At 45.1% G+C, this 144,179-nt stretch overlaps 1 protein-coding gene across 1 annotated transcript; it reads right to left on the bottom strand.

Moving 5' to 3' along the window:
• Window positions 1-19,181: 19,181 nt before the first annotated feature.
• On the bottom strand, window positions 19,182-116,625 carry SLC1A2 (solute carrier family 1 member 2). Its single transcript, XM_023744970.1, has 12 exons — window positions 116,359-116,625; window positions 100,555-100,713; window positions 64,302-64,444; window positions 62,356-62,508; window positions 60,311-60,561; window positions 56,705-56,873; window positions 52,012-52,138; window positions 43,657-43,890; window positions 37,427-37,621; window positions 33,725-33,859; window positions 23,541-23,772; window positions 19,182-19,352 (listed from the first exon to the last, which is right to left on the bottom strand). The coding sequence occupies exons 2-12, from the start codon at window positions 100,584-100,586 to the stop codon at window positions 19,281-19,283; spliced, it is 1,743 nt and encodes a 580-aa protein (XP_023600738.1). The 5' UTR covers window positions 100,587-100,713; window positions 116,359-116,625; the 3' UTR covers window positions 19,182-19,280.
• Window positions 116,626-144,179: the final 27,554 nt, after the last annotated feature.

Consider the following 144,179-nt stretch of genomic DNA (forward strand, 5'->3'; position numbering starts at 1 on the left):
ACACATCCTTCTCCGAGAGATACAGCCATGACTCAGGGATGTTCAGGAGGGCATCTGACTCTGACGGCTGATGTTGCCTGTGTTTTCTGTCTACCAGACACTGTTCAACACGTCGCATGTATTAACTCAAGGAAAGTATTTAACCTCTGTGGTTAAATGCACCATAGGGCCTAGCTTACAGAGTTATCAGACTAAACAAATGAACATCTTGAAGGTCTTGGAACAGTGCCTGACAAAGAGCACTACATACGACTGTGCTAAAATAAGAAAACCGAAATTAGATTCAGAACAATCATGTGAGATCAAGTACCTTATTTTCTTCATTTTACAGATGGGGAAACTAAGGCACAGGGAGTGTAGTAAGTGGCAGAGCCAGATGCCAACTTGAACAGTTTAGAGCCAGGCCCTGCTGTCCTAACTCCTACACCATACCTTCCTGCCCAAACACGCAGATCCTTTCCACAGGATGGTTTTCTCGACAACTCCTAAGAGGGCTGGCGTCAGTATTGACACGCTATGAAATGAGTTTCAAAATCATCTGTGACTCAAAGTCAGCTTATGCCGATCAGTGGGTTCTAGAGGTAGCACGCATTTCTTGTCTGCTTGGTGTTTGGGGAGAAATTCGATTCTATACCAAATGCTGGCTCTCAGTTTTGGTTTGGAATTACAGGTAGCCTCCTGCTCTTTGCAAGTTCGCATTAAGCCATTTCCCTTTTACAAAAGACCTACCTGATTACCCATCTTCACTAACTGAAAGAAATCCGAAGAAGATTTGCCCTTTTATAAGAAAAGAGAAAATAGCATTCAACCCCTGTTTTGCTGCAAGTTGTCACAGAGGCTGTGAGACCCGGAGCAGAGAGAGTGGCCCCCAAGCTCCGTCCCCGGGACTGCACTCAGAAGCTCAGTGTCAGCCGCCTTAGCTTTGACCTGTGTCTGTGAGCATCTGAGCTTTCATCTCCATTCATCTTCCTGAGATGTGTCCTATGGTGACTGCTTCTTCTCTTTATGCCATTTTGGCCTATGAAATGTTTCATAGAAACACTACTTTTAGGTAGTGAGGGTGTTCTTTTGGCTAAATGGACTTGCTAAGAGAATCCAGGGCTACTCAGAGAAGAGATTGGCTTCTCCGCTGACTTTCATTGATCCTTAGTAAAGCATTTCACATTAAAAACACAAAATTGCTGGTCTACTCCATTTCTACAGAAAGGTAACTAGACAACCGAACATCTGTCTTCTGGGAAATTCTTTATTCCCAGAGCTTTTATGCTGGAAATGTTTTCTGTTCCAAAAAGCATCCTTTACATTTATGAAGGAATTATACAAATGAGTTACATTTCAAATAATATCAGTGTGACAGGATGCACTGAGATTTCTTCCAGCCTCCAAGGTTTAGGGAAACACGATGTGGATCAGATATTTACTGTCCGATGTGAGTAGGGTGTCTGTGAATTACCCCAGGGGCAAGATGGGTGTGGATCTTTAAGCACATTAAGTCCATGGTATTAATTTTGCGAGGAGGAGTGTCACAATGAGTGAGAGAAAATGATTATTTAGGTCAGGACAGGGGGTTTCTGAAGGAAATTAATCCTGGAGGTGATGAGACATGTTTGATTTTTGATTCCCAGGGAAAACCCAGCCACCACCCAGGGTGGCAGTCAGTCTCTCCCTATGTTTTTCCTCCCGCCCCCAGGCCCCAGAGATGAGGGCTCATGCCTGGGAGTCCAGGGGACACAGAGACAGAGCCACCGTTCTCTGTGGAGCGATTATAAGGAGGAAAAAAGCAATTGACACCCACCATGGTAGGCTGGGAAAGCTGAGGGAGGCAGGGAGCGCTGAAATGGGCAGGGATTGATTATTCCTGCGGGGCGGGCTGGGGTGCTAAGAGAAAGGAAGAATTATACGGACACCAGAGGGAGATGAGGTTCATGGAACAGAGACAAGAGACAAGAATTAAGAGGAAATGAAAAAGCAAATCTTGCAAAGGTGCATCTCATGGTGCCCACTCCAGGAGGAAACAAAACATCACACACACACACACACACACACACACACACACACACACACACACACCAGCCTATATGGTTATATGGTTTAGGGATAAGGAAGTTAAATCAGGTCCATTATGTCTGCTCTCCCTCTGCCCACACCATTCTGAGAATTCTGTAAGGCTTTCCAATAATCACTAGCTAGCTATACAACCTTCATGCTCCCTGCAGTATCCTCATGCCTGGCACATAGTAGGTGCTCAATCATATATGTTGCATAACTACAGGTGAATCATAGCAAGAGACACAGAAAAAAATGAACCTAATTCATTGGTTGTATTTTAGAGGTTTTTCAGGAGTATTTGAATGGGGATATGATGTCTGGTTACTTCCAACCCAAGTCATGACCTGGAATGAAGCTGGGAATGTATTCCCCAGGCCTGCTGCTAAACAGCAGAATATCACCAAGATTCCCTAGTAGACCTAGCTAGGTAGTGGAGCAATGGTGTGTATAAGAGTTTATTGTAAGGGGAGCCTGGGGGAAGGTCAAGATGGGGGGAGGAGACATATGTACTACTCTTTGTAATACTTTAAGCAATAAAACAAATTTTTTATAAAAAGAGTTTATTGTACAATGGTGTCCATGAGCAAGGGCTGTTCCAGGGGACAGCTAACTATTAGCCTGGCACTGCCCGTTGGAAAGGGGTGCAGCATGCACTACTGCTTTATTTGAGAAGGAGCATTTCATCTCAGACTTTCCATTAAGCCAACAGATGGAATATTCACGTATTTTTCTAAGACTTACTCAAATGAGAGGAAACATATTGAAGGAGCGTAGACCCACAGTACAAAAGGACTGAGATAAGTGACATGAGCAGAAACAGATATTCCAACAGGTTTTGGAAGACAGAAAGCAGATGGTAGAGAGCTTCCCGGTTTAGCAGGTGTAGGAAGCTGAAACCCAGAGACTGAGTATCTCTGAGAAGAGGCCCAGCAGAACCCTGGGATGCCAATGTCAGAGACACCAACTGATCAGAGCGTGAGCAACACAGAAGCATGACTTAAGCTTGAGCTGGAAAAGCTGGGCCGAAAGGACCCTCCTCCCTGGGGCTTCGAATCTTGAACAAATGGCACAGAGATAGGCGAGAAGGTAAGAGGGCTGTGGGCTCACAGCCATAGGAACACGGGAGCTGTGTCCAGGGCCAGAGCCAGTGTATGGATGCTGTGATGACAATATCCTTGCAGAATTAATCTGCCGTTCAGCCTCCAAGTAGCTGAGAGAAAAATAAAGGACAGGTGTTCTTCCCTCCCTGATTATTACTTACTGAGTAGACATTGTGCATGAGGGCATCTTACTTAGCATATTCAGGCCTCAGTTTTTTCATCTGGGAAATGGGGTTAATAAAGGTACCTAATGCCATAGAGTTAACAACTGGTCTGCCTAGGAGCTGCTTCTAGGGATTCTACCCAAGTTATACAGAGACCAGTGCCTGCCACCTAATAAAGGACCAATAAGTGTTGAACAATAGCATTCTCTATGTGCCCACTGCACAGCATGAGCATTTTCCCACAGCAGGAACCCAGCTGGAGAAAGAGGCAAGTCCATCCTCCTGACTTCCCTCTCTTCAGAGGATAGCTAGAGACCCATTCCATTGGGGGCAAAAATAACAGTGTAGCATTAGGTTTTTTTTTAATCCTTTTTATCAACTAAAACATCAATTTAGCTTCCAACAACACAGCTATTTCTTTTTATTTCACTTCTAATTTGAAAATGGTGCAGAAAAAATATGAGAGAGAGAGAGAGAGAGAGAGAGAGAGAGAGAGAGAGATTCTATAACTCTTCTGGCCTCAATTTTAGAGAAACAACTCCTACCTTCTATCAGCTGGCACTACCTATTTTTTTTTTTAAGCCTCACCGGATATTTTTCAGTTGGTTTTTAGAGAGAGTGGAAGAGAGAGGGAAAGACAGAGAGAACTATCGACATGTGAGAAACACATCAATTGGTTGCCTCCTGCACTTGCCCCGACCAGGGCCCAGACCAACTGGGGAGGAGCCTGCAACCGAAGTACATGCCCTTGACCAGAATCGAACCCAGAACCCTTCGGCCTGCTCTAGTCACTGAGCCAAACCGGCAAGGCAGCTGCCACTACCTTTATGCTGCCTTTTCCTCCGCACTGCCTTGGGAAGACTTTGGTGATTGAGTTCCCCTTTCTTCAGGACAGCTGAGTATATACTAGTATCATTTCCATAGGTGTCATGGTAGAGTTGCTGGCTTATAAGAAGTGTTTCATTTTGTTTCCAAATGAGGCTACAACAGAGAGGAAACATCCAAGCTGAAACGCCAGTGCAGAAGATCAATTTGCCTAATATATCAGTAGGTTGTTTGCAGTACCAACAACTGCAAATTCTCCGTGGCCTCCATAACAAAGGTTTATTGCTAGAAAGAGCTATGGGCCAGCTTCTCCTTAGGTGTGTATGTATGTTTCCGATCCTCAATTTCATTATCTGTAAAATAGGGAGGGTATTAACACCTAAATCACAGAAGCGCTGTGAGAACTCAATGGACTAATGATGTATGCAAGAATCCACCCCATGGTACGCATGTGTGTGATGAAAGTTTGGACCCGCTGGGGGTTCCCAAAGGTGTGGACGGAGTCGGCGAAGAATGTTTTACACGGAGACAGTGTTCAGAACTCTCTAGCTTTCCTTAGTCTCCGTGGATCTTCCTGTGCCTGGCTGAGGCCACAGAGAAAGATCCCAAGGCAAGCTGAGCCTTTATTTTATAGAGAGAGGTAAACAAGGTAGTGGTTTCTATAGTTACACAGTTCTTGTGAGTTTCACTTGTTTTGACCATAGTTACACTTCCTGCACTTCCCTCAGCCCATTAGCTTCCCAGATAAGATCTAGAGAGCCTCATAAGGTCAAGCCTAATTATGCTAAGAGGACTGTGCCCTCTAAGCTGGGAATTGTTTGTGACTTTGCCCACAGGTCAGTCTGAGGCTTAACCCTATATCAGCTCCCCACAACTAAATGCTGTTGGTATTCTTTCCAGATCCCCTTTCTCAGGTTGGTGCACCCATCCCCTAACTCAGGGGTGGGAAATGTGTGGCTCTCGGGCCATAAAAGGACTGTAAAATCATTAGGTCTGGCCCTGCCAAGGCATTAGGGGTGAGTTAATTAAATGTTTGACCAAATATAACAGGCTAATTTTTAAAATTTTTATTCTTGTTACCATTTTATTTTTGTTGTTGTTGTTAACCCTCCCCTGAGGATATTTTTTTTTCATTGATTTTTTTTTGAGAGAGAGAGGAATGGAAGAGAGAGGGAGAGACAGAGAGAGACACGTCAACTGGTTGCCTCTTGCACGCTTTCCAACTGGGGCCATGGATCAAGCCTGCAACTGAGTATATGTCCTTGACCAAATCAAATCAAGTCCGCAGACCGACACTCTAACCACCTAGCCCAAACAGCTAGGGCTAACAGGCTAATTTTTAAGTTGATAATTTTGTATGGCCTGCCAATGATGTTATAGATGCCAAACAGCCCTTGGCAGCCCATCCTTGCCCTAACTGATCCACTGACAACTAAAAACTCCTGGCTTCCTCCCTTCTCTAGAGAATGGCTCTCTGCAGCTGGGACCTGCCTTACCCTAGAACAGCGGTTCTCAACCTGTGGGTCGCGACCCCTTTGGCGGTCGAACGACCCTTTCACAGGGGTCGCCTAAGACCATCCTGCGTATCAGATATTTACATTACGATTCATAACAGTAGCAACATTACAGTTATGAAGTAGCAACGAAAACAATTTTGTGGTTGGGTCACAACATGAGGAACTGTATTTAAAGGGCCAGAAGGTTGAGAACCACTGCCCTAGAAGGTATGCCCCCCTCCCTCCCATAAGTAGCCCACATCTCATGCCTGACATACAGGTGCTCAAAGACAAGTCTCCTTTCCTCAAGCGCAGACACCTTAAAGTTAGACTTCCCCTGAGATTATCTTCTTGCTCAGCTCTTTCCCTTCCCTATCCTGCTTCCCTCATGCCCTTATAGGGTTTCCTGAAAAGAACTCCTTCAAAAAAAGTCATGTGAGCTCAATCCCATATCAGGTGTTGCTTCTAGGGATTCTACCTAAGACAATAGCTACTCTTATTCATAAATAGCAGGCTCCTAGGATTGTGGTCATGCACTGAAGGGACACCACTTTGAGAGGATAGCAATGGACGAGCTCCCCCCAAAAGTTCCAAGAAGTATCTTCCAAGTTCTGTTCTTAAAACTGTTGAAGGAAGAAAATGAATGTCATTTGTGAAAGACGCCAGGGCAAAGGAGACAGGGACGACGGGAAGGGGGTGGTGCTGGGAACAGACCCCGCCAAGGGAGTTCTGGAGGGTCCTGCTGGGTTGAGCACATTCCACAGAAATAGCCTTTCTCATGACATTCGCCTCTTCCAGTGCATGCAATGGCTGAGAGCTGGGGACTCCCCGGGGGACTTCTCCAGGAAAGAAAAGAATTGCTTCCCTTCTGGATGTCCTGTTTCTCACTGGAAGAGCCAGCTCAGGCTCCCAGCCCTGTGAGAGCCCACGTCAGCCAGGCTGAGGTTCACTTCTTCCCCCTGAAGAAATCCAGTGTCTTCCCTCACTGCCAAGAATCAGAGCCCTGGCAAGTAACAGAAGAAAGCGTAGAGGGCCACCTGGAGCATCGGCTAGTACAGGCCCTCCATGTACAGAGCCTCTCCAGGAGTAAAGGCAGCATTATCCCAGCTGGGTCAGAAGAGTCTATCAAGAAAGCTCAGATTTTGGGGGGAGGCCAACTGGGCTCTGGGTTACATGTTCGTGCCCATGTGATATGGTTGGAAAAGAGGCCAAACGGGGAACGAGGAAGCATGGCTTCTTCCAGCTGAGTCACTAAGGAGTTGTGATTAATAATCTATATATATAAAAGCCTAAGCAACCATTACAACCGAACGACCAGAATGACTGGTCGACCAGTCGCTATGATACGCACTGACCACCAGGGTGCAGATGCTCAATTCAGGAGCTGCCCCCTGGTGGTCAGTGTGCTCCCACAGTCAACCTCCTCTGGTCCCTCCCACTGGCCAGCAAGCCTCCCGCAGTCCCTCCCCTCATCTGGCAGGCTCTAGCTGGCAGCTGGCAGGCCCTGGCTGGCCCAGCCCTGATTGGGACTGAGTGAGACAGCCCCGATAGTCTCTGATCACCGAATTTTGTGCACCGGGCCTCTAGTGCTATGATAATACTGATGAGGATGATGACAACTCATATTGACTAACCCTTACTATATTCCAACTACTGTGCAAACTACCTTATGGATGTTCTCTCATCAAAGCCCCTATGTTACAGGCATGACTAGCCCCATTCCACAGAAGAGGAAAGTGAGGCTAAATACACAATCCAATGGCCCATCGCTAGGAAAGGGACAGAACCAGTATTCAATCTTGGTTTGCCACCGTGTTACCTCTAATTCATTTTAAATTAGGGTATCAATTTCCTCAGCTGCAAAAAGGCATGGCTACATTTCTCATATTTACCCTATGAGATCCCTTCTGGACTTAGAGTTAATGACCTCCCTCCTCTCCACCGAGAGGAGCGTACGCAACTAGAGAAGGGAGACGGAGTTCCAGCTGAACTTTTCACTCAGATGAAGGCAATTTGGAAATTCCACGGCCCCTCCCTCTGGGAGCAGTCAGTTATCCAGGCCTGGAAAACATCTGAGAGGTGACAGAAGCCGTTGGAGAATTCCAGGAGGGCCAGCTCATGCAACAAAAGGAGCGTACCACCCCTGCCTGCAGTTCTATATTTGCCTTTTCCCCTCATTGGAGGATGCTGTTTTTCCAGACAACATTTGGAAGGCTAAACTCTGGTTACCCCGAATCATGGACAAAAATAGACCTTAGGGTTTTCGTATTCATTCTGACCCAGTAAAGAGAGAGGGTGAAACACAATAATGTTGTATTTGTCTGCTTTATGGAATTCGTGAGAGTTCAAAGTCATTGATTTTCAACGTTTGAGTGTAGGAACAGTATTTACATTGGACGGCTTTATTCCGTTTATACTCTTTTTGGACAAGCGGTGTGGACCCAACCAACACTCCTGAATTTAAAGCCTGACTCTGTGGCTCAGCTTTTCTTAAAAAAGATACAGGAATAAAATATGCCCCCTCACTGACGCTGTGGCTCAGCTTTGCTTCAAGAGACCTGGGAATTAAATATGGCCCCTCACTGCCTAGGTGCGGGGAGGAATAAACTGAACTTAAAAAACTACCAGGAAGTAAATAATTATGCTAAAAACTTGCGTTTCTGCCAGGGACTCCGCAGTCTTCAGTTCTTGCAGGGCTCACGTCAAAGATGCTGTGGGCATCTCCACCCGAGCCTTCCTGTCTGGGCTGAGAGGTGACAGTGGGGAGAGCACTGACTGGGTGCCGGAACCTTCTGCCACCGGTGGTTCTCTGACGTACAGAATCCTGGCTTCCTGTTTACGTCACTGCCTGGAAGGAGGGATGCCCAGGAGGTTCAATGTCTTAGTGCAGTGGTTCTCAACCTGTGGGTTGCGACCCCTTTGGCGGTTGAACGACCCTTTCACAGGGGTCGCCTAAGACCATCCTGCATATCAGATATTTACATTACGATTCATAAGAGTAGCAACATTACAGTTATGAAGTAGCAATGAAAATAACTTTAGGGTTGGGTCACAACATGAGGAACTGTATTTAAAGGGCCAGAAGGTTGAGAACCACTGTCTTAGTGGGAGCCACACAGCTTTTCAGAGACACTGCTCTTTAGAGCTCTCCAATCCTTCATTGTGGAGCAAGGGGCTGCAGCTGAAGGGCCTGCAAGAGGTTCTTGGTGTAGGTGGAGGGATTTGTACTTCCTGTAACTTTTTCTCACATCATAGCAAAGAGCCTGCTGAAGTCGGGAGGAGCAGGCCAGGCCCAGCACACTGCTGTTCAAAGAGATTAAAGACTCACTGGGCCCCCTGGCTGCCATCAAGCTGTGCTCGAAGGCCTTACCCGGTGAGCCTGAGGAGAGAAGGCGTCTGCTTTAAACTTAAATTCCCTTCCTAAAAAGGCTCGGTTTTGCCTGCCTCAGTATTGCTCTTAAAGAGACAGACTCCATTAAACAGAGTATGGATTAACTGGGGTTCAACAGTGGTCCACGCGTGGGCCCACCGAGGAGACATGGATAAACGGGGGAAGATGTGCATAGGAACTTTCCAGTCACACGCGTGTGCACACACACAATTTTAAAAATATTCTATCTAACAGCACATGTGTCAAAACCTCCCTAGGTTATATACCCAGGAGACATACACGAGAATGTTCAGAGCAGCACTGTTTGACATAGAAAAATAACTGGAAATGAGGCAAATGTCCTTTGGCAGGAAAATGAATAGCCTAAGTGTGGCGTATGTTACACATTATATTATATGGCAGTGAAAAACGGATCAATTACAGCCACTGGTAACAACATGGTGAATTGAGAGACACATGTTAAATAGAAAAGAGACATGTTCAAAAAGACTATATGCAGCATGACCCCCTTTTTATAAAGTTCAAAAATGAGCAAAGCTTGTTCAGGCGTGCATACGTGTGAGATAAAACTATTGTTTTTTAAAAGGAGGGGAATGATAAACACAAAACTCCTAGTTGCACTTTCCTCTGGGGAGTAAAGCAGATGAATGGGCTAAAGGAGGCACGAGAGGTCAAGAGAAACTTGGTGATGCTCTGGTTCTTGCCCTGGCTAATGGGTTTGTGTGCTTCTATTTCATCTGGTATTATAACTTAGATCAGTGGTTCTCAACCTGTGGGTCGAGACCCCTTTGGCGGTCAAATGACCCTTTCACAGGGGTCACCTAAGACCATCCTGCATATCAGATATTTACATTACGATTCATAACAGTAACAACATTACAGTTATGAAGTAGCAACGAAAATAATTTTATGGTTGGGTCACAACATGAGGAACTGTATTTAAAGGGCCAGAAGGTTGAGAATCACTGGCATAGATCCTGTCGTATGTAGGAGATGTTAAAATAATAAGATTAAAAAATAACCTATCTGACCTGACTAGTTGTTTTAAGTTGCTGAAACTTGAGGATCAATCCATACCAGCTGATCCACAGGGATCATTTTGATTATACACCATGTTCCCTAATTTTAGATCATGTGACTTCAGTCTATATCTAGGCTTCCTAGAATATATTCATTTGGACACTGCAGTTTTCAATCCTCACATTTCTCCAAAAGGAACACTGGAGGCCCTTACTAGGAAACCAACAGCAGTTTAATATGTGAATTGAAGGCAAGACACAACCAAGGGAAATTGAAATCCACATTTATTGATGAGAGATATATACACAAAAGTTAAAACACTTAGTGAAATCTTGGATTCACAGATTATTTCCAGTATATAAACAATATCCAGTTATTTTTACACATGAAATGTTACAGTCATCAGTTCACATTGTAAGAAAGCTTAGAAAGCCTAAGGTGAAAACAAAAGACCTCAACTACCCAAAATGTGCTTTGCCAACAAGGCATCTCCTAGTACCATAGATAAGAAACAACCCAAAAAATTAGTTGAAGTTTTTACCTTTTTTTCATTCATTAGTCTTTAAACACTATGTGCTATAGATGCTCTATGCTACACGACTTTAGACTAATAATGGGGATTATGAATGTGAGGGAAACAATTATTCTCATCTTTCATTCTGGACACACAAGAATCTTCAGAGAGAATCCTGCCCGAAGGCTAGCTTTCTTTCAATAAGGTTTCTCCCTTGAATTTGACAGGAGTTGTAGAAGCCACATTTCCCAGGGAAAATATGGCTGTCTACCATATGTAGACCTTTCACTCCACTGAAAATTAATGTGTTCTGTGCCCTCAGGGGATCTCTTAGGCTTCGCTCCTCTTGTGGAAAGAGGGGAGCACTCAGTGTTCCTAACGGCACGTGGCCATTCTTCTCTGAACTCGCAGAGGAGAAAGGGCTTACAGGAACGAGAGACCCCACGGCACTACATGGAGGGATAATTACACACAATGCGTGTTTTAGGCAGCAAGTGTATCATTGCATTAGTGAATCTCATCTTCAATCACTCAAAACATGCACACAGAGCCTATAGGTAGAGGTCATACTCCCTTCACATATGTGGGATCTGTGCTTTATCAGTTGCCTTTCTGCAACCCCAAAGCTGCACACTGACCACCCCTGTGCCTCTAGGGTCTTTTTACAGACGTTTACTGCCAGGACTGTGCTTCTGTGGGGTTTGGCCTGCATGGCAGTTGGTCAGTAAATATCTTTCCTGTGTCCTGACTCAAGACACCAAGGGAGGCAAGGCTCTTCAGAGCCTTGAAGTCATGAGCATCATGATCAGCATGTGGCAATCAGAGAGGCAGACCTTTACATAAGGACATGATGCTGACATGCACAGAGAAGACTCACTTGTTGTCTCTGAGCCCAACCCACCAAGCAGAGGAGGGCTGTAGATCAATGTCCTCATTCTAAACTAGCTCAGCGTAGACCATCAGAAGTTCCACAGTTGCTTTTGCCATGCATCACACAGATGGCAGATGAACTTTCACTAAGAATCATGGCCCACATCTAACCCTCCCTTGCTCTGAATTGCATATCGACAAAGATGCTGGATGCACACAAACTTGCAAACAATCATCGGTACAAAGGATTCATAGATAAGTTCTTCATGGATATACACCCCCAAATCACATTAAGGAAAAGGAGAAATCATTCATCACTAGGTTTCTAAGAAGGAAAAGAAGGGTTTTCAAAACACCAATCAACAAGCCTACTACAGTTAGATGAACAGCCAAAATTAACATTTAAATTAAATTAACATCTACGCACCATTTCACTGAAATTACACATAGATACCTACATTATAGCTACACAAGTGCATAGGCACTGTTCTTCATGCGTGAACCAAGTGTGGCTGTGTACACACAAGAACTTCATGCTTTGACAGCTATCTGTACTTGATTATCACAGGTACAATCGTTGCCAGTTGAGGGGGACTTCTAATCTTTTTGCTTAATGAAGAGCAAGCTCAAATATATCCCAGTACACTTTCTATGTAACTGACTATGTCTGAAAATGTGGCAAAAATACTAGCCCTACAACCATATCAGAAAGTGTGTTTGACAGAAGGAAGACCCTCTTTGCCTTTGAAGTTGCTATTGGTTTGCCTCTTGGGGAAATTCCATGGACTGTTAGTCACCTGAGGACACACAACACTTTGACATTTATTACCAATTTGCTTGGCAAGAATGAACTGCGACAAATTTGTCCTGATGTGCTTCCTCACACTAACCCTCAATCTCTGCTATGCAAATTTTCCCAAGCCAGTTTTTACACAAGTCAGTAGGAAGGCATGGGAGATTCTGATATAGACATGATCCCACTATTATCACCTTATTTTTCATCTTCTTGGAGAAAAGTACAATTAGAATGCTTAGCTGGCAAAACAAGGCCTGGTATCAAAAATAAGAAGCCAGCACCATCCCTTGAGTTACAAAGATGAATTGTTAAGATGTAGAGCCTAACCAGCTAAGTCAGGATGTAGGGGATTGCTTGTTCTTTATGGTTCTTTCGTTCATTGCATCGCAAAGGACTGGGTCCTTACATTTTTAAAATGTGGCTGTACGCTCAGGAAACAACTGATAGCTCTAAATTGCTGTAGAAACTTCTTGTGCAATTGGTTATAATTGGTTATAATTCTACATATGTGGTTATATAGAAAATACCGTAAGAAAATATCTGTCTGCAAAATTACAGATACTAAATAGAGGAATTCAGTCTGCACTGAGTTCTTTATGATGTATGAAGAATAGCTACAAACCTAGAACATTATTAAAGGCTAACTCAATATTAAACATATAGCACTCAGGACTATAAATACATGTTCTCGTGCTCTTTATAAATAATAGCAAAGAAGCCCGGGGATTTGTTTTAAAAAAGAATGTAAGGTTGGGCTGGAGGAATCTGAGAGTTTGGGATGCAATACTGATCAGAGGGCAATATGTTGGCCCTGGTAACAGATTCTTATCAGGAAGCCAAAATATATCTGCTGGCAGCAAGGTCAAATTAGATTCACAGTTTGCCAGCTCTCTCCTCAAGCTGTAGAAAACAAATAAAAAAACAATATACAAAAATCCTCACAAAAGTAGTTTTTTTTATATATACAAATCTCTATAGTGACCAGATCACCTGGTCTGTGCTGTGCAACATGGAGATACAATGCTGAGGTTCACCAGGGGAAGGAGGAAGGGTGTGTGGGAGGATCTGGATGCTGAAGGGTGAGCTCCTGGCAAGGGATAGAACGCTCCCGGAGCACCAAGCAACCAGAGGGCCAGCTTTCTGATCACACATCTCAGGAAACTCCCTCCCCGGGGAGAAACCTGAGACTCACTAGACCGACTTCCTTGGCTAGTGTGCGCATTTCTCTCCTACCAAAGGCAACAGGCTGTTTTGAGGCAGGCGAAGTGGTTGCCATGAGAAGAAATGGAGCCCCAGAGGGAGCGAGGCTCTGACTGCACATCCCCGTCTCCATGGGGATGATGACAAGGGCAGCAGTGAGCTGTTATGTTCTAACACTCACCCAGGAACTGGGGTGTCTCCAGAGGCGGTGGGGACTTGTTGCTACCCATGCTCTGGGTCCAGTGCCGACTCTGCAAAGCAGTGGGGTCTGTTCCCGCAGCAGGTTTTATTCTCAGCACAGAAGGGCCCCATAGAACAATCAGAAGGACTTTTAAAAATATCTAAATGGATACTTGGTCTGGAGGTAGGAAAGTGGAGCAAGGCTGGACATAGTAAAAAAATGATAGGTCATTATTCAGAATATTGTTTAGAATGACTGAAATAAGAACGTGGGGCTTCTCTTACTTTTCCATAGATTTGTATTTGGTTCAATTAAGAAATAGTCTTTCTTGCTGCTCTTGCATCAGGTCTTCTGCACTAAAAAGTTAAAAGTAAACTCAATCCTTTTAGTCCTAGTTTTGGTTTCCCCCAAATCTAAAGAGCGGAAGTCTTCTCTGGTGGTCAAGGTGCTCACCACACAATAAATACTAAACACATTCCATAGTTGGCAAAAGTTTGGACAAAGAGCAAGGATGCAAGCAGTAGCCCATCCAGGCAGAAGCAAAAAGTGCAACAAGGTTGTTCAAAGGCCATGTTGGCATGCACCTTGCAGACAGACCATGCTGTCTATCAATCCCAGAAACTCCCCCGGCATTGAAGAGGGGTGAGAGCCAGCTCAACTCCATTCTTGTCGGACAGAGCTTCTCTACCTGTGATGTGATGCAAACCAAGAGGAGAACTGGAAAATGAACTCCCTCAAATAGCCCTGTATATCTCTCCAGAGAAAGGACTTGCCCGGGCTCACCTGTGTGTGGGTGTGCATGTCCGCCTACAGGAGGACAGGGAAAGTATTTACAGACAGGGGCTGTTATTGTGCAAGGCTTGCACCGAATTTCATGAGACTGTTCAGGTTGATTTGCCAAAGGCTCCTGCATGCGATTAGGACTGTCTGGAGAGAACTGTGTTTTGGGTGTTAGGAGTGGGCTCTGTGGCTACAGCAGGAATGATGCAAGAGCTTGAGTGAGGCTGTAGACGGTCCGGTCCCCTCATGGTGACTCTGGCAGCATTTTCCCTAAGCTGAATCGCTACTTCGACTGGGACAGTGAGTGTAAGCAAAGAGCAGTTTTACAGAAGTGTGTGTGTTTGTGTCTCAAAACACCACATGGTCGATTAACATGGCCATCTTCCAAGCTTGTAATCCACCAAATAAAGAGAGAGGCTTGAGTTTGATTTCCCCCGAAGGGGGACGAGGAAAATGCAAACTGATTAGTAATTATTGTGGGTCCCTCTGACTTAAAATAGAAAGTCATATTTTAGAGTAGTAAACCTCTTAGGAGAGAAACATAAGATCATGGATTCTTAGGGCTGGGAGGGGCTTTTAATCATTTAATCCAACCCCTTCCCTTTACATATGGGAAGGAATGAGGCTTGGGCATAAAGTGACTTGTATAAGTTATACAGCTGACAACTGGCAGGCTAAGTCACATGTTTCCTCTACCCGACTGTGTTATTTCTCACCATCTCTGTCATTACCTGAATTAGCTGTGTTATGCTGTAAAATCAGATACTATTCAATTAAGATTCCCTGTCGTCTTGTTCTAAAACCAACCCTTGGCCGTTCCTTACGCAGCAACAATGATACATGGAATAAGAAGAAAGGAGGAGAAAGAGTGAGGAATTGGGCTTTTCTTTGGGGAAAATCATAGGCAGCGTTGAATTCACTCTCTTCAAGGAGAACAACCTGCCGATAATGTCACCTGCCTGGCTTGGCACTCGGTAGCCTTCCTTCTAGGTTTTAGCCAGAAATTACCACAGACACAGAGACCACTAATCTCCTCTGACAACTAGAATTGCAAAACCCTCACTTCAGAATTACTCCAGGCTCTTAGCTTAAACTCAATCTTACTCTTCTTACTCAAGGAACAAGTTATTGCAATAACTGAAAATTCCCATTTGGTCCTTTTTATTGGCTTGGAATGAGTTCAGTTGGAGAATAAGCAAAACAAAACCAGCAACCCAGGCAAGTGCATGGCCCCAAGAGTTTGAGAGCAGTGAAGTGGGAAGAGCTACTGCCTCCACTGGGTGTAACTGCTGAGCACTTTTAGCCATGGAACCAGGCAAGAGCTGCCGAGACTTGTCCAGCAAGAGCCTGAACCACGGGGAAGTCTCTCTGAGCGTGTGCGTTCCTATTTGGGTGGACTGTTGCATTCATGAGAAAGGGAGTGCACACAGAGCCTTGACTCTGACAAAAGTGAAATATTGTACCATAACTTTTGCTGTTGAGAACATAAGGAAGTGTGGTATTTGCAAAAGCATAGCAGGATTGGGTTTCCTTTTGGGGACCCAGTAGATGAGTTACCCAACTCTGGGAGGGCTTCTTGACTCTCAACACACATGAAAATGACATACTTCCCTATGCACAAGTGGGAAGGACCTGACACCCTCTAATCACTCAGTGGTGGGGTTCCTGGCATTATCTCCCCAAGAACTGAATTTCCCCTAAGCCTTTCTCAGCTTCCAGCCTAAACCCAGGAGCTGGGCATCTTGGCATCCTTGCTTTAGGTTTTCATAAACATCCTTGCTAACGAGTAGTTGGAAAACAGAAGTAAATATTTGTCTTTTAGGAGACATGGTGACTTCCACAGGAAATGAGACTATAGGCTATGTTCCCACACCCAATAGCAAGTAAGGAATTGAATCTGATAGCTACCTGGTTCAGATATCCTCCCTGAAGTCCTATATTGAGGACCTGTGTGACCAAGGTGATTGCCCTGATTGTCTGATGCCCTCTGCATGGGACTCACATCCTCAACGACCTCAGATAAAGCCCCGCCTGGAGAGATAAGCCATTTTTCTCACTGATTGGATTGCATTCACAGAATTCTAAGTAGTTGATCTAATGATGATTCCCCTTGGGTCTGCCAATGGGTAAAAATGAGATAGGGAAGGATTAAAGTCTGCTCAGTTGGTTTTCCCCTGAAACAATTCTGTTTCCTAAAAAGAGTGAATGAGTCTAACAAAAACAACAACAACAAACACCAACAAAATACAAAACAGACCTTATAGGATGTGGTGTATGTATCTGGTCTATCATATAAATATAACATTTATGCATCATCAAATATTAGTGGGTTATAAGCATTTATATCTGTGTTGGAGCTATTACTATAATTCTATGTATATCACTGGTAGATCACACATATCCTATTTAGAAAAGGTTGTTAGAGGTATACTCTGGATCTATTTGTTCTGTTTATGGCACATATACTGGGCAAGGAAAACCCCAATGGGCACAGCATGAGAAGAATGAATGAGGCCTAAAAAAAAAAATCAAAGGACACAGTCATATGTCAGCTCTATATACATCCTGGATTTTCAGGCTTGTCTTGAATTTGAAAAAGTATTAATTTTTAATATCATTTGTTGAATCTAGATAAATATGCTCTCCTATGTGTATTTTCATGGAACTATTCTATTGTATAGAATCTCAAACCAGAAAAACCTGCTTTGTTAAACTGTGCACTTAGACATTTATGATCTCACCGGGTAACAAGGAAAACTCTGAAGACAAAGCAAACAGAGAAGACAGAGTCTTGGGAAGATAATCCTGAGACTGCTCTATCAAGAAACATGTCAGCCTGTACACGTGTGCTAAGCTGGCCCTAAATAGCAAAACCACAAGCTCCTAGGCGCCTTGCCCATATCCTTCTCCTCTCCATAAGTCCCACTTATGGACAAGCCTTAACAGTTTCACAGCTGCACCCAGGAACTGCCCCCCTGACCCACAGTGTCTGCTGCAAGGGATACGTTTCCCACAGCTACAGTTCAGCACATCCTGGGCCACCCTGCTCACTGTCCAGCTAATGAAAACGAAGACCAATGCCATTCTTTAAAAGCAAAACCTGCTTAATACTGCTCAATAATGATCCTTATCCAAAAATAACTAGGGGTTAAGAGACAGAAAAAAAATGGAAACATCTGTATGTTCCAAAGGTGTCTGATTTGGAAGAGAAAAGTCACAAGAACTAGGTAATAAAGGGTATGTGGTGGCCATAAATATCCTTTCTTTAGAGAATTTAGACTCTATCATGATTCATCAACATCTCGCCATCCATCTGCTGGCCTCAGAAAACCACCTGCCTCCCACATGTGAACCAAAGTTCTTACACACTCCTTCCAATGTGCTTTATTTCTCAGTGATTCATGCTCAAGTCCTCAGCAAACTCCCAAAGCCAGAAACTTTAGAAAAATACTGTGTGTTATCCACTAGAAAATGATAGTAGAGACACTGAAAAAGCTAACCTACACAATCATTCAGGATTTGTTGGGTGTCAACAGCATGCAAGGCACTGTGCTGCTCCTATTATATTACTTATTCCCCCAAACTTTCACAGCCTTGGAAAGGTCCCATCTGTGTGGTGCCCATTTCATGGTTCAAGGCTGCCTTGACTTTGCCATGGGAATGGCACCTTTTAAGGATTTTGCACATACTTTGTTTTCTGTTCTTTTTGACTGAGAAGACTGGGGAGGAAGGTTGGCTTTGCTTCCAACGTGTCCTGTAATTGGATTTATGTGCTTTGATATAATATAACAAAAGCTTTCTACATATTAGATAAATGACAGTCTTTTGTTTTTATCAAGAGACAGTAGTAAAAGAGGCATAGGCAACACAACTGTCCTCCACGTGTAAGAAGAACACCATGACTAGGCCTGTTGGTTTACTGAGTATAGGATTGAAATGATTTGGAGATCAAAAAATGTCTTTTTGTTAGAAACCCAAACAAGAATTTTATGGGTAAGACAAAGAAAGTGAAGCAGAGATTAATATGATCTCACACGGACAAGATGAATACAAACCAAAGGCCAATGAATCTGAATACTTGAATCTGATTAACATGTATGTTGACTGTGCTCTCTTACTTTTGTCAATATATACAGTGGTTCTATGCAAATTACATTCTAACCCATTATCAAATTGAGAGCAAATTACGCAGCAAACTCTGAGAATTCAATAATGCATGTCCACAGACTAGGTGGGACAGAGCGGAGGCTCAATGGCCTCCACAACCAGCTGCCTTCAACAGGTCCGTTCCCACTGCAATGCTCTCTGAAACACTGAGCTCAAAGAGCAGACAGAAGACAAATTGTCACAGTTCCCTAAGACAGGTACTTGCTTTTATCAACACGTGGGCAAACCCTACAAGACACGGAAAAAGAATTACTTCTAGAGGCTCCTAACAGAATCTCTTGTGCATAACAAGGCGAAGCATGGAGAATACTTGGAGAAACAACACACTGTGGATCTGCTCATTACCCCAAGTCCCTGGAGTGTACCACACAGCTTGAGTCCCGTCCCCTGGGAAAAGAGCATCCATGGGCCTGCATCTTGAGAGAAAAGGGAAGCTGGCAAGAATGTGTCTTCAATTCAAACGGTTCCTCCAGCAGCATCCATTCCGACAGTAACACACATGAGAACATCAGACGGTTACGAAGCATTATTTGGCAAAGACACAGCACCATGCCTATCACTGACTCACAACAGGTCCACTAAGCCTCGGCTAACAGATTAAGTAAACATAGAAATATAGGTGTTTTGTTTTGTTTTGTTTTCCTTTTTAAAGAAAGCTTGTTTATATCCTCTTTTACCATGAGATACACTGGGGAGGTTATTCAAGAATTTGCTGAGAGTCACATCCTTATTTTTCACGTTTCCAAGGTTCTTCCTCAACACTGCCGTCTGCTGACTTCCCGTTGGCTGCCAGAGTTACCTGAAAATAATCATCATCAACATCCAGCTCACAGGCCACGGACCAGAGAACCACCCCGTGGTTACATGGAGGAGCACCGGCTCTGGCTTAGACCACATGACTTTGATATCGGTTTTAAATGTTGTCCCTTCCGACCAGATGCTGAGCTGGTCTTGGGTCTCAACACTGATTTGTGAACATTAAAAAAATACTTATTTGCCTTGAGGGCCTTTTGAGGGACTGGAGATGCTAGGCGATTCTGGGGATAACTTCTACTCTGCTTTGAGGGCTGTGGGGGTGTCTAACTACTTACAGACCCATCACACAGGAATGCAGTCCTTAAACAATAGTGCCCATGTGCTACTCCATACAACCACAGAGAAAAAAATACACCCAGAACTAGGCAGCTAGTTCTACTCATGCATGTGAAAGGTTCAGTTGCAAGAAGGCCAGGTGAATTTGACACATGTCCAATTTTAACACCAGAAGGCACAATGGTCTGGGTAGCAAATAAGCGATTCGGGTTTTACAAATGAAAAATGAAAAGGGGGGATTAAATGAGCCCGAGGTCATTTACTAATCAAATGCAACCAGCAGACTGATTCTGCTCCCCTGGCTCTGAGCGAACTGAACCCTTCCACAGAATGGGAGGTTTCCCCCTCCACGTCTACATTTTTCCTAGCTTACCTTCCATCTGTCCTCAACGTCATGTGCAAACTTAAACCCACGACTGATATTCCACATAATGGAGAGACTGGATTTATGGAAGCATTAGAACATGGAGACATGACAAACGCAGCAATGTTTGAAAGAAATCTGACCTCCCTCCCCGCGTGGAAGTGAAACGCATGCGTTATGGACACACACAACATGCTGGGAACAGAAAACCCAGTGCCCCTCACAAACCAAGCGAGTGAAAATAAAAAGGAGTCATTCCTCCAGTCCCCATTGGGCCCCCACATGCAAGCAGCAACGACCGACCGCCTCCCGTGCAGTTACTATGATTAAAATACAAAAGCTATTGCGTCACTTTCAAGCTACTTCACAAGGCGAGCGATTGGAAACAGAGAGACCAAGGTGACATAACGAGGCTTGATGTGGTTAAAGTTTGACCGGAGCTGCAGCAACGTGGTTTCCCCTTCAGTGAACTGTCAGGAGGGACTGCCAGGAAGGAGCACGCTGTCTGCCTGGAGAAAGCTGCCTGTCCTCTCTGACCTTGAATGTGCCCATTTGGCTTTCAGTGAGGAACCAGATCCGTAGCTGAGCAAAATTCTCAACCACAGTGTGGTGCCTTTGGAAAACCAGACAGCACTTGGGGGAGGGAGTTGTCCTTTTGTTGTTGTTTGGATGCCGGGGCCTGTGTTTGAACAGTAGCTGGGAGAGCAGCTTTTTTGGCATTTCCCTTGCTGGCTGGATGAAAGCAACCTGGGACTCCACTCCCCGATCCATTGCACCCCTCCTGCTACAACAACCCGAGTAACAGAAAAGCAAACACAGGGAGGGAACTGCCAGTCGGCATTGATGTCTCCCATCTCAGTTTTGAAAACAGTGAGACGGAGCATGGACCAGAAGGAAATTCAAAGGCATGAATCAATGTGATTCAGATATTCTGGGAAAGTGTGCTAATTCATCTCCATAGCTCTGGCTGCCTCCCACATCAGTGTCAACTCAGCTAGTTGGTCTAGAGTGAGGAGAGTCAATTTGCCTCACCTAGCAACGCCTGAGGACCAACTAACCTTCACTGAGCTGAACCCAATCTCATCACTAAAAAAATCCAAACTGCCAAAATAGCCATTAAAGCAATATGGCTGCTGCATCATTTCCATGACATGCTCAGTTTCACTACTTGACCATCTAAATCAGGGGTGGGAAACCTTTTTTTCCTGCCAAGATCCATTTGGATATTTATAACATCATTCGCAGGCCATACAAAATTATCAACTTAAAAATTAGCCTGCTAGATTTTTGTGGATGAACTGCTGCTCTTCCATACTGCCGGCAGTATTGGAATAAACTCTCATATATGATTAAAAAAATTATCCTGCTACATTTGATTTAATTAACTCACCCCTAATGCTTGGCAGGGACAAACCAAATGATTTCTCAGGCCTTATACAGCCCACAGGCAGGATGTTCCCCACCCCTGACCTAAAAGCTAATTCAACAAGTGTGCAGGGTGGTTGGTTGGGTAGTAGGTTATGGAGACTGAGCCACTATCTCTATGGAATTGTCCAGAAAAAAAAGATTACCTGAATTAAAGCATAGGGTCAAGATGCTAAAAGGCTACATTCAACAAATATTTCTAGAGCGCCTACTGCATGGTTGGCGCTGCTTTAGGTGCTAAAACACAGCACTGACAAATGGGGACACAGTTCCTCTCCTCATGGGCTTACGTCTGACCGACAGGGGACAATTGACCAACATCTCCTTTTAGAACTTGAATGTTTTGCTTAAAACAAATGAAGCAAATTTCTCCTGATATTCTTTAAGAAAAAAAATCCAGGAAGTCTGAAATCTAAGGATATCTCCATGCCTACATACCTTTTTCAATACAATATTGCTAAGCCTCTTACAATGCCCCAATAAAGGTCACAGCATAGACAACCACTAGGAGTCTTCTTATACATAATTGCAAAATTAAAAAATATATGATTTCATTTTGTTCCTTACTACTATGTGTCCTTGAATGGCAGTCATTTGGGATCAAAACTTATCACCACTTCAAAATTGTACATTCATTTTCCTGTTCTCCCATGCCTAAGTCAAGGTTTTGCAGATAATGGCCACTCGATAAATACTTGATGAATGTGATAAAAATATATATGGTCATAGGAATGAGATGGGTTTGCTCAACTAAACCTCACAAGGCACACAATAAATACTTATTGAGTATAACAGAGCATAAAGCCATTCCTTAGGAATGTTGATCCTTGTTGATCCAAACCAACATTTTAATGGGAAATAATCCAGCACATTTATTTAGATGTACGAAATACTAACTTTCTAGGAAAATGGAGTATATCCTTTAAATACATCTGAATTACTAATAATTTAAGTCATTTTCATGGAGTCAATCAATTTATGCAATTGCCTCCCGATGGGTGGGGTCCCTAATTTGTATCAGAGCCCAGGTTCACTCACACATGGGCCTGATATAGAAGGGAGGAGCGAAAGGCTGTGGCTGGCCCATTAGACTTCTGGACCTATGTTGCAGTCCAGTAGAGAGGATTACCTCTGTGTCATCCTAAGTGGTCTGGCAGAAGCCATCGGATATATTTAGAATGACCCAGAGGTAACACATAAAGAAATCAACTAAATGAGATCTTATCAACAGGAATCAAAAAGGTATCAGAAATATCTGTTGGGTTCAAATTTTCCTCAAATGCTAGCTGGGACCATTCTAGCAACCCAACCCTCAGAGTTGACTTGGGTTTCTCCAAGTTTGCTTCGCTCTGGTCATGACACTGCCTTTGACAATGTCAAGTTAGTTACAATGAAGGCTAGAAAGAGCTTATGGAGCTTGAAGACTCAGCACCCAACGGCTTAGGAGAGTCCAGAACATCCATGCTTCAGGGAAGAGGGTGCTGCCAGGCAGTGTGTGAAATGTAGTGGTTTTTAGAAGTCATCTATGAATGATCGTCCTGAAGGATAGTTATCCTTTACTTGAAAGTTTCCCCATACTTGGAGCAAAGGGACTGCCAGGTCACAACTCACATTCCCACCAAAATAATTAACCGAAAGCAGCTGCACAGTGATGTGGGCACCTTTTTGACCAATACATGATTCACAGCAGGAAGGAAAACTTGTGCTATATAAATCAAATGGCTCTGGGTATTTCTCCCGGTGCTTCACTTGAGGAATAGAGAAGTTGAAAGCCAGCAAAACCCTAGAGACCACAAATTCTTGGGCAAAATATTCAAGAAAAACAATCAAATTTGTGGAGTGGGTAGGTGGGGGAATCAGAATGAGAGTTTGCACATCATATGGACGAAAGAAGCAACTGATTGGCTCTTTCCCTGTTAGACCTGTTGATTTCCAGCCATGTTAGACACAGAGTTAGATGATCTGGGACTCACGGAAGCTTGGGTTACATGATGCTTTAGAAAAATAAATGTGACAATCATACATGCAGGGCTCTGGTGTTCATTTTAAGAAATCGAGCATGCACTATCATATACAGGTCTCGATATCCATGAATGGGAAAGGTACCTTGCACTCATCTACTATGACAGAGTTGTGTGCGGCATAGACACATTGATTAGAGTTGCTTTCCCTATGGTTCTTCATGTCGTCATAAATGGACTGAGTCTTGGTCATTTCAATGTCTTCGTGCGCTCGGTGCTGGGAGTCAATGGTATCCAGCTCAGACTTGGAGAGGTGATAGACAATCCCAGCCCCAAAAGAGTCACCCACAACATTGACTGACGTTCTCATCCTGTCCCTGGAGACAGAGAACAGAAAATGTTTAGTGAGGAAGCAGAATGCTACGGTAGTTGAGAGGTCAAGGTCTGGAACCAGAGACCTAGGGTTGAGTTCAGGCTTTCCCTTTCCCTCTGCCTGGTCTCAGGCAAGTTGCTTAACCTTAATTTCCCTGTTTGTCAGTTAGAGATAACTGTCATACTTCTCTTATAATCTTGTGTAAAGATTAACTGAGAAGATGTACATAAATTGTTTAGAAAATTGTCTGGTGAAAGGTAGGAACCCAATAAACAATAGCAAAGAAAAAGGAGGAGGAGAAGGAGGGAAGGAATGATTAGAGGGAAATAACGTGCCTAGATCTCAGAATTAGTGCCCAGGCTCCAGACACTTCTAGCTGCATCCAGTATTCTTTTTTTTAATACTCACCTGAGGCTATTTCTCCATGGATTTTTGAGAGGAGGGAAAGGCAGAGAGAAACACCGATGTGAGAGAAACACATCGATTGGTTGCCTCCTGCACTCACCCTGACCAGGGCTCGGGCTGGGAAGGAGCCTGCAACTGAGGTATGTGCTCTTGACTAGAATCAAACCTGGGACCCTTCAGTCTGCAGGGTGACACTCTATCTACTGAGCCAAACTGGCTAGGGCTGCATCCAGTATTCTTGATTTAAATTGTTCGTAAAAGACTCCACTTCAAAGATTACTTCTACTAATTTTATTTATGAATTCTACAGTAAAGAATAACAACCAATGAATTCCAATAATAAAAAATTCATGTTTTTTGTAAGGATTGGAACTAACACTGCCTTTCCCCTGCACCCCAGGGTAACACACAGATATACACAGACACAGCTGTTGGATAAGAAACTCAGCCACGATTTTCTTCCTGACCAATATGTGTAATGATTATGCATCCTGGAAAAAACAAATTACTTTGTCTGGTTCTCTTTATTACCCTAAAATAATTAAATCTTCCCAAGTGCCTCTTGAACAAGAAACTGTTAAGAAAAAACCTTTCTCAAATCTTGTTTTTCAAGTTCTGATTTTAAAAAAAATAGGATGGTTGATAACTCTCTCTTTTAGAAGATCAGCAACTGGAAAACTAATTAAGTTCTTAAGAGTAAGCTGTTCTCTCATCCATAAGTTCAAATGTTGATGAGACACTCAAAATCCTAGAGAGAAGAATGCTGGAAAACCACACCACACCACACACACACACACACACACACACACACACACACACACGCACGCACGCGCGGGGAAGGAAGGAAGAAGGATTTTCAGTAAAGATTGTGGTGAGACATCTTAGTCCAGGTCAGGGAAAAAGCTGGTATTTGAATCCAAGTTAGGCTGCCTCCAGAGTCCATGCTTTTTCTTAACTACTATCAGGTATTTTTCCCCCTCATATCTTTATATTGGGGCTTCTTAGCAATCTCTACAAGTGCCTGATTTTGTGAATGACCTCAAGACTCCATCTTTATTCATGTTTTCAGGGGGAGATAGGAGCTGAGACAATGAGCTACAGAGAAGAGAAAAATAATACATGTGAAATCTAGGCAGTACAAGCACTCAGGAGCATTCAGGATGGCTAATGAGAGGCAGAAAGTAAGAACTGACCAAATCATGTAAGGCTTTATCAGCCCAGTTTGGGAGTTACAACTTTATCCCAAGGGTAATGAGAATCCATTGAAGAGAAAGACCACCAATGTTCCATTCTGAAGAATGGGCTGATGAAGGACAAGACAGATCAAAGTCCACTTAGTGAAGAGGTGGTGGGTATGAAGAAAGATGAATCTGAGATTTAGGAGACAGAATTACAGGACTTGAGAATTGATTGGTTATAGAGAATAAAAGAGAAAAGAGTCAAGGATTTCCTCAGGGTTCTGGTTTGGGCAGCCAGTGGACAGTGTTACCATATTTATGGGTCATAACTGATTGGGGTGGGAAAGATTCTGGTGTCATAATGAGTGTGAGGGCCTTGACCCAGCAGAGGGGAGATGTCCCACAAATGGTTTGGAGTGTGGACTAAAGATCAAAAGGAACATGTGAGCTGCAGGTAGTGAATTAGAAGTCAACACCTAGAGCGGCCATGGGTGGATGCCAAGAGCATGCTTAGGTCAATCCTTGGAGAGAATGTAGAGTGAGAAGAGCAGACAACACTTAAGGAATGTGTGAAGGAACAAGAGTCAGCAAAGGTGAAAGGAAAGTAGAAGAGTTTGGGGGAATCTTGTTTCAAAAATAAGGGTGTGATGGACAATGCCCACTACTACCTAGAGCTCAGGTAACATAAGAAAAAGAAGTGTCTCTTGGTTGTAGTAACCCAGAGGCAAGTATTGACAGGCAAGGGCACCTTCAATGCAGAGGCAGAGAGAGAAGTCAACTCCCCATAGGTGGTACATTGACCACGAGGTGAGGAAGACATTACAGATAATCAACATATTCAGGAAGATGACTGAGAAGGTGAAGAGAAGGAATGGTAGATGGAGGGAGACGGAAGATAAAAGAATTTTTGCTCTGTCTTTGAGGCCACCAGGGGAATATCTGGCCAACTCTGGGGAAGTCCGACACTGGCCAAAAGCAGGATATGGGAGTTTATGGTTCACATGTGGAAAATTCCTTCACAGGCCAATACTTTCATTTTCTCTTGCAACCCTCTCTGAGCATTTAGGAAACCCTGCTGACCTCAGGAGCTTTTAGGCTACTTGGTAAAGAGAATTTTAGAGCATTTGACGCTATCCTTGGGTCTGGATGCTGTGTCAGGACTGTGAGAAGGAGGAGAGATGAGAGTAGAATATTTTATTGGATTGGATTCATGACAGATGACACAGCTTTTGGAGCCACCAGGAACCAAAGCCAAGAGAGGGATTTGAATAACCTGCTTCACGCTGAGGCACTGGGTCTGGCTCCCTGGAAGAAAAACCAAGGTGTCTGTCTCTCCTGTCTATCTCTTGATCTAAATCCTCTGGCAAGAGGACATGGACTTGTCTGAAAGTCCTGCTTCTCACAGAAGAACAGAGTCGGGGACGCAAAGTCACCCAATATTCATCTGCTTCCTTCTATTGGGTCGAACCATATGAAATTGCCATTTTTATAAGTCCTGTAATGTTTCATATGATTCAACTTAACATTCATACAAACAAGCCATCGTGCCTGCTACCCAGTGTGGCAGGGGGGTCACCTGAGGCCCCAGAGCTGAGAAGGCTGGCACAATTCTGGGAATCCAAGGGCTTAAGCCACTTGAGTTTGGGAAGGGAAGGAGAGCCCACGGAAGCACTGGCTGAGTGTGAATTTGGATTCAAGCCTGGATTGCCATCCTGGCTCCGGCAGGGCAAGTTACTTAGCCTTTCCCGCTCAGCTTTGTCCTTTGAAAAACAGAGAAAGCAATACCCACCTCCAAGCATGTTGAGAAGAAAATAACTGCTTGTCATCTGAGAGGTCCTCTGCCAAACTCTGCATTTAAAGGCCCTGGCACGGTACCTGACACAACGCAGTGCTCACCGTGGCTGCTCATCATCATCATTGTTTATCATCATCATCATCATCATCATCATTATTCCAACTAATATCTTTTCCTCTTTTATTCCTCCACCAAGTCTTATACATTTCTTTTTTTTACACTTATTACATTCTGTGGGGATTTTTTTTTTTACCACATCTGTCTCCATTACTAAACTATAAGTTCTTTGAGGGCTGGTACCATGTTTTAACTCTGTAAGACATGGGCAGGTTCGGGGGAAGGGGACAGGCAGGTGTATGAAGGAGGCGGGGGGGGGGGTAGATTGTTAGTTTAAGAGGGCAGATTAAGTCTAGAAAAATAACTGTTTGTTTGTTTAGTAAACATCAGTTGGATGTTTTGGTGGTGAAAAGTTAGGACTCTGGGAAAGACCTACAAAGAAGAGGGAGAGACAGAGACCAATGACCTCACCTACGGAAATGAGAGCGGTGTCCTGAGAGCTGGGGAAAGATGAGGAGACAGAGGGCAAGGAGGCCCAGCACGATGGGGAGAGACGGAGGCTGGGACTACACGTGAGTAGGAGAGGTTCCCAGGGGAACGTAGGGAGAGATTCCAGGGGTGGGGAATGCTGAAGGATTTTCTTTTTCAAGAAAAGGGATGCCTAATATTAAACTTTTATATTTTTGTGCTACCTAAAATTATAAACAGTGATTACTTCAGAGAAACAAGGCTTGAGATTGTAGGGGTGGAAAAACTGTCCCTCCTTCCCTTCTAGGTTCCTCGCTTGTCTAATGATTAAATGAACATAAAACAGATGAACAGGAAGAAAACAAGTTTAATTTTGTATATATGGGAGCCCCATAAAAATATGAGACTCCCAGCAGTCAAGCCACGAGGCTCATATACCATCCTGAGCTAAGGGTAAGGGCTGGGGCTGGAGTTTCAAAGGGAAGGAAGAGGATTCACAGGAAGATGAGAAGAACAGATGTTTGGTAAACAGATGTTTGCCCTGCCACACAGATTAGTCTCTTAGATAAAAAAACGTTATCTCTGGTAAGAGTTCTCTTCCTGGTACAGGCCCCCTTTCTAAATTCTTTCAGCAGTTCAGGGGGAGGTAAAAAGTTTTTCCTAAATCTGCTGGGTCTTGATTGCCTTCAACTAAAAATAATCCACATGCCAATTGGAACATTTCGGGGTGGCCTGTCCTGCTCTCCTTCATGATCCGATTGTAGGTGAAGGAGATATTTTTCCTTTTTCATTTTATAACTCTTTGGAGATTTCCCCTCCCCTTGTTTTTCCATGAGCATGTATTTCTCTGGTGAAACATTAAAGAATGATTTTGCTGTGCAGAACAATCACCCTACTGCCCTGATCTGCAATTATACTGCATTGAATCAGGGACACTTTGTCAGAGGAGGGAAGGACTAAGTAGAAAAGGGTCACGGTCCATGCAGAGGTTGACAAAGACTGGAGATGAGGGAAGATGGAGGGGAAAAATGAGCAAAAGACTTCAGCCTAAGCCCTTGGAATGTTCAGAGATATGGTGAATGTAAGAATAGCTTTTCTTTTCCACCAGACATGTGTGTGTGTGTGAGAGAGAGAGAGAGAGAGCGAGAGAGAGCGCGAGAGAGATTGTGTGCATGTATCAGAATAAGAAGTGAGAACCCAAATTGGCAGGCCTGGAACCCCCAAGGAACAACAGCCTGATCATCTGGGTTTGAACTCCAGTTTAGTCATTTAATATCCACTAAACTGGGATAGGTTACTTCTCTCTGAGCCTCAGTTTGCTCACCTGTAAAATAGGCACAATACTATTAGCTGCTTCAAAACTTGCTTCTACTTTTAAAGGAGTCCATGTAAAGTGCTTAGAACAATGTCTAACACTTAAGGAGCACTCACTAAAAATTAGCTAGCTGTCTGCATCCCTCCCATCAGTTTTCATTGTATGGATGCGTGAACTGTCAACTCTGTCAACTGGTGCTCAGAAAAGTATAGAGATGCTCGACTACCCACAATCGAGAACTCCTGCTCCCCTTCCCTGTCTCTAGACCATTGCTTCTGGAAGTGAGGTCCTGGACAGTATCAGCAGCATCACCTGGGAACTTGTTATCAATGCCCATTCTTGGTCCCCCCCACCCCCGCCCCCCAACCTTCTGAATCTCCAGGAGAGATTGGTGCGTGCTCAAGTTTGGGAATCATTGCTCTATCTCTTCCAGGGAGGGATGCTAACAGGGGAGAGTCACAGTATCCCCTGCAGGGTGGAGGCCCTTTAAGGCCTTCCTTATAAGTGCCATCTCAACTATATCCAAACTAGTAAAGGTGTCCCCGGAAATGACCTCACCAGCAGTCTCATATGATAAATGGGCCATTATTCCCTCAGCTTTCACTTTACTGTGGCTTTTCTTTTCCCACCTGTGGCCAGACCCAGGTATTTATCCCTTCTCCCTGGTACAGGCTCCCAGTTTTCACTCCATCCTGTCTCCTCACAGTAAGAGGGGTGTCAGCCAGGTCGCTGAAAAATATCTGCCAAGGATTCCCTTCACAAAGAGTTTCCTGGACTCTGGGGAAGGTTCTAGTTTTACCAGCCCTGCCCATCCGGTGTTCCTAGGACTTGGGCACTTTTTGGGGCCCAGAATCTTGGTTTTCACCATGACATTTACAGAGCAGCTAGCCTGCCCTTTGGAAAAGGCCCAGGGCTTGGCGGACAGTGATGAGATGGCTGGTCTCCAGCAGTTGGCAAACAGCGTGGCACATTAAATGTCACTGCAGGCTTTGTTTGGTTTTAAATTGAAAAATTGCTAGAGTTATGAAAGCTTATCATTCTTGCCTAGAGGAACAAACATCCCAGTCTACCCCGGAAATGAGCAGCCTCCCTCGATCTCAACTCATCCCCCTGCACCACTCATACACTAACGGGCACCCAACAGCCATGGAGCCCATGACTAAGAGCGTGTTTCCGGAATGTCTCTTGCTGCTGGGAAAGAATGCGGCACCATTACTAATTCAAAGCAGGTCTGACCTACCTACGCACAGACCCCTATGCACATTTTCCCAGGATCCTCTACCCTTCCTTTTTCTTCTCTTCTTAAAAGGAACATTCATGCTTTTTTTTGGTATACAAACATCCATCACCTGCAGAATCCTAGTCCGAGTCTAACAACTAGAAGGACACTCAAGGGCACTGGGTCTAGACTCTGCTTTCGAAGTGATAAGTTATTGTTCCCTATACACATGATGAGGTCCAGAGAGTAAGCAACCTGCCCAAAGTCCAGAGAGTAAGTGTAGAGCTCGGACCCCGGGCACCTGTCTCTTTGCTTCTCTTCCCCTGATCACCAGAGAGCAGACCCCAGAACTTGAGGACAGCTCTTCGTTCCCTCGTTCCTTTCCAGCCCAGCCTGGGACCAAATTTAGTGTCATCAATATAGTTAATCCCAATGTGTCATCATTTTTGTTGTTAGTCAGCCAACTCCCTTCTGCTAGTGCATTTCAACCCTGGAGTGAGGACGCCCCACTCTCTATGCAAGTGTGAGCATGCGAGCACCTGTGGGGTGATCTGGGAGGACCCAGCCCTCCTTTTCCATTCGCTAGCATTTAGGTCAAAAGTAGGCAGGGTCTTGGATGGTTCATGATCTGAGTCTTATCCAACAGGCTTGACTGCCAAGAAGACCAGGCTCACAATGGCTGACCTCCTGGGACGAGAGAACTTGAATTCTAAAAGTGGCTGAGACCTTGATTGTACCCCATTTGTCCCTACTTAGGCTTTTTGTGTTGTTTTGTTTTGTTTGTTTTAATCCTGGGAAGAGGAAAAAAAACAGGTCAAACAAAAAATCCTCTGGTTAGCATGTAGAACCAGCCATGACCCTAATAGGTCTGTCTTCTCCAACCTTCCCAACTCTGGACCTCTCCACCTCAGCTTCCCACTGTTAGACCTGCTTGGATGCTGTGTGGGCTGGGGTGCAGGGCCCTGACCTGGCCACACAAGCTTGCCTGTGCCTCAGGCGAGAGACCTGACCCTTCTGATTCCTGGTTGCCTCTGTGAAATACACAGTAGGGCTTTTTAGGAATTAATTGTCAAAAGATGTGAAAAACGCTGTGGTACCCACAAATACAAGCTCCTTTTTTTCATTCCTGGATAACATTAGTGCATTTTCCCCCCAGTCAAAAGCATTTGCATTATAATTGGGGGGAGGCAGGTTCTATAAGAATAATTTTTAAAAGATGAATCTCTAACAGTGAATTTGGGGCCTCAGAAATAAGCCCAAGAAAAGACTAGGCAATGTCATCACAGTAAGCAAGGGCACTTGATGACAACGCAGGTTTGAGAGGCTCAAGGGACAAAGAGGTGGAGGACTAAGTAAACAAAGTCACAGGAGAACTAGATGAGATTTTAATAACTCACTCTGTCTTTGCTCTTGTGTAGAAAGGGCCCTGGTTGTTATGTACGCAGCAATTCTGTGGTTGCATTTATTGAACACCTACTGTGTGCTCTGTCCCCAAACCATTGCCAATGTTGTTATTTTCCCTTTGTCTTCCTCCCCAAATCCTACCCCACTCCTTTGTCTCCTTCAATTCTATTCTCCCTCAGTCCTTCTAACTATACCCCACCACCAGACCTCAGCTGCCCATAGCTGCCTTGTCTGCAAATGTCATAAGAAAGGGGTTGTGACAGGGCTTGAAGAACAACCAAGCTAGCATGAGGCCCCTCCCCATCACCACCACCTGAGAGAGATGGGCAGAGACAGATAAGAGTTAATTTCACATGCTCTTCACCTTCCCGCTAAAGGCATTTCCAGAGAATTTCTCTGGTGACAAAAGAATGAGTCAGGAAGATTCATAACTTTCCTTACAAATCTCCTGAGTTAAGGAGAATATGTCCAGGAAGCCACTTCTCGTTTTAACCTAAACCTCCATGGCAGGCAAGTTTTATGGAGAGACCAGGCTATCTTCTAGTCTTCCCCGATGCCCTTCTTCCCTTCAGCCATGGGCATGGTTCTCTCTTTAAAATATCACAGAGAGGAATTTATTTTAGCACCAGGAAACTCAAGTCCATAAAATGTGGCTTCTGGCTTTTAAAATCGATGCCAGTACACGTCAGAAGAACTCCCACTGGCTTGTGGAGCAGTTTTTAAAATGTGTGCTTTGGCCACGGACCTCTGTGCCAGCCCTTGCCACTCTGTGCCTCTGACATTGAAGTCAATGGCACCAACCAGCCCCCATAATACAGCTCCAAGACTGGTCAGGAGGCACCTGTGTACAGCCCACAGAACATCAGAGCCCTAATGCGCCCTTAGCAAGGACTGATTATAATCTCCTTATTGGGGACCATCTGGTTAGACTGGCCCACCTTTGTGAATGTGGAGGGCATGCCCTACACTAGGAAAATGTCCTTCACTGAGAAAGGTGCTGGACTATGTGTGCAGTCAAGTTCAAGCTTCTCTTCGTGGTCTTTAAGGATGTCCATCTTGCCTGACCTTTTGGCACTTCCTGCCTCACACCTTGTGCTCCAACAATACTAAACCACTCATTGGTCCCCACAATGCCTCAGAGCCTTTGTACGGGCTGCCCTGATTGGAATGTCCTGTTTCCCCTTCCATCTACCAGTATGTATACCTGGGCAACTTCTACCTACTCGTTGAGATTCAGCTCAACTATCACTGCCATTAGAAACTTAAATATGGTCATAATTATGAATGTGGTGGCCTCCAAAACCAAGCAGCCCTAGGGTCAAATCTCTGTTCATTTCCAAGTCACATTACCACCCTAAACCTCAGCTTCCTCATCTATAATTTGGGAGTAATACCACCAAACTTTCAGTTGTCAGAGGAAGATGTAAAGCGCTCAGTAGAGTAGCTGGCACATAGTGAGCACTGAAATTCAGTAGCCATGCTCATTGTTTCCTGATTTCTCCACTCTGCCTTCCCATCCTAGACTGGGATGGTGCCTCTGTCACTATCCTTTTAATAACTCTATTGAAGAGTAATTCACATACAATACATGTAAATTTTCAATGCATTGTTTGACAAATGTAGACACCTATACACACCTATGCATATGGAACACTCTGTTACTCCTAAAGATTTCCTTGGGCCAACTTCCCAATTAATTCTCTAGCCCCTACCCCTGGGCTCAGGCAACCACGGATTCCTTTCTATTGCAAGGTATTTTAATGCCTTTCAAAGAGCTTCATCTAGGAATCATATAGTATATACTCCTTTGTGCTTCATTCACTCAACATAATGGGTTGAGATCCTTTGCGTGCAGCAGTAGTTGGTTCCTTATTGCTAAGCTTCTATCCTTGCATTATAATTTCTATCTGATTCCTCCACTAGACTGTGAGGCCCTCAAAGATTCAATCTTTTTTTTCCTTTGGTTTCCAAATCAGCACTCAGTAAATGTTAGGGGGGCGGTAGTGAGGGAATTGCAAAAAGGATCAGCTAAGCTCTTGGCTGCAACCTTGCATCTAGTTCACCCCTGGAGGCAGTATTCACATCCCCAGAAGAACCCCGTGTGCAAACACTTACAGCAGCCAGTCCACAGCCACCAGCAGGCTGATGTCCTCCGTTGGCAGGCCCACAGCTGTCAGAATGAGGAGCATGGTGACCAGCCCAGCGCTGGGGATACTGGCTGCGCCGACACTTGCCAGTGTGGCCGTGAGGCTGTGAGAACAGAAAAGGTCAGGTCACGGGAGGAGAAAATGGCCTTGGCAAAACCATCTCTGGCAATTTTAAGCTTTCATGTTCCTTGCAATCATAAATTCCCTTTTCTTCCCAAGAAATAGCAAAATCTAGAGTTCCAAGACCCAGGAATTGGGGTCTATTTGGATTCTGCTTAACTGCAATGGAAACTTATAAATTCATGGGTGGGAGCCTTATCCCCATCATGATATTCAAGTAGCCTAGTCTATCACAGGCTAAAATAAAATAAGCGTGGCTCTAAAGTCAGGTAAGGCAATATTAAAGAAGAAAAACAAGTCACTTTAATGCTCCCACAGGAAGACCACTGCATTCTGCTTACGCCTTTATGTCTCTGTGAGCACCAGAGACTTCTGGACTACGTGGCAAGAATCTGAGAAGACCATTGCCAATGTTAACATGAGAACTCAGAATAGCAAATATCCAGACCCAGTGGACATCGGGGGAACAAATCAACAGATTCCAAATGACATTAGGCTTCAGATGCCTGGACAGTTCATCATGGACTGGAAAATCCATTATTCAGACAGAGGGTGCCAAGAAATGATAATGAAATAACGGAAGGTTTCTTTTTGAGGCATCTCGTCATTTGCTTTCCAAGCAATGCCAAGGGCACACCCAGCACCATTTTGAAGTTATCTCTGGAAGAGGGGTTAATCTAGGCTTCATGCTCCCTGTGGAGACACCAGGGGCCTCTGCGGTCCAGCAAAGGGCAGTGACTTTGTCTCCTCCTTCCTAGATGCCATTTATAAAAGCTGTCATTTCGAAATGGAAAGATGCTTCTGAAAATACAGATTCCCAACTTGCTTTTGTGGGTGCTGGAAAGAAAGGGGGGGCTGATTTCTTTGCAGTAATAACATTCTAGAGTTTCCAGAGGAGCACTGCCAGGCTCCTAAACTGGGGTAACCAAGTCTAGACAGTGAGTGTAACCAAGCACAGAATCCTGGGGTCTTCCAGTTGGGAGGGACCTGAATTTATCTAATCTCACATATGAGGAAAGGAAAGCCCTGGGACATTTTGTGGTAAGCCTTATCCTTCCATATTGTCCTCCTTCCACACTTAGGCCTGTTACAGTAAAGACACCTTCCCTTGGAGGGATCTACAGAACTCATCTGTGCTCTTCCCTGCCCCACCAATACGGTGTTGGTGTTAGGGTTTAGGGAACTCCATTTTCCCTGGACGCATCTGGGTCACAGGAAGTAGCAGTGTGCTGTGATCATCATTGAAGGTTCTGGAGTTGAACGACCTGGGTTCAAATCCCAGCTCTGCCACTTATTCACCACATGACTTTAGGCAACTGAAACTCTTTGTGTTTTGATTTCCTTATTTGAGAAAAGGAGATATGTCAAATATTATTCTTATTGGGAAATCTCCACAGGGTGAGGCTGCTTTGCAATGAAAACGTCCCTTAAACCCCAAGAGATGGAAGGTGGGAATTCTCAGCCACTTCCCTGACCAGGGAAGGGGAACTCCCCAAGTTCCAACCATCTTGGCCTCAGCCATTTACTTTACAACCCCAGCTGCTTCTGTTATGAGTCACTCTTACACATGCCTGTGCACTATGGCCACATTGTCTGGTTACCGCTTGGTTGTGTGTGACAAATTCTACAAAGAGAACACTTCCTGGCAGCTGGTTCCCCCTCAGTTCCTCCACCCCAATCATGTCCTCATGGGCTGAGTGTCCGTGCAATTCTAAGTCCTGCAGAAGCTCCCTGAGCAGTGAGCTCTCTTCCATTCCTTTGTCCCTTTTCCTGTCCTTCCTCTCCCTGGCTCACGTCTCTAGGGCTGGTTCTTGGATGCTGTGCAAGGTACTTGCAGAACCTCAAGATAGCTCTGCAAGGTTCATATGGTAGTACTTGCTCTCCAGCAGGAAATCATGGATCAATGGGTGGAGAAACATAGGGTCCCACAGCTCAAACATGGTCTGCTGGGATTTGAACACTCGCCTGCCTCATTCCAATGCCATGCTATACCTGCTGTCCCTTGATTCTCCCCACATTAAAAACTCTGAGTTAATGAATCCCAACCACTTGGCCACTGGTCCATTCTCCCATCTCTATGTTCTCATTGAATGGTGTGAACTTGATGGGCGGTGTGGTTGTCTTCAAGGCCAGGAACTCAGGGACCAGAAATCATCTTTGCTTGGCTCCAAAAGAAGGGGCTTCACTAAGGCACCCTTTTCATCTTTGAGTTTTAAAACAAGGGAGGCTGGCAGTCTCACATGCAGTTAGGACACGATTTAAAAGGCCTGATACTCTGACCTGAAGCATGTCTTCCCTCACTATGTCGCTGTCATATTTTCTTCCATGTTCTAGGAGTATTATATTTCATTTAGTATCAATAACAGTAATAATACCGGTAGCTAACATTTATTGACAGGTGACTATGTACAAGGCACAATGCTCTCAACCTCCCTAGACTATGTGATTATTGTTCCCACTATACAGATGAGGAAACTGAGGCTCCTGTATAGTACTGCTACGAACTGAGTTATATCTCCCCCAAATTCATTGGTTGAAGCCCCACTCTCCAATGTGATGGGCTTTGGGGAGGTAATCAGGTCATGAGGGTGGAGCCCTTATGATGAAATTAGTGCCCTTATAAAAGGAAACTTAAGAGGTCAGCTATTTCTGTCCACGCATGAGGACAGACCATGTCGGCAAAAACAGCAAGGAGAAGGTCATATGCAAGCCAGGAAGAGGGCATTCATCAGGAGCTGAATTTGCCAGCACCTTGATCTTGGACTTCCAGACCCAAGAACTATGAGAAATAAATTCTACTGTTTAGCCATCTAGTCTATGGTATTTTATTATAGCCCGCTAAGCTGACAGGGTGGTTGTGAGAATTGGATAAATTAATATAGGCAAGTAGGTGTGATCTTTAAGTTTATGGAGAAGCCATGTGTTTTTCATGACCTCTTGGGAAAGTGTTCTTTCTAAATTTTTTTAAATAATACATATGGTAACAATAGCTTTATTCAAAACAAACCTACTTGCTATTTATTTGTAATAAAATGTTTTATGTGGTATTGAGGAATCTCTTCCTTGCAGAATTTCATCATCCCATCCATCACCACCTGGAATGCTGAAGGGAGCATATTTTAATGAAAGAAAAACTAGATCCAGAGTTAGATAACGTTGGCCCCAGACACAGCCCTGCTAGCTCATTACTAATGATGTAGCCTTGGACAAACGTCCAAGCCCCTCGAAGCCTGCACCTCCTCATCTCTTTATACGAGCATAGGAATAACTGCCTTGCGACATCACAGGGTTGTTAAAGTTCAAATAATATCAAGTTTCCACAGCAATCTCATGCCCAACACAAGCAGAAGGCACTGGTATGAGCCTGCTTCTCCCCTGCCACAGTCTTTTCCCTCTGAGGCGGCCAATAATTCCTCTCCTGTGTTATTGCCTTCATCATTCTCCTGCCAGGAGAACTGAAATTCAAGTGGCCCCTGTCAAACGGAGTTAGTGTGGAAGGGGACAAGGTAAAAAGGTTGTTTGGGGGCTTCACCCCACCCTCCTCACTCACCTCACGGTCACAATCTGGCCTCCATCCAGGACCACACCATTCATTTGGGCAATAAAGATGGCAGCCACTGCTTCATACAGGGCTGTACCGTCCATGTTAATGGTTGCTCCGACCGGGAGGACGAATCTGGTCACACGCTTGTCAATCCCCAGGTTTTCTTCCAGGCAACGGAAGGTGACAGGCAAAGTTCCGGCACTGAGGGACAGAGAGAGAGAGAAGGAGAGGGAAAAGGAGGGAGAAGGAGAGGGAAGGGTTAGGTCCACTGTAGAGAAGCAGAACAAAGAAACTGAAATGGCACCACCACATTTTTGTTCTTCTGTTTCAGTTGAGCAACGTGACATGCAAAAAAGCAGTGTCTGGAGCCAAATTGAAAACGAGTAATTTGGAGGCTCAAATTCACTCTTATTAACATGCTAATCGGCAGCAAAATATTTTCGTTGGTCCAGGGTTTTGAGATCTACTCAGAGCTGCAAGTTCTCTTTTTCCTTTGGTCACTATTTCCATCTTGGATTAATATTGAAGCCTTTAGTTAGAATGGAAGGGGGGGGGAAAGAGTCAGAAAAGAATCAGTTGTCAACTGAGAAATGGAATGAGGAATTATTGAATGACCCATAATTTCATGTTAGAGGCACTGATTCCAACAAGATGACTACGTGGGTTGCGTCCAGCCCCTGGGAACTGCCCTGAGCTGAGCCTGCTAATTTTGCAAAGGCTGGACAAACACATTCAGCACCATTCAGCCCGAACCCAAGCTTCTAACTACTCACTGGGGACCCTCACAGGCATTCCAACTCCCTGATAAATGGCCAACTCTACAGTCTCTCCAACGACATAGGGCAGAGAAGCATGTACTTTGTAGCTAATCAAAGACCCACTATGGAGTGACTTCACCCCCACTCCTCCCAGGCGTCACGGGATTCGTGACCACATGACCCAGCTCTAAGGTCAGAATGCCTGACAAGGTCATGCATCTTCTAAAATGAGAGACCTGTAGAGCTCAGGTTTACTGAAGACCAGGATATTATTTCCATGTGAGTAGAGGTGCCTGGGAGGGGAGGTAGACTGGCTTCAAAATTTAAGTAACATGAAAAGCAATGCAGAATACTCAGAGTTCCCCCGGATTGCTTTGTGGTCTATTCTCTCGTGTGCTTTCTTAAAATATGTTTTTATTGATTTCAGAGAGGAAGAAAGAGGAATAGAGAGATAGGAACATCAATGATGAGAGAGAATCATTGATTGGCTGCCTCCTGCATGCCCCACCCTGGGATCTGCCCACACCCCCAGGCATGTGCCCTGACAGGGATTTGAACTGTGACCTCATGGTTCATAGGTTGATGCTCAGCCACTGAGCCAGGTCGGCAGAGCCTCTTCTCTTGTTGTTTTTTGTTTGTTTGTTTGGGGTTTTTTTTGGTGTTTTTTTTTCTCTCCTGCATTTACATCCTTAGTCATAGTTCCTCCTTTTACTTTTTAGAATTAGGGCTCCAGCCAAGCCGCACAGTCACCTGCTGAGGGCTCAGTTTCTCAGGGAGTGGGAGAGGACCATCACCTTCAGAGAACCTACCTGAAATGCAGGTTCCATGGCCCGCTCCGAACCAAGGAAGTGGAAGCTGTAAAACTCAGGTCCCCTAAACCTGCATCTTATCAAACCACTGACACACAAGCTCCTAATACCAACCTAGAGAAGCCAGAGTCATCTGACTGGAACGTTCTTTGTGATTTCAGGTGAGGGGTCTGTCTCAGGCCCCCTCCTTGGTCTTAGGTAGGGAGAAGAAATAAACCCAGGGAGAGAAGAGGGAGTCTGGCTCCATTCACAGGTCGGGGTGCCATGGTACCTGGCTTGCTGTCCCCACTGCTTTCATGAGAAGTTAGGGTCCCTTTCTTACCTGCCCCTTCCCCACTCCACCCTTTCTGGGACCCCTTCGAAGGGTTGCCAGGACACCATGACTGGCCTGAAATGGCTGCCCTACCATGGCTGGCAGCCAGGATTATCAATGGTATGACTCTAAGGACACGTTTGGGAGGACTGGAATATGTTAATTTGTATTATTTCATCTATGTTCCCAAAATGTCATCCAAGGGGTCCTTAGATAATTAAACAGATTAGGGAAAATACTGATAAAGCATGAAGACATTCTCACTTTCTATATTGGACAGGCTTTGTGCCTTAACAATCCATATATACCCAACCAAGTCACACTGATTCCTGAGCATTTTAACTCCTTCCTGTCCTTCCACATCCAGACATTGTTTTTTGGCCTCCTGTCTCAATGGCTGATGACAGTCTTCGAATGTTGCTAATAACTATCAGATACTTGAGAGTTTTCCCCCAGGTTCGTTTTAACAGTGTGCACTGGAGTTGGAGGGAGGCAGAGAGGTGTGTCCCAGGCCATTTCCCCTCCATCCGCCTCCCTGACACCGGCCTCTGTGTCCACTGAGAAAAGCAGGTCAGCCCCCTCCACATCCCCACTCAGTCCAAGGTCCCAGGGGGTGGAAGGATATTTCGCTGGCTGTCCTGCGGCTCTGTTTTTCCCCCTCTGGCCATGATGGCAAAGATACTTAGTAGGTGACTCCTGTCACGTCGACTTAAAAAGTTTTTTTCTTAAAAAAAAAAAATTCCACATCCACATTTTAACTGAAGATTAAAACCACACTGGTTTCTTTTTCTTTTTTCAAATGAAATACAGGGTAAGGAGGAGAAAAGGGCCTCACATTTGTGTGGCTTTGGTCAAATAACCCAAGCATTTGATTTCAATACAAACACGCCTTTAAGATTTAGCTTGTCTTGTAAAGGTACTGGGTTAAATGTCTAGTTATTCCAAGAAAGGATAATTGTAATATTTTTGAAGCAGTCTAAAGATCAAAACCATAAATGTATTGAAACAAAATATACTGTTTTATAATCTTTTGTGCAGATGTACCTAAGCAAACTGAAATTCTAAATACGAAAGCAAAATACTGACCACTCCAACAACACACAAATTAAAAATTTCTATTGGCAGAAAGTATTGTAAAATTTTAAGATAAATGTAAAGTTGAGGGAGACCTTATTTGTCACATTTGACACGAGTTAATACTCTGGCACATGAAGATCGTTGAAAACCAATCAGGAAAGGATGAATACCCCAACAGGAAATTAAGATCACAAACAATTCACAGAGTGGGAGCGGGTGGGTGGGTAGGGCGGGATGGTCAATAAGGACACAGAAAGATGCTTCCTCTCACTCGTAATCAAAGAAATGCAAGTCCAATGAGATCACTTTTCACAATGAGACTGGAAAGCATTGAAGTAACTGATACCCGCCGGTGCGGGTGAGTAGGCGGTGAAAGGCATCCTCTCACACCCATGTAGTGGGACTTCGACTAACACACTTCCCTGATGAGCAATCTGGTGATATGTTTTAAGGCACCAACGTGCTGACCATTGCACTCAGATATTCAAGTTCTAGAAATTTATCCTGAGAGGGTCAGTTACAAGGGGATACAGTTACAAGGATGCTTGTCACAGTCCAGCTTAATAGACATGCCTTAAATGTACATCAAGGGGTGTGATGGGGGTTGTAGTGTGGTACATACAGAGTACTGTTATGCAGTTTTTTAAATAGTGGAGAGATCTATATTATATGATAGGTGTAATTTTTATGATGTGTTGACCAGTGAAAATAGCAGTCTACATATCTATGTATAGTAAGAACTGGAAAGCTATGAAACTGTAAAGATTAACTAAATGTTACCTACCACCAAAGATCACTGGGTGGTGGATCACTGGTGATGGTTAGACAGACATGAGTGGAGCAAGGACAATGCTCCAGGGACAGAAACTCACCAGGGCAGAAAGCCTGGATGCCTACCAAGGGGCAAAACTGGGAAAATAAGAACCTAGCCTCCAGAGTAACCTATGCTCCCCTAGCATATCACTGGCCAGGCGGTTTAGAACCCTTGACCTTTTCCTCCCTAAAGATAACATCTAGGCCTCAGTTGTATTTCAGCTCCAGGTCCATCTAGACGGGTGACACTGTGGCTGCCTCAGGACCAGCTACATTGACTTATGACCCCCTGCCCTGACACTGACCAACCAGGGGAGACCTGGACCCTGAAAAGGCACACCTGGAAAGCTGATGAATATTCTAGTAAGCCACTCCCCTGAGACCTCCCCTAAGATTCCCACCTACAAGAAAGACATAAATATGCTCAGGATAAAGGACCTAGTTTGCGCTCTCCCTCCAAGGAGCATGCCCATGCCATTCCCTCCTCCCTTCTCCTTCCCCGACATGCACGTATCCCCCAACCTCTAAGGGACCCCATGAGACTTGCAACCATGGGAGCAATGGGCAGTGGCAGCTTGTCCTGGGTTAGCCCCTTGAGCCTGTCTCCAAGGCCCCCTTTCCTCTGACTTCTCAGTGAGTTAAAGCAGCCCAGCCCAGGCTCTGCTGTTACTTCTCCTATGCCCTTCCTTGTTTCACTGTCCTAAGTAGATTTTTGCTGCGGTCATGAACCCTACACCCTTTGGATAGCCCTATTCCCCTATCCCCTTTTCCTTAAATAAATTTAATTTTTCTTTATTCACCATCTGAGATGGCTATTTAGCCTGCCTGCGCACTACCACTTAAACCTTTCAGTGATATTCATTGTCTTCTTCAAAAATTTACTCACTGTCTGAACTTTTCACAAGGAGCACATACCTTGCTCATAAACCAGAAAGCAAAACTAAAACTCAACATAATTGTTTTTGTGTTTGGAGGAGAAAAAAAATATTTACTTTTTCTCCAAAGAGAGAGGATCTTTATGGATAGAGATATATTGCCATAGGAAATGTAGAGGCCCCCAAAAAGAAAAAGAAAATTCTGAAATGTTTCCTTTCACCTTAGAAAACAATGCAGAACCTAGAGCCCAGAATTGTGTAGATTTCAGATTTTCCTGAAACCCCACATGCTGCTAGTCCTGAATCCTCACTGATTTGCAACATGGAAATATACTTTGGCTTCCCAGACAGTCACCACGATGTGCCTGTTAGGTCACTTAAGGAAAACCTGGCTGCCTGCTCAGTCTCCCTGTGTCACGGAGCCGCCACCTCACTGGCAGCGCGGGGTCACGGGATCTGCAACAAGGGCCTGCCAACATGGCTGCAGAGATAATGCTGGGCCACCCTGCCACCTGCTTTATGACCTCAGTCTTAGCTTGTGACCCAAGGAAATACAAACAACTCCTGCAGACTGAAAGAATAAATTACCAGGCATGTCTTATGTATCTGTGCTTGTTTGTTTGTTTTGGTTAAATTCAGTCCAAGATGATATAAAAAAATTATTTTCTCTGAGTATCTTTGGGCCCTCATTGGCTTCTGAGGTGGTTGAACTAGGTAGTGAAGAAGAATGTCGAGTCAATGTCAAGCCCAATTTTCTCAAAATCAATGTGGCAGAAAGGTCCATTAAAGGTTCACACAGAGGTCAAAGACTGGACTGACTTCTGGTTTGTTTGAAAACTCTCACCCAGCATACCCTTTATCCTCTAAAAGCTTGTTCTCCCATTTTTGAAAAAAAATTACTCCAATAGACTGATATTTTGTGATAGCATTTTTTTCAAATCACAGGTAGCAGAATTTCTTGAATAGAACAACACCCTGTTATACCCTTTTGAAGAACATTTAAAACTAATAACTAAATGCTACATGTGGCAGGTTAGGCATTATAGATTAACTAGAGGCCCGGTGCACGAATTCATGCATGGGTGGGGTCCCTCAGCCTGGTTGGTTATCAGGGCCGCTGGGGGCAGGCCAGCCTGGGGGTAGGGACCATAGGAGGTTGGCTGGCCATGGGAGGTTGGCTGGTCATGGGAGGTTGACTGTGGAGCGCATTGACTACCAGGGGGCAGCTCCTGCATTGGGCATCTGCCCCCTGTTGGTCAGTGCATCATCATAGCGACCAGTCAACCAGTCTTAACAGTTGCTTAGGCTTTTATATATATAGATAGCATGCATTCATTTGGTAAATTTCATGTGAAGTCATGTTTCCAACACAGGTTGCCTAACAGCAAAAACGTTCATCAGAAAGCTCAGAAGTTACTAGAAGGAGTCCAAAAGATAAAGTGTTCACCTTTTTCAAAAAAAAATATCTTAATAAGATATGAAAAGTGTTCTCATTGAACTTTGGGTTGGGGAAGATTTTAAAAATGAGGAAGTGGCAAAGAGGGTCAAACAGTGAGCAGAGAGAAAGAAAGGTGATTTCTGGGTTCTCTACCTGGAAGCGGTGCCCAGGGCAGTGATCCAAGCTTGGAAAATGCCAGCAAAAAAGGTGAAAGGGTTTTTTCTGGTCACTAGAAAGTAAATCAAGGGGAGAAAGATGCCCCCATGGATGATGAGGCCCACAATCACGGTGACCATGTACATCCCCAGTTGCCGAGCAACCACTTCTAAGTCCTTGATGGCAATGATCTTCCCACAGATTAAACAGGCAATACCCAGCGGGGAGTACCTGAAAAACATAAAAGGAAAAGAAAACACCGAAGAAATCATTATGGGAGCCAGAACTTACATCTGGGCCTTCCTATGTTGCTGCGCCCTGATGTAAACTTTGCATTTGTTCAGAGTTTTGCTGACAAAGGGCCATGAGACTCAGTAGATGCTACATGTTACTTCAGACTAAATGCATCATCTAAAATCTGGCACACGGATTTGGTGACTCCTGCTCTGACAAAAAATCCAAAAGCAAACTTTGTTGCTCAGGCAATTGTTTAGGAATAGTAGAGACAAGCTTTACCATCTCTTAGGGAAGCACCAATCTTAAAATTGAGAGACCACAGGCTACATCTTGTTTGACTTGTCTTTCCACAGCTCCTGCCTTGAGACTTGGGAACAAATTTTGAGCTTCTCAGAAAGCTCGTTAGAGTTTTCACAAATTACGAACTGGTGTTTGTAAATTTGCTTTGTTTTCACCTTGGAAGATAGGAAATATATTTAAGAGGGAGAAAGAGAGAGAGGGAACACAGAACAAGAAAATCATCTGAGTCAAACAGTACCTTGAGAGAAATGTGGCTTATCACTTCTAAGTCTGAAAGTATTCCTTTCCATACTTACTCTAACAATAACACTGGCTCTCTAACAGAGCCCTGCACACACATCGCCTCATTTAATTCTTACCATAATCCTAAAATCTAGGTGTCATTATCTCTATTTGGCAAATGAGGAAATTGAGGCTGGACAAAGTCTTGAAGCCGGCCCAAGACCATGAAAGTAGAAAGAGGAGAATCTCAGATTTGTAACCCTGCATGACTAGGGTTCCCCCACTACCAAGTCAAAGCACTTCCCTTTAATGAGCAACCGTAGTTCTTTGTAGATAAGCAGACAATTCACCCTGTATCAAAGCATCCTACATAAGCTCATTTTATTATCATCATCATCATCATCATCATCATCATCATTATTTTATAGAGCGCTTGGGAACAATTTATTGTTGTCCTCACTCTTCAGTAAGCTAATCATGTTCCTCTCATTTCAAGTGTGTTTGTCACATGTTTGGCAACATCCCTTTTTTCTTGCCCAATTTGGGGCTGTTGGAGCTTGAACTTGCTTGAACACCGTCTGACTGAAGGAAATGTTTGTGGAAACGATGCTGTCTTATTAAGAATTATGAGAGCAAGTCTCTGAGGAAAATGAAATCCTGGGATGGGGCTCCCAACCGGAGTAAGGGAGCCAAAAGAGGGAGAGAGCACCTATGCCAGATTCGGGAGGTTGGGTTTTTTTGTGTTTTGTTTTGTTTTTATTTTTGTAATTGTGCCTGGAGCAAGCCCTTCCCAGGCTAAAGGAAAGCTTCGAGGAGTAGAAGAGAATCATATACACAATTACATAAAACACGGGGCTCATCCAGCCACGTACCAGCTGCATGGCCTTGCTTAGTGACTCATTCCCATGTTACAGATGTGCCAGTCGAGGCTTAGAGAGACTCCTCCAACCTCCAGGGGTTGCTGGGAGGATTACATTGTGAACACGCACATGTATGCAGTCAACCATCGTCCCCCATCCCTGCCAGCACCATTACTTCTCTGACGCCTACACAGGAATCCTTCTATGTTCTGTTTCCCTAAATACACCTATGTCCTCTCATCACCCACTCAGCTTACTGAGTCCAGTCTGAGTTACTGAGGCTTTCTAAAACATCTCACAGGCTTCTGTCACCCAAGTGTGGATGTTTTTACCAGCAAAATATTTTCTCAAGAGGAACCTTCTCCTGAAAGAGGCGATTTGTAACTGAATGAATTCGTTAGGACCTGCCCTCCTCCCTGACGAGCTGCTGCCAGTAACCCCACTTCTCCTTTCCCTGGGGTGGAGGCTGACCGTGTGTGAGGGCTGCTTCCGCAGGCATCGGGGGTCATGTCCTTAAACCCCTGGCTTTCCCGCCATTTTACTGCCATGCCTGTGGTCACAACAGCTCACAGATCAGCGGGGGAAACTCGGGGGCCAGCTCCTTGTTCCCTGAGATTTTAAATAACTGAGCAAAATGTACCTTCCCATAAAGCCAGCAAGCATTTTCTTCATAAACCAAGAGATTAATTCTTTCCAAAGCACCCATCACCTTTTAAAGATGTACCTTTTAAAAACCACACACACACACACACACACACACACACACACACACACACAAATACAAGCTGTTTGGGGTGCCATCCAATTTTCCTGCTCCTTGGGGACAATTTGTAGACTGGAGAGAAAATGTTTTCAAGCCTCTTTGCCAAGCAAGACCAGCTACGGAGTCCCCTGGAGAACACGCCTGAACCAGAGCCAAATGGATTAGAGAGGCAACAGGTTGCCTTGGAGCACTCAGCTCTCTGGGAGAAACAGGAGTTCCCACTATAAATGGGATGTGTTCAAAGGCCAGAAGGTATAGTGTTAGGAGAAATAAATATGGCAAGCAGGGCTCTAGTTGACCCAACACCTTGAACTCGGGAACTAGAATGAGCACTAATTAGGACAAGGAAAGAGTCTGTTTTATGACATATTTTAGGGCCATTACGTCCCTGCACCTGTTTTTAAAACACGTAGCTGAAGCCTCCACTCAGAATCTGACGCTTTTCAGTTCTTGGGTTTCCATATTAATGAATTATCTCATTGAAAACAACCCGCATGGAAAAGAAAGGGCAAATGCCTGGGGTCCAAGGTCACCACTAGAAGCTTCTGAGCCAAAGCAAAGAGTCAAAGCCATAAACTAACATGCATAGAGAAGCTGAGGGCTCCAGTGAGTGATCTGAAGCCAACTGATGCCTGGTAATTGTTGGACCAGTTTTTAAATGAGAAGGAAATGACTACAGAGCTCACAGCCCTTAGGCTGGTTGTACCTTCAGCTCCGGGCACTGTTTTCAAAACCATCAGTTCACCCAGGACTGGCCTGTCGAGTCGTTTCCTTACCGTTTCACCATCCATTCTTTCCTCTGCTCACTTTGTCCCTCAGTCCTTGTCATCTAAGGTTCCCACCAAGATGCCTCCCTTAGGGTCTGCTCTCTAGTCCGCAAACACAAACTCATTCACAGCACTCCACATACCCAGAGCTCAGTCAGTGTCTCTGTGCCTTCGTAGGCACCTGCTTCAGAATCACCTGGCGTGCCTGGTACCAACATGGATTCCCCAAGCCCATCACGTACCTACTGAGTTAGCATTTCCTGGAGCTGGCCTTGGGACAGTAAAATTTTAAACAAGTTCCCAAGGTAATTCCGACGAGCTTGGAAACCCATGTTTCAAAGAATAAAATCTGATCTGCAACTGAGGTAATGCAGATATTGCTTGGTTAGCCTTTGGAAACCATTTACTTTAGCTTCAGTTTATTCAAGGCCTGTTGGATCTTAACCCACTAAATTCACTCAGGACTTTCGGGCACAGGACAGATACTAGGCCAGACACTTGGAGTGGAGGTCAGTGGAGTTAAATCTTTAGGAATTTGGGATTCAGTGAATAAAAAACTTTCTCAGTCTTGCCATAAAGCCACTCTGGTTCTGTCCCACACATTTCCCACAGCAATGCCAGCCTGCCAGTTTGGAATGGATTTCAAGAGAACGTAGAATTGGAGGAGTAGGTCAATAAAGAGTTAAAGATACATTCCAATTACTTACAGGCACTGTCTGTACTCAGGCTCAGGAAAGAACACAAATCTCGTTTGCCCACTTAGGGAGAGGTGTTCCGGCTCCCCAAGGTGTGACTTTTGCTGAGTTTTACCAGATGTAGGTTAGAACTTTTCATCAGAATGGAGTAGACATTCGTTCATAGAGCCTCCAGGCTGCTAACCCTCTGGGGACTGCCTTTGGCAAATGCATAAAAGCTCAACTCATGACGGTGGCCTGTAGGGCCCTGTGGGCTGCCCACCTCTCCAGCTTCACCACCTTCCACTACCACCCCCCTTACCAACCACATTCCAACTACTCCAGACCTTCCTTTTGAGTCTCAAAAATACTTCACTTGCTGTTTGTTCCCCCGGAAAATTCTCCTCTTGATTCTTATAGAGCTGCTTCTCTCTCAGTCTTCACCAAAAGTCACTTTCCCAGACAGTCCTCCCTGACACCACCTGTGAGAGTTCACTCCTTACTTCCATCCTCCCCATAACTCTCTATCCTATTTCCCAGACTATTGACTTTGTAGTGGTGATTACTATATGAATTTTTGTTTCCTTCCTTTCATTTTCCCCCCTCTCTCCTTTCAATAGAATGTAAGCTCCATGAGGGTAGGAATCTTTCTCGATCTTATTTACCATTATATCAGAAGTGCCCAAAATTCTTATTGGCATTGAAGAAATATTTGTGGAGTGAAAGAACAGATGGATGGATGGATGGATGGATGGATGGTGGTGGGTTAACTTAGAGGGATAATTGAAAAGGTGAGCAAAGATTTCACTTCTCACTTTATGTTTCTATCATGGTGAGATTATAAAAAGTTCCCGTTTCTGTTTAAGTTTTTAAGATTAAAAAATATTTTAAAGAACTTTGCAAAAAATGAGGATATGAAAATCACACCAAAATCAAGGGTCTCTCACTCTCTCTCTCTCTTTTCTGAGAATCAGAGATTTTTGCAGGCTTCTTAAAGAATTCATAACAGAGAGAAACAAAGGTTATGATTGAATTGATGATAGTAATGGGAACCATAATATAACAATAAAAATACTAGTGCATGTGAAGTGCTTAGACAGGTGCCAGCACGGAGAAAAAGCTCAACTATTGGGCACAATTTCACTTAATTCTCACAGAAATTCTCTGATGTGGATTTTATAATCAATCATTTTGCAGATCAGGAGGTGTGGGTTAGAGTGTGTTTAACTTGCCTAACGTCACACAGCTGGTAGTACTAGTAGGAGGAGGACCCTGGATTCCATCCAGCTTGAAGTCAGACAGAAGCTGAGTTAGGTACTATTTCCATGCAGCTCCTATCACTTAGGCTGTGCAACACTGAGCAAGCCAACCTCTTAGTTTTCTCATCTGGAAAATGGGGCTAACTAAAGTACCTATTTTTCTTAGGTATTATTGTAAAAAGTAAATTAGTTAATGCATGTAGAGTACTTGGAATAGTAGTAAGCCTAATTCAGGAATTCGGTAAGTCTTAGTATGGTTTTAGTAATGATTATAGCTTGGCCGGCATGGCTCAGTGGTTGAATGTTGACCTATGAACCAGGAGGTCATGGTTCAATTCCAGGACAGGGCACATGCCCGGATTGTGGGCTAGATCCCAGTTGGGGGTGTGCAGGAGGCAGCTGATCCATGATTCTGTCATCATGGATGTTCAATTTTTCTCTTCCTCTCTAAAATAAATAAAAAGGTATTTAAAAATAATGGTTATAATAATTATTATCTTCTCAGTAATAAATAGGTGCAATTGCATATGGCAAGAAGTTAATTACTCTAAGCTATAATTTAATAATTATTAGAATAATAATAATCTCTCCAATGTTAAATTTGCTATTATTACTATTCTTACTAACACATAGAGAAGAATACACTAGGAACTCTGTTTAAGCTTTGAGGGAGTCAGTTAAAGAATGGTTGGCTCTTTTATCCAGAACCTTTTCACACTCTTTGTTATCAACTGCTGACAAGGCAGCTTAAGAATGAAAGAAATGTGCAGCATTGGCATCTCATATCTTGTAACACCCTCCTGACTGCCTAGATGAGGTAACTAACAGCTGTCAGAAATCATCCCGTAGGTCTTATTCCTGACTCACAATTGCTCTACATCTCCTGGGATATGATGCTAAATCCTTAGGAGTTCTGATTTCAGTGAATAGGAAACTTCTTGATTCACACCTCCCTCTATCCCTGGGGAGAAGAAAGGCTGCATTTTATCCCGTGACTCATCTGATTTCCTAGAAGATTCCCTTTCTTTCAAGGGCTCAGTGGAAATGACGTTGGTATAGAATAGATGAAGGAAGGAGCTTTCATACAACACCCACATCATTGGCATCATAATACAGAGATCTGAATGAACTGCATTTTAAGGGCAAGGATGCTCACTCTGCTGCAAGGTCTAGAAAACAAGAGTTCTATTCTGCTTTATGTAACACCATTTATTAAATTCTCTGTGAGCTCATAATGGATTGAAAAGACTTTAAAAAATTTTTTTACAGCATCATATTGTGTGTGACTTTAAATCTTCACACGAAAGAAATATTCAGAAACCTAATATTGCCCGAAGAAGTGGCAGAATCAGTACAATAGAAAACAACACAGTAAAACAATAATCTGAACAAGCCAGGTGTATTAAATGTGGTTCATGAAATCACAAAGACCATCTTATGATCTGAGACCCTGGGGCAGCGGTTCTCAACCTGTGGGTCGCGACCCCTTTGGCGGTCGAACAACCCTTTCACAGGGGTCGCCTAAGACCATCCTGCATATCAGATATTTACATTACAATTCATAACAGTAGCAACATTACAGTTATGAAGTAGCAACAAAATTAATTTTATGGTTGGGTCACAACATGAGGAACTGTATTTAAAGGGCCAGAAGGTTGAGAACCACTGCAGGGCTTCAGCTAGCCCAGGTCTGAAGTTTAATAAGAACTTACTACAGGCACATCAGTGTGTTCCAGTCAGTGGAGATAAAAAAATCAAGAATAGATTTTTGTCTTTGTAAGGTGGGAGCAGGGACCAAAGAAAAGAAGAAGAAAGAAGGTAAAATATCATGGAACATCACGGAGAAGGGGCAGAGGACCAGAGGGAGGTTGGGGGCGAAGGTGAGTAGGACTGGGACATGAAGATATGGGGAGTTCGTCACCCAGAATTCCTGTGGTTTGGTCTAATAATGTTTTGTTTTGTTTTGTTTTGTTTTTCCTAGTCGGCATACAGGACCATCATAAAGGTCTGAAACAAATGCATGTAAAAATCTGTCAGATTCGGGACCACTAGAAGGTTCCAGCAACAGAAGATGGCACGGCTTCCTTGGTGAAGGAGTGGACACTCATGATCTCCTGGGCTACCCCAAACTTCAGAACATAGACCACAGACACACATGAAATGAAGTGGAGACGTTATCGCTTAGATGATTCAAATGAAAGTACCCCCACCCACTTTCCCATCAAGGATTTTTATAGCAATATGATGAACTCCAGCTCTCCTTAGCTATATAATCTTAGGCAAGTCCATTCACCCCAGTGAGCCTCAGTTTATTTTTCTGTAAAATGGGAATGATATTCACCTTTGCAGGGTTGTTGGGATTACATCTGACAGGTACTAAGCACCTATCCTGGCTCTTGGCTGATAAAAGAAAATCAATAAATGATAGCTTTTATTATTACCCTCATCATGATGTTAAAGAATCAAAATTTAGTGTGTTTAGGCCACTGTCTTCTCTTCTGTAAAATCAGAAGTGGCCAGATTCCCAAGAGTACTTACAGTTCTAATATATCTTCTGTGATTTCACTTTTGCTTGCTTGGTCTGAGAACTGCCTCTTTTTTCTTGTATTTGATTCATGAGTAACTGGGTCAAAGATGCACTGCTTTTGGACATGAGGATACTGGGGCAGTGGGTCATGCCATATCCCTGGTATCTTGGGCTTATTTTAATTTCCTGATACTGCTCAGCTTCAGTATTACTGATTGGTTTTTCCAGCTTATCTCTCTTTCTCTCTCTCTCTTTTATTTTCCTCTTCCAGGACAGGGATCAGCAAACTCTTTATAGAAAGGGCTAAGTAGTAAACATTTCAGGTTTTTCAGGCTACCCAGTCTTGGTCAGAACTACTCAGCTCTGCCATTTAGCATAATAGCAACCCTAGGTAATATGCAAATAAGCAGGTGTGGCTGTATGGCACTGATTGTCAATTCATATAATGTCCATGCATTATAGAATATTATTACTCTTGATTTTCCCCCCCAAACAAAATAAATACACAACACCCATTCTCAACTAGCAGGCCCTACAAAATAAATGGCAGATAGAATTTGGCCCACGGGCTAATTTTTTTAAAAAAAGATTTGCATCTCTTTCTCAAAGTCCTTCCAGAGAGCCCTTTGCTTGGTCCACACCCAACCCACTCTTTCCTGCTGGGAGGGCTCTCATATTTTCTGGGGACCCCAAGACCTCCTCACCCCCTATCCCCCACAATGAAGAAGAACAATCCTACTCACCACATGATCATGATCACTAACTTCATTACAATCTCATTCAAGATGCTGAAGAATTCCACCATCAGCTTGGCCTGCTCGCCCATCTTCCCCATGGCGATGCCGAAAGCAATGAAAAACCCTATCAGACCTGTTGGGTGAATCACATTGCACAGAAGGACACAACATTATTAAATCTGTGTTGCTTCTTGCGTGTCCTTTACCATCCCCGATGTATGGAGCCACATGCTCATGCCTGCGACCCACCCTGTGAATGAGGCACGAAAAGACAAAAGAGTTAGATGTCAAAAGCGTCATACCTTCCCCCAATAATGATGGCTTCCCTCAACACTGTACCTGAGCCAGTTGAACTATCCGCAGTGTTAGCTCCTTAAAGAGAATGAATTCATTTTCATTCCAAATTAAAAAGTACTCTCTACTTTCTCCTCCTCACGGCATAATGTGTAAGCAGATTTTATTAGTCCATAGATTAATTGAAAAAAAGAATGGTTTGTTGGGACTTGGGGATTAGCATGCAAACTTTGGAGCCAATATGAGAATAGCAGAGACCAATTAGCCAATAAAGCCTCTGCTAGGGTCATGTCTATATTGGTTTGGTGTTATCCCAAATTAATGCATGGCTGATATGTTTCACTCTAGGAAAATCCTAAACAAAACATTCCTTTTCTATGGCTACTGTCTAACGTAAGAAGGAAGAGGAATGTTGAGAAATCAAAGGGAAAGCAAAGAGAAATCCAAAACAGTTGGGAAACCCCAAATGACCTAGTTTGTTGGGTTTAAGCTGTTAGTTATTAATTCATCATAATTTTTTTTCATGGTCAAAATGATAAGAATGATTTTTAAAATTGTATTTTTTTCCGGATCTTAAAGACAGAATTTAGACATTGTTACTTCTTAGCCCTTCAGCCCTTCCCTTCACTTGATATCTATCAGTTGACTTACATCTAAGTCCAGCCCCACTTTAGCGTCTGGCGTCAATCTTAACAACCCCACCAGAGGATTTGAGGAGCTCCATCCCCGTCTCTTAATGTTAGCATCAAATTGCAGTAAGGCCTGGACCAACTCCTACACTCAACCTTGGGTCTTATTTCTGTGTTAGTTTTTGCCTCATTCCCTGTGCCTGAGTTTTTAGTGCTAGGAACCTACCCTATACACTAGTTCCTTTAAGGCCTGTCTGGCCTGGATTCTCACTCAGATCACCCTGGGTGGGGTGCACTACATGGCTAACAAACGTCCCCATGACTGCCTGGAGACTGTCTGGATTTCTGATTGCCAATCACCATGTGCCCACCAATCCCCCTCCTGGCCCAGTATTGCTCCTCTTGGGGCTCCATTTCTGACAACTTGCAAGGACTATAAATCAATGTTGCTGTCCCCTTGGCTACAGGATCTTGCTGCCCACCTGACTTTCCTCTCTGATGTGCAGTATGGGCCAGCCTCTCTCCCCTCTCTCTTCCCCCTCTTCCCCACCCCTAACCTGTGCCAGTTTGGCAGGCCCAATTTCCAGTCCCTCCCTCTGAGAGCCAGTTTCCTATGGTGTCCAGTTATTGATAAAGTCTTGAGCTATATCAGGGAAATTGTAATATAATCCAATCATCTGATCCTTAGAAAGGAATTCTTTCTCTAAAACTCTGATTTCACCCTTTCCCTAGTCACCAAATCCACTTACCACCCCACACCAAGCACATATCAAGCCAGATTACTCAGCTGCCCTTCACTGGACCCTCTCTGTCTTCAGCAAAAAGAATCCAGTCCTTGCACTCGGGGTTGTTAATCCTCCACATTTAGTATTTCCCCTTTTCAGCTCTTGGCCAAGAAGACTGACAAGGTGACTTACAAGGGAGTTACTGGCCATGAAGGCAACGGCTCAATGAGAATTAGATCCAGGAGAGAGAGGGTGGCCTAACTCGGCAGCAATGTATGAGATCAAATCCAGGCTATCCTCAAGCCCTTCTCTTGAGCCCATGGAGAGGAGTTTGTGAGGTGCATGTAATCTGTACATTCTGGCCGAGAGCAGCAGCTACTATTACTTGGTTAATCTCATTTGGAAAATTTAAGAGAAAATGAGCAAGATCTCAAAGTCCCAAAGAACTGGAATTAAAAAGTTCCCCTTGCAGCGTCAGCAGAAACTGGCCGTATCCATGAGTATGAGAGAGAGCTGTTTAAAGGAGCAATCAGTGGGCCGTGGAGTGGCCGAGCAGCCTAAGGCACTGGATTAAAGGAGCATTCTCCCACAGGCCGTTTAAGCAGTTGGGATTCGTGTGCAGCCCAGAAGTGCTCTGGAGGTTTTCTGGGAAAGAAATGAATCTTTTAAAAAGTGTGAGGCCAGAGCCAGGGTTTTATCTTTATTTATTGCAATGCTTGATCCTTGGGACTTTCCAAAGCCAAAAACAAAACACAAAGAAATTCACCATCTCCGCCTTTGGAAACATGGAAAGAACCGTTATTTCAGCTGCGATTTGTAAATGGGAAGTTTCTCAGCAGCCTAACGGCCCTTGGCTTCCCAGAGCCTCGAAGGGCAGTCGAAAGCCCTGTCCAGCTCGTTATTTCCCTCTGGAAACACTGACTCACTGGACTCACGCTGGAACAGTGGTGTTTCACTTGAACAGAGCCCTCTCAGACTTGGTCACTGGGATTGAGAGAGTAGTGAGTTGTGTTGAAACTCCCCAGTAGTCAAAGGTTGCGTGACTTCCCAGAATCCACCGAGACTCTGGAAAAGACCTTGAAAGTTTCCTGAATGATTCACTCCAAAGCCCTGGAATTACTCATGGCTTCAACTTCCTCCAGGAAAACTGTGGAGCCATGTTGACCACTGGGTTGGGGAAAGCAAGGGTAGTTGGGAAGGTCCTGACATAGTCACAGCTATCTGGGCAGTGGGAGACAGGAGCTACTCAGGGGTGGATGCTGAGGACATTTGCAAACCCTCCTTCTCAGAGGACTCTTCCACTCTCTCCTCTCTCCTTCCTCCTTTTTCTCACACTGATGTCAACAGTGTTTGTTTATCTTCCATTGCCTGGCAACCAAGTCAGCTTATCACCACCCTCAGTCCCACTTACTCAACACTTACCCAACCTGCTTCCTGCCAGGCCAAAAAAAAAAAAAAAAAGAAAGAAAGAAAGAAAAAAAGGAAAAGAATGCTTTTCAGTAGCTGCACAATCCCACCTCTTCTCCCCCCACCTCTTCAGACCATTCTGGATAAACAGGAGTAGGGTTATCAAATTTAAAATAAACAAACAGGTTACCTAGTTAAAATTTGAATTTCAGATAAACAATACATAAAAAAATTAATTGATTTTAGAGAGAGAGGAAGGGAGAGGGAGAGAGAGAGAAACATTGACCCACTGCCTCCTGCACGCCCCCTACTGGGGATTGAGTCAGCAACCTAGGCATGTGCCCTGACTGGGGATATACAACGACCTTCTGGTGCATGGGACAACATTCAACCAACTGAGCCACACTGGCCAAGGCAAAAAAATTTTTTTTAAAAAATATCAGTATGTCCCATGTAATATTTGGGCCATTCACTAAAAAAAAAAATATTTGTTGTTTATCTGAAATTCACATTTAACTGGGCATTCTGTATTTTATCTGACAAGCCTACTACAGAGGCGAGGGCATTCAATCTCCTAGATGGCCAAGTGGAAGGACCACTGAGCTCTCCCTAAACAACTCTCCCTCGAATCCTTAGAAGTCTTGCTTGCATGGATCAACATACTTCCTTCACCCAGATTCCCCATTTTCCCCAGTTTGTGGCCAATGTCCCTCTTTCTTGTCTTGGCGACACCATTCTAATAGTGATGGGACTGGAGTCATTCATTATTAGGAACTCTCTCCTCTGTGGATGGTGTTTCCTTATCGAATTGGTTCCTCAGCTCACCTTTAATAATGATAGTAGCACACATGAATGAAGCCCGTGGCATGTACAATTGTGTTCTACATGCACAATCTCATTGAACCTTCATAATGATCTACAAGGGAAATGCCCATCCCATCCCCACTTTACCAATGAAGCTCGAGAAGCGAGGCAACTGCCTATGGTCAGGCAACCAGTGAGTGGTCCATAAGGGACCCAAACCCAGTCTGTCCAACTACAGAGGCCAAGAACCTCTAGGATGGAATACAAAGAAGGCTCCGGGCTAGGGGAAAGGGCTCATTAGAATTCCAGAAAGTTAAACAAGATAGTCTCCTTTTGATAAACTTCTCTTGACACCAACACTTTATATTCCTGATAGCACTGCATTTGTTTATAGACTGTGAGAGCTAGGGTGGGATAACCCCCATGCCTAGCACAGTACTGATATACAAGGGCAACTCAAACAAAAATGCTTAAGAAATGAAAGAATTGGATGTGTAACTGCATGAAATGGAGAGTCAGAGAAAGTGACTTGCCCACACCACGCAGAAAGTCAGGGATTGTATCCAGTGCCTGTTTATCCTGTGTCTTTCCCCATCCCTGACCTCTACTCATCATGCCCTCTCCTGGTACTGCGGCTGCCCATCTTCCTCTTCCTAATCCCTCTGCTCTCAGCCCCAGTGGTCCTCCAACCACCCTCCGGCTCCACCTAGCGGACAGCAGAGTCACTGGCTTTCTGAGGAGGGAGTGAGGGATGCTGGGCTGCTGAGATGCAGGAGAGGCTGGCCATTGTCTCTGAGGCAGGGATGCCTTCCCCAGGGAGATGAATACCAGGTTGCCTACCTAAGACATTCATGCCGTCCTTGAACTCCAGACCCTTCTTGATAACCACCTTCATTTCCTCTGGTGCCTCTGTCGCAGTCTGGGTCAGCAGGGAGACAACAGAGGTTGTGACATTGCTCTCCTCTTCTGACTCAGGCGCCTCCAGGACTTTCTTCGTCACCGTTTGAATCTAATGGAGTGAAAGAGAAAAACACAGAAAGATGAGGTTTGGTCTAAAAGGTTACCAGAAGCCTGGCTGCTTATGTGTTTTTAAGTTCCCCGTTAGGTTAAAAAACAATTAGGAAGTACCAAAACAAGGTTATGAAAATTAGGGAACATTTTATATTTGTGTTTAACAGAGTTTTGTTTTGTTTTTTTATACACATACTAGAGGCCCGATGCACGAAATTCATGCAGGGGGCTTGGTCCTTGCAGCCACTTGCAGCCTTGGCCAGCCCTCGCAGTCCTGGCTTCTTCTGGAAGGTCGCCCGGAAGGACATCCGGCTGTTCGGTCTAATTAGCATATTAGCTCTTTATTATATAGGATGGTGAGATACGACTGTCCTCGTCACATGATAATTACAGGGCCTATAACACGCATTGGTACCATGCTACAGACAGAAGGCTTTAGTGATGGGACATGAGCTTCAAGTGTCTGTTTGGGGGGGGGGGGAGTCTGTTTCTTTTATTCTGGTGATTGTAGCTCTGTCCCTCAGCACAAGGTCAAATGTCCCACACGGACATTCTTCATAACTGTGAGGCCCTGTTGGATGACCCTCCCAGTCCCTCATGAGGGAACTTGGTCGAGAAGAGGAGGGCAGGGTCTTGGCGGGAGGTAGACCAGCACCACGTGATCTGCCTGTTTAGCTCCTTCCTGCCTGGCTCCCGTGGGACAAAGTCTGCACAGACCAACTCGTGTGGGTCCGCCCAGGGCCAGGCTCTGCTGGGATCTCCATCTGGGTGCCAGATGTGCCAGCCGCCAGCAGCCACCACGGCAGGGGTGTTGGCCTGTATTTCAGATCCAGATGTAAGGTGGGGAGACATCTGCTCCTTCTAGCTAGTGATGCCAAGCCTTACTCGGTGTCCCCAAGCATCTCTGTGCAAATGGCCTCCCAAGAACCTCTCATGCTATTCCTCGATGTCTGTGGCAGCCGTCCTATTTTTAAAGGTGCCAGGCACCCTGCGTGCCGAGTGCTGTGAAAACCCACATCTGAGCCCAGAGAAACACTACCGCCGGGAGCATTAAAATAGAACTCATGTGGGGTCCTAGAATGTCAGCACCGGCATGTAGAAGGCAACAGATGGCTGAACCCTGAATAGATATGTAAAAGGAAGCATGGAGAACTCAAGTGACTTGTCCAACGTCAGAGAGTTATTGGCAAAGCTGGGACTTGAACTCAGATGGCCTGACCACCACTGAGTTCTTTCCACCGCATGTGCTACATGATAAACTCTATGGCCCAACCCTGCTGCAGCTGGACCCAAAGCTAGGCAATGCTTGTCTGAGCATTGATCGGAAATAGGAGAGAACCAAGCACAGGGTTCTCCGAAGTGTGGCAGGGTGCTCTCTGCCAGCCTGGCCACAAGCTCTTGCTCAGGGAGGGAGAAAGCCCAGGCTGAGTGTGTGATGTGGGGAACAGGTAGGTGTAGGCCCCTTGGTCTGGGCAGTGTTGGCATGAAGAGAGAATTCAGGATTGCCCAGCTGGTGTGGCTCAGTGGTTGAGCATCGACCTATGAACCAGAAGGTCATGGTTCAATTCCCGGTCAGGGCACATGCCCAGGTTGTGGGTTTGAATCCCCAGGAGGAGGTACGCAGGAGACAGCTGATCAATGATTCTCTATCATTGATGTTTCTATCTTTCCCTCTCCCTTCCTCTCTGAAATCAATAAAAGCATTTAAAAAAAAAAGACAGAACTCCATGAGCATCCATGACCAACAGAGCCATGCTCCCAGGAACAAAAGGACCACAGGAGCCAACTGCAGACCTATCCTGAGATACTAAAGCAACTAAGGCTTGAGTTCAAAGCAAGTGACTTCATCTTCTAAGCAGCTGGCTCAGCACATTACACAGAGAGAGTGCCAGTAAGCACCCCTTCCTGAGCCTGTTTCCATCCGCTCCCCATCCGGCTCCCCCAGCCGGGAATGGCTCCTGTTAGTATAGCTCCTTGTTATAAGTGGCACCAAAGTGGCATCGGGAGTCGGAGGACCTATCCCAACCCAGAGTAATGGAGGCTCAGCAGTGGTTGGCAATTGCATTTTGGGGGCAGCTGGGAATATGGGATTTTCCTTTAAGTGACCTATTTCCTAAGGCCATTCTTCTGTGATTCCCTGGAAATGGCTGGAGGAAGCTTCTTGCTTCTAGTTTAGTTTCCACTGGAGCTGATGGGAACTGAAGTGTATTCCAACCTGAACTGGCCTTGGGGCCAGACAGCAGGCTGGTGAGTGGGCACCAGGCAGCTATTTCAGCGGTTCCACTCAGCAGAATCATCTGTTTTTAAGAATCACAGTTTTAAAAATAGATGTGCCTATTGGCAGTTGGTAGAAGTATACATCGCTGCAAACTTTTGTAGGGCCGTTTTGCAACACCCAGCAAATTCAAAATATAAAACTCTTTGGCAGGACATTTTCATTTCTAGGAATTTATCCTTTAGAAATACTATGCGATCATGACAAAAGGGAGCAGGTGAGAGAGAGAGGGGGGAAGAGAAAGAGGGAGATAGAGAATGCTAAAACATTTTTAAATGAAAAAGCAAAAGCTATATGTAAATGAAAAAGCAGTAGCACTTGGGTGGAATTAAATTTTAAACATTAGCCCTGGCCAGTGTGGCTCAATAACAGAGCATCGGCCCAAGAACCGAAGGGTCTTAGAATTGATTTCTGGCCAAGGTCAAGGGCACGTACCTGGGTTGCAGACTCATTTCCCACCCTGTCCGGGGTGGGTGAGGGAGGTAACCAATCGATGTGTCTCTCTCACATAGATGTTTCTTTCTCTGTCTCTCTCTCTCCCTCTCTCTCCCTCCCCCTCCTTCCCACGCTCTCTAAAAATCAATGGAAAAATATCATTGATGAGGATTAATTTTAAAAAAATTATACACACATGCATTTTACACATACACACACAAACTCAACATGAGTAGCTCTATGGAAGGGAAGTGATGTCTACACAATTTAAACTTTTCACAATTCTCATGTGTTACTTCCACTGTTTAAAAAACACCCCATTCCCAGGTTTTGATTCCGTTAAGCATATGCATTTTTTAAACACACCGCATGTGGGTTGGCTATACTGCCAAGATCAAGAACCAGTGGGAACTCTAGAGGGTTGTGGGCAAAGGTGATAAAAATGTGCCCTTGGATGATGCAGAGGCGGGAACAAAAAGAAAGAAAGGCAAAAAAAGGAGAAGTGGTATTGTGAGGTAAAAAAAAAAGGGGGCAGGGAGGTTAAAAAATCCACGTGACTCCAAGCCCCAAATCCTGCCCCAGATCACCTCACACACCCCTAAAACAGAGATAATTAAATGCTAAGAAAATCACTCTCCAGATTTGATTCATTAAAACAGATTCTCAGTTAGCACCTGTGTAACTGGGCTTGTGGAGAGGCGAGAACATCAGAACTTGGGCGTTACCTGTTGAAAACAGGCTTGGACAAGATTTTCCGGGAAGAGATTTCGAATAAGGTCCAGAAAGGCATCCAGGCTGGACACTTCGTCATTCTTCTTCCCAGGCCCCAGCTGCTTCTTAAGTTTGGGGTTCCCTGGGTGGATAGCCAAGACCAAGATGACGCCCAGGACCGCGGCGATGATGGTGGTGGACATGTAATACACCATGGCTCTCGTGCCCAGGCGCCCACTGGCTTTAGCATCCAGGCCTGACAACCCTGGATTGGAAAGAAACCCAGAAGGATTAATTCTGTGATGTTTCTGATAACTACCCATCTCTGCATACCTAGAACTTGGCTTCCTATTATTCAAATGCATCGATGCTAAGTTAAACCTCTTTCTACTAGCTAGCTGGTCAACCCCACAGTTTGCAATTCCGTTTTGCAAGGATGTGTTTGACAGAACTGGGGAGAGCTGGAGACCTCTGGTCCAGAGTGTAAACACTGGCTGGTGACTACTTTTTTTATCCATCTGCAATGTGGAGTTCAAGTTGAATCAATTCAAGTTTTAATTCTGAGATCATGTCCTTCCCACTGATTTGGTGTCAAAATATCCTTTCTTGTATGAAGGCATGGTGCTGGTGCATGCTAGTTTTTTACTTGCTTTCTTTGTTGTTGTTGCTTTTAATGTCCTCACGTGGGAAAATAAGAAGCTGGTAGCCCTATGTCAAGCCTCAACATTTTTTGCTATGTTACTGGTCATTGAAATGGAGCCTGGAATACTGATGTAGCACAGCCCTCTTCCAGTCTTGACCTTGTGTAGGGATCGAAGGACACATGCATAAGCCACCCCAAAAAGAGGGGTGCTGCATCTCTACTGGGCTTGGCTCTGTGATTGTTGGAGGAAATCCCAGCCAGTCACAAAAATTCCAGCCTTCATGGGTATTTTCCAGTTGTTTCTTTAGTTTTTCTACTTCTCAGTTTCAGTTCCTGCTTTTACGACACGGAGAGAGTGTACCCATTTTTGGAGTGGGGAGGAAGTCATTGATATTAACTTTTTTGGATTAAGCCGGCCCACCTATGACCCACTTCTCCTTAAAACCTACAGTCTAATTCTAGTTAATGGAAGCTAGATATCCTCACCAGTTTGGCCAGCGTACAATCTGTTAAACAGGCATGGAGAACATTTTGTCTGTTTTGGAAAGGAGCATTTAAGGTGAAAGCACAGCTTCACTCAATCTGGGCTGAAAGAAATGATAAGATTTTCTGGAAACCCAATCCCAGCATTTCCAGTTACGGGGCTCACTGGTCGACCAGCTATGAGACCGTAGAACAGCCTGGCTTAGCCTTGGAATCTCTTGGAATGACCAGAGCCCCACTTTCTTCACAAGGTGGACAGTCCAGAGGGACGACTCTCTTAAGGCCACCCAGCCTGTTGGCACCTAAATATAGACCAAAGCCCAGTCTCACACTTCACTCAGCACTTTTCTCTAAACTATAACAATATATGTACTGTTCTAGGAATATCATTTGGTAAGAAGGAGAGTACCCGTATAAGTCCACGGAGAGAAAAAGATTTTTTCATAATTTTTTTCAGCCAAAACAAGTGACCATGATATACATAAGGGTAACTTTCTTCTGAAAAAAGTCAAACAGCTTTTATATTTAGTATTTCATTTATTTTAATACTTGTTTCCCTCTACACACAATTAAGTAGTAAAGAAATGTTTCCTTTCCTATTTATTACCTTTATCAGTTTCTGAACAAACTATAATCTAGAAAATGAGAAAAGTATACGTTAAAAATTGAAAGCACTACAGAGACCATCATTTTTTAACATAAGGCTGTTTTTTTAATCATTTGTTGCTGGACAGATGGATGGACTGACCAATAGATGGCAAACTTATTTTAGGTCTGATTGTCCCCATTTTAGAAACAGGAAAACAAAGGCTCTAAAGTGAAATGACATAGATGATCACATTCATTCCTTCAAGTAAATTGATATTCAATGGTCAATCCAAAAGCCAGAGCAAGAGTAGGACCCACTTGGCCAGGCACCAGAGAAGGACTTACCTGTGATTAAACTGGAGATGATTAGAGGGAGAATGAGCATTTTTAGCATCCTCATGAGTATATCCCCTGGGAAGGCTATTAACATAACCACATCAGGGTGGATAGGAGATGCCAAGCGAAGAAGCCCTCCACATACTGCCCCCAAGATGACACCTATAAGGAAGGGGGGAAATCTGGATTTATTATTGTTTTTTACTCTAGTCAAATAAATAACTTTAAGAACTTGTTTCAGTGACATTCACCTTTCTCATACTTCTCTATTATCAGATGATGAATAGCATGCAACAAAAATATCACTAGATAAGTGAAGCAGATGTTGACTAGTAGGAGAATATTTTGTATCCCCAGCTATTCTAAAAGGCAGCTCTGGGAGAGTCAAGGAGAGCGTTCTCAAGGCTTTATGGGAAGTATGTCATGGCAACTGGACTCCAACTTTTTTGAGGCCATCATCCACGTGTAGAGTCAGAGATTGTCAGTAGAAACAATCCAAGTGCCAAATATTGCTTCTCCTTTTAGCCCGGGCCTGGCCACATGGCATGGAGTTTAATGTATTTCTTTCCTTTTTTAACTGGATACCTGGTAAAAGGAGCATTTGGTTGACTAAGCTGATGTGTTTCCTTTTTTCTTCTAATTCCTTTAATTTCCAATAATTTCCCCGTGGCTTACCATCGAGACTTTTGTCCTTGACTTCTATAGCCTCTTATACAATCGTTGGACTTGCTGATCTTATGGGAGATCATGGAGGGTCTCTAAAAAGGTATCATCTGGGAGGAAACAATTGGGGTAGAGATGCTGGCAGGAGCCTTTCGTTTTGCATATTCAGGGATTCCACAAGAAGAGCTTCAGATCTCTTCAGACAGGCGGCCAACATAAACAGTCCTTGTGCCAACCACCATCGGGTCATAGCACCACAGGCTGGGAGGAAAGGAGGGAGTTCCAGGATCTTGGCCAATCATGTTAACCCCTGGCATGCAAAGGGAGGGACATGGACCAAAGCCTGATCTTTGCTTCTTCTCCAGGTGAAAACTGTACTTCTTCAAGACCTATGATGAATGACTTGTGTTTTTGTGGAGGGTAACCCTTGGAAAACCCTACCAGGCCTGCGGTTTCCTTTTATTGAGTGAACTGAGCTATGGCAAACTCCCACTCAAGATGACTGACTCAAAGCAGGAGCCATGGAATGAAGGGTGTGCGTCTGTGTGTGGGGGTGGAGAGGTGAGCTGTTCATTGCTTCTGTGTGCTGCCTAAGCGAGAGCTGAAGAACAAGGGAGGGATCAGGAAAGGAAATGGTGTGGTTGTCATTACAAGAAACTGCAATTTACCACATTTTCAATAAACCCTGGTTGAAAACCTAAGGCCAAAATGATATTAACAGTCACACATGAAAAAACAACTATGGCGTGGGTGAGGCCTGAAGCAGGGGAATAAGACTTTTGAGACAGACCAGAAGCAGATTGAAGCATCAGACAAGCCTTCCCCATGCTGGCCTCATTAGCTAATGTGCTGAACTAACGTAAGTCAGTGAAATGTTTGGAGAAGGTTAGATTTTGGATGCCGTCTTAGTGGTCGCCTTTGTCTTGATGTGGGTATTTCTCTCAATGCAGTTCACTGACCATCTGCTTTGGAATCCTGGTTTGTTAAGATACAGAGTCCAGGACTTACTCCAGGTGGCCCAAAGCCAAGTCTCCCCAAGTAGGTGTCCCTGGGGACCTGCATGCCGCCACACTCAGGGGCAGTGTCTGTGCATACTGAGATCTGAGGACCACTAGGCTCCCTAAGAGCGAACACGTGGTTAGGGCAGGTGAGGGGGACGGTCACACCACTGAGGCCTGGGCAAACGGGGCCTTTGCGGAGCAGTCAGAGGGCTGGCTGCAGGAACCAGCTTCCCCACGGAGCCAGGAGAGAGCCAGAGAAGAGGGGCCGGTGGGGAGGCGCCTGCCACCTACCCAACACCGTCAGAGTGAGCAGCAGGTTCTTCCCCAGCTTGCTGCACAGCCGCAGCCCCAGGTTCCGGTGCTTGGGCGGCTCCTCCGAGCTGAGGTGGCTGTGGGGCATCCGCACTTCGACCTGCTTGGGCATGTTGTTGGCACTACAACAAAAATGAAGGCTGTGGTTAGGGACCGCTGGGCACCTCCCCTATCCCGTCGGAGGGGCACAGCTAGGAGGAGGAGTAACGGCCTCCCCCAGGCACACCTGGGAATCTGGAAACATTGGCAAGAAAATAAAAACAAAGGAAGCAACTCAGGGTACCCTGAATTCCAGTTCACCATTAAGCAAGACACTAGGTCCCACCGAATAGCTACCTGCCAGGTGCTTTTTTCCCTATTACCTTGGATCATCACAGCAAAGAAAATTCTTAAAGAGAGAGAAAGAGAGAGGGAGAGAGAGAAACATCGATGTGAGAGTATAACATCAATTGGTTTCCTCCTGCATGCCCCCTACCAGGGATGGAGCCCGTAACCTGGACATGTGCCCTGCTGTGGAATCCAACCAGCAACTTGGTGCCTGGGACAACCAGGGATTGAGCCCGTAACCCGGACATGTGCCCTGATGGGGAATCCAACCAGCAACCCTTTGGTGCCTGGGACAATGCCCAACCAACTGAGCCACACCAGCCAGGGCAAGATGGGGGTTTTCTAAGAACTGCCCGCCCCGTAACTCTCAGAGGCAAGTGTCCCTGTCCCATTTGACAGAAAGTCACTTGCTGAAAGTCACAGGCTAAAAGAAATGGAGATCAAACCCAGATATGTCATTGGCAGGAACACAGAAGCGAAGGCCACGGTTAGAGACCGCTGGGCAGAAGGAACGAGCTCTAAAACCTGAATCTCCAAAGTGCATAGAGACACAGCCTAAGTCTCGCTAAATTAAAATGCCTCTGAGCTCAAACCTTCCCATCCCAGACACAGAGAAGTCATCCATGAGGGTAGTCCAAGTTTTGTCTCTCTTTCCGAAAAGATGGCTTATCCAGTTTTTAAAAAATTTAATCCTTTTTGGTTTTTAAAAGATCATTCAAATGACCAGGGCTCTGCTAAGCTGTCCCAGAGTCAATACCACTCAACGGCAAAGAAGGGTGGTCAGAAGAAGCATGTGATCACCTTCGTCCCTGGATGCAGCCCAGCCCTTTTCCAGATAAACCCCAGTAGGCCCAGGCTGTGCTGGAGTCTGCAATGGAGCCCTTGCCAGGAGAACGCGCATGCTGCCTCTTCCCCCAGCTCTGTCATTTCCCAGGCCAATGAGATTTAAGCTTGAGGATTGACAGACGGAGGTCACATTTTTACTTTGATAACTTGGGACACTTTTGTTAGCTGCCATCTTGCAATCACCATCATTTGATAAAAGAAAGAATAGTCTTTAACACCTAGAAAGACAGGCTGAAGGCTTTGGAAACATGACAGAGCCTTGTAATCACTGGTTATAATGGAGATAGCATGGGTTTTACCATCACAGAACCTGGGTTTCAGATCCGGACTCCATTATCTGCTAGCTGTGCGGTGTGTAGAAACAAGGGCTTGCTGCCAACCTTGTGGAAACAAACATGATTGTGTATGGCAGAGGCCTGGCACGTGACACAGGTGGCTCCTTTCTCCAGAGAATATGAAGAAGAGACACATAATACTACTGAAGTTCATGACAACGGTGACATTTAACTCAGGGATCTACCCAGGTGCACCACCATTCTAATAAGACACCACACTTAGCTTCTAGTCTCAAAGTTAAGGCCAGGGACCCAAATATAACTATATACTTACTTTTACATGACAGGCTGCTTAATATATTTGCTAACAAAATGCTTTAAAATTTGGAATAATGTCGCATGGTCTGGTAGAATACCCAGATGAAATTATTAGTCAAAATATAAGCTTCTTACTGTTCCCTCAATGCCCTAATTTTCTACTCATTTAGTTAGTTTTTGCGCAACCTCTGACTTTCTAACATATGTGTGTGCTAATGATCACTCAGACCATCTAAAGAAGAAAATAGGACACGGTTGCTCACAGCAAGCAGATGAGGTCCTTTCTGAGCAGCGAGCAAAAATACCACTTCCTCTCAGCACCCAGTGAAACACACAGGAAAGTTCTTGTTACAACACAGCAGGGGGAAATGATCAAAATGGTCTTTTCAACGTGGCTAGATCATATTTTGATGTTTGCATTGGGATCTTTTAATACATTTAAACATTTTTCCAGCCAGTAATCTGAAGCTCTAAACCAGAAAATTGGCAACAAAGAATAGCGGTCATATGTGTTCGGAAATGGTGACTATTCCATTAGCCAGCCCTTGGTTAAACCCTGTGAGCCCCTCGAGGGTGTCATCCCGCCTTCTGCTTCCATGGAATCCCTCCTGCCATTGCAGCTAGAATCAGGCATATGGTTAGTACTGAAGTAAGACCAGTAAGTACTTAAAGCAAACATTCTGGCGAGATCCACCTGATGCAATGAGAGTGTCAAGCATCAAAACAACCACGTCGAATTGAAAACACACACATGTTAAGTTAACATACACACCCAACCCAGCAATGTGGTTGGATGCCTGCTGCACACAGTTCTTAGCTGCACAAAACTGCTGCGTGTTTAATGGCATGTTTCTTAGGCCATGACAAAATGTCCCCGAAGCCCCAAATCAAAACAGCCACATCAAAGTGGCAACATCAAAATGCTGAAACCCACAAGTATTTATTGAGAGAGTTAAACAAATGCTCCAGGCCGATCGGAGCTCCTAACTTCTGCAAATAGAAATATAATTTTTAAAGTACATCAAGGCTCCAGCTTGCATCTGGGGACACAGGGAGCCCCCTGAGAACTCTCTGGAAAGGTTCGATACCCGTCTAAGTGATCACTGCATCCCCAGAGCCCCTGAACTGGGGAAGATGATAGAATATAATGCCACATAACATTATATAACACAATACAGAGAGGCATCTAAGCCTTATATATCTTCAGAAGAACAGATATAGTTTTTAAAATGAGATTACACACATACAGAGCTATTTGATTGCTGGTTAGTGAATATGCATAGCAACAATGGCAATAAGGAGGATAATGGTATTTATTGCGTACTCTGCGTCAGACACTCTACTCGGTAATGAGTAAGGGGCAATCTTGCTCTTAAGGAGAGACAGAAAGTGCATTGCACCTTACTGGTCTGCTTCACATATGGGCCACGATAAAGGTCTGCCCAGGATGCTACGGAAAATGGTAAGAACGGTACCTAACCTAGCTGTAGAGAAGAGGAAGAGTGTTCTAGAATGGTCTCCAGGAGCGGCTGATGTTGAGTTGGATCTTAAAGCATGGATTGGATTTAAATGTCTACATCCTCCACCAAGCTGTGGACTTTGGGAGGACAGGACTGTGATCTTTAACACCTGGTACCAAGTGCTTGATAAATGTTTGCTCAAAGCAAATAAGACCCGGGAAGCAGCTATGAAGGACACCTTGCTCTCCCTGGAGCGAGGCTCTTCTGCGGGAGACTGAGCTACCACCGCAGCGAGCCTCTTACCTTCTTGCCTTTGTTCCACAAATTTCCACTGGGCACCTATTACAGGCCCCAAGCTGTTCTAGGAGCCCAGGATAGCGCAAATCAACAAAACAGACAAAGCCCTTGCTCTCACGGGGTGTACGCTTTGGAAGAACAAATACATGGATAAATGCATGTCAAGTGGAGACTGCTGGCAGGAGAGGACCTGTGGGGGAAAGGCGGAGGTTCCAGCATCAGGGACGAAGAAAGGCATCGAGGATAAGGAGGCAACTGAACAGAAACCTGGAGCGAGTGAGGGGTCTCCTAGTTAACTGTGCAATGTGTCCAGAGCTTAGCAAATACATGCGATACACACAGTTTGGAAATCTGTAGTACATTCAAACGAGAGCCCAAAGCTCCCACCAGATGTGACTCCTGGTGTCCATGTGCTGGTTTTGAGCACTGACTCAAATGAGTGACAAATTAGTCATGCCGGGCCCTATTACCACCATCAATATGATGGGCTTTCAACGACTCTCCCAGCTCCCAGAGGAAGAAAACCAGCCCCAGGGAGGGGAGAGCTGGACATACAGGCAGGGGGCTGAGGTCACAGTGGCCTGCAGTTTGCTTCCCTGGCGAAGAACAGAAAGGGCAGGAGCTGGACGGTGTAAGTCCACTGGGTAAACACAATAATTATTTCAAGTGAGCACACTTACCCCTTATGAATACTCCCTTCCTGGGGCTGTGCAGACAGATCCCAACACTAAGAACCTGGCAAGCCCAAGGATGGCTTGGTTAGACCAAATTCACCGAGCCTGATGTGTCCCAACACCGTGGAGCACCTCTGTTTCCAGTTGAGCGTCCTCTGGATGGAAGATTTTGCAGTGCAATTCCTAAGCAGTGGAAGTTTCTGTAACCCGGCACTGTCAGATCTCTCTCCATTGCCCGGCAAAGTAAGGCCATGTGACGAGAGAGTTGTTTGGATAATTAGAAACTTGAACAATGAGCCTATAATTTCCTTCAGCCATAACTTCTCCATTAAAAGATTTAAACAGCTGTTAATTTTGCAGTGGCTTCCCTGTTGTTCTTTCTTACGCAAATTCACAGGTCCTCCTTCAAGGACAAGCTGGAAGTATTCGTGTGTTTGTGTGTGTGTGTGTGTGTGTGTGTGTGTGTGTGTGTGTGACTCAAAAAGGAACATATCATGGGGCTGGTGCTAAGTTTTAAACTATTCTCAGAACCTGCTTTGTATTAGCATTCGATTTCCAGGCTCTGCCAAGAGCCTCTAATAATAGGCTCATTAGATGTGGTGGCAGACTCAGATCTCCAGCCTGCACACTTCGGCATCCTCTTATCTGGCACCAGATTCTTTTTTCCTCCTTCACGGTTCAGTGTGGTGCTAACAGAACATTTCCCAAGGAGCCTAAAAGCAACTGGTGTGTTTTGGCGTGAAGGATGTGAGGTCTGTGACAAGCATCACCCATCGGTCCTCGGCTACCCAAGTCCAAGACAACAGGAGACAATGTGCAGAAATTGCCCTAGTGAGGAATACTAGGTCAGACCCTCGAGAACAAAAACCATGGTTGTTGAAGGGGCTTTCCCCTTAGATATCTGGAGTGTTTGAAAAGCAATGCTGGAAATACCAGTGGTGTCAGCTCTGAACACTGGACACCATGAAAGGGTGATTACAGCTGTGACAGACCACATCTGGGATTTTCCCAGCTCCCTAAAGAATGCCAACCTTGCTGCAAAAAAGACTGGATCTCCAAAACAGTTGGGCATTTCCAACAGCCCTCCTGTCCCTCCACCCTTGCTGGGTCCTACAGGACCTGGTTGATGTGAAGGATGTTCACTGACCAAGAAGTCAGAATCTCTCTCTGACACAACTGTGTCTCATAGACCCTGAGAAGAAAACCTAAAGGTTCAAAACCTTCCAATCACCTTTAGTTCCTTCTTCTGTTCATTTTTAGCCACTGTGTTCATTTCCTGATCACAAGAACATGTTCGGGAAAGGTCCTGCCAGTGAACTCCGGACTTCACAAATGATCCATCTTTCCTATAGCTTCTTCCTGAATGGCGGATGGTCCAGCTAAAGAGCACGGTTCATAGTTGTCCCTAGTCATGATGGGATCGGAACTAGTGATCAACATGACACTGAAAGTCTGTGTGTGTGTGTGTGTGTGTGTGTGTGTGTGTGTGTGTGTTGGGGGCAGGGGGGGGGGGAGGTGTTCTGAGTCCAGGGCTGCTGCTAACTGGTTGTGTCGGAAATAGCATAAGTATAAAATGGATGTAAAATGACTTTGAGCATAGTCAAAAGACAGAAGAGTAAGGGCTACGAAATGATAAAAACACACTCTTACTGTAAGAATGTACCAATAGGTTCAGGTATCAATTTTGGTTGATTTTTATTTTTTTAGGTGCCAGGCTTTTAATCTTTAAAAGGAGAGGGTTGGATTAGAAATTCTCTAATGTTTTCAATTTCTGTGATTCTCTAATTCTCAGGGGGAAAAGGGGGTTATTAATAGGCTTCAGTTCCAGAGATAAAGCCTCCATTCTATTCTAGTATATCCAGGACTGAATAAGCTTAGAATTTACCATGAGACAAATCATTGCCTCAACCACAAGGTCACAGCCCAGTCACAGCATCAGGAGCCTCCCAGCGAAAGGCAGACGGGGGACTTAGAGACAAGAGACAAAGCAACAATAACAACCATTTCTTTGCCTTCACCTCCCCCTTTCTTATCTCTGCTACAAAAGCATAATTTTCTAGGACTACTGAGGCTGAGTTAGGGGTCAAACTCAGTACACAATTCATACATAGGTATCTTCTTAATGCTCATCCATGCTTGATCAATTATCAGTCTAGATTTCTAAGATGGGCAGGTCAATACCACAAGAATATAGTTGAACAGGTGAAATAGGATTGGGACCAGCTAAGCCACCACTAAGTCATCAAAAGGCCACCCATCTCGTTCATAGTCAACTCCTTGGAATTGGAGAGGCAGTACTCACAGAAACATCCAAGATGAAAATGTGAGGGAAAGGAATCTTTTCTCCATATCACTTTCCAGGTCAAGGGACCCAAACTAATGAGATGAATCGCAACTATGGAGCCAGTTGGGGCCTTTGGGTGTCCTCACATAAGGGGAAAGGAGGAAGTAGTAGAAGATAAAATTGTGAAGGGATCAATAACAATAGCATTCGTTTTGCCCAGGAACAGAAGTTAAAACACCAGCTCTGATTAGCAGCTTCCAGAAAACAGTTTAGTGGAATACAATTACATAATTACATGGCCATTGGATCCTTGGTTAAAATCTCCGTTTTCCAGCTGTGGCTGGGACAAGGCATTTATTTGCTCTCTTGGACAATAATACCCAACTCACTGGGTCATTATAGAGCTTAAATAAGATAATGCTTATGAAAGCAGGGGCAGTATTTAACATAACTGATAACTCACTTTTAGTTTCCTTGTCTTAAATGACTAAAATGGTGCAAAACCACCTTGAAGACAGTTTATTTACAGTTGTGTTTTAGTAGATCACTTTGGCAACAAATGACGCTTGTGCTTTTTACAAAAAGAAAGTCCCAGATGGCCCATGTGGATCGGGGCCTGGGAAGTTCCCAATGCTGTAAGCTTCCACACTGTGGAATGACTGGAGAACCTCTCACGGAACATACTAAAGGAGTGCAGCCTTAAGTATAACACCTCCGGACTTTTGTGAAATCCTCCCCAGGGTAGAGACCTAAGCTGGCCTTGACCCAACGGGTTTGCCCATTTCCAGAAAGGAAAGGCTCACCACCAAAGCAGAAATAAGACACCAAGGAACAGCAAACCTCTAGGCCTAAGTGAAAGACTGGGGTGGGGCGTTTGATCATCCCAAATTGGGGACCTCTTCTAAAAATAAAGATTACACCATGGCCAAGGCACACACTGGCCAGCCCAGTCCCCGTAGGCATGCCGATTCTGAAGTAATTGCTACCCGCCTCTGGTTCATGGAAGAACATGAAAATGCATTTGAAAACTTCACGCAGCTCCCACAAACTGGGGGAGATTCATTGGCATGCGCTCTGTGTTTGAGCCACAGAGAACTTGGCCCCAGTTCCAGTGTGCCTTGAAGCAAACGGTCTCCTCCAGCTAAAACATCCTCCCCACCTCCCCTCCAATCAAGTTCTTAGTCTAACTTCTATTTCTTCTTCGAAACCCAATTCAAGTGCCACTTCCCTTGGGAAGTCTTTGTTGACTCCCGAGTTTGCTTCGTACCCTCCTGCAGTTTCCCTGTGCTTATCTGTGCTTACCTCTCTCAGGGTATTTCTACCCGGGCTGACCTCTTTCAAGGTATTTATCACAATTTACTTGTCTTTTCCCCACTAGAACATAAACTCTTTGAGGGCAAGATATTGATTTATTTGACTCTATCTCCCCCATAGCCAGCATGGTTCCTTGCATATGGGAGGTGCTCAATTATCATATGTTGAATGAGTAAATGAATGAGTAGGCAAATTGATTTTAAAATATGTTATAGTTACAGGTTCTGTGTGATACTCCGTTTTAGGGGGCAGTGTTTGGAAAGATTAGGAAATCTGAAAAGAAGTGAGAAATGAGAGCCAAAGCACAAACACCTGCATGAGAAAAACCAGTGGTTGGCAGGAAGGTGCGGGTCAGCACCACACGGGACTGGTCGTTCCCTGCTGGTGGCTTTGATCCAGCTGCCCTGCCCAAGGCTTGGTGGCCCCGGCGCTCATGGGAAGATGCAGCCATGAACCAACCTGAGCTCAGCTAATGAGGCCTTCAGGGGAAACTGGTAAGGATACAGGAAAACAACCGTGAAGCTTCCCAAAATGAGCTTCCCAATTAGCCCCCCAGACAGGGGAGTCGTTAGGATGTGGACCAAGTGGCTTAATTAGCTGCAGTACCTTTAGGCACCAGCAGAAACCCAGGCAAGATGTCCATAGCTGCCTGGCTCCTTTTGAGCTAGCAGTCCCTGTCTCATTTAGTTTCACCATTGTACAGATGGGGGCTTTCCTTTTCCTAAATAAAATCCCCCCAAAAGAGCAAATATATATATTTTTGCCAGGCTATAAAGTAGGTATAGTATGGTGCAACAGAGTGAAACACGTCGTTAGTAAAGATGCACATAGTTTACAACTTTGAGCAAAGTTTCCCAAGGGACAAGTGTGAAAACATAAAAGCAAGTGACCTGGGATCTCACTTTCCTTGACAGAAGGTAGAGGTGGCGCATGAGGAATAACCAATGACTGGCTAGCGGATGACAGAGGGGGGAGTAGGGTTTTCATTGTCTTCTCAGCACATCTCCTTATTATCAGTAACCTGAGGATTAGAACTCTCCAGAGTAATGACTCAGCATGTGCTAAATGCTGAGAGTGACCTCAGCCTTTTTTTTTTTTTTTTTTTTAAACAAGCCTACAGCGGGGGACTGGAATGCAGATTTGGTAATTTGGACTCCAGCCTGTAGGGTCAGGCTGGACAGCAGTTCCTTCCAGGATCTCTTAAGGAAGATATTTTATACAATGTGAGGAGTGATCATTAGTCATTTTACAGATGAAGAAACAAGGTTAAGTCTTTTATCTGTTGTCAAATAGCTAGGAAAAGGCAGAGGTGAGAATCACACCCTGGTCTGCCTCTATCGAAAGTCCAATCTTTTCTCACCATGATATGACAGCTGAAAGATCCTGGAACTAATCATTGATGTTTCTATCTCTCTCTCCCTTTCCCTTCCTCTCTGAAATCAATAAATATATTTTTTTTAAAAGATGAGAATATATAATCCTTAGATGTTCCTTTAGTTATGGCATCATAGACCAACCTCAACCTCATAGCTCATAATTCTTCAGAAAAACTTATAAAGCTAAGTTATTAAAAATTATATCCCCCCAGGATGTTGAGCATATAGGTGGCTTTACGCCAAATTCTTTCCAACTTCAGCCATAGCAACAGGAGATACAAAATCAAGGGCAGCGGGATGAAGTCACCGGGAACTAATTAGCCGAGGTCCCAGAGCTCCTATGGCCTGTAGTCTCTCCTCTCCCCTGGATCTCAGGCCATGTTGATGCTCTTGATCTGGAACAGATCATTTAACTTAACTCTATGGTTGAAGAAAATGTTCAGAAAAGGATTTTTCATTTGAGATTTTTCACTGAATGATGTGAGGCCTCATTTTCTGGAGAAAGGAAGATGGTCGGTCACACTTTAGCACTAGGGTCTTAGCAATAATGCAAAGCAAATATGACACAGGCTCAATTTTTCCTCATAGAAGATGATGGTGAAGACGAGTTATTGGTCAAACTATACTACAAAGCTGTAGTGATCAAAACAGTATGGTATTGGCATAAAAATTCAAAATACAAAGATCAATAAAACAGAATAGAGAATGCAGAAATAAATCGATACCTGTATGATCAATTAATCTATACCAAAGGAGGCAAGAATATACAATTGGAAAAGGACAGTCTCTTCAACAAATGGTGTTGGGAAAACTAGACAGCCACATGCAAAAGAATAAAACTGGACTGCTATCTTACACCAAACACAAAAAATTAACTCAAAACGTATTAAAGACTTGAATAGTATTAAAGAACTGATACTTGAAAACTCCTAGGAGAAAACAGGTAGTAAGCTCCTTGACATGTGTTGGTGGTGATTTTTAAAAATCTGACACCAAAAGCAAAAGCAACAAATACAAAAATAAAGTGGGACTAATTCAAACTAAAAAGCTTTTGCACAGCAAAGGAAACCATCAACAAAATGAAAAGGCAACTTACTGAATGGGAGAAAGTTACAAGATGGGTGTTGCTTAACTGTATACTATTGAGTGGTTTCTTTTACCCATTGGACTTGATTATCAATAACAGCACTGGGTCCACTACTTCCATTTAGAGAGAATAGTAGCTCTGCAGTAACTTTCTTTGCTTGATCCTCAAAACAAGTCTATAAAGGGGACTATTATTATCCCCATTTTATAGACGAGGAAACCTAAAGAACTAACATACCTAAAAATTACCCAGTAAGCAGCAGAACCACAGAGCTAAGCCTACATCTGTCCAACTCCAAAGCTCAAGTTTTAAGGACGACATCAAGTAACTGAGCAGCCAATTCAAATACTCCATCTTTGGTCTGCTCTTTCTAACTATCTAGAGCTTAGAACAGGAGTCAGCAAATAAATCATGGCCCAGCAGATGGCCACAAAGCCTAAAATATTTACTATCTGACCCTATACAAAAAAAGTTTGCTGATTCTTGGCTTAGAGGAATGGTAAATCAAATCCCAAATGTTCCATTCTGTTTATTGAGCTCTTTGTAGTACTTGAGATCTATGACTTGTTTTTGAGTCATTAAAATATTTTGTCATTGTCCCTGAGTAATAAAATAAATTTGGCAGGGGGAGGTGGATAATAAAAGCTAAAGAGATGTGGTTCTAAATATTTACCTCCTGGATCATTGCAGGGCTACTAGTTAACCAAAACCCAGGAGGGTTTTGCCAGTCATGAAGAACTTGGCCAATGGGGTGGACCCACTGCGGGTAGACCAAAGTGCCCACAGGCCTCTCTCTGTCCATGTTGATGGGGGATGTCAGGGGCATCTTTTCACCAGCTGGCAGCAAAACTGAAAACTAGCTGTTTAGAAGGCTGCCAGTATGCTAAGCCAATAGAAACAGTGACGAAGAGGGCAGTAAGTGAGGCAATGAGTAACTATTTATTTTATTCATTGTTTTCAAACATAGAGAGAGGTGTGTGGTAAGCTTCATGTAAAACAGACATCTGAGCCATCCCAGAAGCAGGGCGTTCTCAAGTCATAAAGCACACGGTGGTCCAGAGTCAGGTCTTTCCACTGGCTTACAACTGTGCCAAGAATCTTACCAACACTAAATTGCTACACAACCCAGTTTGGATCCAAAATAAAAAGTCAATGATTCTTTATTATCTGACTCCACGTATGTGCTGAAGATTGACCTGTAAAATGAGGCATTGGCACTGGATACCTCTGTGGTTCCTTCCAGCTCTATGAGTGTGTGGAGTGCAAGCTCCACTAAGAGTGTAGAAATAATCCTGGAATACGTTACTATTCCTCATAATTCATTATAGTTCCTTTACCCAATTAGTGTTCTTATAACGATCATCAATGTTATCATTGTCATTATCCTAACTTACAGCATACATAATAAATAGCCAGCATTTGTTAAGTGCTCTGAATAGACTAGATGTCATTTGTTGAGGTCACTGGAATATGTGTGAGAACATTCTATAATGGGGTCAGTAAACTATATCCAGCCCACCGCCTGTTTTTGCAAATGAAGATTTATTAGAACACAACCAGGCCCATCATTTGTTTACCTATTGTCTATGGTTGCCTGTGCATTACAAGGGAGAGTTGAGTAGTTGCTGACCCCTGCTCCGCACACCTGCTGCTCTTGCTTACCTAATATCAATTTACTACTCTTTTGGTTGTAGCCTCTTGTCTTCGCCCAGAGAACTTCTCCTTCTGACTCTGTGGTTTGGGTGGAGTTGACCCATTGCCTATCTCAGGCCTGGCAAATCAAGATCCTCACTCCCATGGCCACAAATATTCAGGAGTGGGATCAGTCCTAAGAATTTTAAGAGAAATAGTGGGAAGGAAAATCTCTTTTTTGCTGAGGTTTCTGAGCTGCTAAGATAAAAGTCCAGAGCTGCCAAAAGCCAGCATGGAAATGATCTGGAAAGAATGAGGTCTGACATAAGATTTTAGCTTCTGGATCCAACTATGCCTGATGCTATCCTAGACTTTTCAGTTAATATGCCAATACCTTCTCTTGTTAGCCCGAGTGAGATTAAGTTAGGTTTCTATCACCTGCAACAGAAACAAAACAATCCTTTGAAATAGACATAGTTACTTTCCAAACTAAGACTTAGCTGCCCAAAGTCACATAGCTAGTGAGAGGCAGAGGCTAGGACCCAGTCTACATTGAGCTCTATGAGGCGAAGATCTAGGACCAGGAACAGAACTAACAGTTGGTTTTCCTGTCTTGGAAGAGGGAACCTTCCAAACCACATCACTGTTCTCTAGAAGGTTTTTCTTTGGGGAAATCATCCTGGTTTCTACTTGTGACTATCCCACAACAAGGCCCAGTGGAGTATTGGCTTCTCATGTGGCAATTTGGAGGAAGTTCTAGAAAAAGTGGTTCCATAGCCACTTTTCAGACCCCCATTCTTGCCATACTCAACTGGGAAAAGAATTTTCTGGAGAAAAAGCTGACTTCCCTCTATTGGACCATCCAGTCATCCAGCAATCAACATATGTAAACAGGCAGTCTCCATGCAGGGAGCACAACTGTGGGCCAGGCCCCTTCTGTAGAAAGAAATAAATTAGGGTAGCCTTTGCTGAAACACAGATTCCATGAAATCTCACCGAACTGGAACCATCCATCCTACACGGCATCTTCTTACATTCTGCTTTGAAGAGATGGAGAGGCTCCAGGAGAAGGATAGGGCAGGATATGGAAACAGAGCTCTCAGGGAGGGCTCGGGTGGTGTGCCACTCAATGCTACAGCCTCACCAGCTGGAGGACTTTGAAATCAAGACGAGTCCTCATTTTAAATGAGACAAGATCTTGGGGGACATGCCAGACCCTCTGTGTTCTGGTGCCAACACACCAAACCAAGAGGAAGATATTAATTCAGGAATTTCTAACAGTTTTCAACCACAAGAGTTAAGCATAAGTTCAAAAGAAAGGAAGGATAGATGGATAGATAAGTGGATAGATGGGTGAATGATTAGATGATAGATAGATAGATAGATAGATAGATAGATAGATAGAAAACTAGACACTTACATTTATATCTACAAAGATTACAGACAATATTTCTGGAAGGTTCACAGGACACGTTAATAGTGGTGGCCTCCGAGGAGAATATGCCCATGGCATCAGGTGAGAGGGAGACTCACTGGTCAGTGCACATCTTTGGCAGAGCTTAAATGTTTTGCCATGTGTTTATTACTATTTCAATGTAAGAGCCAAAAATAAGAGGGAATTATCAAAATACCCAATGACAAACCCCTGTTGGCTTCCTCTTCTAATGACCAGAACCCCATTTTCTTGCGCTTCCTGGTTAAGCTTTCCCCTCTGAGAATCTGTTACATAGGCCATTGCAGAATTTACCCTGACGTGAGCTCTACTCACGTGTCATTTCCCTGAGCAGAGAGAAGCAGTTCATGCCAGGTAAATAAGTTTCATGGCACCTGCAATTTGGGGTTGGCCCTAGCTCAAAGGTAAAGGAGAGAGGGTGGCATGAGAGTCCAAAGTTTGGGTCACAAAGCCTCCGGGTCACCTGGGCACAGCCAGGTGCAGGACAGAGTTTGGTTTCCCTGGCTGGTCTCAGCCTGGTCCCCAAGCACTCGAAGTCCTCAGGAAGATCTGAGCTCCCAATTGACTTCGATGGTGGACAAAGTTAGCAACTTCAAGAGAATGGGATACAAAACAGAACTGTCCAGCATGACTCCATGCCCCGTGCGTCTCTCTCTCTCTCTCTCTCTCTCTCTCTCTCTCTCTCTCTCTCTCCTCTATCACACACACACACACACACACACACACACACACACACACATTTCATGGGAAGAACATGGAAGCTCTGGTGTTATAGCCCAGTGCTACCATTCTGTTGTTCCATGATGCCCAGCACCTCACACTCATCCTGAAAGCCTAAGTTTCCCTTTCCAAAAGGGAAAGGGAAAGAGAACTATAGAGAAGACTAGAGGCCCAGTGCACGAAATTCATGCATGGGGGGGGGCCTCAGCCCAGCCTGCACCCTCTCCAATCCTGGACCACTCGGGGGATGACCGGCAACTGGACATCCCTCTCACAATCTGGGACCGCTGGCTCCTAACCGCTCACCTGCCTGCCTGCCTGATCCCCCTAACTGCTCTCCCCTGCCAGCCTGATCGCCCCTAACTGCCTCTCCCTCAGCCCCCACCACCATGGCTTTGTCCAGAAGGACATCTGGTCTAATTAGCATATTACCCTTTTATTAGTATAGATTATATTGGATGCAATAATTTCTGCTAAGGACTGCACCTGCCACATAATAGCTATACTGTCCCTTCTTGTTTCCCCTTCCCCTTTGGCTATTTCAGAAACAAGGGAATGCTTTGTAAAGAATTCAATGACTGAAAGACAACATAAACCTCTGTCCAAATGAACTTTCAGGCTTAGAAAACTCTGCAGACACTCCAGAGCGTCTCTGATCTCTGTACTCTTACGTAACAAGTTACATAAGGGCCATCTTATTCCCCCAACATGCCCTCTCGGATTACAATGTGCAGGCTAAGGTCAAAGGAAATTATGTAAGCATAATCCCAGGAAATCAGCACACAGAGCAGGGACCAGCTCATGAAGCAAAACAGTAGCATGTATGTTAGAGTGAATCGCTCAGAGGCCAGCAACTGCTGCACATCATAAAACATAGGTTGAGCCGAAACCGGTTTGGCTCAGTGGATAGAGCGTCGGCCTGCGGACTGAAAGGTCCCGGGTTCGATTCCGGTCAAGGGCATGTACCTGGGTTGCGGGCACATCCCCAGTAGGGGTGTGCAGGAGGAAGCTGGTCGATGTTTCTCTCTCATCGATGTTTCTAACTCTCTATCTCTCTCCCTTCCTCTCTGTTAAAAAATCAATAAAATATATTAAAAAAAAAACATAGGTTGAGTACATTTGGTTGAGAATGGGGAGGAGATCATCAATATATTTTTTAAATGGTCCCGCAGGGCACCAAACAACCTGAATAGAGGCTGGGACAGCAGTGGACCCCAGTCTGAAGGGCTACATGTTAACCTCTTAAGTGCTGCCTCCCAGGGAGGTGGGGCAAGGGCCAGAGCGAGGAGGAGGAGCGAGGGAATTGAGACTTGGGGGCAGGGGCACTTTACCAACAAGTATGAAAATATTTCAGTATTTTAACCACCAATGGCTTATCAGCCCTGGAGGAGAGACAGTTCTGAAATAGTCCTATTAGTGAAAATCTGTGAAACCATGTCAAAAAGCCACCAACATGTGAAGCATCACAAGCAACACACAAAAAGATTCTCAACCACCTTAGAAATCGAGTTGTTTTCATTTGATTTGCCCCACCCTGTATTTTTGTACATTTTTTTCTTTTTTCAGATTTTGACTTTTAAAACAATGCTATATTCATGTGTCATGCTGTATAATTAAATTTTATTTTGAGGAATGGTGACTCAGCTGTCTAAAGAACAGTATCTGGAAGAGATACTGGAAGAGAACAGTATCTATCTTTTAATGCAGGAAAATATAAACTTTCCACAAGAAAAAACTAAGCAGCTGTTGTTTATACTAGTAGAGGGTGTTATCAGGGAGGTCCTCTGCTCTGTGCACTGACTTTACTTCTGAGCTCCCCCAACACAGACACTGACAAAAGATAACCTCTGTCTGAAGTGACTCTGAGGTTTCCACTCAGGAAACAAAGCTGATAACCTGCCCAGAAGAGATCAGGGTTTATTTCTCTCCAAGGGAGTGCACCTCCTGGAAGAGTGTGGTACCTTTTATTCTCTCCTTAAAAATTAGATGAAAATGCAGAACCTGTTTTCCTAGTCTCAAATCTACTTCCCCTGGTGCAGACACGGAGGCCCTAGGAATTCATACATCAGAAAACAGTAGCCCATGCTGATCCCGACATTGCAATCCAGTCTTGGGACATCTTCCCCAGAACGAATAATAACTCCAAATGCAAGTGGGACTTCCATCACAGCCCTTCTCTGACACATTGTGAACTTCAAACAAGTCGCAAACACCCACACTAGCATGTCTGTAACGTCAGCACACCATCTTCGAATGAGGGCAACCCATTATCTGTGCACCAAAATAATAACAATTAATAATAATAATAACATCTGTAACATCTGTGCACCAGGATCTGAGCCCTCCATTCACATACACACACACACACACACACACACACACACACACACACACATCAACCAATCTGGAGTATTTGAAAGACTGATGAACTTGATGATAGGTGCACCAACGTTGTGAAATTCCTAGAAGACTTCTGCCTAAACTTCTACTGCAGTGCACAGTGATCATTTCATAGCAGATGAAACACCTTTGGGAACCAAAGTACATGCCTGAGAAGTGGCCCTACTGAGAATTCAGACCTTTGTTTTCTGTCATTTAAAAAAATACATATGTATTTCTACATCTGAGACACAAATATTTTCAGTTATTAATGTGTTCTTTTACACATCCATTCAGTTGACGTTTACTGAGTATCTACTCTGGGCTTGGCACATGTGACAGATACAGCAGAGGACACAATAGAAGCTTAAATACTAAAGGAGGGAGAAAGTAAACAAATAATGTCATATATGAGTAAGTTCTGTAAAAAACAATAAAGTGATGTAGTGGTGGGTGGGTTAAAGAGCATTATTTTATATGAGGCAGTCCAGAGGGTGGCATTTAATCGGTGACAAAGAAAGTAGGGGTGACCAGAAGGGATCTTGGGAAAAAGTATTCTGAGTGAGAACAGCAAGTGTAAAGGCCCTGGGGCAGAAGCAAGCTGGTGAATTCTAAGAACAGCAAGGAGGATCTCCTCACTACTCTGCCCACAGGCAAAATTCTGGGAGGGCTTGTTTAGTGGGATTAAGAGGCTCTCCCTGAAAATGCACTTACAGGAAGGTATAGTTTACAACTTCAGACCCCTGAAGCCTTTTATCCCATGGGCCCTGGTCAAGAACCTCTATTCTACTCCCGCCACTGAAGATTGTAGCTTCATGGCAGCTCCAAAAGACTGTGACCTGGTTGCTATTCTCATTGGGTGAGAGAGAAACAAACATGAGACACATCCATTCCTTAGGCCAGCGGTTCTCAACCTGTGGGTCACGACCCCTTTCACAGGGGTCGCCTAAGACCATGGGAAAACACATATATAATTACATATTGTTTTTGTGATTAATCACTATGCTTTAATTATGTTCAATTTGTAACAATGAAAATACATCCTGCATATCAGATATTTACATGACGATTCATAACAGTAGCAAAATTACAGTTATGAAGTAGCAACGAAAATAACTTTATGGTTGGGGGTCACCACAACATGAAGAACTGTATTAAAGGGTCGTGGCATTAGGAAGGTTGAGAACCACTGCCTTAGGCCATGTGCTGGGCTGAACTTCCAAAGGAACAGGAGGCCCCGCCCTCAGTGTGGGGCACTGAGAAATCAACCTGGGGCAGTGACCAGCACAACCAGGGGCCTGGGCCTGCTCGCTGCCCCCCTCTCTCTACAGAGAAGAGCCTGTCGAGTCCTGAGCACCTAATTGGCCCAGATTCCACTGCTGCTCTGAGCTGGACAGGAGGCGGTCAGAGAATTGAAGCGCTCCATTAGACGAAGCAGCCCTGTTTCCGACAGAGAGCAAGTAACCGACAGATACTTTGAGTCGGTCTCTAAGTTCAGCTTTGAACGCCCCAAGAGCAAAAAATTAATCACAGGAATTTATAAAGAACAATAAGTAGGGCAAGGTAAGCAGCGAGCGGAACCCCAGCCATCCACTCCAGGACGCTCAGGGCGCCTGTTTTGCATTCCGCCTTCTCTCCGTCCCCACGGGACTCTCCGTGCTAAGACCATCACGCCCGATAATTCTTGCTAAATACCAGGGTTCCAATTGCAGTTCCACCATAAAACACTTCATAAAACGTGTGGACTTGGCTCCTGCTTTTTGCAAGCACAGCCTGGCCCTCCCTCCTGCCTCCCCTTGGCAGGCACCCCACCTTCCTGCTCAGAGCCCTCTGCGGAGCCCCAGGAAACCCGGCCCTCTGCCTGCTACTGTACTGCCGCTGATGGCATCTGCTGGGCGGAGGAACCGCTGGCTGATTTCACACCCGGATCACAGTGCACGGCTCGCTGGGTGCCAATCATGACACCATCCGGGAAGGCTGGAGCCTCCCAGGGACACGGCTGGGACTGGGAGGGTCCAGTGGAGACAGGCAGCGGGAGGGGTGTTGAGGTTTACCCCTCCCCACCCCCACCAAGTGCACCTAGAAATACACACTCCAGGCAAAGGGCAGGGCCTGGCAGGGTCAACTCTGACCCCCTTAGCCTCTAGACTCTGTCCTTGTCTAAAATAAAGTGCATGTTATTTATGACTGTGGGTGGACACAATGATTGAGACCCAGCCCCTTAGTGAAAATCACAATAAATCCTATTGCTGGTGAAGTCTAAGTAACAGCCAGTGTTTTAAGTGCTTTACATTCATTTAACTCATTTTCTCATTGAAACCTCACAACCACCGTAGAGGAGTGGCATTATTTTAAGACCCACTTTGCAGATGAGAAAACTGAGGCACAGAGCAATTAAATAACTTGCTCAGGTCTCATCGTTGTTAAGCAGAGGAGCTGAGTTTCATACTCAGACCCGTGTTCTTAATGCATTTTAACTACGACTGCTTTCTGTTTGAGGCTCCCAGCTCCTGCAGCTCTGGGCTCTGGCGAAGAGCACAGATGTCTCCCTCCCTGAGCCTCCACGACTGGTCCGTCTCCTGCCAGCCCTCCAGCCCTCTCTGACCTTCCCAGAGGTCCGCATAGTCACCGGTGTCTACAGCAGCCCACTCAGAATGGGCGGAGCGTCTAGTAGATACACAGGACTGTGGGTGGACACAATGATCGAGACCCAGTCCCTGCCACAAGGGGATTGGTGTATAGCAGAGAACTGACATGTACACCTAACTAACCATAGAAATGCAACCAGATTCCAGGCTCCGTGAGGGCAGGCTCGTATGGCATTCACTGTGCAACCATAGAGAGGACTCGGGCACTGATTGTTGTCTGACTGAAAGAATAAAAGTCAGGACCTCAACCCATGAGCTTCTCTTCTGGCTTGCTCTCTTCTGAAATAACAAAGTCGGGAATGGCTTTCCAGGTGCAGTGACAGTTCAGTTGAGACTCCGAGACTTGATAAGATCTGACAAAGCAGAAAGAAGGAGCAGAGGAATCAGGGCAAGACTCCTCATCCTGGCTCCACACGCCTTGGGCCGAGGCTAGAAGAAGAGCCTGTGTTCATAGCAGAGGTTCTGTAGGCAAGGAGCAGAGAATGCTGGGTAGTTGGAAAGATAGTTTCAGATCACACAGGTGCCCCAAAGCCAAAGGAAGTTAGACTTTGGGAAAAGGCACCTCTGAAGATAAAGATTTAACTATTTCAATCAGCTCTTCAATGGAGAGAACAGGCAAGAAAAAAAAAATAACCTTAAGAAGAATGAGAGTTGAATCTTGCAAAACAGCTCCCTGTGGGGAAAGAGGAGGAAGAAGAATCCTACAAAACTCAGACAGGAAGGAGCCGTGAGGGGGCAGCAGAAGCATGAAGGTGTCATAAGGAGCAATCCTAGGGGCTTCCCCAACAGCAACTTTGGAACACTCCCACCAAAGGGGTCCCCTAGTCTAGTCTGCACTGGACAGATGTGGCTGCTCTCTACGCTGGCTCTTCTGAGACACCACCCTCAATCTCTGTGGCCTTTGGACCACCTTAAAGACAAGCACAGATTCTGAGCTGATTTTATCCCATGGGCAAAATCCAATCCAGTAATAGATTCTGCCTGGTGCACTGTGTTGAGAAGGATTCTGAAGCTGAATCAACGTTCTAGGATTGATCAGCAATCTCTGCCACGGACACAAAATTGTGTTGTGGCCACATATGTGCCACCCTGCTTTCAGCAATGTGCATTTAGTTTAGTTCTTAGTTCCAGGCTCATTTAGAGCAGAGACTATTGTGTTTAACTTTGTGTCAGCCCCCTGCTGGGTAGACATTAGGGAAACAATGATCACTGTGCTCAGCAAATGTTTGTGAAATGATCACACTCCTTTGTTCCTAAGAAAAATACAGACAGAAGCTGGATGCTGTGAGCTTTAGAAACACAGAAGTGACAGAAGGGCCCTCTCTCTGAAGCCGGCTTCCCATTCTGTCCCTGCCTGGAGCCAAACTCCCTGTGACAGGCCTAGGCTCCACCTGGGTGGAGGGTGGGTCATTCCTGTTCAGGGAAGCGCCCAGCCCGAGGGCAGCACCCAGCCCTTGTCACCAGAGGCGGTGTTGCTAACACAGCGAGTGGATTCTGGAATGGGTGAGTAGAGCCTCTAGGAGCAGCCTGTGAGCCCAGACTAACAGGGAAGCCTTCCTCGGGCATCTGCTTTGACAAAAGAGATACTCAATGCAAAAAGCAGGAGCAAGCCTGGCTTGGCTTCCCCTGTGGTTGGTGACAGAACTGTCTTGAACTGGGTTGGGCCAGCGAACACTCATTTCTGAGGGCCTCCTCCCAAGCAGTGATTGATGAGCAAACCCAGTATTGCTCTTGGCTGTCCCCCAACCCTCACCAGGGTGCCTCATAGGTAGCGATTACTCAGTGAACAAGACAGAAATATTGCATTTAAAGAACTCCTCACTAGATGGAGAGGAAGGCGAACAGGTGAGAAGTTATGATCCAAGAGATAAATAACGCTCGAGGAGGAGATAAGAGGAAGATAATGATTAATTGCCCAAGGAACTGATGTAGACTCATGCCAGGGCTGCTGGAGTTATGACGACAGAGATGGATGGAACAGTTGGAAACACAGTCCCGAAGGAGAAGGACACGTGCTGGGTTTGGAGAGTGTGGGTAGACTTCCCACAGGGGGAGGGATGGGGAGAGGAGACATCAGGCAGAGGGAATGGAGAGCGAAAGCTCAGACACAGGATGGGAAAGGCAAGGTTCAGAAACAGGTGCAGCATCATGGGAGGTGAATCTGGGAGCAATATTTGAAGCAGAGACTTGAAGCAAGGGACACGGCAGGAACCCAGGCAGTGAAGTAAGAAGCTCCAATTAAAGTGCGGACTATACAGTTGAAAAGAAAGATTAAACACCAAGGCTGAGAGTTGGGAAGAAATCAATGATACAAAGGGAATCAAAGACCTACGGGCCATTGGGAACAAGAAATGAAAGGAAGTGATGGATTAAGGGGCAGTTTTCTCTGAGTCCTTTGAAACATGGATTCTTTCTGTGGCCCACAGACCACCACCTCCTCCAGCAAAGGCCCAGGGCTTGGTAATCAACAACTCAGATGGTAAGACCATGGAGCCGTCTTCCATGTCTCACCGCCTTTTCCTCTACCTTGTCCTCGTCCCTGATTTTCAGGGCCCTTCCCTCCACCCAGGAAAGTCCTGAGAAAGTCTTGGTCTCGCCATATCAAAGACAAGTATCCAATACACTTACTCCTCAGGGGACACCTGCATTTTACAGATGCCTGGCCCAGGTGCTTGGATTTCCAGGTGTTCGTCCATGACTTCCTACTTGCTGCATGCCAGGGAGGGGGTGGAGAGGGCAACACGCAGTCCTTGGGCTCAGGGCACTCACAATGTAGCAGTTGCAAAGGCCATTCTAGTCCATTTTGTACTTATTTTTCCCAGGAGAGGGCAGATGTCCCATATTTGGGATGGTTCTGAAGATGGGCTCTCGAAGCAGAGACCTAGATACAAATCCCAGCTCCACCTCTTACCAGCTTGGGGTGAATTTCTTAATGTCTCTGCGCCTCGGTGTTTTTCCTTTATGAAATGAAAAGCCTGAAGGGGCTCACCCATGCAAAGGGCTCAGCACAGCTCCTGGCACATGGTAGATACTCGGTAGCTTTCTGCCAGGATGTGCTGGGAAATACTGGAACCTCGCTACTGATTTTCAGGAAACGTGGGCTGGCAATCAATGACAAAAGGGCATCTCCCTGGTCCCCAAAGGCTGAGTGAACCGGTTACTCATGAACTCTTCTTGTTCCAGTTCCTTATTACAGATCAAGAAACCAAAAAAAAAACTCTTCCCAACCGTGTTTTATTTTACAGGAGAGAAGATGCTGTCAACATTTACTTTGACATTGCCTTCATCAGCCTGGTGCTGGCCACCTCACAGACCTTCTCTCTCCTGATCCCTACAGAAGCCCGAAAGGTACACATGTTTACCCTGGATTAAGAGAGAAGGTAAAGAGACACTGTGTTTGTGAAACTCACCCAAGGTCCTAGAGCTAAGAAGTTGCAGAGCTGGGATTCAAACCCAGGTCTTGCTGATCACCTCATGCTGCTTTCTGGCTCCTGCCTTGAGCCAGACCTGAAGCCCAGGCGCCAGGGGCTCCTTCCACAAAAGTGCGCTGAGATAAGATTTATCCCAGCTTCTCAAATCCAGACCCTTGGCTGAAGCAACAAACCTTTTGATGGTTCATTCCAAAACCCTTAGCTGCCCTATCAAGCTTGATGGGGAAGATGCCTGACCGAGGTTGGAGCATCTCTCTGGACGTAGACCTTGGGGTGATAGACCTACCAGGCGTGGGAGGCACCCTCAACTCAGAGCCTAGAAAAGGTCAATGGAAGGGACCTTAAGATCCCCTTCTTTGACCTCCTAAACCTTAAACCCACCATCTCTCTGGAAAAACATGCTAAGCCCACCAACATTTTTACTTCCATATAGAGATTGTCGTATAGAGTGAGCCCATTTACCCATTATCCTCTTATAACGGATTGAGCTGACCCACCTTTATTTAAGAGATTATTAGTATACTAATGATCACTGGCATCTATTGAGTACTTAGTCAGCTATCCACCAATAACCCAGTGAAATAGATATTATCATTGGCTCCAATTTATTCTTTAAAATCTTAGAAGCTTACCAACCATTGAGAAAAATTTCACACCTAGAAGGGTCCCTAGAAACCCTTGGGTCTGGCCATTTTGCAGATAACGGGCCAAAGACACAGTCAGATGACAGAGGTGTCCTACTGGGGACATACTGGGACAAGAGACCCCTGGAATAAAAGAAAAAAGCTTGAGCCCGGCTGGTGTAGCTCAGTGATTGAGCTTTGGCCCATGAACCAGGAGATCATGGTTTGATTCCTAGTCAGGGCACATGCCCGGATTGCGGGCTTGACCCCTAGTGGGGGGTGTGCAGGAGGCAGCCGATCAATGATTCTCTCTCATCATTGATGCTTCTATCCCTCTCTTCCTCTCTGAAATCAATAAAAACATATTTTTTAAAAGGAATGCTTGAAACCAAAGGCCCTGTATTGGCCCACCTCTTCAGGGGTGTCTCTTCTGCCCTAGCATCATGGCTTTCAACCAGGGGCAATTTTGTAACATCTGCAGCTATTTCTGGTTGTCACAGCCAGAGACTATCGGGATGCTACTCCTAGATAGAGACTGGGTTGCTGTTCAACACCTCACACAACAAGGGATGATCTGGCCCCAAATGCCAACGGTGCCAAGATGGAGAAACCCTGCCCTCATAGAAGTCAGAGAGGGCAGAAAGACCCAGAATGAGCACGAACATTCCTCACACTTCCCACCCCTGACCAGAGCCCACTCCCTCCTCCCCTCAGCCAAGGTACTCATCTATAACCCCATGTGTACATGAAATATTCCAGAAGACAGGCCCAGCCCTACCAAAAATATGCCGCATCTCTTATTCAAAATTCACCGAGTTGCCTCAATTCTAAGATACACACTGTCCCCACATTTTTATATTTCTGAAAATGGAATGTGACCTATAATTAGTTTCCCCAAAAAAGGCTGTTATAAAATCAATGGAAACGTTTATGAATAATTACATATTAGATCAGAGAAACATGGTAATTTAAAACATAATGTTTAGACTGAAATAGACTCCAGTAGATGATAGTGCGTGATGTAAAATTTGCTTGAATTCCAAGAGCAAGGCTTCCAAGAATTTCTCCCTGTGCAAGCTCCTGCAGCCAGTGTGAGTTCACATTCCTGCACCTATTGGCAGAAAAGCTTTAAGCAGACTTTTCTTCAGGATGAAAAAGGATCAGTGGCCAGAGGGTTGGTGGGTGAGAACAACCCTGTGGGCTCACCTTTATAGCTCAGCATCCTGGAGGCCCGCTCTCCGTCCTCCTGGCCCTCAGTGCCTTCTTCCCGCATCGCCACTCTTTTTCTCTCCCATAACCAGCACTATTTCCAGGATTAGCACTTAGGGGTATAATGGGGCTCATGCCAGCTGACCATCTTGTGTCACTGCAGGGATGTTGGAAATCAGCAGGGGGTACTCCCCACGCCAGCTTTGGAGTGAGGCCAGTCCCAGACCCAGACTCAACACCCTCGCTGACTGTCTCCCTGGACAAGCTAGGTAGCTCTGCGGGCCTCTTTTTCGCATGTAGAGTGGCAGGGGGTGAATAACAGTCCTGCCCACAATAAACTTGTTTTTCTCTTTAGATAGAAATAAAATAATTCTGTGAAACACAGGACACGTGGCCAGCTGCCCACTACAGTTGGGGGGTCTTCTGAGCAGGTTGTAAGACACCCGGTGACAGAAGACTCTTCAGCCTTGCGCTGGCCACGCTTTGGGTTTCCCAAGTGGATGGAACGGCACCAAATAGATCGGAGTTAGGGGAGCCTGGACTTTTGTTTTTTTCCCCAAATTCATCCTCACAAACCTATAACCAACCCATAGAAATCACAAGTTGATTTTGAACAGGGATGTTACAGGCAAGTGCTATAAAATTTACAAGGATAAGACGGTTGACATTCCTCTGGTGTCCCTGGATCACAGAAAGGCTCAGTTGGAAAGAATTCACTCATGTTCATGTGCTTCTCTGGCCAAGTGTTGTGGTCGTGCACGTGCTAAGGTTGCTAAGGCTCCCGGCAACCCTAGGGCTCACCTGGAGCTCTGGGCAGAATGCCCGTGGTTGGGACACGGGCAGAAAGAGAGATACTTTTTGGTCAAGAACATATTGCAGCTTTTCTCTCTGGGGCAATGAAGTTCAAGGACCCTTCTCTGTCACTTGAAAGGAAATTGGTTCCAAAGGTCTACAATATGACTTTGCTCTTATCTAGGTTTTTCTGGAAACATATAAGGCAAGTAGGTGAGTGGCACTGAGAGATGTAAACTTCCTGACAATTTGGGGAGAGAATAAAAACGGGGGAGAAATGAAAATAGAAGCAATCCTTGTTCTTTCAGAACTTTTCCTAAACATGAAGTCACTATGGTAGTTTTAATTTTCCAATAACACATTATATATAAAATATTGTCTATGTAGGTAATAATGAACTTGTTACTCATTTAACCTGCATATTTTTATTGTAAGCATTTTGTGTAACTCTTGCTATAAAAAAGTAAGAGTTTAAAAAGTAAATTCAAACTAGTTAACTTAGTTTTAGATCACTCTGAAAGCAGCAAATATGAATAATATGACTTTCATCTGACAGGATTTGGCTTTGCGCAAATAAGTTCATTTGGAAATCATGGGTGACAATATCAACTGGATTTAGTTTTTCTGGAAATAGGTAAAAAGTATTATAAATCTGTTTATGTTCATGGACCTGGTAATCTCAATTTGGAAAAATGTGCATAAAACAATCTCCAAAAAGAAATAAATTCAATTCAAACAAAGATGATCATTTAGGGATCTAAAACTAAGCTAAATAGGTTTTAATTTACTTTTTAAACTCTTAACTTTTATAGTAAGAGTTACATATAATGCTAACAATAAAAATTTATAAAATTTAAAAATCCAACTTTTCCACACTGCATGCTTTCTGATTACTTAAATCATTGCTATCAGCAGTTTCTGCTTCATTTGACTTATTTTTTCCTACCATCTTTTTCAGCTTTTGAAAACAGAAATTAACATGTAAAAGGATGAAGAATTTGAATATTGTCCCAATTCTGATAAGCCCGAAAACTGTGCCCAAAACATAGTGATCACACAAAAGAAATGTACTGAAGGACTAAATGAACATCAGCCATTTTCTTGCCAATTCTGAAGGGAAAAAAGAAGCAAATTGAAGGGAATAAATAGCACGAGGAGCTGAGGATCATTGTAACACCCACACTCTGTGATGTAAGAGGAAAGATAAATGCTTAACAGGGTCCCAGAGTAGAACATTGGAGCAAAGACCTTATATATTTAGCAATGTCACAAAATACCCATAAACCCACCACACCAAGCACAGGTAGCAGTGAATGTCACTTACCCTTTGCCTCTGAATCTATGCCCATGAGCTTCTACAATGGGGTTAACTGGCTGACAGCACAATCTTTTTTTTCCCTTTTCATTTTAAAATATATTTTTATTGTTGATAGTATTACAGATATCTCCAGTTTTCCTCCGCTTTCCCCCCTCCCACCCCCTACCCCCCCCCCAAGGAAGTCTTCACCACCTTATTGCCCATGTCCATGGGCTACACATATAAGCATATAAGTTCTTTAGTTTATCTCTTCTTGTCCCCTAACCCCACACCAAGGTATGTCAGTTGGTTCCATGCCTCCCTGCCTTGGGTCTCATTTCTGTTGGCCAATTCATTTTGTTCATTAGATTCCACCAATAGGTGAGATCACGTGAATCCATCCACATCGCCCTGCACACACAACTGGAAATACAGTTACCACACAGCAGGTAAATGGCAGAGCTGGGATTCGTGGGCTTTTATCTGGATCAACTTCTTCAACAGGGGTCGCCAAAGACACTAACATTAGAACCTCTAGAACAGCGGTTCTCAACTTGTGGGTCGAGACCCCTTTGGCGGTCGAACAACCCTTTCACAGGGGTCACCTAAGACCATCCTGCATATCAGATATTTACGTTACGATTCATAACAGTAGCAACATTACAGTTATGAAGTAGCAACGAAAATAATTTTATGGTTGAGTCACAACATGAGGAACTGTATTTAAAGGGCCAGAAGGTTGAGAACCACTGCTCTAGAAAGAGACTGGGGTTGAATGCAGAAGATGGATCATTAAGGACGACATCTCATACTTTCTGGGTGCTTAAGTTTTTCAAGATGCAATCCCAGAGGATGATTTTGGTAGAAGGTACAGCTTTTCTAACTTGTCTCTAAACATCTTGTTCATGTGTTTTGTAAGCAATCATTGAGGGCAGCGGGGGGGGATTCTATATGGAATTTTCTAGAAATTCTATTTATCTATTCATTGATTCATCCAATACATATTCATTAAGGAGCATGCCATGTGCCTGGTATATTGTCAGGCACTGGGGTGTGGAAATCTACACACTTTCTCCACCATCCTGAGACATTTCCGAACCAACTGTATTTCTGATAAACCTGTCACGCTTCCTCATTTTTACTCTTCTGTCCCTGAATCTTTACATTTTTAGGGAATTCCTGGTTCACAGGAAGAAGCTCACATCATTTCAACCCCTAGGAAAAGTGAATGTTCCTCCCAAATACCAAGATAGGCTCCAATGAGTGTTTTATAGTAACCTCCGGTTCCACCTTGCCATGTCTCCTCTTTCTCCGGGAGTAGAAGCCATTCCGTCCTCCTCACTGGCCCTTGCAGCCCACCGCACCGCACCCTAGGCTCCTGACCTGACCATCCTCTCGCCTCCGGGAACGCACAGGCCACCACGTAGCGCTGGAATGAGCTCTGTCTTCCATCAGGTCCTGTTGTACCTGGGAGGACCATCTGTCCGGTGCTTTAAAGTGGATCCAGCCAGTGTTTGGAGGCCAAAGAGGTAACAAACTGTTTATTGACTATTATCATTGGACTGCAGAGCTCAAGGCCAGCAAAGTGTTTGTTTGAACGTTGGGAAACTATGGGAGTGAAAGACCTCATTGGGATCATCTCGGGCCTTTGATGTCCCTTTCCTCTCCTTAAGCAAGAGCTGCGGCTGTGTACTTTCTACGTTTTGTGAATTTCCACTGGGCTATCCCAGCAGCTTGCTGGAGTCCCTCCCAACCAGTCACTCTGTCACCAGACGATCCTCCCTTGTCACTTACCCCTCTATTGCCATCCTTCCAGCCACCTGTGATCACTAATTAACCATTTTAACCCTGGCAGCCTGGCTCCCTGACATTTAAGCTGGACTCATCAAGGTGCTTTGTCTAATTTCCAATGCAAATGAGAGGAGCCCTTTGATTTTAAGGTCCAGAGGTGACCCAGCCTTCCAATCAGTTCTCTATGCTTCGATTCTAAATGTTCTGTAGCTTAATTTATTCATGGATTCTGTTGAGGGTCCTCTGTTTTGCTTTCTAATTAAATGTAAAACGAAAGATCAACGTATTGTCCTGAAGTAGATTTGAACACCAGCCCCCACGTCACCGTCAACAGCTTCCATGGATAACAGCACCGTTTCTCAGAGTGTGTCCCTTGGAACACTAATCCCTAAAGGGTTCCCGATACAAAGGTTCAGGGGCCAACTAAGATTGGAAAGAGCCGCTCACCCTTGAAGGCTCACAATGTGTGTTAGTGCAGCAAAGGCTTTGAGAAGTTCAGAGGAAGGAAGCGTGCTTAACCAGGCCACATCCCAGGTTACCCAGAACACGTTCTACCTTTTATTTTTTTATGTAAGAACTGTATACATATTATAGATTTAGGGATCCAGGGAACACACACTGGGAAGCAACGTTCTGCTACCTGAAGACCAAGAGGGCTTTGAACCCAGGCTACATGGTTGGATTTATTCTTGTGGCAGGGAGGAATAATTAAAGGCCTTGGGTCAAAGATGAGTGGGATTCAGGCCTCCTTGATTTATAATCTGACCCCAGATCAGTATAGAGAATGGAGACTCAGTTCTTCTCAACTGGGAGAGGTAGCAGTGGGGAAGGGGCTAGGTGGCTATCTGAACCATCATGCACCCTGGACAGCAGACACCCAAGAGTTTTGCAGGTGACCTAATGTAGAGCTCCCCACGACGGGGCCTTTCAGGATCCCCGTATCCTCAAGTCTCGATCCACACCATGTTTGTGGCTCCTTCACAAGTTGTCTCTAGCCCTACTGTGGGCCGTTTCAATCCCAATCTGCAATTTCCACAAGAGCTATTGCATCTGGGCAAGTGTTGTATTTGTGTTAGTTCCCAATTGCAGCCATAGATCAGCGGGTAGCAGGCAGGGGATCTCTTCTGGAGCTTCCCCCGAGATTTCAATCCCACTTCTACCACACATGAGCTGTGTGATATTGGACCTCAGATCCCTCATTCATAAAGCTGGATAAAAATTAGTAATAATAACGTCTCATAGGATTGTTGTGAAATTAAATAGTCAATCCGTATGGAAGTGCCTAGAACATAGACAGCATGCAACACATGGTAACTACTGTTATCATCACCATGTCTTATTCATTCCATAAACACGGCTCAGGCAAAATAGCCATTGCCTCTAGGAGCCCTTATTGCCCTTCAAGCAATTGTGCTATTTACAGTTGCCACTAGAAGCCATGGCAAAACCAGTCAAACTGGATTTTCAGGTATTAGGATCTCCCTGGCAGCTTGACCACATTCAGTTCTTCCAGTTGCAGCATCTACATCCTCTTTGGGTGACATTTATCACTGTAGGCTGTTGATTCTAGCTGACCTTCAATGAGACTTACTCTGAAGTTCCCACAGCAGCTCAATAGCAGAGCTGGGATTCAAACCCTCCAAGTTGGACTTCTGAGTCCGTGTCCTTAACCATCAAACTACCCTGCCTCTCCCTGGAGGGGCTCCCTGTCTCTCTAAAGAAGGGGCAGAGTGAGTTGTGAATATGCAAGAAGGGATGGAAAGTGGAGGAGGCAGGGGTGGGTGTGCATGAGATGTCACACAGAGAAAACAACCAGCCAATCATTAGGCCCAGGCTGAGTGGCATTCACATTCTGCCCCAGAATGTTCTGGGGTTGCTACAGATCCGTGGATGTCGGAGTAGGGGGCAGACAGCAGGCTGCTGCCTGAGAGCGAGGAAAGGGGCCCAACCCAGGCCTAGGACACAACTAATAAGAGCAAAACTGCTAGAGATGCCTCTTTGTTTGGGTTGCCAAAAGTTTGGTGTGGGGTTTTTTCAATTGATTTCAGAGAGGACGGAAGAGGGAGAGAGATAGAAACATCGATGAGAAAGAATCATTGATTGGCTGCCTCCTGCACAGCCCCCCCCCTCCCCCGCCCCAGGATCAAGCCTTCCACCTGGGCTGTGTGCCCTAACCAGGAATCGAACGGTGACCTCCTGGTTCATAGGTTGACACCCAGTCACTGAGCCATGCCGGCCACCGAAGGTTTTTGACATTTGTAAACTAAGGGCTCATCAGAGGGTTTCAAATATAATTTGGGATACAAAACGGAGGGTGCCTTACGATCCCTCCAAGCTGTGGAAGTCTAGGATGCCAGTCCCCCCCTCGCCCTCTCCCCCCCCCCCCCAGACATCCAATGACAACAGAAGAATGAACATTCAGAGCACTTTCTATAAGCCAGGTGCTAGAGGACTAGAGGCTAAATTCTCCCAGCAGCCTCTGCACGGGATTACTTTCTCCACCTTACTGACAGGCATGGACAGAAAAAGTAACTTGCCCCAGGACAGGTGATCCTCCAAGATTGCTGCCAGGACCTCAGCCAAAGATGAGAGCAACTCACTTCCAGGTGTAGGCTCTGCTAGGAGTAGGTGGTGTTGGGAAAGGAGGAGCGTCCGCACCTTTAACTCACGGAATCATTGTCACTGGGGCCCCGAGGATGGGCCCAGGACACAGAGCTGCCCACCGCAGACCAGGTGCCCGCACCCTGACTGAGTTATACTGTCTAGTCCTGCAAGGAGAGCCATCAGTGACAGCATAGCCATGACAGGCAGGAGAGCGGCCCGGGGCCCTGGGGACCTGCCACTCTGTATTCAGAGGCTGGATTTAAAACCAGTCCCTGGAACAGATTCTGCTCCCCACACTGAGAACACCATATGTGTCCCCACACAAAGGGAGGGAAGACAGGCTCCCTGCTGTTCTGGAGGTGGTGGCCAGCAGGCTGGCAAACAAGCTCCCAGCCTTTTCTCTCAATAGCCTGGGGGTGGGGCGGGGGTGGGGTTTGGGGGGGCATGTAAGAAACTGAAAGTTTCCCTTTGTGTGGCTCTCACAGACGTTTCTGGAAGGGGTCAGTTGTTTCGGGTGATTCATCATCTACCCAAGTTGCCTCGCACTGAGAAGCCAGCTCAGACACTGCGGTTAAAAATAAATCTCTGCTTGCCCACCTTCTTATTAATATTCTGTGAGTGTTCTAAGGCCCTTCCGCCAACAGTGAGAAAAGTTCATTTTAGCTAATAGTGGCTACACTGGCTCTGATCAATTGGTAAAAGTAACTCTATAACTAAGCCCCTCAGTTCATTTCAAAAAGTGATGGGTCCCTGGCCAGGTGGCTCAGTTGGTTACAGTGTCGTTCCGGGCCCCAAAACATTTCTGGTTCACTTCCCAACCAGGGACACATACCTAGGGTGCAGGTTCAATCTGGTCAGGCACATACAGGAGGCAACTGATTGATGTTGATTTCTCTCTCTCTCTCTCTCTCTCTCTCTCCCTCTACCTCCCTCACCCCATTCCTCTCCCTCTAAAATCAATAAACATATCCTCCGATAAAAAAAAAATGTGATGGGGAAACACTAAATACTAAACCATCCAGGAAAAAATTACTTGCTTGGACAGTCTGCTGGCGTCTGAGTACCACTCACTAACCATACACATTGCTCTGTGAGTCAGTTTCTTCATAGGTAAGATGGAGATCACACAACACCTATTGTACTCATAGGTTAATACATATAGACTCTCATGATGGTGCCTGGGACATCGCATGCACTCAATACAAGGGAGCTATCATTAGGCAAACTCACCCCAATCATATTGATGGGAATGATTGTCATTTACTCCTCTCTTCCTGTGTGCCAGGCACGGGCGGAGAGCTCACGGTGTGGCTGGGTTATTCCCAGCACAGATTATACAGCTGGTCAGATGCAGGTTGGAGTCCTTCCTGCTCCAGCACTTCCTAACTTTGGCAAAGTCACTAACCCTCCCTGAGCCTGTTTCTTCATCTGCAAAATGAGGCTATTCATAGTCTCTACCTCATAATGTGAAGACCTGTGCACCCCAAGACTCTTGGCCCACAGTATATGGAAACCATCTGTATTATTTTTGTAGTTCTTAAGACTAAAATTAGCCCTAACTGGTTTGGCTCAGTGGATAGTGTCAGCCTGCAGACTGAAGGGTCCCAGGTTCGATTCCGGTCAAGGGCATGTACCTTGGTTGCGGGCACATCCCCAGTGGGGGGTGTGCAGGAGGCAGCTGATGGATGTTTCTAACTCTCTATCCCTCTCCCTTCCTCTCTGTAAAAAAAAATCAATAAAATATATATATTTTTAAAAAGCCTAAAATTATCTAAAAATTTTTTAAAAATTAAATATTGGGGTGGGGAAATCAAAAAATTTAAATGACAAAAGGATCAAAGCCACTGGCATTCTCAGTGTGTAAACTGATGTGATTATCTTTGTAATTGTAACCCAATTATATTCTTTCCACTCCTCCCTGTGAATAAGCACTCATCTTGATTTGACATTAAATCTGGTTTAAATTGTGAATAACAAAAACAAGCTGCCAGTGCTTAGATTGAGAAGCCTGGATCTGCTTCAGAAGAACAAATTACTTACACGTGCTTCAGGATGTGACCCACCATCCTCCCCTGTGACTCACAGCCTCAGCGTTGCTGTTCAACAAATCTAATCGGCCCCCACATGTGGCTGCTGCCCAGGAAAGGACTGGACCACTTGGAGGTCAAAGGACCACTTTGATAGCAGAGGTGACCTTCTAGAAACGCAGCAGGTTTGGCACATTTGGAGAAATGAGCAAGTCAGGGAGACCCAAGTGTCTTCATGAGGGTCAGGATGGCTGGCAGCCAGAAAGGTAAAGGAGAAACTTAGGCATGGGTCCCCGTACTGTGTGCAGGGTGCTGAGGTATACACTCTGCCCGCCTTAGCTCGCTTAATCCTCACCATGACTCCACCAGGAAGAAATCATTATTATCATTCCCATGTTACAGATTAGGAAATTGAAGATCAGAGAGGTTAAGCAACTTCCCAAGGTCACACAGTAGTAGAGTTGGGATATAGCAAGAAAACTGTATCTCTTGAGTGACCATAGGCATCTCTGCTTTGCTCACTTTCTTATTTGAACCAATACTGGACTGGCTATCTCTAACAACTCATCCTCTGGTGGGTCCTCAACTCAGAGAGTGGGATGTAGAGTGAACCAGATGAATGTCACATAACACACACTACGTACCAGATGCTCTACATCCACCATTTCGTTTGATCTTTACAAAAGGGAGTGGTTATCAGCTCCATATTCAGATGAGGTCACTGAGGCTCAGAGAGGTTAGATGACCAGACAGCTAAGTGGCTGCACCAGAACTCAAGCCCAAGGTTCCCAATGGCCAAAGCCCATGCTCTTTCCATTCATTTTATTTCCAAGGAAGACTCACAAGGTGAAAAAAAAAATCATCAAATGGGTAAGAAGAAATGAACCCTTCTCAACAACCCTGAAAAAGTCACCCTCCAAGACAGGCCTGCTCCTCATGGAGATGTTGCCATCATCCGATTCATCTTGCCTTCATATTGATCAAATCCAGGTAATACAGACCTTAAACAACTGAAGTCATTTTTGTTTGGGTCAGTTTTATTTTGTTTGTTTGTTTTCTTTGTTTTGGGCCTAAGTCACCTATTTTAGAGACCTACATGATCTAAATTATCTCGAAAGTTGCAACTACTCCTTTCCCCTCATCCCAATGTAGGTTCTTCTTTAAGAAACACAGATTCACAATCCCTTTCACGAAATGGGCATTTCTACATGAAAATACTTGCACAAGGAAAACGGAACCAGCATTGCCCTTGGGTGTTCCTTTGGTAGTTTCAGCCAGAAAAACAGAGCCGCAGTGAGCCAGACCAGCTCCCCTAACTCCCAGCTCGGTCCATGAGCTTCACACTTGGAAACAGAGTCAGCAATATCACTGCCTCCCACCCATAAAGCGCATCTGTGGTTTGGGATTCCACATTCTGCAAGGCAAGAGCAGTAAGTGGATTTAGGAAAGGACAGAGGTCCCAGATCCTCAGACACAGGCTTATGTGGAGGTGGCCCGATTCCTTCGCACAGAATTCCTTTAGGGACCGATTACTCTGAAATGTTGTTTGGGTGATGATGCACAAGACACTCGGGGGACGCTGCCTCCCGGGAGGACAGCAGTCTTTGAGCCACTCACTGCTGCGCATTACACATCGCTCACCGAAGGCAGAGAAAAAGCCAGAAAACAACCTCGATGCAGACTCATCTGAAGCATTTTAAACCGTCACAAGGCTGGACTGAGTTATTAAAATCTTTGTCCGAAAGCGCTCGCCCTTCCCGTTCACATCAACAATTTGACTCTTTACAGCAACTCTACAAGTCCACGGCCCTGCTTTTCCATGAAACTGAACTACTTAGCTTAAAATTAGAACCTTTGGAATATGTTGGAAGCACGAAGGGCAGAGGGAACAAAGTGGGCCTTGGTCATTGAATCTCTTAATTAGAATGATAAATGGTGTGCTTTAAACTTACTCCCACAACACCAAAAAGGGTGCGAGAGACCACAGTGTGTCCAAACAAACATGTAACCCGGGGGTCTCTTCAACTAAACTCAATTAAAAGTCAAGTCTGTGTGATGCAGTTAAAAGTTGGCAATTCCCTGGCCATCTTGGTAAGAGTGCAGAGCCAATCTGGCTCATTTTAGCTTCTGGAAGGAGGAGGAGGAGGAGGGGGGGGGAGGAATGAATCTGAAACTCCAGGCTATGGAATAAAAAGCATTAAAACCGGTGACACATAGAACAGTGTCTGGCACATAGGAAATGCGACAGAAATGTTAGCTGCTGTTGCTGTTACTAAGATAGTTGCGAGGCTGCCCAGAATCACAAAACTATTCAAATCCTTCGCCACACCTAGGCAGTTCACTTTAAAAACAACAACAACACACACACTCACACACACAAACACTGCAGATTTTTTAAAGAAGGCAGACCTGAAATCCCGAATGAGCAAACTCCCACCCCCAAAGAGCAAGGCGCCCCTGCCTCTGCCATGTTCCTGGGCAGAGACCACCTAGCAATTGGGGAGCTCAGAAGCTTTTACTTGAGGCTTGAGAAGATGCCAAGCACTTTCCATGAGAAACGGTCTAAAGAGACATTTGACCGCATTTTCCAATGAGAAGCATGTGTCCGGGGTACACACGCATCCTCCACTCACGTATGGATGGAAACAATGCTGAGTACATTCTGTCCCAAGAACTTACTCATGCTCCCTCTGCAAGGATCAACTTTTTCATTTAAATCCCAGAATCCTGCCAGAAAGCGGCCAACTGGAAGGTTGCTCTGAGAACATCTTCTGTGCAATCTATTAACCTCGTGGCCATTCCCAATAGCTAAACCAGATATTTCTTGTAGTTCAGGAAGCCAGAGAGTTGGTAAGAAGCTGTGTGTGTGTGTGTGTGGGGGGGGAGTAGGGGTTCTGATTTCCATGATCACCACCAGCGACATCTAATAAATTCCATTTAAACACCAACAGCAAAAGACTTTACTCACATGCTTACATTGGGTTCATTATCTTGTTAAGGAGATATCTGACTCTTGCAGACAATTTCTCAAAGGCCAGATCTGAATCACTCACAGATTTTCATAATCCATCTGCTTTTATCATTTAATCCATTGGTTGGGTTTCAAAAACCCGAGTGCTCACTGGTCTGATAAGACAACCAGCATTGAGCAGGTTCCTAAACAGTAGACGCGGATCATGCGAAATGTTAGCTGTTGCAGCCAATATCCTTAGCTCCTCGGTCCCATAAAGTGGGACACCTCCTTGAGGCAAGAGCATCTCCCCGGATGGATCACCTCCACCTAAGAATGCCTCTGAAAGTGGGTTGGTTAGTGCTTTGCGTGGGGAAAAGAAGCCAGGTGGTGGCCCTGGTCATTTGTGAGCACTAACCTTCTCCGAATACGGTCCTCAGGCCTCTTCATGGACACATACGTGGGTTATTCTAGGTGACCTCTTGTTAAAGAGTTTTATTTTAAATCCCAGCTAATCTCTGTTGTTCCCTGGACTGGTTTGATCTCTTGACACTTCATAGTTCAGGTCTACAGTGAGCTGTAAAAAGACAGTGTGAACAAGTCTGTTTCTTTCCCTTTCTTCCAGTCAATTCTGTTCCATCAATGACCCCTTTCTCCTCCTCTGCATAAACAGCGGTATAGGTGAGCCAGAACTAAAAATAAAAAGGTGAAGAAAAGAGCACAGTGAGTCCATGGCGCTCTTGACAGCGACCGTGTTGAGACAAGTTTGGGCGCTGGGATGTGTCAGCGCCTGCGCTCAGGAGCTTTCAGTTTGCTTTGAGTGCCTCTGGGTATTTTTAGAATCTGTAGGGAGAAGTTGAACTGCACAGGGCGACTGCTATGCTACTAATGACACCCTGAGCTTAAAGAAGCAGGATTCACAGGATTGTTGAAGCTTCGGGTGATAGAAAGCAACACCTGACTTAAGAATCACACATGCGTGAGGGTGGAAGGAAAAGGGAGGGGAAAGTCCTTGATAAACTAACCTGGAATGAAGTCTGCAGCCTTAGGTGAAAGTCACCAAATTATGAGACTTTTATGAGTTTGTGGTAGCCCTTCCTTCCTTCCTTCCTTCCTTCCTTCCTTCCTTCCTTCCTTCCTTCCTTCCTTCCTTCCTTCCTTCATCATTCTTTATTATTCCTTCTTTCTCTTCTTTTCATCTTCCCAGCATCTCCCTGGGGAACCCTGTGAGCCAGACCTAGCCAATCAGACAACTTTCTACAATGGTCAGACCAAGAGCGAGTGTAATCAAAGTCTGGCTAATGAGACTGTTCATTTCCTGAGGGTATCAGAAAAAAGGCACTTTTTATTGCTGGGATCATTCACTGTGAGGATGCTGTAAGCCTGTGCAGCCACAATCCATCATTGTCTGAAAGGGACAACCTAGGAAAGTCCAGCCAAGAGATGGGGAGGGAGATAAGATGTCCGTGATGGTGTCTGTGCCCTTGGTCCTGCTCTGTCTGCAGCCCGCTAAATCCCCAGACACTCCAGTTACCTTAGCCAATAAAGTTCCCCCTTCTTTCCCTTTGAGCTGGGGTTCTACCAAGAGCACCCCAAAGTATCCTAACTCAGAGCTCCTTTCAGAGCAAGTAAACAGTGGAGATAGCGTTCAAAGTCAATGCTATGCACCTACAAAGTCTGCGTTCAACCACTCTGTATTGTTTTCTTTCCACTGAACCACCCACGGCTCGATGGACCTTGATTTGCCAGTTATCTCACACTGTTTTCCCTCCTGGCCTTGTCAGCCTGTCCACATTTTCACAACCACAGAGTTCCTGCTAAACCCGTTCTGTGTCTTCCTGACTCTCCTGCGTTTGATTCTCCACAATCCCACAAGGTGATTCCTCAAGGTGGGCGAGAAGGGGCAACCAGGCCAGCTAACCCTCGGTGAGAGCATGAATCCATTTCTCAGGAAGAAGAATCCTCTATGTCAGAAAAAAACAAAAATCATCAGCTTAACGTTTCTCCTAAAAAGTAAAAGAATCATTCAGTCATGTTTTAGATACTTGAGGTATCACTGTTTCAGTTCTCCAGGAGTGAAAGGAACTGAAACGGTTCTTTTGAACCTCATTCTGAAATCTGATTCTGATTTCCCCACCGAAACACCACAAAGTTAAAAGCCTACAACCACTTTAAAAATGATTAAATATATATGAAAAAATGTATATACAAAGGCGTGTGGCTTATGACAATGAAATGGTAAAACTAACTTAAATGTCCAACAATAAGGGATTAGTTAAATCAATTGTATGGTATAGCAATGATTTTAAAATATGCAAACCAATTGAGTCATTCAAGTTATGTCAAGGAAAAATATATTGGGGGAGAGGGGAACTAGCATAATCCTAAATGAAAATTTCAGACTTTTAAAACACTACATAAACATGCAAATTTAAAGGACATAACATTGTAACAGTTGTGAGATTGTGGATGATTTTTGTTTTCCCTGTGCCTTTTGGAGTTGAAACGTTTTTTGTTGTTGTTTCTTTTGCTTTGAGCAACATTTTCTTTAGGTTGTTATGAAAGAGATATGCCTTAAGCAAAAAGCTGCAAAGATGAGGGAGATGAGGATGCTGCTGAGATTATCAGAGAAAAGGAAAGTACAAGCAAAATTTGTGTGGGTGAGAGCCCAGACTCTGGAGTCAACTCTCTGGATTCTAGTCCTTTTATTCATTCACTAAGCAACTAAGCAAGTTACCCAACTTCTCTGCGTCTCAGTCTCCCATCGAGAAAACATGGATGTTAATAATACCTACCTCTTATGGCCAGAGGTCATATGTGCAAGTTCACCAAGAATAACTTGGAGGTTGCCAAGGACTTGTTTTAAAGTATTTTCAAGTCTGACCTAGAACTCTGACATTTGGGGAAAACATAATAATACCTACCTCATTGGGTTGTTCTGAAGGTCACGTGAACTAATATGTATAACGCATTTAAGACGATGCCTGGCATAGAGTATGTTCTATGTAAGTTGTTGTTATCATTATAGTATAAACCACTCCAGGGCAACCACTCATTCATCTCCTCATTCCCCCATATCACAGGGCCTGGCACACCTGGCGCTTGATCAATGTCTGCTGAGTGGTGCCCAGGTGGATTCCAGAATGCGGTGAGAATGTTTCAAGGAGTGACCACCATGATACCATCTCACTCATGACATGAATTGCAGGATCCATGGACCTCTCCCTCCAGACCCTGTCCATAGGGCTCCTTGGTGCTGAAGGGACAGCATTTGTTCTAGGGGGACTGTCGAGAGCACCAATGGTTAATAGGATAAAGGCAACAGTTGAGACACTATTGCCATCTCCCTTCTCTGTCCTAGTCAGAACTTTTTTGGTTGATTGAAAGAGAAACACACTCACACACATGCTAACAAAAAAGGAGAGGATGATATTGCTAGGTATCGATATCTCATGGAGTCCAAGCACAAGACACAAAATAATAATAGAAGCTTGTCAAGTGCAATTCAGACCACTGGTTGGATGACTACGCAACAAAATTGGTTAGAGCTGGGAATGATCTTTTAAAATAATACCGTAATACTATAAACATTTTAACTGAAAATGTGTAAAAATGTTCATTTGCCAAACTCTGGATGACCTCAGATCCCTCGTGGAATATGGAAGATGACTGTTCACATCCATGTAGCTTGTCTCAGTCCTGACCTCATCCTTAGAATCCCACGAGTCTTTGAAAAGTAATATACATATAAGTGAATATGACCCTCCTCGAATAAGAAAGACCAACCCAGAGGCCATCTGCACAGCATAGGACCATAATTTAAAATGATATGTACACATTAGATCCGAGTATCCTAAATGAGTCCCAGGCAGTTTCAGCTTTAGGCCCAGGGCATTGCAGAATATCAGTTCATCGTGGCAGCTCACTCATTTGCCGAGTTACCTACCCAGCTGGCACTGTGGCATGTTCATCAGAGTCCCAATTTCCAAATCTTCAGAACACTGACTAGCTTTGGGGAGAAAAATACCATCACAAAAGTCTGGCCACGTATCTGCTTGTACTTTGGACAATTAAACAAAGAACTGAGAGCTTGAACTATCGAATTTGGGGGAAGAAAGGGGTTGTAGAATCCCAATCATCGACCTCATACTTTACATATGGGGAAAAAAACAAAGCCTAAAGAGGTCAAGGTGATGTGCCAAGGTTAGGAAGCCTACAGTCACAGAATCTGAGTGCAGTAAGGTTTTCCCTGCACTACTGTGTACCTAATGGGTCACCACCTGCTATGGCACAATTCACAGAGAGGCACTTGCATCCATTTCCCAGAGCTATGTGGTTTATAGGATGATTAACTAAAGAAGTATGTTAAAAATGTACCCACATGCTGAATGTCTGACAAGATCATTTTACAGGTGGGCCTCAGAGTGAACTGACAAAAGAGTGACATAAAAATATCCAAACATAAAAGCTCTCTCCTAGCGTTTCTTCTAAGCTGTAACTTAAGAAGTCCAGTAACTCTCCCAGCTCAAACCATGCTTACCCTCCTCTTTACGAATTAGGCAAATGGACAGCTTTCTCAGTGTACAGAGTGGGTAACAGGTGCTGAGAGCCTCCAGGAACTGGTCAAGTGCATGACAAGCGCATCATAGACGGTTTCTTAGTTCATCCTCATCACAGCTTTGCAAGAAAAATATTTTCTCCTTTTTTTCAGATGAGCCAACGGAGACTCAGAAAGGTCAGGCAATTGCTATGAAGCCACACGGCTAGCCTATTGGTTCCTAAAGTCTAAAGGTTGTGCAGCGCTTCTCCTCGCATTCTCCCCAGGCAGGAGGGCATGGTTGGCAGTAAAGTGATCTTTCCAGAGCACCTTAAAGATATACTGCTTGGGTCATGGCAGTGATCTCAGAGCACTAACTCACAATGTGCCAGGCCAGCCCATCTGCTCTCCTGACTTGATCTTTCCCCAAGGATTGTGTTTTCCTTCAAAGACACAGAGCTTGGTTTCATTTCTCTCTGGTTCCCTAGATTCGCCTTAGCATCTTCTAACCAACCTATATAATGAAGTTGTAAAATCTTGACCATCCAGGAATTAGTCTCATCAGAAGTGGAAGAATTACACAGAGGGAACAGAAAACAAGAAGCAAAATCAGCCTTGAAAAATTTCATTTTCCCTGGCCCTTAACCATGCTCCTTGCTTACTTTTCTTTCACAGCAGGAGGTTTTCCTCTTCAATGGAATAACTCAATTCTCAGGCCCATCGTGCCTTCTCTCATCCCTCACTCCTTTACTGGGTCAGAAAAAGAACATGTCTCTTCAAATGGGTATATTTTCTAGATACCTTCAGACATGACACCCTCAGATAGCATTGCAATGAAATTCAGGGATATTCATGTAAACCAACACTGAGGACAAGATGTATGTTATTACTTGGGTGGCTATTTTAAGCATTTTCTTTTAAAAGAGAGCAAAAGAAAGCAATTTTTGTTTTTGAAAATGAAAAAATCAGCTTTAAAAGGTTGTATTTTGGATATCCTAACAGATTTCAGGATATTGGACAATAGAGAAATACTGATACATATGGCCTAGGTATAAACCGTTTACATTGCAATAGCTAATGGACTAAGGGCTTACTGTGTGCCAGACTTCTCCATACACTTTCTGTGCATTTATTTTTATTTTATTTCATTTTTAAAGTAGATGTAATTTTTTTATTGATTCTAGAGAGAGTGAGAGTAAGAGGGAGAGGAAGAAAGAGGGAGAAACATCGAGGTGAGAAACATCGACCGGTTGCCTTCGCATGGGCCCTGGCTGGGGATCAAATCCGCAACCAGGCTATGTGCCCTGACCAGGAATCAAACCTGCCACCCTTTGGTGTACAGGAATAAGTTCCAACCAACTGAGCCACACCGGCCAGGGATCCCTGCATTTATTCTCCCAACCACCCCTAAAATAATTGGTTCTATTATTGAAACATTTTACATATGTGGAAACTGAGGCTCTGAAAGGTAAGTTACCTTAAGTTTAACTTGTCTGAGAAGCCACTGGTGGCTAACATGCAGGGCTTCTTACTTTTACATAAAAAGGAGGGCAGCCATTTATAGCTCAACAAGTTGCAAACATGCCCCCTCTGACTTTCTCATCTGGCCTCTCTCATGGACTTGGTATATGAATTTATTCCTGGTCAACCAACCGCTGGAGGTGGCTGTCTGAGTTTGTGGGAAGACTATCTGAGCAGGAATGGGCCAAATCTTTCTGGAAACAAAAGAAAGTGCCAAAGCATCCTGCTTCTGGTAAAGTCATTCAGAGAGAGGCCCAGCCTTTTACACACCCGAAATGCCAGGAAAATAGGGTCTTTGGCCGCTGAAGAGGATCCCATGCAAATGGCCGGCTCCTTCAGGTCTCTCCCAAGGATGGGATGAGCAGGCCAGCACGTCTCCCACCTTCTCAGCACTGTGACCACGCTTGCTATTAGAGTCACATTATCTTCCCCTGAGGACAAAGGGTGTGTTTACTGACCATGTCCTGGACAAAGCTCAGGAATAATTCCCTTCTGGATAACTGTCAGGAGAGTGCTGGCTGCCATGGCAGCAACTATAAAAGTCTTTATTTGTTTGTTTGTATTAAGTGTCCAAAAATGTGGCTATTTTTTGCGTGACTGGAATTCCTGACAGAAACTGTGTATGTGTGAGCGTGAGATACGAATGGGTGGAGAAAGGATACCTTTAAGATGCAGTCTGTAAGTCATTAAATATCAGGACATGAAAATAAGGGAAACAAAATATATCCCTTGGCTTCACACTGCACCCTTCTGGAAGGAGGAGGAAGTGAAAAAATACACCATTTTTAGACTCCATTTGCTGTATTATTATGAAAACTGATTCATATAAAAATTCACATATAAAAGCGTTTTTCCAGGCTTATGCCTTTTTTATCTTAACATATACTTCCCCAACTAATCTTTGCCACAAACTTATGAGGCTAAGATTATCATCCCCATTTTACAGATGAGTAAGTTGGGTCCGAGAGGTGATGGCCTGAGTCCCATAGCCTAAAAGTGGTGCAGATTTATACCCAAGTCAGCCTGAATCTGTTATTTCTACTTATCAATCCTGGGGGGAAGGAAAAAAAACTGAATCCAATTAGGGGGTGAGGTTACCCAAAATTGACTTCAGGAAATGGGCCTTCCCCTCTGCATTGTGAGCTGTTCGAGCCCAGAGCCTGAAAAACACACAACACCTTTGTTTTGGGGGTGCTCAGAAAGATTGGTGGAGGAAACTCAAGAAGAGAATGAAACAGTTTAAAGCAATATCTCTAACTTTCATTTCATATAGTCAAAAATTCCAAGCAGCGAATGACTCGTGACACTGAACTCACGGGGTGAGTCGACCCAGGTTCCCTCTCCCGTGCACAGGTGGAGTCCCAGCACGTGGGGTGGGGAATAAACTGTTCTCCAGCTGGGCTCTCGGCCTTCCCCATTCTCATCTCAAACCACTGCTGCGGTCTGGGTCTCGGTTTCACATGTCACCGCAGTTATCTGTCAGTGTGTTCTCTGTGAAATGCAGATTCTTTGCGATTAAGTAGGGAGAAAGTAAAGTTTAAAGTTGGAAATGTTGATGTGTATTTTTTAAATGGTCAGCATGACATTTAGTAACTGGTTTGGCTGGTTTCAGACATTCATTCCTTTGATCAGCAGAGGGCTTTGACACAGCACGGTGCAGCCTAAGAAAGAAGCTAAACATCTCAGTCAGTGTGACTTAAAAAACAAAACAAAAAACTTGTCCTCCATATTGGAAACAGCGCATTTCAAACATGTTCGACAATAATCCACAGGAAGAAATGGCTTATGTTTCTCATCATGACCCAGCACACGCACACATATGCACACAAACACACGCATGTATGCACACACAAAACTGCAGAAACAACTGATATCCTTTGTCTGTGCAATGTACTCTGATCGTTTCTATTCTCCTGCGCTTCATTTTTTAAATTTGACTTTTTCTACTAAATGGATTTCTTGACCCACTAAATGCTTATGGCCTGCAGTTTAAGAAGCACTGTCCGAAGCCGTGTCACTCAATACTGTGACTGCGCACTTGAGGTGTGACTAGTCTGAAATGAGCAGTGCCATAAGTTTAAAAGACACAGCTGATTTTTAAAAATAGTACCAAATATTAAAGTAAAATACCTCATTAATGATTTTTCACATTGATTACATGCTGAAACAATAATGGTTTGTATAATTTGAAGTAAAAATAAAACCTATTATTAAAACTAATTTCACCTGTTTCTCTTTACTTTTTTTCCTGTGGCTACAAGCAAATTTAATATTACCTACATGGCTCACATTACATTTCTAGTGGACAGTACTGACCTAGAGCAGGGTCAGCAAGCTATGGACCCAGGGTCAAACCCACCTTGTCATCTGTTTTTGTAAATAAACTCCTTTTGGAACATATGCACACTCCCTCACTTACATATTGTTGAGTAGTTGCAACAGAGACTGTATGGCCTGCAAAGCCATCCGGCTCTTGGCAGAAAAAGTTTGCTGATACCCAACAGTATTGGGTGCTATTATCTGCCAGCCATGGTGCCAGGTCATTTCTATATCTTACTTGACTCGATACGGACGACCATCCTGCAAGAGGAGTTTTATTACTGAATTGATAAATGAGGCTCCGAGCGATTCAGTAATTGCCCCAAGGTTACCCAGCTGGGCAGCAAGGACCAGCGCTGGGACCGGAACCTGTGGCATTCTGATGACAAAGCCATTTCTCCTTTGAATGCCCCTGCCCCAAACAACCCCCGGCTACCTATAGAGCTAAATCCCGCCTGTGGCCGGGAGAACCGGCCAGCCCATCTGGCTGCCAATCAGTCCACAAGGAAATGGTATGAAAAGGAGACCTGTCCTCAGGGAATGTAAGGGTTGTAGCTGCTCTTTCAGTTTTAGGAAGAGTGACCTGCCTTCCACCCTCCAGAAAATTAAAACTGCTCAGATGCTGCTCTCGGAGTGACCAATCTGTGATCATTCTAAACCTCTCCTCGCTTCAGTTGGGAATTTGCAATACGATGCCTTGTTTTTCCATTTTCAACCCCAGTAACTTAGGGCTTCAAACCTCAGATAGTCCCAGATATCCCAAGTCACTTTGGGGAAAAAATAAGTGGGGATGTCTAAAAAAAGTTTGCTGGGGCGATTGTTAAGTGAACAAAGTGAATAAAATCGTTTTCAAAGTAATACCCTACTTTGGCAAATAAATAAAAATCGCTTATAACTGTTCTGTTGTGTGTGTGTGTGTGTGTGTGTGTGTGTGTGTGTGTCTGCGTGTGCCTGTGTATGTTGAATACTACTCTCAAGGGGTATGCAAAATTTGTTTTGCCTTTTATGTACTTTTAAATGTTTGTCACAATAAAAAATGTATTGGTGGCAAATGTTTTCCTTTTCTGGTTGAAGAATCCATGCACATTTTGTTTTGTTTTTTAAGGGCACTGCCAGCCTTCCACTGATTTCCACACCGGAAGGCACAGAGAATGTGAAACCAGGCAAGTACAAAGGAAACCCAGGATCTTTCAGGCTCAGTGGGGAAGCCCAAGGGGGCCTCCAGCCATCTTTGAGGAAAAGTGGAGCTGCAGCGCCCCCCTGCGTCCAGGGCCCTGGGTGCAGGAAGCCTGCCTCTGCTGCTTTGGGGCAGGATTCCCAGGGCCAAAGGGTGTGCATGCTTATTGAGTTTGTTATTCCTACTTCTTAGACTTGCCAGGCCAGACCTGAAGAGAAAGCTCGCACTCCCAACCTTCTGGCTGCCAAATACAGGTTTGCAGGGTTCCCGGACTCTTTCCAGTGGCAGCAGAGTGGGTCGGGGAAGACACTAGACGGGGTGCTCTGAGTCCTGAACAGCAGCTGTCTTCTTTCCTGGTTCCACAGCGGCTAGCTGCACTTGGAGGGGGAGAATGCATAAATGTAGCAATAATACACTTGGAAGGTGTTCTACATCTTAAATGCTCAGTTTCAGGCGTTCCAGAGGGAATACAAACACAATGGGACTATGTTTTTAAACAGCCACCTTCTTCTGAGCACCTGTGTCTCCCAGCACTGGTCAAATGACAGGTGACCTTCCCTACTGCCCTGCAAAGCAGATGCTATTTTCTCTACTTCATAATAGAGACAGAGGAGGAACCTGGAACTCCCAAAAGCCAAGGCACTCATCCGGAAAGTAGTTGGTCCTAAATATAAGCATCTCTAGCCCCTTCTTGTTGTGCCAGGCATCCTATGCAAAGGTCTTGGCCAGGGCATAGGGACCGCGGGTTGCAGAAGACCAAGGTGCATTGTCTCCAGGCACTGGACTCCCAGGCTCCAAGAGATGCTATGTGTGACTCTCAGAGGGCCCGTCACTCCACAGGTACCTGTTAAACCAGTGAATGACACCACAGTTCACTGCAGCTTCAGCTGGGGGTCATGTGATATTCTGGGAGGCCCTCTGATTCCTAAAGCTGCCACGTAGACGAGCCCAGCCCCTGATCTGGCCTCTGCCCCACCGCTAATACAAAAGTCCCTTCCCGGGCCCCTTCAGAGACACATGGCTGTAGGCGACCCACAGCCCATGCTTCTATTCTTTCTGCTGCCTTATTGTCCTGAGCAGAGATGGCAAAAATAATTCCCAAACTGGTGTTCGCTGCTAAGCCTGTCATCGAATTAGGAATTGGTAACCAGAAAGAGGCAGTCAGACAAAATGCATGGGCATGTCATACATGTGAAAACAGTCACCAACCACTTTTCCCCTGAGCTTTGAGCCTTCCCTTCAGTGATTTGTGAGCAGCCCGGGACCCAAAATAACCAAATAAAAGTCATCATACGTATGAATAAAACATGCACCTTAACACGGCTTGGGGACATTATAGAGGTTTGTTTGCCTAAAATGTTCCACTTTTAAAAGCTGGGGGAGAATAGAGACTCCCTTTTATTAGCGTGTGTTTCTTTCACACATTTCCTCTTCCTCCCCGTGGCTTTCTTCCCCTGGGAATGGCTAACGAGGCCCCATGGCCCTTGAGACTCTTTTGTAACCATGACTGAGCATTCTTGGTCTCTTGTTAAAAAAGAAGACTTCTTTGTTCAATGGAGCCCTCCCGACCTCTGCAATTTGCAAAGCTTACTTCCCTTCTATCACCAATTCCTGTCCCGGCCCCCGAATAAACCCGAACCTTCATCCCAGGGCCTCTGTCTTATAGAAAGCTCCCTGCATGGGATCCTGCCCCCAACCCCCAGCTGCAGGCAGCGGTGGTGCCCTGATTTGTTGGGGTGTCACAGTGAAGACCTCAGATCCACTGCTGCCCCAGGACGCGCCCTCAGCCAGGTGTGAGGGATCAGACTCACATCAGCCGGGTCCCCAAAGCCTCCACTGGACACCACAGCCACTGCCTCGCTGCTCTCACCTCCATGGCGACCCTAGCCTTGGACGGTGGGCATGCAGATGGGCAGCCTGTCCCTGCTGGAGGGAAAGGCCACTCTCCAAACATATGAAAGACAAACTTGTTAATTTAACTCCCCTGATTGGAAGGGAAAATTGCCTAACTTCAGTCAAAGGAGCATGAACTTTCTGGCTTGTGGAAATGATCGAGTGACTGGGCAGGAAAAGCCAGAGCAGGCCAGCGGGGCCATCCCTTCTCTTCCGCACGGTCTCACCCTCAGATCCTCTTCATCCGCTGCAGGACCAAGGTCCCAACAGCCTCGAAAGGAATGGAATTCCAGGAAGATTCACACCTGCAGATTTTTATTTAGTTGGTGGGTGTGATCGGGGGCAGGAGGCCTTGGGCTTACGCAGTGGTTCTCAACCTTCTGGCCCTTTAAATACAGTTCCTCATGTTGTGACCCAACCATAAAATTATTTTTGTTGCTACTTCATAACTGTAATGTTGCTACTGTTATGAATCGTCATGTAAATATCTGACATGCAGGATGGTCTTAGGCGACACCTGTGAAAGGGTCGTTCGACCGCCAAAGGGTCGCGACCCACAGGTTGAGAACCGCTGGCTTAGAGGCACAATACTGGTCCCATTTCTGTCTCATCCTGAAGCCCCTGGGTGTATTATGGCAGCAGGAAGAGGGAGAAAGGACAATGCACAATAAAGCTAAATTTTCTGTGTGTGTGTGGGGGGGGGTGGGGGGTGTGGGGGCATGGAGGATATGGCTGCAGGGCACGCTGCCTTGGAGGAAGACATTTCTCTCCTTGGTAGATAGGTAGGTATGGAGGGTGCACTGGCCCCAAGGACCACTGTTGACCTCTGGAGCTCATGTGTCCCACCCCTCACCCCTGTGATAAGTGCGGGCTGTGCCCTGTAGTGACTCAGGGGGTCCCAGAGGCCCAGGAGGAGGGGAGCTTTCTGGGGGTGAGAGCATCCTCCCTGCCGATGCTCTGGCTGCGCCATTTAGTGATTGACTCCGACTCCAGGAACCCCCCACATTGAACAATTACAGGCTTTCCCTGAGCAGGGAGGGCCGGGGGGATGCAAGGACAACACCCAGCTCCATGTGGGAGCAGTGGGGGGTTTCCAAACGGGAGGGGAGGTTTGCGGGAAAGGAGACCACCAGGGAGCCCCTGCCCTGAGCATCAGGAGTGAGTCACTCTCTCAGGAGACCTCCTGTCAAAAGTTGAAAAAATTTTCATCTCCGAAGTCCTGAGAATAGTAATTTTTATGCTTATCTCTCTTTTAAATCAGTATTCCCTCTAGGTATTCCCGTATCTTCCATTAAAAATGGGACATTCACAACCCCCTCGTGTACGAGAGGCCCTGGGAATTCGGGGGCAGGGAAGCTAAGGGAAGTCTGGCTTTGCCACCTCAGCCCTCCACCGAGACCGCGGGAGGAAGTGGCATCCTCCAAGGGACAGTCCCAGGGACTAGAGTCCAGGGAGTAGAGGGAAGAGCCCAGGTCAAGTAGGTGACATGTCTTCTAAAGCAGCGGTCGCCAACCGGTGGTCCGCGGACCACTGGTGGTTCATGGGGTCTGAAAGGTTGGCAACCGCTGCTCTAAAGCTCACAGGGAGAAGAAAGGCTCAGACTATGCCTGAGCCACAGTCTTTGACTTTAGATGGAAGAACCTCCTGGTCTCGGTCTCCTTTCTCCCAGTCTTTAAGACTCACAGAGCATTCTGGGAGATATAGTGGGTAGCCTTCCGGTCCAGAAGCCCAGAGCAGAACAAGAACTACGCCCTGGTCTCAACCTGCTCTGCCTGTGGGCCTCGGGATAGTGAGGGGGCTGGGCCAAACAGCCTGGAGCATCCTGAGTCCATGGTGACAACAAGCAGACACAGCTTATTATCCTCACCATGACCCAGAAGCCTAGTCCGGATTCATTTCCAACTTTCACGTGCGCTGATGACTCTCCCTTTTAAAGGGGACAGAGCAAAAACATGGTCTGAGTTTGGCCAAGGAAACTCAGCCCACACTTGAAGTGCTACCCGTGGTGAGTAGTCCGGCGCCAAGGATCCCAAGCATAAACCACAGTGTCAGGTAATAAAAGCAACGCCACTGCCTATCTGTCTCAGAGGGGTGATGTGAGTGACTTAATCTTAAGAGAGCTAAATAAAGGCAGTCTTACCCTAAGCACAGAGGGCTTAGCTTCCTACTCGGCTCCGTGGGGCCGCGAAACAGGTGAGATGAGCATATCTTGCACTTTAGAGAGAGCCCATTCAGAGCCCCCTGAAGGGGAAGGAAGGACACCACCTTAGCCCTGCAGAGCCTGCCCGTGGCTGGGTCAGGGTCATAGCCCGGTTCCAGGAGAAGCTTCATCTGGGAGAGCTGATTTGCATATCAACCTGCACGGTATTGTACTTACAAAACAAACATTTTCAGCCAAAATCTGTTCCTAGCAGCCTGGAAAGAGCAACCCCATCCACATGGACCTTTAGCAAGTCCTTCATACTCCTCTTTGTGGCTCTTCCCTAAGCTTCCTAAATCACTGTCTTCCCCATGTAGTTCACCTTCATCCTTAAGGAGGTCAAGAGTTGACCTTTCACAGACAGCCCCTGACAAACATCTCCTACGGCACCTGGGAAACTAAGTAAAGCAACCACCTTGAGCTTCACCTACCCAGATAATGAAGCCGATCTGGATGATGGCTTCCAGAGCTTGTGGGTTGGTGAGCATATCAAAGGGTTGGGAAAGCACCATGCCCCTTTCCCCATACCTTGCCCTATGCATCTTTTCCATTTGGCTGTTCTTGAGTTGTATATTTTAGAATAAACAGGAAAACAATAGTAAAGTGGTTCCCTGACTTCTATGAATTGGTCTAGTAAATTTTCACACCAGAGGAGGGAATTGTGGGAACCCGCTGGATTTATAACCTGTCAACCAAGAGTACAACCTGGGCTTGTGACTGGCATCCGAAATGGGGGCAGTCTCCTGGGACTGAGCCCTTAATTTATGGGATCTGACGCTAACTCCGGGTTGACTGTGTCAGTATTGAATTGAATTGCAGGACACCAAGTGGTGTCAGAGAGCTGGAGACATAGTGCCCCAAAAAACACCATTCGAGTAAGACACGTAGTGAGTAAAAACAGTTCAAGGGTTAAAAGCACATAAGAGAAAAATCTAACAAACCTTTGCTAGTGCAAATACACCACCCATAAGATCAAAGAAGTCCAGGACTTACTTTCTAATCTTATCACCTGTGGCTCTATGAGAAATAGCAAACATACTTGTTCGTATGCAGCAAGTGTTAGCAACCTAATTTGCAAAGCCAGGAGACTGATGGATCACCCAATCTAAGTTCAGCTGGCTGAAAGTAATACAGTCATGCTATTCCAAGAAGAAGAATGACAGTCATCAGTACAGGGTGTCCTCCATCTCCCAGAACTGTGCTCAGTGAGTCACACAGTCCTGCCTTAATCCTTTCCAAAACCCTACCCAGTGGGGCTATTGTCCCTTTTTAATACATAAACAAACTCAGTCTCAGAGAGACTAATCAACTTTCTTGAAGTTATACTGCTAGTCAGTGAAGGAACAGGACATTTTGTTTAGGTCTTTCTCAATATGAATACATTCTTTTAACCGCCGTGTAACACTGGCTCCCAGAAGCTGTTTTATGCAGAGTACTATATCTCCTTATTGAAATATTCTAGTGCACTGTAAGAGATCAGATATCCTCAAGGTTATCATCTTTATCCTGGTCACTGTCGTCATTAATAGTATTTCAGCCCTGCCAGTGTGGCTCAGTGGTTGAACGTTGACCCATGAACCTGGAGGTCACGGTTCGAGTCCCAGTCAGGGGCACATGCCTGGGTTTTGGGCTTGATCACCAGTAGGGTGTGTGCAGGAGGCAGCCGCTCAATGATTCTCTCTCATCACTGATATTTCTGTCCCCCTCTCCCTCTCCCTTCCTCTCTCTCTGAAATCAACAAAAACATATTTTTTAAAAATAGTTACTTTATACAGGCCTGCAGAGCTGTGGCTTCCCTGAAGGACTAGCCACATAATTCGTGGGGCCCAGTGCAAAATAAGAACACAAGGTCCCTTTTTCTTAAGAATTTCAAGATGGCAACTGCAAAGCGTTAAACCAAGGACAGGACCGGTCTGAGCTCAGGACCCTGAAGCTGACCATGTTTCCCCGTTTTCCTACATTTCTACTTAAATAATCTAAGATTCTCTTGAAGGAGGAATCAGAAATTCCTGTGCTAATTAATTCACCCAGTGAGCTTTTTGACTGCTTCCATGTATTTATTCAACAAATGCCTGTGATAATAGGACATGAGAAACTCAAAGGTTAGACACAAATTGTCCTTTCTGCTCCTTAAAATCATGGGACCATCTTCATCGCACTGGCTGGCCTCAGCAGTCAGCTTCAAGGGGAAGCGATAAAGTCCTCTTTAGACAAACATATGGGCACATGGGTACATCCCTGACTCCTCTAGGGCTGCCTTCTGAGGGAGCGAACCTATAACAAAAACACGGCATTTTCACGCCTATTTTAATTGTGTCGCCTGCTTCCAATGGGGTTGGAACACAGGCTAGATTTCTGGGGTGGTTGGTTAGTCGCTTAGAAAAGAGAAATATCTGTTTTCATGCTTCCTTTCTCGTATTGCTTATTCTGGGGCCTTTCCAACCCTTTCAAAATGTACTTTGCAATCCCTCAAGTGCCTTTTTCTCCCTCTTCAAAGGTCTCTCTTCTTCCCCACGGTTACCCCTTCACCTTCAAAAGTCTGTCAATAACCCAGGCAAAACCAGGCTGGACATACCCGAGCTCAGGAACCAGCAAATCTTGTTTGAACCCCGCTGATGACTCTCAAGGAGAAGCCAGGAGGAGGACGACAAGGAGCCCAGACCACACTGGTAAATGGCGACCGCTGTCAACTCCACTGCTGCCCAGTTGTCCCGGATGTAGTCTTGGGCTTTAGAGAGCTCTGCTGGTTGATTTAACAACTCCAGGTCACTTGGAATGTAAATAATCGACGTGGTATGGCTTCCCTTCTTAAAAACCAAGGCAACAGCTGCTGCTGGCCTGGGAAAGGCAATTCACCTTCTGGCTCTTGCTTCAAAACAGCAGGAAAATCACCATGGCCCGCCGCTGCCGCAGTGAGGCTCCACAGTGCCCCCTTCTGGACAAACTGGTTTGGTCTTGCTGATTGCTGAACAATGATGTGTGGACTACCTGTGGGGAACTGGAGTTTACTTTCCTGGGAACCCATAGAGAGCCTTCCCCGGGAGAGAGAAAGCAAATAGAGTCAAACCAAGATCTGTATATGCTTGGTCCTCCCACCTAACAATGGCTTCTATGTCAAATGAAACATGAAAACGCAGCCTCTCTCCTTGGACTCTATTTTCACCTAAAAACAAACAGCAGTTTGCATGCCCTGGCTCTGGGTCGAGGACTCTAGCACCAGCAGTGAGGATGGGGAGGGTGGTTTCCGCTGAAGACCTTCCTGTAAGGCTCAGGGAGGGGTTCCATAAACTAGCCCAGTGATGGCGAACCTTTTGAGCTCGGCGTGTCAGCATTTTGAAAAACCCTAACTTAACTCTGGTGCCGTGTCACATATAGAAATTTTTTGATATTTGCAACCGTAGTAAAACAAAGACTTATATTTTTGATATTTATTTTATATATTTAAATGCCATTTAACAAAGAAAAATCAACCAAAAAAATGAGTTTGAGTGTCACCTCTGACATGCGTGTCATAGGTTTGCCATCACTGAACTGGCCCCTCATCCAATCACAGAGTTCTCACTGAGGGTCAAGAAAGAAGGTGCTGGGCACAGTTTTTATTGTCTTGTCCCATCAGGACACAACAAATACCCCTCAACTTGTCCCGCCGCCAGAAAACTCCAGGAAAGAACTCCACTTCAGGAAGTATCGAAATTCCAAACATTTTCGTGTAGGTTACCAGAAAACACACATACCAGCTACAAGACATTCTTTCTACACTCATGACTCTTTTTTCTTTTTTCTCTCCAATTGCAGTTGACATTCAGTATTATTTTAGTTTCAGGTGTACAGCATAGTGGTTAAACATTTACATAATTTATGAAGCAACTCCCCCATTAAGTCTTGTATCCACCTGGCACCATACATAGTTATTGTATTATTAACTAATATTCCCTTACCTGTACTTTACATCTTTGTGACTATTTTGTAACTACCAATTTGTACTTCTTAATCCCTGTCCCTCGGACGAACATCAGTCTGTTTTCTGTATCTTTGAGCTTGTTTTTGCTTTGTTCATTTATTTTCTTTTCTAGATTCCACATATAAGTGAAATCAGATGGTATAGGTCCTTTTCTGTCTGACTTATTTCACTTAGCATAATACCTCAAATGGTAAGTAAGATTTCATTCTTTTTTAAAGCCTGGCTCTTATTTTCTAACCACAATAGGAAGCCAGCGAAGAGAATTCTATTGGGGATGGTTAAACATTCAGAATCCCTTCAAAAGTTAAAAAAGCATCCATTTAACAACATCGTTGTCAGCTTCTGGGCACTTTTTCTAAATCCGTGTTTCAAGCAGTTGAACTGTTGGGCCTTGGATTTTATCCACTGGTGATAATTTAAATATCATCTTTGACCTGAGAAATCCTTTGTGTCTGAATATCATATGCATGCTAGCTTCTCCTTGCTTTCCTTCATAAGAAGCAAGGAAAAGGAATAGGAAGACATCCCGAGAGGAGGCAGGAAGTCCTGGGAAAGATGGGGCACGGGGAGTGGGCTCAAAGTCTCATCTGATTCAACTCCCTTGCTTTTTAAAATAACAGCAGCTCTAGGAGTTTGTCATCTTTCCCAGACAGCAGCATGGGAGCACGATTGACTATGACAAATACATTTTTGGCTTCACAAGATCAGTTGCTCTCCAACTAATTATTCTTGTAACCTATCTGAATCCTATCAACCCTTAGCAGTCCAAGCCTGGTTACTGACTCCTGGGCCAAGAAATTCATCTGACCAGAACCTTAAAAAGAGGCTGTGTCCCAATAAGCAAAAGGTCATGAATGCTCAAGTTTGGCCCTCTCACCCCTTAAAACCATCCCCTTCTGCCCTCTATGCCCTTAGCGTCTCTTTCCCAAGGTAGACAATTGAATTACACTAACACACAATTGTAATAATGATAATAAGTTGGGGCACCAAGGAATTAATGTGGTCCTGATCCTCAGAGAGATACGAGGATGTGAGCAGACAGACAAGAAAACACTCAGCACTCGTTATAATGAAATGTTCTAACAGAGGTCTGAACAAAGTGCCATGGGACAAGGTCGTTGGAAGAGGCCCAGCTCAAGTGTCACCTCTTCTGAGCACTTTCTCTATGTAACCCAGGCTGAGTATTCAGTCAGGAAGCTTATTGAGTGCTTGGTGCCCGTGTCCAAGGGGATGCAGTGATGAACCAACCAGCCCTCAGAATGCTTACATTCCTGAGGTAGGTCGATACTAACAAAAAGATAAACAAATAAAATATTTAAAAATTCTAACTGATGTCATGAAGGAAGCAAGCAGGGGAAATGAGATAGGACTAAGAAAGGCAGACCTATTTTTGGAGGAGTGGTGCGAGAAGAGCTCTCTGGGAAATGGCATTTAAGTGGAGAACTAACGGATACTCAAAGATGTCAGCCACCTGAAGAATGGCAGTAGGTGGAGGGTGGGAACAAAGAAAATGGGTCCTAAGGTGGGCAACACCATAGGGTATTTGAGGAACTGCCAGTTAGAGGGGACTGTGTGGCTTCCAATAGGGCAATGACAGTTGTCTGGGCTGAATGTGATGGCCATGGCAATGGAGAGAAAAGGCCAGACTCAAGGGACATTTTTGAGATAGAACTGAGAAAGCTTGTAGGTGGGGCTGATGGAAGAGAAGCAACAGGGGTTTGAATATCTAGGTAGATGAGAGTGCCATTTACTGATATGGAGAGAACTTGGGAGGTAGTAGGGATGCATCTACGGGGAAAAAATAGCAAGAGTTCCATTGTACCCATGACAACTCCAGCTGCCGTCGGTACATTGTACACATAGAGATGGCAATTGGGTGGTAGGATTTATGAATCTGGAGCTTGGAGAAAAGTTCTGAAAAGAAATGTATCATTGGGGAGTTATCAGTATACAGGTGTCATGTCGATGCCCAAGAAGTGATCCAAAGAGAATGCAGAGCTCAGAGAATGGGGATCAAGACTGAGTCCAAGGAAGTTTCACAAGCTAAGCAAGAGTGCAAATGAAGGGTTAAGGGAGAAAAGAGAAGAATTCCAGCTAGGAGACTTAGAAAGGCTTGTGGAAGGTAGGTCCCCATGCTCCTCCCCCCTGCCCCCACCAAAAAAATAGCAACCCCTACTAAAACCTACCCAGCTCTAGCTGGCTGACTGAGGAAGCTACAGAAATCAGGAGCTGGTGGCCCCATCTGTCACTCTACAGATCACCCTGGACTGCACAGATCTGGGAGTCCAGACAGGTGACCTTTTCCTTCCTCACTGTTATGAGTTGTCCTTCCCTGTGCTGTGGGATCAGGAAGACTGTAGGAAGCTCTGGTCAGGCCCTCACAGAGCCGCCTGCCCTGCCCTACTCTGCAAGCATCTCTAAAGCAAGCCGGGGTCCTAGTTCTTTCTTTCATCAGCTTCTTGCACAAAGGGTACTCAGGATCAATCACCACTCAGGACCAAACCCTTCCCTTAGCATATGGACATGCTTATAGCACAGCCACCCAAAAACTAAAACAAAAAGGCCAAATGTAATCCTGGTCTCCTCTGCATCTATTTTCATATGCCCATCCTCCCGTTGATGGACACACTCTTGAAAAACAATTTACAATCATTTTCTCTCCATCCATTCTCAACCAACACCGGCATGGCAAAGTAGCCACCGCTTTGCTGACCCATCTCTGGCACAAGCCGGTGATGTCCTTGAAATTGATTAACCCAATGACCACTTTTCAGTACTTATGTTATTTAACTTGTCTACAGCTTGCAGCACTATCACCCACTCCAAGATACCCGTTCTCCCTGACTCCCCTCCTTACCACTCAGCATCCTGTGAACCCCGAATCACCTCTCTCTGCCCATCTATAGATGCTAGAGCTCCCCAGGTTTCTTCCCTCAGCCCATTTTTTTTTCTAGCGTCATGATCTATCTGAGTGAGCTCATTCACTTCTATGATCATAAATACCACTCCATAAAGGCCCCAGCCCCTCATGTATCCAATTGTTTGGTGAGCATCTCCACCCAAAAATTCTAACCCAGTATGCAGAACCAAATTCATTACCTTCTCTTTCAAATTGATCATCTCTCTCTCTTTTCTGCACTCTCCTCTACCACCCTTTTGCTCAAGCCAGAAACCAAGAGACAGCTTTATGCCTCCCTCTTGCTCACCCACTACATGCATTTGGTCACTGAGTCCTTCTAAATGTCCTTGGAATCTGCTCATGCAAACATAGCCTGTGCCCTAAATTGGACTGTTACCTCCCACCTGAATCATTGCTGTCACCTAAATCATAACTGGTCTCAGTGCCCCTGCCCCATCTACTCCTCCAATTCATATTCCACCCAATGTTGTCATAATAACAGAGACTTGGAGATAACCTGTCTATCAATCAGGGGCTGGTTAAATCAATTATTTTATGACCATACAGTGGACTGTTATTAGATACATATAACACAGCATATATACCCAGAAGTATAAACCAAAAAGCAAGTTGTAGAATTGTCTGTATAGGATGATACAAGTTGCATATTAAGAATAAAATGTTTACATGGCATGGAAAAATGTCTCAAAGGATAAACCATAAAATGACTATTTCTAGAGAACGGGATTGGGATGGGAGGCAGTTTTACTTCTTTATTTTTATGCCTTTCTGTAATATTTGAAGTTTGGTTTTTTTTGTTTTAGTTTTTTAATGATATCATGTGTTTTGTTATGGGAAAAGAACCACTGATCCAAACCACAAAAAGTTAAAAGTTTTTGTTAAAAGTAATTTCTTTGAAAATAGACAGTAAATCCTTCATAGTCCTTTATTTGGCTGGTAGTGAGAGCCTCTGTGCAAAATGTGTTTTCTAAATGTAGATTGAATACAACCACTGTTGTCTGTACCCAAATACTGGAAACAGAGGCGTCTTATCTGCTGTAGTAAATACCAGATTTGTAACCTTACAAACAGGTAAGGAAGGGAAGCAAAGGCAAGTTTCAATGTTGGGTTGCTTTACCTTCTATTACTCTCCAATGAGCCACTTGAATTAAGCTGCTGTGCTAATAAAAACACAAACACATTGATAATCAATGTCCTTGTTTCAGAGAGCAGAGTCGACTGCTCTGAGAACATAAGGGGAAATATCCGCAGGTATAACTTACAAGGCCTCAGATTATGTACAAAAGTGTTCTTTCATATCTGCACATATCTCAATATTTACCAAGGGAATAGAGAAGAGAAATGTCAACATCCGAGCACCTTTGGCCGGAGGTTGACGGAATGCATGACTTTTTGAATCAACAGAACGATCAGTGGCTATTGCAGAAAGGGCTGATCCAGTTCATTGCCTACCTTCTCCCAAGGTAGGAACTCCATGGGAAATAACTCTGGTAGGAATACAGAAACAGCTGCTGTCAATACTGGGGAAAACACTACTAGCTATACCAGTGATGGCGAACCTATGACACGTGTGTCAGAGGTGACACGCGAACTCATTTTTTTGGTTGATTTTTCTTTGTTAAATGGCATTTAAATATATAAAATAAATATCAAAAATATAAATCTTTGTTTTACTATGGTTGCAAATATCAAAAAATTTCTATATGTGACATGGCACCAGAGTTAAATTAGAGTTTTTCAAAATGCTGACACGCCGAGCTCAAAAGGTTCGCCATCACTGATCTGCTTCCCAATATATCTGACTGTGACTCCTCGTGGCCCCTTCCATTAGCTTGAGTTGATTTCCCTTTCTAAGGCAGCAATTTCAGACAACCATCCTCCCATTGGACCAGATGCCTTTGGAAGGTCTGGAGTGAAGAAGAGGGCTTCTGACGTCAGTCCTTGGGGGCTGTGCGGGTCACAGCTAACACTGAGGAAGCTGATGCCTGTGAATTCTCCCCATCCTTGCCCACCAGAATCTACCCCCCCCCATTTTCCCCCTACCACACACTTCTTTTAAGGTATAGTATTGTGTTGCAGATGGTAGTTTTATGGAGGCATGAATATTCAGCTTGAAATCAACCATACCCATTATTTTATTATCTCTCAAACACTTGAATTTGGAGTCAATAATGGATGCGGTGGCATGCTGCCAGACCCCCATCCCCCAACTTCAGGACTGAGATATTCATTCCCCCAGCTGCTGGGAGTCTTGATAAGTGACAACATTAACCAACTCTATCACCCTCCAAAGCCTGGCCCTCTACTCACCCAGGGCCACCCCCACTGCCTGAGCACAGCCTGGGTCCAGCGCCTGATCAATGTAGTGGTAGAAAGGCCAGGCCTCTTGCCTCAATTCTGGACCATCCCAAAGAACCATCCCTGTACCACAGCTTCCTGTGACTGTTTCAACGTCTCCCTCTGCCCACCGGGGCTTCCCTCTCTCTTCCACAGGGATTTATGCCAGGAGCTCCCCTCAATAAACTTCACGTACACAAGTTTCCACCTCAGAGTGTTTCCCAGGACCAGCCAGCAACAGTGCCTCAAACCCAGTGTATCCAGGCCCTGAAAAGAACCCAAATTTGAATACTCTGAGACTAATAGATAAGCTCCTACAAGTGATTAGTCCTTCATTGGAAATGATAGCAATTAATCACGATCGAAAAATCAATGATGCCATCAGTGCTTCTCTTCTGTGATGATTTTACTAACGTCTGCTGATGGGTGACCTTGAATCCCAGAAAAACACCAGGGGAATAGATTCAGTCTATAATTCCATTACTCTCTATTCTATTCTTGGAAATTAGTCCCATAGTTATTTTTGACACTTTTTCAAGACCATATGTTGCACCAAAATATAAAAAATAACAACTGAACCGATCCCCCAGGGAACTTCAGTGTCGGAGCTGAGGGTTGTCAGCTGATATCCATCCGTCTCGCCCCTGGATACGTTTATCTGCTTGTGCTTCGTTCACGTTGACTCCCACCCTCTCTCCTAACAAAGCTGGTTATCAGATCACAACTGCCCTTTTAAGTAGACTGAGATCAAGACAAAAATACAACTTGGTCTACAGCACTTGCCTTTGCCCGATGCCTGATAGAGAAGAATGCTTTTCCTATTTGTTTTCTTTGACCTTATCTCCCTTCATGCACTGAACTGCTTCTATTTGAAATTCTCTGGTTTAATGTCTACAAGCTGGGGTCTGACCATCCTTCTCAGTTGCCCAATCTTAGTCTCTTTTTTATTTTATTTTATTATGGTGGCATTTTCTTTTGAATGTCACATCTCTGCTTAACAAGTTGACCTCTTTCTATATTCATTGCTGCCCTTCTCGAGCCTTGCCGCTTACATTCTGCCTTATCTCTTTTTGGCTATCTTGCTTCCTTGGATCAAAATGATTAGAGACATCCACTGGGGCAAAAACAAACAAAGGGGGAGACTGTGAAATTTTAAGGAAATGTGAATTAATAGCAAGACGTGGATAGTATGAAACACTGTAGAATTAGATGACAAAAAAACAAGGCACCCAATAACAGCATAAAATCAAAATTTCTCGAAGCTTCAGTTTCTACATCTGTAAAATGACAATAATATTTCATATGAGTTTTCCAAGGATTGGCTGAAATCATGTATGTGTAGTCACACCGACTTGGAATAAGGAAAAATGAATGGTTCTAGTTACATTTGTATATGGTGGTATCTCTGAAAACTGTTGATACGTAACAATCGTCTCAGGATTTCCACATGATATATTTGGTGGAGTCACTTTTTTTAATGAAAAGAGAATGGAATACTGTGGGAATTGGGATCCCTTAAGGACCCAGGGGTTTCCAAAGGGAGTCAAAGGAAGACTGGTGAGTCTGGACAAAGGGCTGACATATACTGCCACCTATTGGGTGATCAGCAAACTGTGCCACTCTTAAAAATACATACACAGGAATGCATCTGGAAGATTTCTTCCTCAATTTAAAAAGCACCCCTAGCCACCACGGTTTGCATGTGTTGCCAAAAACACCCAACAACAACATCAGCTCTGCTCCTAAAGGGGCAGGGCTAGTAGCTGTTTTAGGAAAATGGGGAAGTCACAACCTTCAATGGCCACACTTGGAAATCACAGAAGAAAGGATAAACTCCAGAGCCCCCTAAATGCTCAACTACATTTGCCACAAAGAAGTGCATGCTCAAGGCTCGATATTCCAAAGAACAGGACCCAGTGCTGGGCTGTGTCCAAGCACTGCATCTGGGTAAGACAATGCTATTGGCGTCCTGACAACCAATAATTACAAGAGCACTCTCATGAAGAACAACCCAGAGCAAAGCAAAAGGTAGTGGTTAGGGGGTTAAAGAGAAAAAGCAGCTGGAATTACCTTTCATGACATAGAAATGGGATTTTGAAGAATGTCTCCAACCCACACTCACTAGGCAGGGGCACTCCCTGTGAGGATGGAGCCCACACTCTCAGTCTCCCCATGGCTGTGTCAGAGAAGTAAGGGGTCAAGCAGGTAACATGAGTGAGTGGTCTCAGAAGAGGCTGTTCCCATTCTGAAAGGCACACGCCCTGTCTCAGAGGACAGCCGCTGCTCCGCCACAGCCCTGCGGGCCTAAACAGTGTGGCCAAGTGATTAGGGGCCTAGAGCCAGGCTGCCTGGGTTTAAGGTCTGGCTTTGCTGTTTACTAGCTGTGAAATCTTGGGCAAGTTACTTAATCTTTCTGTGCCTCAGTCTCAGTGCCTGTAAAGATGGAGATGATAATAGCCCCTGTGCGTCATATTGTGGCGGGATTTAAATAAATTAATAGGTGTAACGTGTTTAAAACAATGCTGGACTGTAATTACCCAATACATAGTACCAAGACAAAAGGACAGGTTCTTTGTCTTCAGATCTGGCAATTTTTGACAGAAGCCAGAATCGGGATTTTTTAAAAAAATGATAAGCAATTATAATTTTAATTAAAATGTAAACGTTTTCAAAATCCCATGGGAGCCAAACACTAGATGCCTGTGGGCCACCTGCCGTCCACGGGCATCCACTGCCTCGCGCCCGGTGCTGTGGGAAGAGCAAAGCTGGGAAGGCAGACACACCTCAGACCCACCTCCAACTTTGCCACCAGCTCCTCGATGCTGACAGCGCAGTGGCTGGAAAGCCAGGATGGCAGGAGGGCACGACAGAAAGTTCCTGCGCCAGATTACAAGCAGAGAGGGACAGATGGCCCTCCGGAGCAAATGGAACAGAAGAAAGCCTCTATAGAGCGGCGTGCGGGGGTGCAGAGAAACCCTCCCTCCCAGTCCCAGGGACTTCACTCGAGGTCTCTAATGCCTCCCATCCTCTATCCTAGAGGGATGGACACAAGTCCAGCCACCAAATGGAGTTCGGTCCCTCATTCCACGATTAAAGGACCGTCCTTGTTCAATGAGCCTATAATCCAAAGCAGCTGCCGAGATCACCAAAAACACCAGACGGCCACCCTATCTGCTAAGTGAGACATTCGGTAAATATATGAATGAGAGATAAGTAAATAAATGTCAATCCCGTTGTAAAACAACCGTTAAGAAAACACAGTCCTAAGAAAATGAAGGTTTTTTGGTTTTTTTTTTAAGGTTTACGGACCTACCCTTTGCTTCGTTCTCCTGTAACGCAGCTGCCCCCTTGTCTTTTCTGCCATTGTTTGAAGCCAACCAGACAGATTTACAACAAGCTGCTAGCCCTTTCCTCTCCTACTGACAAACATGCGGCCCATCTGCCTCCAATCAATGATGGAGCACGTGGAGATGGAGCCGGGAGATATTTTTAAACACTCCTTTAATTAATTCATTCCAAGGACTTGGCGCTTGGTATTGTGGTGGAGGGGTGAGGGGCCAGCAGAGGGACGAGAGAGCAAGCGCAGGATCCTGGTAAATAAAGAGATTTGCCTTAATCTGGATTCTAAAACCCTTGCTCTGAAGCATTCTGCTCGCCCCCTACAAGCTGTTAAGGGCACGGAAGAGAAGGCTGCCAGCAAGGCGCAGTTGTGGCATTGGGTAGATTTTTGCAGACTTCCAGGACAAGTTCTTAAAATGCAAACCAAACTAAAATGTTATCTCCAGAATGACTCTTCTGCCGCTATGGCTAGAGATTTAAAAGCGGTGGTTCTCAACCTTGGCTGCACATTAGATCACCTGGGAATCTTTTTAAAATCCTGATTTCTGGGCCTCATTCTCCGGAAATTCTGTTTCTTTGTTATGGGGTGGGGCCCCACCATTAGTAACAAAGAAACAGAATTTCCGGAGGATGGGGCCCAGAAATCAGGATTTTAAAAAGATTCTCAGGTGATTCTAATGTGCAGCCAAGGTTGAGAACCACCGTTTTAAAGGATCCCTGTCTTATTTGATTAAAATATTATAGCAGGTGATTGAAATGAAGAGTAGAGTCAGCTCGTTCCGAGAGGCAAGCCAGTTCCCAGGGGATCAAAATCAGTATGGAAAACAATTTCATTTGCCTTTAACGGGGAAATCCAGACACTGGGTATTGCATGATACAGCCATGGCGGGGGGTCACGGGGGGGGGGAAGGAGGGGAGATTTTCATTGAATTCAACCTGTGTTGTGCTTCAAAGTGTGAGAAGGCTTTGCAATCCTGGATCTGCAGGATTTTTGGCACACTGACCCAGAAATCTCACACTTTGCTTCCATATTACTTGTTCCTGCAGCTGAAGCACGCTCTCTTCAGGACTTTTCCTTGGCTGACAATTCCCTTCAGTCTGACCAGAGGAGACAGCACCTACTCGCAGGGCATGAAAGAGGATGAGAAGTGGCCATGAGAGTGAGGCACGGACCTGGTCTCTTGGTTTTGAACAACCCGGCTTTTCCACGTTACAAGCTTCATTTGGATTTGGCAATTATTTCTTGAGGATTAAGCTTGGAATCACTCGCAAGAGGCTGTCTTAGTCAACATGAAATGGCTTTCTCCTGGTCCCGCTAATAGCTATGTTACCCAAGGAGGCTGATGGTTATATTCCTGAAAATGAGAAAATGAGAAATGAAAGCTGGAGCCGAGCCCGAGGCGTGCAATATGCAAACCCCCGTGGGCCCCCAAGACCCATGCCCTCCACCCCCTTCGCAATAAGTCCGCTCCCTGGGCTCTTCCTCCAGCTGACCTCAACCTCAGTCCCGAGGGCAGGAGGGAGGAGGCAGTCGTTCTGTTTTGCTTTTGTTTGCTTGAAATAATAAATCCAGAGGTCTCCCTTGCCAGGGTTTTTCCCTCGTCAGCAGTTTTCTGTCTCATTTGCTTTCTAAGTCAGCCTGCAACCCAAGCCCTTGTTGGCTTTCGCCCCGACCCCTTGCTTCTGGGAGCTGATCAGAAGACAGATAGCCTCTGGGTCCCTGACATACATGGTGACTTAGTGTCTTCCACCCCAAGAAGGTATTTCTGAAATGCCTCCCTCTACAGCATCTGGGCGCTCCGCTATAACTCAGTCAATAATGGACATTAGCCTGTCTGCCACCAACTACTTATAATCTCTTTCCAATTTGGGTCAGGGACCTAAAACCATAATTCTTGCCATGTCAGAGGACTCAGGGGAAAAAAAAAGAAACAAGTGACAACAACGATGCTCAACTATCAAATTAGACTTCGCTTTGCAAGAACATGCCTCTCAGGGCATGGGAACGACCTGAGTGCACTGCTGACTTTTACAGACACCGGATGCTAATCACCCCAATTCCAAACGAGAACCCTCAGATAACCAGACGGTGCTTGAGTATGCTTTGCAAAGGCCAAGCACACAGGATGATATTAAGAATGTTCCAAAAGGCAGTGTGTGTGCCAAAGGCTTGAGAGAAAGCTGGTAATCTCCACCAGATATGCCTAGCAGACTCTTCAGTGATAACTGACATTTCCAGGTGATAAGCCCACAGTTCTGCCACGTCTTGGAATTTTCCTGGAAAGATGACATCATAGTCTATATCATTGATTCTTAAAGCCCATTTTCATTGGACCCCCTGCTTCAGTTATTGAAAGAATCAAATGTGCTATACACGAATGAGCTTTGAATGTGGAGTGCTAAACAAACATCCGATGTCACTATTGCTTCTAATACTTTAAAAATTGGTAATCAACATGTTGTTGACTATAACAGTATCACCAAATAATCGGTAACCACGATGGTCAGTTTACCATACTATCCCATTCCCCAAACAACCTGGAAAAAACAGAGTTGAACTGAAGATACATACATTGAAAGCATATCACTCTATTGCTATTTTTGCTTCCTTCTCAGTAATGTATGGTTTTTTTTTGGGGGGGGTTACTTTTATTATTTTTAAATATATTTTTATTGATTTCAGAGATGAAGGGAGAGAGAGTGAGAGTGAGTGAGAGAGAGAGAGAGCTATCAATGATGAGAATCATCGATTGGCTGCCTCCTGCACGCCCCACACTGGGATTGAGACCACGACCCAGGCATGTGCCCTGACCCGGAGTTGAATCATGACCTCCTAGCTCATAGGTCCACCTCAAATTTTCTCACTGAGCCACACCGTCTGGGCAGCAATGTATATTTCAAGGAAACAGTTTCAACTTTGTAGAGCCGCTAACAAAGGAGAACAGCCTGAGGATACTTAAGAAACTTCCCTTTATGAGGCACTTTAACCAAAGACATCAGAAGAGGCAAGGAAATCTCACCAAACCACGTGAAAACTTACTAATCAAAGTCCTCAATAGGAGCCAGCCTGGTAAAAGCCGGCTCCCAGACCCTGAAGGTCTTTGTACCTCCTCAGAGATCCTGGCACGTGAGGTCTATCCAGCAAGTACTCAGCAAATGCATCTGGAAGGAGAGACGGAAGGAAGGCAAGACCAGGGCTTCTGACAACGTCACCTGCTCCTCAGCGACTGCTCTGAAATGAGAATGGGTTATAGGTCTTTCTGTATTTGTTTCCCAGCTTTTCAAATGTTCTCAACTCTTTCATCTCCTCAATACGAGTTCCCCTGACCAATCTTTTCCTCATTATCCAGAGTGCACAGATATAGGATTTTAAAAAAATACTGCACATCACGTCTGCTCCATATTTAATGTCAAATCATTTGGCAGTTCTCGTATAGGACAAAGGTGAGATAAACACACTTAATTTGGGGATTTCTGTTGTTGTCTTAACCTCTCCCTTCTCTATCTGGCCATGAGAACAAGGAGTGAGTTGGATACAGGATTTGAAAGACTGCCACCATCCATCTCTTTCACAGATGTTTTCCGCCCGGGCCTGTATAAGCAGGGTAAATCCAGAAGGGCCCGAAGGGAGCAAGAAATGCCTTCATATATTTTCTTATATGGAAGACTACTTAATTAAACAGGGAAGGCACTGAGGTTGAGCCAGGCGGGCTCTTAATATTTAGTTCTAGAGATCTGTTTTGGCACAATACACCACCCTCCTACTACACAGTGTCTTCCCAGAGCATCTTAATAATAATCAAAAAGGTCCTACTGCTGAACAGCTAAGATGAAAAGAGAGAAGAAATCTCCCACTACACAAGATGCCAGGCGTCAGAGGACAGAAAAGGGATGAGCTCTAAACACAGAGAGACAAAGTCTTAGAAATAGTTTCCCTTTGTTGGAGATTGGCGTCTAGAGATCTGACTCTGGGACCACTTCTTCGCTCCTAAAGACCCTGTCCCCCAAAACGAGCCTGCAGAGCTGGTGAAATGTTATTAACGAGGAACTGTGGTCAGTGCCCGCATCATCCTTGATGCTCATCCACCGGCCCAGAGGCGGGCTGTTTCCCTTCCACATAACAGGGCTCGCCTGCCAGTGGCCGGTGCAATTTTGTGAATTAACCAAAGGGCCGAGCTCCCCAAACAGCCCTTTGATTCATACTCAGGCTCCCCTGAGCTGGAAAAGTTTCCTGGGAGATGCCACTCAGTTCATGGACGTTGATCTGGACCCTTCCATTGAGATCTGAGTGTTGGAGGGATCCTTTCGCCCCTTGCAGCCCCATCTCCCCCGGCTCCTTCTGGGTAAAGAGTTATTCTTATTTGTCGCTGGGAACAGTCCATATCCAACTGCAGCCTCGGAAGGCAGGCGAGGACTCCACAGCCGGGGCCGAAGGAAAAGGAAAAGCGGACACTAAGCCGCTGATGTCTGGGCGCTCCTGTCCCTGCCCCAAACCACTCACTTTCCCGCCTCTTCCCGGGAAGCACCCAAATCTCTTCCACCCGCCCTTAGCGCTGGCCAGGGAGATTCCGCCGTGCAGGGACAAGGAGCGACGGGAGCAGGCCGGGCGTCTGTCCGCGGCTCCGCAAATCTCACGTTCAAGGCCGCGCGCGCAGGTCCTCGCCCCGCCCCGCCCGCGTCGCGGCTCATTCATCCGGCGGGTCCTCACCTTGCAGCCGGCGCCGCGCTCCCAGCGCTGCTCCCCCGGCGAGGTCAGCCGCTCACGCCGCGCCTAATCCCTTCTTGCTTTTAAATCTCAAAAGTAACCTCAAGAGCATTTTCCCCTCACACTTTTCACACCCCAGTGCACCCTTTCAATAAATAAAACCTTCCATCTCGCGCATCCTCCGAGGGTTACGCAGTGGGCTTGGCGAAAGAACACCCATCCCCGCCCCACCAGCCCACCCCACCAGCCCACCCCCAGCCATCAATCCGACGCGGTCCCCGAAACCCGGTGCCGACGCCTCTCCGTCCCCATCCGGGACAGGGGGCCACCACCCCGCTTTCCCCGCGGATACAAAGAGAAGCCCCCTCACCCTTCGGTGGATGCCATGGTGTGGGGAACGCCCCCTCCTCTTCGGCACAATCCAGCGGCGGCGGGCGGGCGAGGGAGCGAGCGGGCGCCGGGCTGAGCGCACGAGGGTGGCGGAGCGCGGTATTTAACGCGGAGCCTCTCCCCGCCCTTCCACCCGCCTCCCGGGTAAGCCCGTTAGCGCCCCGACGGGCGCGGGCGGCTCTGCGGGCGCTAAGCCGCGTCTCAGCTCCCCTCCGCGCGTCCTGCTCGCCCTTCCGCCCGCCTCCGTGGCGCTTGGCGGGGCGTGCGGTGGGCTCCGGAGGCGGCTGCCGGGATCGAGCGCCGCCCCGGGGCTGCGGGAGGCTGGCCGGCTCGGTGCGTCTCCGCGGACACCTGTGTTTGCAGCGGGGCTTGTAGGCGCAGCGAGTGGCGGAGGGTGGGCGCAGAGGGTGGTGGCAGGGGAGGCCGAGGTGTGTGCGTGTGTGTGTGTGTGTGTGTGTGTGTGTCCGCCAGGGGAGGCGGGGGAGGCCGCTGCGCCCTGGCTCGGCGCCGGCCAGGGAGGGATTGCAAGGTTTAGCCCCGCCGGAGCTGGGGATTTGCAGGCGATCCCTCTCTATTTTCGTCGGGAGCTGACATCACGCGCGACGCAGCCTCTGGAGACTTCTTTCACTGCCGCCCCCCTCGTCCCCCCAACTCTAGACGCGGCCCCTCCTCTGCTCTCCCTCCCCCCAGCCTCTCGCCATAAATGAGCCAAATAAGAAAAGAGACCTCGCCGGTTGCCCGGGGAGGCCTGAGCCGCCCCTGGCAGGAGCCCAGGATCTAAGGAGTCGCTATTGTTCCCGCTCAAGTCCGCGTGGACCCGGGTCACCCCGCGCAGGGGCAGCGCGGGCTGGAGCGCTGAGACCTGGGATGCCCCTCCGGCCCAGCCTCCCCAGAGCGGCCCCGGGCGCCCAGCCTCACTCCTGGGCCGACTTGCTCCGGCTCACGCTCACCCCCAAGCGCACCCTCGCCGGCGGCACACCCACTCCATCCTCCCGCGTCCCGGGTACCGGGCCCCGTGGAATCCTAGCGACCGAAACACGCGGGCGGCGTGGCCAAAATGAACCCAGCTGCGCGCCCTCCCCCGCCGCGGCTCGGAAAAATCTCTGGCCTTAAATTATTCATCGAAATTAATATTAATGCAGTTCGGGGGGGGGGGGCGGGATGCAGGATGCAGAAGGCGGTAGTGTTTTTAAGCTGAGGGGGATAGGCCTGGGGGCGCTGGCTGGCCAGGCGCGGAAAGATGGCCCAGGTTAGCGGCCTAGAACGCGTCTCCACCCACTTGGCTCCGCTGGCCGCGGGCTTCTGAGCCCCTGGGATACGGCACAGAGACAGATGGGCTGGGGCCAGGGAGGGTCTGAGATTCCCCTCCGGCTTTGCATAATAATGAAGAGATCCGTGCAGATTTTATTCTTTGGTGCCCAGATGACACCTACAGTTATACCACCTGCCGGGCAGGGAGGAGAAGACTCATTTTCCCCCATTGCAAACGGGGATCAGAAATAACCCCCTTTGCAAGCCCCCTTTGCGGTGAGAATGACATAGGCTCTCTTGAGAGAGAGATTTGCAAAGTATAAACGCACCAGAGAGAGGTCAGTGGTGCAAACCTGTGGCTTGGAACCTGCCAGGCTCCTCCAGGCTGGGTTTCAGAACCAGTGATGTCCGCTAGACACCGGGCTCCCCCGTCAGCTCTCCTGGGGGAGGCTCTCTTCCATCTTGACTGCGCTGACCCTGGGAAGAAGATGGAATGCGTCTAACTACATGGAAACTCCCAGAGCTCATCCCAAGCTTAGCGGTTAAAGGCCGAGCTCTGGTACCTGAGAGCTTAGTTCTTCATCAACGTCCAGGGCAGTCATCTGGGGCCAAGTCCTCGACTTCTCGTCATCCCAGCTATGAAATGGGAGTCAGCCTCAACCTCACTGTGCCGAGAGAACACGGTGAAATGTCAAAGACAGGCAAAGCTCTTAAGCTAGACTTTGGCACCCAGTGAAAAAATGTGCAGTTACATGTAAGGGTCCTTGGAAGATAGTTTCTTGAACACAATCTCCAAGGACAAATAGGAAATTGAGAGAAAGGATAATAACAAGATAAAAGAAATAAATGGACTTGAAATAAAAAACTGAAAAAAAAGTTAAAAGAAATGGAAGTTTAAAAAAATATCTCTGCTCACCTCCTCCCTTCACCTCCATTCCCAAAATCTGAGTTCAAACATCTTCCGCCATCCATGCCTTCTTTCATCTCTCTTCTTCCCTCTCCTCCCTTCTCTCTCCTGTCTGCCCATTAGATTAACCAGGCCTGTATCTTATTCAACCTAGGATCTTCACAACCCCTCTAATTTTGCATTTTCCTTTTAAATTTTTGGTTATTAAAGTAATGTATAAATCTGTATTAAATTGATGTACTCCGGTATATGGCTTTAAAACTAATAATTTGTGGATGAAAAGCTACTGTCCTGCACCTTGGTGTTAGACTTGATACTGCCTTCTCCTTAGTCCTACCGAGGACTATGACCTTGTAGCTGAAGTTGTTTGGTGCAAAACCTGTAAGTCCCCTTTTCTCTTTACAGTGAAGGATTTGACTTCGCGCTCTGCTGATGTGGCAGCTGGAGAAAAAAACCATAGGACTCTCTCGCAGGCCTAGCTATTAATGATCCCAGCAGGGCTACTGCAACCCCCTTTAAGATGAGCATGAGTGAACTTCCCCATCACAATCCCTCCATATCTACACGCAGACATGCCCAGCCGAGAAGCACCAACCAGTAGCATTCTCCGCAGAGAACAACTGAACTTGTAAAAACAGAGTGGAATGGGGGTTTCCAGGGACAGAAGTTTGGGGGAATTGGGCAGATGACATTTAAGGGTACAAACTTGTAACCGGAAAATAAATAAGTCCTGGTTGATGTACGCCCAGCCTAGTGATTATAGATAACAATGCTGTATTATAGACTTCAGAGTTGCTAAGAGACTAGATGTTAATTGCTGCCACCACACACACACACACACACATGCACACGCACACACGCACACACATGCATGCACACATACAAAATAAATAATTATGTGACATGATAAAGGGGTTAGCTAGAACTATAGTGATAATCATTTTGCAATATATAAATGTATTAAATCAACACCTTGTACATCCCAAACTTACATGATGTTATATGTCCATAAAATTATATCTCAATAACATTTAAAACCACTCAATTATGTTTTCAATGTTCAGGACCCGAATCAGGTGAATCACCAGGCATGGCCAGATTAGATGGGGGTTAGTGATGTCACTTTGCCCCTTTCTCTATAAGGGACCATCTTTGGGAACCTTGACATTCCATCCTACCCTTGAGAGACATTTGCATTCAGCTGCGCTTGGAGATGAGGCCGATTAAATCACGTGGAATATGCCACAGATAATTCCGGATAACATCCGTTCGTTAGCTAGAAGGAGGAGCTGATTCTCTTTGCTCTCACCAGAGGGCCCCTGCCAACATTCCCACCAAGCCTTCATTTACAGAGCAAACTGGAGCAGTGCTTTGCAATGCTGGCTGCTCATGAGAATGTACTGTGAGAGCTTTTTACAAAACAACAATGCTCAGGCCGCCTTCCACGGATTTTGGTTCCATCAGCCTGGGGTGTGACCCTGACCGGCATTTTTTTTAAAACTTCCCCAAGTGATTGACCCTACTGTGCAGCCAGCGTCAGGAGCCAGTGGACTAGAAATAGTTCAAGATGGAGAGGGATCCAGAAACAGGGCCCCCAGAAGCAGCTGGAGGAAATATGCATGTTTAGCTTTTGGAAAGAAAAAAAACTAAGAAGGACCTGACACAAGGCTAACCCTCCTCTTTTCAAATACAGGGAATTAAAATTTTTATCCAGGCAAAAACTTGTGTGTTATTCTACACAACTAATGTGGGAGCTATAGAAACATAGGACTTTCTTCTTAGGTGGTACACACGTGGAACATGGAGGGTAAGCCCCTGTAACTACACTGCCCCTCCTCAGCGCTGGCTCAGAATCTGCCTCCCGGTCAGGCAGACCTGCATTACATCCTGGCCGTGTGTGTTAGACTGTGATACCTTAGGCTGGGTACTTTATTATATTTTTTAAAGTAAACGTTCATGCCATATGTAAATAATGACAGTTTTATTTCTTTTTAAAAATATATTTGTATTGATTTCAGCGAGGAAGGGAGAGGGAGAGGGAGAGGGAGAGAGATGGAAACATCAATGATGAGAGAGAATCATGGATTGGCTGCCTCCTGCACACACCCTACTGGGGATGAAGCCTACAACCTGGGCATGGCCCCTAACTGGGAATGGAATGGTGATCTCCTGGTTCATAGGTTGATGCTCAACCACTGAGCCACACTGGGCAAGGCTGGGTACTTTAGGTTCTCAGCTTCCGCCTCAAAAACTGGAGAACATAGCAACGGCCACCTCAGGGCTGCCATGAGATTCGATGGGACAATATGTAGGAAATGCTTAGCTCTGAGCCTGGCACACAATGAGGACTTAATAAAGGGCCGTCCTAGACATGTGGGAGCTGCCAATATGCGCCCAATTGAATTGATCACTGAGTTCACTTGAAAACCTAGCCTCTCCTAAAGCCATCTCAATTGTGACCCTATTAACCCCTTCTTATCCTCACAAAGCGCTGTAAGTCTCCTAGCCAGCATTAAGGTGATGGAGCTTTGAGATGAGAACAGAACCAGGTCAACCATACCAGCTAGCAGGAACAATTTTGAACTGTCTGGCATCTCTCAGTCTCCCCCAGGAAGCCCATGGTTATGGCAGAAGCAGAAAGGTGAGATGCTCTGACATTTGCATATAGGTTTCCCTATCTAAATCTAGTTTATTGATTCTCAAACAGTGTAAGAACTACTCTGCAGGGCTGAATACAAAAAAAAGAAAGGAAGAAAAGAAAATTGTACTGTAACTCTGATAGGTGACTTCAGGAACTTTCCAAGTTAACTTTTACCATTGGAATTTCTTTTTCTTTTTTTCTGGTGACTTTTTGATGGATGAATTGAAGCTGATCACAGTTATGAGAAGTTAAGTTAAAGTACTGTTTAGGCTGGGAGTGCATGGTAGTTGTAATATTATCCTACTATTTACTGAGTCCTTATTGAGTGTTCAAATTATCTTAATATGTATAACCTCATTCGCTTCATAGATGGTCTTCTACAGGAAATATTATTATTAACCCCCACTTTACAGAGGAGAAACTGAGACCAAGAGAGGTTAAGGAATTGCCCAATATTGCACAGATAAGTGGTTATTATCAGTCAAGGTGCTAGCTAGAAAAAGATGGCATATTCAAATTAAATAAATTGTACAAGGTTTAATAAAGGGACTATTTAGGAGAGTATGGGAAGGACGTAGGGAAACTCTAGGGTAGTGCAGGGGGACACCAGCCCAGGGGGACACCATTGCCCATTGTAAGCCTGAAGGGAAGTTACTGAAATCTAGAGGGGAGTGCTGTAGGGAACAGAGACCTTTGTTGCCACAGCAACCTGCTGGAAGAGGGCCTGGGAATAAATAACTCAACCCCGCTTTCCTTCTGTTCTCTCCCTTCGAGGCTTCCCTATTGGCCAAAGCTGGAAGCTGGGTGTCCTTGCAGTTCAACCTCCCAGGGGAGCACAGCGGGACGGAGAGAGGTGGAGAAGGGATGGACAGGGACCTACATGGATGAGCCGGAGTGAAGCTGGGGTTGGCAGTCAGGGAGTCTTCCTGCAGAGCCTTGCTTTTAACCTCTGCTATGCAGCCTGTAGCAGATAATGTCATCATTCTTGGAACAGGTTGCTCCCAGGACCTGCAGGACTCTCTCATCCTGAGAGGATCTTCCAGCAGAGAAGATCTTCAGCCAGAGCATTTGTTAGAGATGAGGAGAAGGTATATTTATACCATGGGAGAAGTCATCAGAGGGTCTCCAAAGTTCCAGTCTGAAATTCTGTAATTCTCAATGTTCTTCTCTGATCATTAAAGGAGCTTTGTTGGACCAAAGAAGCTCTTCTAAAAAAGAGCTGCTTCTCCCACTGTGCTCTTCGAAGAAATTCATTTTCTGTCTTGGTTCTCCTTCAATTGCTGGAGGTTGGTTATTGCATCTCCATGTAAAGGGGTTTGAGGGGGGACTCCTAATATAGAAAAGGAAAAAAGGCCCTACACTGTTTTCCCATAAAAGGCTGTTCAATAAGCCCATTGCCCCTCATAATGACAACAGAGGAGAAATGTCTTAATGTTCAAAGTTTATCAGAAGAAAATGACCTAGAGAGAGACATAGCAGCCAAGTGACCCCAGAAGGGACTGTCATTTAGTAATGTCTGAGAAATAGGAATTCGACTCTTTCCCGATGAATGCAATAACCATTTCCTCTGCCTTGTTCTTAAAGATTAGTGGTACTGTCCAGAATTCAGAAATAAGAAAATCACCCACCATCAGCTCCCTAGGTGGGACGTTCACACTTGTGGTTCTTTGCAAAGTCAGAGCCACCCAGTGAACAAATGTGTTCTTTCAGTTTCCATGCAGCTGTTCTGGTAAAGCACATCTGGACTTTGGAGTCGAACACTGAGCCTGTATTCAAATCCCAGCTCCTCTGCACATAGCATCAAGTGGGCCACCCAATCCTTTTGAGTCTAAACTCTCTCATCTGTAAAATGGAAGCCATGCTGGTAGTTGCAAATATCTATAATAATAAAAGTGTAACATGCTAATTAGACCACACAGCCAAATGACCTTCCGACATCATTCTGGACAAAGCTATGGTGGTGTGGACCAAGGTAGAGGCGATTAGGAGTGATCAGGTAGGCAGGCAAGCAGTTAGGGGCCATCAGGCAGGCAGGCAGAGTGGTTAGGGGCGATCAGGCAGGCAGGCGAGTAGTTAGGGTTGATGAGGCAGGCAGGCGAGCAGTTAGGAGCCAGTGGTCCTGGATTGCAAGAGGGATGTCTGACTGGGATCGGGCCTAAACTGGCAGTCGGACATCCCTTGAGGGGTCATAGATTGCGAGAGGGTGCAAGCTGGGCTGAGGGACCACCCCCACCACCCCGTGCATGAGTTTCATGCACTGGACCTCTAGTTATATCTATAAAGCAGATATCACCTAGTGGGAACACATTCAATGCCTATCCCATACCTTCGTAAATAACCAAGGAATCATCAGCTGCATGTCTGCATTTGTCTTTTAAATTTTGGGCGCAATCATTAAGATGACAAGACTAGACAACTTAAGGTTTTCTAAAAATAAATAAAATAAAAGGGATGTTGGTGCCCTTTCCTTCAATTAATATAAGTATGCTAATTTTTCAAAAATGTGAGCTGTTTTTAAGATGAATGAAAAAATGTTAATGAAAATTATTGTATAATGTTTCTATTATAGGAAGATACTATTCTCAGCAGCATTGGCCCTAAAGACAAAAGCATCTGAGAGAGAGACTGAAATGAAATTGAAAATGTAAAGGCTTTAAAAGGAAAGGAGGTTTCGGGTGGTAACTGGTGGGAGAAGAATTTTCCCAGCAGAAGCCCCAGATCTTTGTAATGACAATGCTAAGGAGATCCCAATAGACATTACACCACTGGCTTCAACATCAGACTGACCGGGACCATCCGTCTCAACCAATGTGTGGAGCAGTGAGTTTCAAATGGAGTTCGTTATTCCCTCTGTCCATTTTGAATGACCTTAAGTAAGTCACTTAACCCTCTGGGTATCCATGGGGGAGAGTAATGACCCCATCCATGGGCTCAGATGAGAACTAAATGAGGCAATGTCACACAAAGCGGTTAGGACACAGTTCCTGCCACTCAGTGACACCTATTATCATCTTTATTATGTCTGCCTCCTGGCTACTGCTGCTGCTGCTGCTGCTGCTGCTTTCATCACTCAAAAATGATCACAGTGGTAATGCTTGGGACCCAACAACACAGTACAGTTCAGTCTTTGGCTCTGTTTGTTGCCTTGTAGTCACCAAATAGAGAAAAGGGAACCATCCACTCGGGTATTTGGAGCAGGAAGACACAAGTTGAGCTCATTCACTCTTTTCCTGTTAACACACGTAAGAAGAGAGGGCTATTTTTACCTCTCTCTCTCTACACTATGAGAAGAGAGATGTTACTTCATCAAAATCTCAATTCAGACTGAGAACTTGGTCTAAATATAACCCATTCTTCAGGCAGAAACCATCTTATTAAGTTGAAAACTCGGAAAGACTAGAACATTTGTTAGCTACACTCATTGCCTGATGCATTCTAATCCAACGAGTGTGAATTCATTCCATTTATTTAGTGCGGATGAAAGAGGAGAAAGGACGCAAAAAGATGAACTGTGAGTCCTAGGTATATCATTCTTACATGTCAGCATCTTCTGCTATGAGATGATTTGAGGCTAAATGTCAGGGTTGGTACAAATTCTTTATGCCCACCACAGAAACCATACAATTTTGAATTAGAGTGACTGACGCTTTTTTAGTAGCCTGCTCCTGTATAAAGTGGAAATGCGTTTTGAGCGCGATTGCTGGTATTTTAATCCCCAGTTTCTTCTAATCGTGGCAAAGAATTCCAGTTATGCATCTTTCCCTTCTCTTTGTTCAGCTGGGACATTGTTCAGTAGTAGCATCTTTACGATGGGCAAAAGGATGGAGAGAAAATATTTTTTATTTTCTGAGGGGATTTCTTTGCTTGGCACCAGCTCACTGAGGTTAAATGCCACATGATTTGGCCGAAGGACAGAATCAAGGACCCAAGCGAAGCTCTCGGGACCTCAGAGAAAACCCAGGATGTTACTTGTTCTGTTTTCTCTATCCACTTCTTTATCAAATTACTTGGTAACTTTGAGAGAAGCTTTGTACCAAATACCAAAATGTATTTTTCTTATAAAGTTATTTTCTTTTAATATTTTTTTATTGATTTCAGAGAGGAAGGGAGAAGGAGAGAGAGAAACATCAAGGATGAGAGAGAATCATTGATTGGCTGCCTCCTGCATGTCCCCCACTGGGAATCGAGCCTGCAACTTGGGCATGTGGCCTGACCAGGAATGAAACCATGACTTCCTGGTTCATAGGTCAAGACTCAACCACTGAGCCACACCAGCCAGGCTAAAGTTATTTTCTTTATTCAGAAGAAGAGAGAGAAATCCACCAAGCAATTTAGCTCATAACTGAAATTATAGATTCGGAGATTTTTCTTAATCAAAGGCTGACTTGTGCCTTGGCATACTGACAGTAAATTAGAAGGATCCCAGTTCACTTATCAGCACCTGAAAAAATACTGTTTTATTTGTAACACCCTGTTCAGTTTTCCATGTAAGAATTAACCCTTAGAGTGCCGGGGAGCGCGATCGAGTTCCTCCTGTCTTTCACCAAAAGTGCTAGTAGTTCACTCTTTATTGATAGATGGCACCTAAGTGCAGATAGTTCTTCCTTTCTCTTGTGTTTGGCATTACCTTTTCCTCAAAACCGTAAGTTGGGGAACATAACACTCTTACTTTCCTCTGAGAATTTAATTTCTAATATCACTCTTTCACCCAAGAGCTATTCCCTATTTCTATCTCCTGACTTTTTCTCCCTGGTGTTGACAAAGCTCTCCATCAAACCGAGTCCACAAGCCACTCGGTGAATCGGAGTACAAACGTGAAGTGAGCCCTAACACACTCGGCATTGAGGCGGTCTTCTTAAAATGCTGGGCCTCAGCAGTGCATCCGGGCAGAGCCCTGCCAGGGAAAGCAGGTCCTGCTGCCAAGAAAAGCAAAGGGAGACCACAAATTGCTACCAAACCACTGCAAAATGTTCTCCTCTCTCCAAGAGCCCTGAAAAGATAAACGTCCCCAAGCCCTGGAGATCCAAAGTATTTCACTCAAAATGTTCACAGGGTACTGAAGGAGAAAAACTAAGGCAGGAGTGAAGATGCATGTGTCTCACTTCCTTGTGTCTTACATTGGCTGTCAGCTTTCCTCTTTTAATTCATCTTCACTTCAGATAATTCTCAGTTAGAATTCCATGCCCTTGTTTGAGTGCAATGAGGCCCAAGGTTTTCATTCATATCCAGGTTAGAAGCAAAAAAGACCCAAAGTCATAGCTAAAGGCTGTATCTGACGCGTTGATGACCTCACTGATAATTCCTAGTGCAAATGTAGGAATTCCTGGGCTTTGGTAAGTACAGTATGGTCCTGGCTGTGCCCTCTCGCCTTGTTCTCCCAGCTTCTCAAGTCGCCATGCACCATGGAAGTCCATTTCCAGCCTCCATCACACCACTCTCCTCCTCACACTTTCCCTCCTGGTTTCCTTCCCTCCTGCTTCCTCAAATATGCCAGGAGCCCCCCATTCTCAACATCTTGCACATACTCTTCTCTCTGCCTGAAATGACTACTCCCCATCTAGTAGTCAACTCCTTCTTAACTTGGCCATCACTTCCTCAGGGATGCTAACCTTTTACCTCATCCCTTCCAGATTAAATCCGTTACCCATGTTGTACAGTCTCACAGCATGCTGTAATTTCCTTACCAGTGCTTATCATGAATTCTAATTATGCACATATTTCTAGGATTATGAGACTGAGGACAAGCACCAAGTCTATTTTGTTAAACTTTAATCTTTCAGTCCTTGGCACATAGTAAGCACTCTATAAATTTTTGCTGATGAATAAATGACAGACAAGTAGAAAATCAATGAAATCACAATTCTTGATTGAATGCACGGAATAGATTTTTAAAACTAATATTCTGATATAGAAGGTAAATATAGAATTCCCATTAAGTTTTGAGTAGGTGGCATATTTGACAGTATGAGAATTTTTTTTTTAGTCTTTAATTTTTTTAAATGTGATTTTTAAAATTGATTTCAGAGAAGAGAGAGGGAGAAAGAGATAGAAACATTAATGATGAGAGAGAGTCATGATCAGCTGCCTCCTGCATGCCCCCTACTGGCGATCGAGCTGGCAACCCGAGCATGTGCCCTGACCTCCTGGTTCATGGGCTGATGCTCAACCAGAGCCACACAGCCAGGTGACAGCATGAGAATTCTTAAATCCCAAAGAACTGTAAAGATTCATAATCAAACCCCATACCTACAACTCCAGAAGACAATGTGTATTATGCCAGAAAGAAGAGAAGGAAAGGGTAAGATGACTACAAATTTTGTACTCATTTAGCTGAGCCTGGTCCCTTTTAGTTAAGTCCAGCCAGTACACACCCCCAACATACTAGTACATGCACATGCATGCACACGCGTGCGCGCACACACACACACACACACACACACACACACATGGGAAATGTAGAAAAAAATCACCCTGGCACTTTGTCTCAGAAATTTATTATGCTAACTCCCACTTACACAATCCCATTTCTCCTTGCTCTCAGCCTTCTTGATTCTTCTAAACTGGACCCATTTCTTTCCGCCCATATATCAACCCCACTCCATGAAATTTCAAGCTTATTTCTGCATGCTTGGAACTCAACAGCATTCTAAAACTTCTCTTCCTCTCTCTCCCCACTCCCCACTCATAAGGTTTCACATCACTGGTTTCTCAATCTCCAATCTCCTTGTCCTGAAGAATAACAAACCACCACTGTAATTGTGGCCAGTACAGTGGGTCACACACTGTTCTACATACTTAACTCATGTACGCGTCAGCTCACTGAATCCTCAGATGATTTCACTCCTGTTTACAGAGGAGACAGCTATAGGAGCAAGATTGAATGTCATGCTCAAGGTCACAGTGTGTAAGTGACAGAGCTGGGATTTGAGCTTAGGCTGGGTTTTCCAACCACTGCCTCTGTCTAGCACTGCCAACCTGACAGGCTTTTCTAGAATTCCAATTCTATCCTTTCACTCTTCTGGAGATTTCAAAATGAGCTTGATGTTTGCAATAAGAAGCCAAATTATTAATCCTAGCATTTGAGATCCACCACCAATTGACCACACCTTGACTGGCACTGTCTTAATTGGCCAACTTCACCTGTCGTTATAATAATGGCTTCATCCTGAGAAATAATGGCCCTTCTCGAAGCCATTCCCCTCCAGGCTTAATCTTATGTACTTTCCAATGTCTTTCTGTACTTAACAATATCCTACTTCCTTCCCATCCACCACTCCAAAGACTCAACTGAATTTCTAACTACCCTGTGAATGACAAGTTAACTGAAAGCACTGGCCTACTTGGACTGTCCCTTCCTCTCAATTCCTGTTGGAGTTTATGTAAGTGAATACAGGGTGAGTTGACTATTCAGTTATTCTTGAAAGTCGACTTAATATGTAAACCTGGCCACTCTAAGGAAAGTAAGAGTCTTGCCTAAATAACATAGATTTTACTTAAATTTTGTGTACCATGTAATAAAAAATATTCATTTAAGTAAAATCTATGAATATAAATAAATTTCATTTAAGTAAATTTAGGCAATACTTATACACACGTTTTTTTCAATGTCTTCCAGCCAAAGACCACCAGATCCTGCTCCGGAGGGGATCAGAGTCATTGATTTCTGAGATGATTTGAATGTGAACCAAATCTGAGTGGTGAGGCAAAGATGGAAAATGGCACTAAATAGTAAAGAGGATGTCAAGAAAGTACGGGACATGTGATCCAGGGGAGGTGTCAGGAGAGGGTTGGAGAACGGAGAGTACGAGCTTGGTACCCATGTGAGATGTGCCCACAGATGCAGATGTGGTGGCGTGATGGCGCTGTGCCCAGATGGACAGCCCTGCCCTGCCAAGTAATCTAGGCACCAACTATATGCCATTTACTATGTTCAGTGCTTTATACA

Source organism: Myotis lucifugus, unplaced genomic scaffold (assembly GCF_000147115.1).
Source record: "Myotis lucifugus unplaced genomic scaffold, Myoluc2.0 scaffold_502, whole genome shotgun sequence".
Taxonomy (NCBI): Eukaryota; Metazoa; Chordata; class Mammalia; order Chiroptera; family Vespertilionidae; genus Myotis; species Myotis lucifugus.

Bases quoted from the DNA above. Each gene is read 5' to 3' on its own strand.
- SLC1A2 (XM_023744970.1), bottom strand. From the start codon at position 100,586: ATGAAGAGGCCTGAGGACCGTATTCGGAGAAG. The intron at 37,622-43,656 runs GTAGAGAACCCA...TCTGTCCCTCAG, and splicing joins GCCCTGGGCACCGCTTCCAG to TGCCGGAACTTTGCCTGTCA. The intron at 33,860-37,426 runs GTGAGTGAGGAG...CTGTTCTCACAG, and splicing joins GGCCAGATTGTGACCGTGAG to CCTCACGGCCACACTGGCAA.